Genomic DNA, 144,179 nt, shown 5'->3' with positions numbered 1-144,179 from the left:
AGTCTTTGCTATTGTGAATAGTGCCGCAATAAACAAACGTGTGCATGTGTCTTTATAGCAGCATGACTTATAACCCTTTGGGTATATACCCAGTAATGGGATGGCTGGGTCAAATGGTTTTTCTAGTTCTAGATCCCTGAGGAATCGCCACACTAACTTCCACAATGGTTGAACTAGTTTACAGTCCCACCAACAGTGTAAAAGTGTTCCTATTTCTCCACATCCTCTCCAGCACCTGTTGTTTCCTGACTTTTTAATGATGGCCATTCTAACTGGTGTGTGATGGTATCTCATTGTGGTTTTGATTTGCATTTCTCTGATGGCCAGTGATCATGAGCATTTTTTCATGTGTCTTTTGGCTGCATAAATGTCTTCTTTTGAGAAGTGTCTGTTCATATCCTTTGCCCACTTGTTGATGGGGTTGTTTTTTTCTTGTAAATTTGTTGGAGTTCATTGTAGATTCTGGATATTAGTTCTTTGTCAGATGAGTAGATTGCAAAAATTTTCTCCCATTCTGTAGGTTAACTGTTCACTCTGATGGTAGTTTCTTTTGCTGTGCAGAAGCTCTTTAGTTTAATTAGATCCCATTTGTCAATTTTGGCTTTTGTTGCCATTGCTTTTGGTGTTTTAGACATGAAGTCTTTGCCCATAACTATGTCCTGAATGGTATTACCTGGGTTGTCTTCTAGGGTTTTTATGGTTTCAGGTCTAATATTTAAGTCTTTAATCCGTCTTGAATTAATTTTTGTATAAGGTGTAAGGAAAGGATCCAGTTTCAGCTTTCTATATATGGCTAGCCAGTTTTCCCAGCACCATTTATTAAATAGGGAATCATTTCCCCATTGCTTGTTTTTGTCAGGTTTGTCAAAGATCAGATAGTTGTAGATATGTGGCATTATTTCTGAGGGCTCTGTTCTGTTCCATTGGTCTATATCTCTGTTTTGGTACCAGTACCATGCTGTTTTGGTTACTGTAGCCTTGTAGTATAGTTTGAAGTCAGGTAGCGTAATGCCTCCAGCTTTGTTCTTTTGGCTTAGGATTGACTTGGTGATGCAGGCTCTTTTTTGGTTCCATATGAACTTTAAAGTAGTTTTTTCCAATTCTGTGAAGAAAGTCATTGGTAGCTTCATGGGGATGGCATTGAATCTGTAAATTACCTTGGGCAGTATGGCCATTTTCATGATATTGATTCTTCCTACCCATGAGCATGGAATGTTCTTCCATTTGTTTGTATCCTCTTCTATTTCATTGAGCAGTGGTTTGTAGTTCTCCTTGAAGAGGTCCTTCACATCCCTTGTAAGCTGGATTCCTAGGTATTTTATTCTCTTTGAAGCAATTGTGAATGGGAGTTCATTCATGATTTGGCTCTCTGTTTGTCTGTTATTGGTGTATAAGAATGCTTGTGATTTTTGCACACTGATTTTGAAAAGCCTTTATCATTATATAACAAAATTTTTGTCTCATTTTAGTTTTTGACTTACAGTCTATTTTATCTGCTGTAAGTATAGTGGCCTCTGCTCTCTGTTGGTTTCCAATTACATCAAATATGTTTTTCCATTCTTTCAATTTCACACAATCTATGTGTCTCCTTACTGGTGAAGTGAGTCTTTTGGAGGCAGCATATAGTTAGACCTTGAGGTTTCATTGTTTGTTTTGTTTTTGTTTTTGTTTTCACTCAGCCACTTTATGTCTTTTGATTACAGAATTGAATCCATTTACCTTCAAGGTAATTATTGATGGGTAAAGATTTACTAATGCTATTTTGTTAATTTTTTCTGGCTGCTTTGTAGATCTTTTATTTTTCTTCCTCTCTGCTGTTTTCTTTTGAGTTTAGAAGATTTTCTCTAGTGACAGACTTTGAATCCTTTTTAACTTTGATGTGTCTACTATAGGTTTTTGTTTTGCAGTTACCATGAAGCTTACATAAACATCTTATAGTTATAACAGGCTATTTTAAGCTGATAACAACTTAACTTTGATCACGTAAAACAACAACACTTTTACTCCATCTTCATGCACACATTTTAGGTTTTTGATATCACAATTGACATCATCTTATATTGTGTATCCATTGACAAATTATAGCTATTAATATTTTAAGTTTGTCTTCTAACTTTTACACTAAAGATATGTGATTTACACACTATACAGTACTAGAGTATTCTGAATTTGACTTATTTTTATCAGTGAGTTTTATACTTTCATTTTTTTTTTGTATTACCAATTAATGTCCTTTTCTTCCAGCTTGAAGAACTTTTTTTTTTTTTTTTTGAGATGGAGTCTCACTCTGTCACCCAGGCTGGAGTGCAGTGGCGCAATCTTGGCTCACAGCAACTTCTGCCTCCCAGATTCAAGCAATTTTCCTGCCTCAGCTCCCCCAAGCAGCTGGCATTACAGACGAGTGCCACCATGCCCAGCTAATTTTTTGTATTTTTAGTAGAGATGGGGTTTCACCATGTTAGCCAGGATGGTCTCGATCTCCTGATCTCGTGATCCGCCCACCTTGGCCTCCCAAAGTGCTGGGATTACAGGCATGAGCCACCGTGCCCAGCCTGAAGAACTTTTTTTAAGCATTTCTTGTAAGACAGATCTGCTGGCAATGAACTCTTTCAGCTTTTCTTTGTCTAGGAAAGCCCTTACCTCTCCTTCATTTCTGAAGGACAACTTTTCCAGGCACAGTACATTTGGTTAGCAGGGGTTTTTTTCCTAGCACTTTGAATATATCATCCCACTCTCTCCTCATCTGTTAAGTTTTTCCTATAAAATCCACTGCTAAAAATCTTGAAAGTCCCTTGTATGTTATTTGCTTTCTCTTCTTTTGCTGCTTTTAGGATCCTCTCTTTGTTTTTTTCATTTTTGACAATTTTGTTATATAATATGTCTTGAATTAGTCTTTTTGGGGTTGAGTCTGACTGAAGACATTTGACCTTCCAGTACCTGGAAATAGATATATAGATAAATAGATATATATTTCCAGGTACAGGATTTATTTCCAGGTACAGGAAAGAGATATAGCTATATATCTATATACATATAGATATAGATATAGCTATATATCTATATACATATAGATATAGATATATCTATTTCCAGGTACAGGAAAGTCAAATGTGTGTGTGTGTGTATATATACATATTATATATATACACACACATATATACACGTATATATACACATATATATACACATTTGAAAGACATATATATATATTTCTCCAAATCTAAAAAGTTTTCACCTATTCCTTCTTTAAATAAGCTGTATACATTTATCTTTTTCTTCTTTTTTATTAATTTTAAAACTCAAATATTTGCTATTTTCATACTATCCCATAAATCCCGTAAGTTTTCTTCATTCTTTTTGATCTTCTTTTTTCTCCTCTGATTATATATCTTCAAATAACTGGCCTTTGAGTTCACAGAATATTTCTCCTGCTTGATTAAGTCTGCTGCTGATGCTCTCTATTGCATTTTTTTTTAATTTTATTCATTGTATTTTTAAGCTCTTGAGTTTCTTTTTTAAAATAATTTTAATCTCTGTTAAATTTCTCATTTGATCATTTATTGTTTCCCTAATTTCATTGAATTGTTTCTCTGTATTTCCTTGTAGTTCACTGAGCTTCCTTAAAACAACTATTTTGAATTCTTCCTCACTCATTTCATGTATGTCCATTTCTTTGTGGTTAACTACTGGGAGATTATTGTGTTCTTTTGGCAATGCTATGTCTTTTTGGTTTTTCATGTTTCTTGCTGCTTTACACTGATGTCTGTGCATTTGATAGAGCAGTAACCACTTGCAGACTTTACAAGCTAGCTCTTCTGTGGAGAGACCTTCCCCTTTGGGGAGTATGAGGGCACTTGCTGGGTGGAGTGCAGCAGTTCTGGTACCAGTGTGGGTGTCAGCTGTGTAGTCTCTGTACAGCCCTGTCAGCTGAAGTCAGTGTTGATAAATATTGCAGGGATCCTCAGCAGCCAATATGTGGATATTTGCAGTGATAGCAAGGGCTGTTGGGGTCTTTGGTGGTGATGGCTGCTAAGATCCTCACAATTTCTTTTTCTCCCACCAGGAAAGTTGTGGTCAGGGGATCCCTCTTGGTACTATGCCTGGCTCATAAGCTTGCTAGCAGTCACGGTGGAACTGGTGTCTTATGAATGGCACCCCTGCAAGAGCCACAGAGCTGAGGTCTGAAGCTCAGGCATGAATGGAGGAATTATAACTCTGGGATTGAGCAAGTAATAGCATTGATAACCAGGGCACAGGCATCTCCACTGCCACACTGGTAACTGAATGTAAGGTACAGATGCTTGTGAAGCAGCCTGGAAAGCCAAGAATGGAAGCACATATATGAACAAAGTTACAGTGGCTCCAGGGTAAGGGTGAGGTCTAGCTCTCTAAGGCAGCTGAGTCAGTACCTGAGGCTAAGGCAACTGTATTGCTGTCTTGGTAACAGTAGCTGAAGCACAGATGCTTATGAAGTAGCCAGGTAGTCAAAATGTGTGCACACAGATGTGTGCAGAATGAGTGCAACTCCAGGGTCAAGGCAGGGTCTAGCTCTCTGTAGTAGCTAGGCTGGCACCCAGGACATGGTCAGGTGCATCAGGGCTTGACTCTAGGGTGTAGAGGGTGAAACAGCTCAATATGACAATGGTCCCAGTGTCTAAGCTGTGAGTTGATTCAGTGTAGCTGCAGAACCCTGGTCTGGAGTGTCAGCACTTGCAGAACAGCCATGGTCTAGCATCAAAGCACGCATGGGGTGAGAGAGGCAGTGACTCCTTTCCCAAAGCAGCTCAAGAGTGACCCCTTCTTGGGCAGGAGACGGATGTGCAACCGTCATCTCCCTTTTGGGGGTTCCCAGTAGGAATATCTCTTGGTTACCTGAGTGGCAAGACATCCTTGTGTTTTTAGTGCAGTAGGCTGATGGGGACCATGGGGGTTCCCACCCTGTAGCTAATAGTGATAATCTGCTTTTCTATTTTTTGCTCCTAGCTGTTTCCTGGTATCTCAGGTATGCCAGTCTCATCAATACTTTCTATGTGGATATTCGCCTTTGTTGTTGTTTGTTTATTTGTTCCACTCTATTGCCTCAGATCTTTTAATGTGAACTTGAGCCTCTTTGGGCTATTTCTGTTTGTGAATAGCTGTCTATATTTGGTTTTGTGTGGGGGTATGAAGGCTAGTATCCCCTACTCTGCCATCTGGGTGATATCACTCAAGAAATTATACTTTTAAAATTGAAATTTTATAACTGAAAAGTACAATATCTGATTTTAAAATGTTACTAGAGGCTGGGCACAGTGGCTCACATCTGTAATCTCAGCACTTTGGGAGTCCGAGGCAGGTGGATCACGATATCAGGAGTTCAAGAGCAGCCTGGCCAATATGGTGAAACCCCATCTCTACTAAAAATGCAAAAAAAAAAAAAGAATAAATAAATAAATAAATAAATAAATAAATAAATAAATAAAAAGTAAAGCTGGGCGTGGTGTCACATGCCTGTAGTCCCAGCTACTTGGGAGGCTGAGGCAGGAGAATCATTTAAACCCGGGAGGCGGAGGTTGCAGAGAGCCAAGATCATGCCACTGCACTCCAGCCTGGGCAGCAGAGCGACATTCCATCTCAAAAACAAACAAATAAAAAAAAAGTTACTAGACAGGCTTATAGGAAGAGTAGAGATGTCAGTGGAAAGAGTGAACCTGCAGATAGGACAATAAAAACTATCCAAATGAAGAAGAAAGAGGGAAAAAAAGATTGAAAACAGACAGAACAATACTTCAGGGACATGTGGAATATTACAAAATGTCTAACTGGGATGGTATGGTTTGGATGTTATGTCTCCTCCAAATCTCATATTGAAATGTGACCTCCAATGTTGGAGGTGGGCCTAGTGGGAGGTGTTTGGGTCATGGAGTCGGGTCAATCATGAATTGCTTGGTGCTTTCCTCATGGTAGAGTTCTCACTCTATGAGCTTACGGTTGCTTAAGAGCCAGGCACCTACCCCCTCTTTCTCTTGCTCCCTCTCTCATCACATGACATGCCAGCTCCCCTTCACCTTCTGCAATGATTGTAAGCTTCCTGAGACCCTAACCAGAAGCAGATGCCAGCACTATGCTTTGTGCACAGCCTACAAAACCATGATTCCAATAAACCTCTTTTTAAAATAAATTATCCAGTCTCAGATATTTCTTTATAGTAATGCAAAACTGACTAACACAAGGGTTATGTGGAGTCCCAGAAAGAGAAGAGGGAATGCTAGAGATAATATATTTGAAAAAATATTGGCCAAAAACGTCCTAAATTTGTGAAAAACACAAATATTCAAATTAAATTATTTCAACACACCAAACAGAATAAATAAGAAATTAATAATGCATAGGCATACATAGTCAAACTGGTGGGAACCAAATATAAAGATAAATTCTTGAAAACAGAGGAAACAACACATCAGATACAGAATTCAAATAACTGCTGTGCTTTCATCAGAAACACAAACTGCCTAAGAAAGTAGAACATATTTAAAGTGCATAAAGAAAAAAAATTGTCAAACTGAACTTTTATATGCAGAAAAAAAATCCTTCAAAAATACAAGCAAAATAAAAACACTTTTAGATAAGAGAAGACTAGGAGTATTTATTACTAGAAAGACCTACATTGCCAGAAATGCTAAAGAAAGTTCTTCAGGCTGATGGAAAATAATACTAGATAGAAACTTTGATCTTTAGGAAGGAATGAGGAAAATGATAAATATCTGGGTAAATACAAAAGACTACTTTTTCGTTTTAATTTATTTATCACATGTTGTTTAAATCTGTGTTTCAACTGTAGGGTTTATGCAGAAAAATTACATATGAAAATTACAGAATAAAAGAAGGTGGGAATTGGTTAAGGGGCCTATATAGTTGAAACATTTCTATTATGTTGGTGCAAAACCAATGGCAAAACCACAATCACTTTTGCACCAACCTAATACATTTTACTTTGATTAAAAAAAATTAACACTAATTAAAGTGTGGAAAATTATGATTGTATATTGTAACACCTATAGTAACCACTAAAATACATATAACACAAAGGAGCATAGCCAAAAAGCCAAGTATAAAACATAATTCTAAAAATTCTACACATATTTGTGTAATCTAGAATAAGACAGCAAAGGAGAAATAAAGAAATGAAAAACAGAGAAAGAAAAAACAAAAATAAAATTTTTACATAATAGACCTAAATCAAAAGATATTAATAATTACATTAACTATAAGTGGATTAATAGTTCCAATTTAAAAGTAGAGATCATCAGACATTAAAAAAACAAGACTCTATGTTATCTGCATAAGATGGATTTTAAATATAAAGACATGGATAGTTTAAATTAAATATATGGAAAAAGAAATTGAAACAGTAATTATAACATTGCTAGATTGTCTGTCATAGCAGCTTTATTTATAATAGAGCAAAACTAGAAAGCCAACATTCTGTCAACAGAGAACTGGATAAACAAACCAAGATTCATTCATACAATGGAATAATACCTGGCAATAAAAAATAACTAACTATTGATATATCCAATAGCATGGATACATCTCAAAAACATTGTGCTGAGGGAAAGAAGCTCCACACAAAACAGAATGTACTGTTTGATTCCATTTATATTCAGCTCTAGAACAGGAAAAACTAACTAGTGGTGAAAAATATCAAAACAGTGGGACCCAGTGCAGTGGCTCATGTCTGTAATCCCAGCACTTGGGGAGGCCAAGGCCTGCAGATCACTTGAGGTCAGGAGTTTGGGATCAGCCTGGCCAACGTAGCAAAACCCCATTTCTATTAAAAATACAAAAAAAAATAAAAAATAGCCAGTTGTGGTGGTGCTCATCTGTAATCCCAGATAATGGGAAGGCTGAGGCAGAAGAATCACTTGAACCCGGGAGACAGAGGTTACAGTGAGCTGAGATCACATCACTGCACTCCAGCCTGAGTGACATAGTGAGACTTCATCTCAAAAAATAAAAAAAAAATGTGGTTATTTCTAGGGGGTTTGGGGCAAGAATTGACTAAGAAGGATCATGAAAGAATTTTCTGGGGAGATGGTAGTATTCTATAGCAAAATCATGGTGGTGGTCACACAGGCAGATGCAACTGTCAAAACTTGATGAAAGTACACTTTTTATAAGTATATTTCATTGCATGCAAATTTTACATCAAAAGAAAAAATGTAAAAAATATTGAATACTACTTTGTGGTATGCATGCTAAGTGTTCAGGGGAAAGTGTATTAATATCTGCACTTTCATTGGAAATGCAACCAAAAATAGATATATTGAGGAATGTAGGAATAACTAGATGAATAGATATGTGACAAAACAATATAGTAAAATGTTAATAGCAGAATCCAGATAGTAGTTTATACAATCATCACTGTAAGATTTTTCAGCTTTTCCATGTTTTCAATTTTTCTTACCAAAAGTTGAAAAAAATACATATTAAAATAAAAGGAGTCGAAATGAGGGACAGAAGAACACAAGCAGCTTAACTGTGTCTGGTTCATTCTTTAAAATACAGATACAAAATGTCTGGAAGGAAACAGAGCAAAACATTATGATTTTAAGGATTACAGTGCAGGGATCCCACTAATACTTCTTTGTATGCTTGAAATATTTCAAAATTTAATTTTTTATAGAATATAAGTGGAAAAAAATACAATGCAGATTATAAAGGGCAATGGACTGAGTCACAGAACCCTGTCACTTTCATCTCCACTCAGTTATTGACCGTGGGTCTGGTACAAATGACAAAAAATGTCTCTGGTCCTCAGTTTCCTCATTTGTAAAGTAAGAAGTTTGCACTGGGTGATCTTTTAGAGATTCATTTGATTTCTACAATTCTATAAATCTAAAATAGACAAAAGTAATAAAAAGTGTAATTTTAAGAAATTCCTCCTGAGAAAATGTTAAGCACGAGCCAAAAATATTCAAAAAGTTAATCATGCAATGGTCAAGGAATTAATATGTGCATAAGAGAATTATGACCTTTATGCTTTTATTCAACCTAAACTCAATAAAGTAATATATTAGTAGAGGGGAAATCATATCACTAAAAACCCCAAAGCCAGGAAAAGGCAGCAAATTTAGTTTTTAAGATCTGATTCATGATATTTATTCTTCAAATAACATGGGGCCTTCAGAACTGCATTTTAAGCCTTATTCCTTCATTCCTATAAAATGAGGGTGAGAATCAATGACCATTAAGAATGCCGTCAATGCTAAGATTCTGTTATTAGAATTCTATTTGGATTAAATATAAGTGAATGTGTATTATTAAACTTTTACCTATCCTCCCCTAACACTATCACTTCTACCTAACCATCATAGTAGGAAGGTGAAGAATTCACTCTGTAAAATCTTAGCTAAATAGTGTGATTTTTTGAGAGCCACAGCTGAGTACTGTCATTAACAATCCCTACCAGACAGCCACCCAGAATTGATGTTGCTAATGTATTGTACACGGTAGACAAATTAATCTCACAAAACTATTGGGATTACAATTTCAATGTAGCATTTAGAGATGTAAACACAGGGTATTCCTGGAGAGCACACTGCATGTTGCCATGTTGCCTATTATAGCACCATCTCTTGGGAACCAACATCATATCCCAATAGTAGATAAAAAGGGCATGCAGACATCATTTTAACAAAGAAAAAACAGAGATGGAAAAGAGAAACTGATGTATTTAATATCCATAAGTACCTGCTACTTGGTAATTCCATATCCCTTTATGGAATTGACCCTACTGAGCTTAAAACACTGTTTTTGGTTATCAACTAAGTTGGACATATAAGAACTGTCTTTCTGGCCACAAGATAAAACTTTTATCCTCAAAGAAAAAAAAAACGGTGAGAAGAGGGGGAGATTTTTATCATAGTAAAGATGTTGCAGACAAGTTGCATAGATAAATTTGAAGAGATAAAAATCTCTTGTCTGCAACATCTTTACAATTATATTCTTTAGGAAAGAATGTCTAAATGTAACAACTACTGCTACTTCTCAAAATAGATAAACAGGCAGATTTTCCCCCTTAGAGTGAGGCTATTTCCAATCATTTCTTATTTTGTGAACATCTTATTTTGAGTCAAAAGTTAGTTGCTAAATCCCATTTTGTAGGGCAACATTTCTTACCTGACAAAAAAGTCTTTAGTCTTTAGAGTTTTTAAACATCATCTCCTTTATCAAAAATTAAAATATACATCCATGAAGAAATGTACCTGCTTTGAAATACAATGCTATATTGAAGCTTTTGCTTTTTAATTAGATTTAGAGCACTTTCCTGTTTCTCTTCCCTCTTTATCACTTTCTTTAGCTCCTCTTTATTTATTCTTATTTGTTATTTGATTTTTCCCCTTCTTATACCTAACGTGTATTATTTCTCAATGCCCTAATGTGGTTAACACTTAAGTCTTTCTCAACGAGGTCTAGAAGGAAATATGTCCTATTGGATTCTGTCTTGCCAAAAAGCTTTTGCTAGGGAAGCTAAGGAAGAAATAAAAGGATATAAAGAAACAAATCTATTTTTGTCATTATGTATCTGAAAGTAACCTGCCAGCTAGAAGAAAACTTGCTTAGTGTTATAGTATAACTAATTATGCTTAAGTTTAAACCGGAATCTCTATTGTTCAAATAAACCAGTATTATGCCATAGAGACATCCTTCATTTTTAAGAATGGATATAAGCTTCAGGTAGTTGTAAAGTCCACTTACCCATTTTAAACCATAGTTTTATATATGCTGTGAAACCAGAGCTCCATGAAGAATTAATAGAGGCTACATGCAATAGATAAGATTAGGCAACAATAAGAGGAGTTTCAGGTTTTTGCTTAATTTTATGCATGGCCATCTCTAGCAAGTCTAAAGGCATTTCTATAATTTTTGGATGCACCTCTGTACCACTGTTTTTAAACCCCAAGAGAGACATACATTAGAAAATAAATATTAACTAGAATGACTCAGGGGGAAAATATCTTTTATGAAATATCTTTTTTGTTGTTATTTCTCAAGGAGCAGTCAGAGTCACATGAGTTGGATCTCCCATAGTCAGGCTGTAAAAGTATAAAAAATAATGTTATTATTTCTGTGGCTTATTTTTTTTCCGAGAGGAAAGGAGGACAAATGCTTTGTATTTCTCATGTATCTTAAATCTGGGGATGGTGGTGGGGGCTGGAGATGGATGGAGAACAGCATGGTGACTTCTTTTTAGGAATATTTTGAAGATCATGAGATTTCTGGATTACTCAGAGAAGAGATGAAACTATTGCTTATCTCCTATTCCCATGTCTCATAGGCAAATCCACTTTAAAGAAAGACATTCTGGTTCCTCTAATATGTCAGTGTGTAGGAGATGAGTTCCATTATCCCACACAGAGCTCTTCTAAACTCTCTAAATTCAAGTTAATAGTAATAAAGATTATTTATTTATTCCATTACTTTGGAGCAAACAATACAATAGAATGTGGAAAAAAAGGAGGAGGGGTGCTCAATGTCACTGCAGGGCCTGTACATATAGGTAAGGCAGGATAGGAGGGTTGCTAATCAAAATAGGCTTGAGAATTACTTTCTGAGAGAAGTTGCCAAATCCCTCCCATGTTGGTAAACAATCTCATGCTAAACAGCAACTGTCTTCCTGATAAGTTAACGTGACCTGATTATCCAAAACTGGTTACCAAAGACTAGGTGTTCTTTCTATCTTACCATGAAGCCAGAATTTGCTGGGAGGTTTTTTTTCATCTTTTTATCATAATACTGGATTCATCATCATTTTACTAGACATCTTTCTCCTCCCTCCCCACTGTTTTCACAAACAGTTCCAAAAGAGGAACAAACAAATCATTTGAAGAGAGCTAATTATGGATCTGTATAAAGAATTTAAAAGCTAAACAAACAAGACCATTCTTGGAGACACATGGAACCAAAAAGATAGATTGCTTGAAATGTTGTATTTCCATATTTTAAAGTGAAGCTGCTCAATACTATTAATAACAACTTAAATAGGAACACAACAAGAGCATTTACAACCCAATTATATGATTAATGAAAAATAAATTCCTTGATGTCATAAAACTCTATTTTTCAAACAGATGCATGTGTTTTCCTGGAAGATAACCATGCCTTGTAAAAAATTTCTTTTCTGAAGCGTGGTTTTAACAGTGACTGTTGAAAGAAAATCTGTTTAAAAATTCTAAAGATATAGGTTAGTATGTGAGTTACACTCCACAAATAAATACTAAAGAAAAGACTAAACACATTGCAAGCTAAGAGACTCATAATGGGAGAATTAGGTGGCCAAAATGCAAATATAAACATTTCTTTCTTTTCTCCTTCATGTAAGCAAATGAATATGGTTAAATATGAAATTCTCTCAATTTTTCTTGTCTTTCTAGCCACAGCTCAACTGATTCCTGAGGCATGTGGCTTTGTTCTCAACCGGCAACCCAGAAAAAGTGAACTTTTCAGACTTGTCAGGAAGTACATCTTGAACTCACCACTACCCCACACAAATTAAAAGCTGCATTCATAGAAATGCTATTTGTCATATGCACAGTTTGCAAATAGTTTCTCTCATTCTGTGGGTTCTCTGTTTTCTCTGTTGATAGTTTCTTTTGCTGTGCAGAAGCTCTTAAGTTTAATTAGGTCGCATTAGATCAATTATTGCTTTTGTTGCAATTGCTTTTGGCGTCTTTGTCATAAAATCCTTGCCCCCATTCCTATGTCCAGGATGGTGTTGCCTAGGTTGTCTTTCAGGGTCTTTATAGTTTTAAGTTTTGCATTTAAGTCTTTAATCCACCTTGAGTTGATTTTTGTATATGGTATAAGGAAGGGGTCCAGTTTCAATCGTCTGCTTATGGCTAACCAGTTATTCCAGCACCATTTAATAAATAGGGACCCTTTTCCCCATTGCTTGTTTATTCAGCATCTATAAGGAACTTAAACAAATTTGTAGGAAAAAACAAACCACCTCATTAAAAAGTGGGCAAAAGAATGAACAGACACTTTTCTAAAAAAGACACATGTGGCCAACAAGCATATGAAAAAAAGCTCAATATCACTGATCATTAGAGAAATGCAAATAAAAACCACAATGAGATACCATCTCACATCAGTCAGAATGGCTATTATTAAAAAAATCAAAAAATAACAGAAGCTGGAGAGGTTGTAAAAAAAGGGGGGGGAGGGAACACTTATATACTGTTTGTGGGAGTATAAATTAGTTCAACCATTGTGGAAAGCAGTGTGGCAATTCCTCAGAGAGCTAAAAACAGAACTACCATTAGACCCAGCAATCCCATTACTAGGTATATCTGCAGAGGAATATAAATCATTCCACTATAAAGACACATGCATGCGAATATTCATTGCAGCACTATTCACAATAGCAAATATATGGAATCAACCTAAATGCCCATCAATGACAGATTGGATAAACAAAACGTGGTACATACACACCATGAAATACTATGCAGCCACAGAAAAGAATTAGATCATTTCCTTTTCAGGGACATGGTTGGAGCTGGAGGCCATTACCCTTAGCAAACTAATGAAGGAACTGAAAACCAAATACAACATGTTCTCACTTATAAGTGGAAGCTAAATGATGAGAACTTATGAACACAAAGAAGGGAACAAAAAAACACTGGGGCCTACTTGAGAATGGAGGGTAGGAGTAGTGAGAGGAGCTGAAAAAATATCTAATGGGTACTAGGCTTAGTAGCTGGGTGATGAAATAATCTGTACATCAAACCCTCATGGCATGAGTTTACCTATGTAACAAACCTGCACATGTATCTTCAAACCTAAAATAAATTTTATTTTAAAAAAAGAAGTGCCATTTGTATACAGCTGCCTACATTGCATGTAGCTCCAGTTTTTGTGATATCTACCTGACGATTAGGTTAGATTACAAGACCTAAGCTGAGTCTTCTCCTTCTCATCACTTGCAGGATTTTTCATCACATACATAACTAATTTGTCGATGTCAGTTTCAGTAAAAAATTGTAAGTTTGATGAGGGCAGGAGGCTATGGCTCTTGCTCACTACTGTTCTACTGTTCCATTTCCTGCCTGTTGCAGAATACAGAGGACACATTAAATAGATAACTACTGAATGAATAAACTTTAGACTTGTTTTCACTGACTTTTGCTTTCTCAAGATGCTACAACTAGTTTTTATTATACTTACATGTGTGTTTACGATAGGCTATAGTTAAGAAACATATTTCCTGGGATTACACAGTGTTCTATTACGACCCAGGAGATAAATTTCCTATAAGCCTGAATACCCTGAAATAGTTGCACGTCTCCTGAGAAATCTATTTATTCTCTTGATGTTGACTCTGTGTATCTTGGAATTGTTTCCATCTTTGTACTGGCTGCTAGAGAGCTAAAACCTAAATCTGCAGCCCAAGTCTCACAGGCACATAGGGGTTCACAATAGGCATTTGGTTCCACAGTTACACTCTATTCTCCACCCTTCCCTCCTTCTCTGGCTTTCCCTTGGCTTTCATTTCCCTCACTTAGTTTTACATTTATTTTATGTATCTTTGTAAGTCACCTTAATTTCTTTTTGAAACAAGGTAGGACATAAATAAATTGATTTTTTCCCTTCATGATAGAAGTTATTAACTTTGCTGAAGAGGAGAGTGGGCCAAGGAAGACAAAATATAGACTTCAGCAATGTATGGCTGATTTTAAGAGACCTTGGGGATACCTTGTGAAGAGAAGATACTATTTCTAACCCACATTGTATAGTTCTAGTTTTATGTAGAGCACAAGGCAATCATACAATGTCAACCCTTTTTATTATATCTATTATGTTAATGCTACAAAATATCTAAAAATAAAAAAAAAAACAAAGGAATGTAACTGGACCAGAAGAAGCTTCACTTTTACTTATGGTCAGAATATTAGAAATAAAGAAAATTGATGAAACTGTAAAAATATATGAAAACCATTGGTACCAAGCAGACAGAATAAACTCTCACTCTTGAATTATGTTTCGAGATACAGCACCCTCCCCTCCATCCTCTTCTCCTTCTCAGAGAAAATTATCAATTTTTCATGACAGGTAGATTCTCAGGAGACAGAGAAATAGACCAATGCTAGATAAGAGCAAATAGTCATAATTTTTAAAGAACTAATACTTCAGTTGAGTAGTTTATGCAGAAATGCAGTTGCATTTTATCATAATCTCACAAAATTATCATAATTGTCAATCTGAATATAGGATATTTATCTGTTTGTTATTACTAACCCTACAACTACATATCAGGTATATTGAACTGAAAGGAAGGAACAATGACAAAGGAAAGCATGCACATGTGTGTGCACGCACGCACACACACACACACACTCTCTCTCTCCCTCTCTCTCTCTGTCATCTGCCCCAAATAACAAAAGCATCTCTGCCACAAGAATTGTGCCCATCTCTGCTCCAAGTTCAGATACAGAACTACTGCCAGTCTATTTTAGCACACCCATTTAAATTCTGTACATCTTTATAAATGCAGTTATCATTACCATTGTTGCCTTATCACTCTCCATGATTGCTCTCTTTCAGTCAAGTACAAAGACAGTCTGACTATAAATGTTTTGTCATAAAACTGCTATTCAAACAATAAAAAAGGGTTATAATAGTACTAAAAATAATTTACCCCCAAGGCTGCTGTATAGACTGGCAGTGTGCAGATTGAGGGGCACAGAATACCTCCAGCCACATTCTCACTACCCTCTAGACTCTTCTGCATCTGTACCTATATCTGCATGGTTTCAAAGACATTTCAGACATTATCACGTGGCCAGAATATCTAGGACCTTTTTAGTATAGGATTTTTAAACATGAAAATTATTTTTAGCAAAATTATCATTATTGTACTTAAGAAATAAGAGATAAATTAGATAGAGCATTTGTATCTTTCAAATAGAAAGTTACTTTTAAATTCTTTAGTTTGGGAGCAGCTGGGTAAAAATGCAGTGTGTGTGTATATATATAATAAAATATACTTATATTTTATACAACATATTACATATCTACATCATAGATACATGTATATATATCACATACAAATACACATATAACACATACTCATGTCATTTATAGAAACATACATATATTACATATACATACATACATCATATATAACATATATATTACATACATATATATTACACATATACACATACACCCACATATAAAATCTTTTCTTTGAAAATGCTTTTGTTGGCATCAGGACTGGCTGTGCACTGCCACCCAGGGGCTGTCTACAACATTTTAATACTGCTATCTTGCCAAGAGGCATTCAAAGTCATTACCGAATGCATCCTGGATAGTCCTTCATTGTAGTTGTTAGCATTCCCATTGCATTTTCCTGCAGTTTTGGTGTCATTTCCCATATCATGAATGCACACTTCAAAGAAAGGCAGAGAAAAGAAGAGAAAAAAGAATGCCAAACAAGCAAAAGACCACCTAGAAGGAAACAAATTATACTGACAAGGCTGACGAAAAGGAGTAAGAAAAGGGGAAAGACAGGAAGGAGGAGGTTTATCAGGGCTTCATGCCCACTGCTCTGGGTAAATATCCCTCCTTGTAACAATAAAGAAATAAAGTACAAAGAAAGGATAAAGCACAAGATTACAGACCTGGTCGGTGTTTGATAAATGGCACTCTACTTCACTTTGCTTATTGTGTACTTCATACCTCACTCCTGAATATGGAAGAGAATTTTATTAAAGATTTAGCCACGGTGGTGGTGGTGACTGGCTCACAGTAATTTTCCTACAAAGTAGTTTAATCTATCACAGGGCAGACAGTGCACCTTCTTACCATGTATCATATCTGTCTATTGAGTAAGTGCTATCCAAATCCAATTTCTTTTCATTTTTGGAACCTGTGATGCATATTCAAGATACATTTTCGTTTTGTCTTTGCCCTAAATTGGGTGCTGTATGAGATGGGAGAAAAAAAGTACTAATAAAAAGGAAATATGCACTCTATAGTTTCCATATCATTCTGGTCATTTTTTGTATTTTATAAAAATAAATTGTATAAGTTTAATGGCATATGATATTGATATGTAGAGTCCCCAAAACATTTTATACTTATGAATATGAATGTGAAGCATTGCATCACTGATTATAACATGAACTTAGAAAATCGTTATAGTCAAGTTCCAGTTTTGATCTTTTTGAAGTTGTTCCATTCAATGAGATGACTCGACCAATAATATGGAAACTGTTTCAACCAAAATCATTCAGCAGTTCATTATGTGGTAAAATGTAAATCCAGAAATGTCATAAGCAAGGTACCTTCAGAGTGCTCTGTTACGGAATCACAGAAATTAGAAAAGCCCTGTGAGGTCACTCACTTCATCTGTTCCTGGTATCAGGGTGCTCTCAGCAAAATATTTTCAAATATAGAGTCTATTCTCCCATTATGAAATTCTATTACTTCTCCTTTCATCGCTTTTTTTTCACTATGATGAATTGTTTTCTAACCCGACAATCATTGCCTTTAAACGTTATTGGACTTTTTGTGACAAATAAATAATTCTGCCCTTACCTACTTGTAACTAATCCTTCTTATTACTGCTATATCCTTCTTATAGACACTCTTTAAAACAGACCTCACACATTTTTTAAAAAAAAAACAGAAGGCTAACTAACATATATTTTGGCCAGTAAAATGTACATTGAGAATCACTAACTAGTATTGTCTGAAAGTTCCTTAGAGGACCCAGAGATCTTAGACAGTGACTTCCTATCTACTAACAATGTAAAAAGTATACCTATCTTTTCAATTTCCAAGCTTTTTTCACTCTCAAAAACTTGTTAATCAGTACACTTGGTTTAGCCCCAAATACAAACATAAAATTTTGGAAAAATTTAAAGTAGCTCTTTATTAGGAAGAGTTTTAGCATCACCCTCTTACCCCCGCAACCTCATCCAAGTCCTGTAATTTAAATATGAGAAAATAATTAAATCCTAGAAAGCAATTTATGTGGTAAAACAACTGATTAATTTACAATTAGAAAGCATAGATTTTTAAGTCTAAAAAGAGTCTCAGATGCTGTGACCTCTGGTAAACCATTAGCTTTCCAAGACCCAATTACTTGCCTATAAAATAGAAATAACAATATGAACAATATGAACTCAAACATGAGTTAACATGGGAATGAAATAAAGTATTTTAAAATGCTCTTAGCACAATGCCAGGCACACAGTGAGTGCTCAAAAATGATGCCAATTAGTACAAAATGAAGCCTAGAAACCAGCATTTAATAGGATTTCCTTAGGCACATTTATTCATGCCACTTTTTGTCTCTCCTTGCCTATGTATTATGAATCAGTGGAAAGGCAAAATTAAGCTTGTGTTTAAAACTACATAAAAGAAATTTACTTTTCAAGACAACCAAAATGTATTGCAACTAAAGATCTTTAAAAATGTATGATTATATAAAATAGTGCCAGTTAGATATTGCAGAGTAAAAATTTAGCCCAGGTTCAGGGTAATGAGGAGATTACATATCAGCATTGCAAAGAACCAGATTTTTTTTATCAGTTTCATAAAATATATTGACAATAAAATGTTTGCATGTTGCAAACTGTTTCAAAAGTGCAAAATCTTGCACTTCTGAACATAATACTATGATATAATTTTTGTTACTATTTTAAAAGAAAATGCATTTTTCATAACATAAAAATAATACATGTAGTGAAGAAAATTTTCCAGAGCACAAAATGTGAAGAACAAAAGTCATTCAAAATCCTATTACCCAGAAAAAAAAATTGCTTTTAACATTTTGATGAAAATATTTAAAATCTTTTTAATGTATATTTTATAATTATTTAATATGAAATTGGGTTTATCGTATGTGTGTGTTGTTAGGGAGAAAGATTATATGCTCTTTTATATCCTACCTTTTTTTGCAATTATAAATGGTGAGCATTTATCCATACCATTATATATTCTTAAAAACATGATGTTTAAGTGGCTTATTATAGGGACATGTCAGTACTTTGCTAAGCTTCCATTTTATTGTAAAATATTTATACTGCTCCCAGTAACTCTTTAATAAGCATCTTTTATTTCTATGACACTCCCTTCAAAATAGAATTTTCTGTCATCAATTAAACTAAAATCTCCTTGACGCCACAGCTCTGGCCCAACCAGTAGTTGATTTCAACTACCCCCACCATGTTATGGATATTCAATAAGAACCACTCTAAGAAATATGTCCCTACCAATTAACATTCAGTAAAAATATTTCTCCTTTCAAACACTATGAAACTTATTCACACATTCATACTACTCCGAGTTCCTCATAGTGCCATAATAAGTTTTGCATGAAAAACTTAATAATTACTGCTAAATATGGCCCCCTCTCTCTGGAAACTTTTTCTATAAACCGTGAGACTTCATAAATACCAATACAATCAAGATACATCTATAAATTCACCTGTTTTGTTAACCATTGTAATGCCTAGATGACTCTGTAACATGAAAAGATATGGTTGACAACAGGAAAAACTGTTCTGTTTCACATAGATTGCAAAAATGTTCACATTTTTTAAATGTCATCTCTTAAGAACCCAAAACATCATATTTCTGATAGGTGTTTCATACTCAAAGAGCACATTTGCCTTATAAATTTACACAACTTGGGGATTTAAATTTGTAATGGCAATCAAATAAATCAAACATTTAAAATAATTTTGGATCTAATATATGCCAACTGCACTGGGCTGCGGAACTTCCTATCTGAAGATTGATTTAAGAGTAATTTTGAAGTCAGGTCATTATCATAACAAAGAAAAAGAACCAAATTACATCACGTCAAAAGAAAAAAAAACAGAAAGTTGACCATTTTAAGAATGATTGTAACTATCCTTGGGGGAATAAATGGGCAAAAATAGACTTTTTGAAAAAAAAATTAAATAGAAGGCTTTTCTTAAAAAAAAAATTGAAGCGTGTGCTTACACATGTTAAACTAATGCTATAAGATATTTCCTCTATTCATTGCCTTTAAATTCCTTCTGGTCTAACTCTTCCAAAGTAAAAAGCATTCTATTAACAAAAGAGTTTTATTTTAATACTGCTTTATTTATATTCAAAGCAGAGTGTTTATAAGGCATAACCACCAGTTATAATGAAAGACAGTGCATTTAGGAAACCATGAGTCTTTTATCTAGTCTTTTAAGATTTATTCACTAGCACAGAAGCTTGCCACCGAAAGTGAGGATTTAGACCGATTTAACTAGAGTTATACAGAGGTGATTTAGAATTTTGGAACTGTGGAAAATAAGTTTATTTTCACACTTCCAGTAGAATCAGTTACCAGGTTAGTAATACAATTAAACTGCCATGTCAGGAGCAGACATTTTATGCCGTGTGCAAGACTGTACCTACTACTGCACAGCGCCACCTGGCAGCAGGATAAAGAATTGTGTCACGGCGGCCACCTGAGAAGACACTAATTGGTACAGTACACTGTGTTCTCCTGAAAGTTCCCAACTGATGCTGACCTCATTTTCCTCATTAAAAATGGACACATTCACATACCAAGTCTGAAAAGCTGGAGGTTTTGCTCAGTTGGCTTTTGTTATTTGTACTTTTTAAGCGTCTTAATTTAGAACACCTCATTTTCAAAGAATATCTTCACTCCAGCTGATCACAACTGATCACGATAAATGTATCCACATTTTTCAAAAATAATTTGTCACCAGTTTTTATGTAGATCATCACAACAAGTTAATTTACAACAATGACACAAAGAAAAATCAGGTGTTCAGTGGAATGTAGCTATTTGCCTCTTTGGAGAAGAAACACCACCCAAAAACAATAATAACAATAGCCTTTCATATTCCTGTGCTTGAATCATTCCTGTTTTTATGTGTTTATACACATATAAACATATGTATTTGTACCCTGCATATGTATATAAACACATGATTTGTACATGTTAACATGAATAAAATCTTATTAAATCCTTTCAACTTTTTCACAATTATTTTCTTGTAAATTGAATACATGTAAACTAGAGACACTCACAAAATAAACACTTAAACAGTAACTACTTCCATAATCCAATGAAATGTAAATAGTTTTATTTATCTTTTTGACTGTAAAAAAAATAGTCCTTAACAATTATCATTTGTCATCCCCATTTCTTCATAGCTGCATACTAAGAAAAAGGGGGTAGGGTGGGGGAAAAGAAATTGATAATGATTATCTTCAGAGTTCAATTACAACTGAAATTCCAAAACTAATACTGTCAATTCAGTGAGCAAAATATTGGGCTGGGTTCATATTCATATTTAGCTTGCTAGATAGTTCTGATTGAAGAGCTTAGAAACCCTCCCTGTGTTGCATTACAGATTTTGGGCCATAAAAAAATAATATTTGACAATACCCTAACTTGTGGGGCAACTGTCACCTAAGAAAAAAAATGAAATGTATTATTTTAAATTTTTTTCCTATTTTTTAAGTTCGTGAGTGCATAGTAGGTGTATATATTTTGGCATACATGAGATGTTTTGATACAGGAATGCAACGTGAAATAAGCACATCATGGAGAATGGGGTACCCATCCCGTTGAACATTTATCTTCTGCATTACAAACAATTCAATTACACTCTTTATTTTAAAATGTACAATTAAGTTATTATTGACTATAGTCACCCTATTGTACTAGCAAACAGTAGGTCTTAATCATTCCTTCTATTTCTACTGTTACTTCTATTCCTACTATTTTACATTCCTTCTATTCCTACTATTTTATTTGTACCCATTAACCATCTCTACCTGTCCCTGGATCCCCACTATCTTCCCAGTCTCTACTAACCATCCTTCTACTCTCTATGTCCATGAGTTCAATTTTTTTGTTTTTAAGATCCCACAAATAAAGGAGAACATGAGATGTTTGTCTTTCGGTGACTTGCTAATTTCACTTAACATAATGATGACTGGATCTCATTCTTTTTATGACTGAATAGTACTCCATTGTGTATATGTACCACATTTTCTGTATCCATTCCTTGGTTGATGGACACTTAGGTTGCTTCTAAATCTTAGCTATTGTAACCAGTACTGCAACAAACATAGGAGTGCAGATTCTCTTCAAACTGATTTCATTTCTTTTGTGTATATGTGGAACTGCTGAATCGTATGGAAGCTCAATTTTTAGTTTTTTGAGGAAGCTCCAAACTGTCCTCCATAGTGGTTGTACTAATTTACATTCCCATCAACAGTGTACAAGAGTTCCCTTTCACCATATCCTCACAAGCATTTTTTACCTAAGGCCAATAATGCTTAGATCTGCCCTTTTGAGACTATTTTCTACATCTTATAGGTGTACTTCAGTGTTTTTTATTCTTTTATAAAATGTATTATTTTCACTTTGTGCTTTCTAGCCTTTTCTTCTGTTGTAGATGCAGAAAAGGCCTTTGACAAAATTCAACACCCCTTCATGCTAAAAACTCTCAATAAATTAGGTATTGATGGGACGTATCTCAAAATAATAAGAGCTATCTATGACAAACCCACAGCCAATATCATACTGAATGGGCAAAAACTGGAGGCATTCCCTTTGAAAACTGGCACAAGACAGGGATGCCCTCTCTCACCACTCCTATTCAACATAGTGCTGGAAGTTCTGGCCAGGGCAATCAGGCAGGAGAAGGAAATACAGGGTATTCAATTAGGAAAAGAGGAAGTCAAATTGTCCCTGTTTGCAGATGACATGATTGTATATCTAGAAAACCCCATTGTCTCAGCCCAAAATCTCCTTAAGCTGATTAGCAACTTCAGCAAAGTCTCAGGATACAAAATCAATGTACAAAAATCACAAGCATTCTTGTACACCAATCACAGACAAACAGAGAGTGAAATCATGTGTGAACTCCCATTCACAATTGCTTCAAAGAGAATAAAATACCTAGGAATCCAACTTACAAGGGATGTAAAGGACCTCTTCAAGGAGAACTACAAACCACTGCTCAATGAAATAAAAGAGGATACAAACAAATGGAAGAACATTCCATGCTCATGGGATGGAAGAATCAATATAGTGAAAATGGCCATACTGCCCAAGGTAATTTATAGATTCAATGCCATCCCCATGAAGCTACCAATGACTTTCTTCACAGAATTGGAAAAAACTACTTTAAAGTTCATATGGAACCAAAAAAGAGCCCGCATCACCAAGTCAATCCTAAGCCAAAAGAACAAAGCTGGAGGCATCATGCTACCTGACTTCAAACTATACTACAAGGCTACAGTAACCAAAACAGCATGGTACTGGTACCACAACAGAGACATAGATCAGTGGAACAGAACAGAGCCCTCAGAAATAATGCCACATATCTACAACTATCTGATCTTTGACAAACCTGACAAAAACAAGAAATGTGGAAAGGATTCCCTATTTAATAAATGGTGCTGGGAAAACTGGCTAGCCATATGTAGAAAGCTGAAACTGGATCCCTTCCTTACACCTTATACAAAAATTAATTCAAGATGGATTAAAGACTTACATGTTAGACCTAAAACCATAAAAACCCTAGAAGAAAACCTAGGCAATACCATTCAGGACATAGGCATGAGCAAGGACTTCATGTCTAAAACACCAAAAGCAATGGCAACAAAAGCCAAAATTGACAAATGGGATCTAATTAAACTAAAGAGCTTCTGCACAGCAAAAGAAACTACCATCAGAGTGAACAGGCAACCTACAAAATGGGAGAAAATTTTCACAACCTACTCATCTGACAAAGGGCTAATATCCAGAATCTACAATGAACTCAAACAAATCGACAAGAAAAAAACAAACAACCCCATCAAAAAGTGGGCAAAGGACATGAACAGACACTTCTCAAAAGAAGACATTTTGGCAGCCAAAAAACACATGAAAAAATGCTCATCATCACTGGCCATCAGAGAAATGCAAATCAAAACCACAATGAGATACCATCTCACACCAGTTAGAATTGCCATCATTAAAAAGTCAGGAAACAACAGGTGCTGGAGAGGATGTGGAGAAATAGGAACACTTTTGCACTGTTGGTGGGACTGTAAACTAGTTCAACCATTGTGGAAGTCAGTGTGACGATTCCTCAGGGATCTAGAACTAGAAATACCATTTGACCCAGCCATCCCATTACTGGGTATATACCCAAAGGACTATAAATCATGCTGCTATAAAGACACATGCACACATATGTTTATTGCGGCACTATTCACAATAGCAAAGACTTGGAACCAACCCAAATGTCCAACAACGATAGACTGGATTAAGAAAATGTGGCACATACACACCATGGAATACCATGCAGCCATAAAAAATGATGAGTTCATGTCCTTTGTAGGGACATGGATGAAACTGGAAAACATCATTCTCAGTAAACTATCGCAAGGACAAAAAACCAAACACTGCATGTTCTCACTCATATGTGGGAATTGAACAATGAGAACTCATGGACACAGGAAGGGGAACATCACACTCCGAGGACTGTTGTGGGGTGGGGGGAGGGGGGAGGGACAGCATTAGGAGATATACTTAACGCTAAATGGCGAGTTAATGGGTGCAGCAAACCAACATGGCACATGGATACATATGTAACAAACCTGCACATTGTGCACATGTACCCTAAAACCTAAAGTATAATAAAAAAATAAAATAAAATAAAATAAAAAAGTTTACCTTAGAACCAATCAAAACACTCCCAGATCCTTGATATTTAAAAGCTGACAAAAGTATTTGTCCAGTAAAAATACAATAGCATGTTGAATATAGCACATTTCAGATTATATACCCAAATTGTACCTTTTCCTTTAGATTCCTTAGTGGTACATAAGAGATAGCAAAAAGCTGTTATAGAAAAGACATATGTATCGGCAAATTACTTAAATCATTTTTTGTGGATGTGCTTCCCTTCCTTCCTCGAAGCTCTGGGTTGGAACAGCAATCACCACATTAAGGAAAGAAAAAGGCAAACAAAAGTGGTGTTCTTCCTGGCCTACCCGTCCATATGTGCTTCCCCCACATTGGTGGAGTATCTCCCCAGCTGATTTTAAGGATAAGTCCCTCAATTCAAAATTGGGGGTGGAGGGAGGTGCAGAGAAGACAGGAGAAGGCTTATTCAGAAATGCTTGTAACCTCATGCTCACATTTAATCTGAGGAACCAGCACACCAGGCCTGAATCATGGCCTATATGGTTGCCCTCAAGGACTGCCCTAAGCAGAGAGGCCCCAGACTCACGTCTTGAAACATAGACACACAGATATAGATGCAAGACACACGATGTGTACTGGATACCTCTTAAGTCTTACTTCACATTATCTTGGCTCACTGTTTTACTGCAACTTTTGATATGGAAGACAACTGCTTTCATGAAGCCCCTCACCTCAGGGCCACTCTGTGCCTCCAGTAAGGCCTGCTACATAATTTGCAGGTGTCCAGTGGAAAATTAAAATACAAGTTCTTTTGTTCATAAGTAATTATGAATTTGAAACAGTAAGAGCAACAAGCATTAGGACCTTCAAAGTGTGGTTGCCTGTGAGGGCATAGATCAATACCCATGCAGTTAGCCCTGCTATCTTGCTTTCTGCAGTTGAATTTCTCTGGTGTAATCCCATGTGGGCATCTGTTCAACTAAACCTGAAAATATGTGACTTAACACCTTTAAGAAACTCTACAACAGTGGCGAATGGAAGCTAGTAGATAAATGCTCCCTGCTTTCATCTCCCGTATGTGCAATTCTGAGGTAGATTCTACAGAGCTCCTCAGGAGTCTTTAATAAGATGGCGTGCTAATTGCCCCGGTGGACCCAGCTTGATAAGGCACCCAGATCATTGCTCTCTCCTTGCTTGTTTCACTTTTCTCAGCAGCTCATTCTTGTTCCTTAGGATCACCTCCCAAAGTAAGCAACCAGCATGAGAGCCCTGTCTCAGGATCTGCTTTGGGGGAAGACCTAGGCTAAGATAGAATAGAAGACAGGTTCAGTGGGTGAGTTTGGAATGAGAATAGGCTAGGAGACCAATTTGAGAGCTGTAGTAATAGTTACAAGGAAGATGGCAAAAAAAAAAAAGATTATTTCAGAAATTAAAGAGCAGGATCAAAATTGGTAACTAACTGGATATGGAAGGTGAAAAAGAAAATTTAAATATAACTAAAAGGTTTCTTGTTTGAATAAATAATGGATGGTGATACCATTGACCAAATTAAGGAAATTGGAAGAAAAATCGAAGTATAAAAATAACAAATTTGATTTTGGAGCTGTTGGGCTTGAAGTGCCTCAAGGGTGATCTTTCAGTGAAAATGTATCGGCAGCCAGTTATACTTGAGTATGAAGTCAGTAAACAAATCTAGGTAAAGACATAGTGATGAATATAACTATAAATGCACAAATAAATAGTTATTGAATACAGAAATAGAGTTAGAGAAAATTTTCTCAAAAATTATTATAATGGCATCCATTCTTTATTTTTACTACTTAAGCTCCTACTGGCAACCTATTATGTTAAAATACTCCTGTAAGAATTTAAACACAATGGAAAGAAAAACCAAATCAACCAATTATTATATTAAATTATGCAAGTGTGAAGAGTTTCCAAAATCAATATTTAAAAATCTCAAGGTTATTATATTCCTTTTTTTGACATTATTCTATATTTCCAAATGACATAATCTACTTGAGAATTTAAAGAAACTTAAAATGTTACTAGGAAACTAAAACATTAATACTACTAAATTCTGGGGAACTGCCCAAATTGCTAAGCTTCCAAAGGTTTTCCATCTGACCCCAGATATTTGGCCAAGAACTATAAGGGCAATTTTTTCTTTAAGTAACATTTACTGTAAAAGTCATGCAATCTTTCATTTGTACAGGAAATAGCAAGTTGGTTTTAAGGTAATAGCTCTAAATCAGCTATACCTGAAATCATCAAATTTGGCTTTATTGATCTGTCTTGGGCAGAATTAAAATCTATCTGGATATTTAGGAGTTGACCTTCATTTGCAATGTATTATTCACATATCTATTCTCTTTAAAGTTCTATCTTTGGGATTGTATGTACTTTCAGGATAACCAGGCTTTTCTGTAGGTAGAGCTGTCCAAATGGATCATAAAGAAGTGACGTTGGCATGAAATACAAGATGCCTTGTTATTCCTAACAACGAACATATGCAACCTCCTAGAGGCGGTCAAAAGCAAGACAAGATACCCCAGTTGAAAAATTCAGTAAGATGCCCTAGCTGAAACAAGAACAAGAGTAGGCCTGAACCAATATACAGACACAAGAAAAACTGTTCCAAAGCCTGTGAAACATAGCCAATTGTCACTTTCATAAGCAACAGCATTTTCAGAAACTTTAGCCTCAACATCTAGGATGAATTTGAACCTCCTTCTGCATAATAAAATTACCCCCTTCATTTACAAATAGTTGTAAATCCTAGTTACACCAATGTGTCTTTTAGCAATTTTCATAACTTTTTGAACTCCAGTTTCTTTACCTGTAAAAATTGGAATTGTAATGCCGTAATGCCAATTTTGAAGAGTTTGGAATTAAATAAATGAAGAAAAAGGAATTTGAAGAACAATGCTAAGTACATGATCAATAAACACTAGCTTTTTTCCTATTGTATTTCATCTTATTTAGAGTTAATTAGATTTTTGTCAAATACACCTGTCAATAATAAGATTTTAATTGGCAGAAAATATATCCCACCTAGTAATAGTTAACTAATGGTAGTTAACAAATAAATGTATTTTAAATTAAAACAGTTTGACAGGGAAAAAGAAAATGAATCACAATTAGATGAGCTGGTGTGGAAGTTCTTAAGTCATCACAGTGTTTACAGAAAACAGTAATAAATTTTTAAAAAGACTAAGTTCTTGACTGGACATTCTATTGTTATTGTTGATTACAACAATAATATCAGATACTTATTTAAGATGTAAAATACTTATTTAATATTTATTATGCACCACACATTTTCTTTATGCTTGTCAAATTACTTAATCTTTCTATCATTCTCATTTTATATATGAGGCTATGGAGGCACACAGAGGCTAAGCAACTTTCCTAAAAATCACATGGCTATAAAAGAAAGATCAAGATTTAAACTGAGGATGCCTTGCTCCAAATCATACCTTTAGCTACTATACTATAATATCTGGCACAAGTATTGCTTATGAACTACCTGCCCATCTAATAGATTTGTTAACAATAAGATTTTATAATTATAAAGATATTAAAGTTTCCTGTTTTAATAAAAATTTGAGCTATGCATCTAAAAATACAAAATTAATCCTAACATGTCAAATACTAGGATACTATACAGTTAAAGTAAATAATTCACCTGCTTTTGTTTGATTTTTCAAAGAAATGAACTTTCATAGATGTTACATTCTCACAAAGCATGTAGTGTTCAACGTTACTTCAAACATGTATGATCAATAGGTGGATTTCTTTATGGTGGTAGTTAGCAGAAGAGTAAGTAATCAAATAAAATGCTCACTTCTGCACAAACATTTTTAAAAGATGGGAGAGAAAATCTACATTAAACAAATGGAAAAAAAGATATTCCTGGAAGTTTGAAAACTAAAACACATGAATATATTCTTTAAAATCTCTATCTGGCCAAATTGGAAGCATGAATTCTCCCCCAAAATGATCTCATACAAAAAAGAATGTTGCACTGTATTAGAGGGCTTTTAAAATATTTTTATTAAATGGAATTCAATATTTATTTTAAGCAACTAAGTGTAGTTTGGAGAAGACACATTAGTCTGTAATCAGTGCTAATTTGGGATGCTTAAATCATGAGATTAATTTTTAAAAAGCAACAAAAAAGAAAAAAGACAAAAAAATCAAAATATTAAATGTGGATTCAGTAATTCTACCTGGAATAAGAGCTTACAATTCAAACAGAAACAAGCTTTTTAAAGATCATGTTACAAAAAAAATGCAACACTCACATATACAAAGTGGTGTATCGATAAGTATACAATAAATAGAGTGAATAAAAATAAAAACTTTTATAACGTTTATAAAATGTTAAAATATTTTATAAATATTTACCTGTAGCTTGGAATAACATTTTTAGAGACAGTATCATATGCTGATTCCAAGATCGCTGTATCTCAAACAACTTTAAAAATAAGCTACTTTGGAAATCTGTTAAATGGAAAATGGTATTCGATGACAAAAAAAATAGGTTAAAGTGTTGATACAGACATAGAAGAGGTAAATAACTGAAATAAATCTGAATACAATAATTCCATGATGTATGAATGGAAAAAAAGCAACTTTATCAGTTAATGCTTTATAAGATGAGATTTTAAATAGAAACAAAAAACCAAATTTCTAATTGAAATATGTGTATATTACATGATCTGACTTATATGCACACAAGTTTAAAACATTAAGTAAGCCAAAAACTTCCAGGGGATCTTTTTATTAAGAAGGTGGAAATTGTCTTGTATCGTCCATTAAAGGCTGACTTTTATTTTAAATGAATGAAGAAAACGAGGAAGATAATGTAGCTTCAAGGTCCTTAAGGATACCACAGATCACACCAGGATGTTATGGAATGATCTGTTTGGATCAGTAAAATGAGCAAAGGGAAATATTTGTTTAATCATTTTAATTATTGGAGGAAGTAATTGAGCCTAAAGATCCCAACCACTTCTTTAATTTCTTATTGTCCATATGACCAATACAGTCTTGACAACACTGATACCAAACTTTTGTAATGCTATTTACCAACAAAAGTGGATATCATGATTTCTATCAAATTATTTTTTCTTTTTCTTTTATTTTTTTTTGAGACAGAGTCTCACTCTGTCCCCCAGGCTGGAGTGCAGTGGCGCAATCTCGGCTCACTGCAAGCTCCGGCTCCCAGGTTCACGCTGTTCTCCTGCCTCAGCCACCCGAGTAGCTGGGACTACAGGCGCCCGCCACCAGGCCCGTCTAATTTTTTGTATTTTTAGTAGAGAGGGGTTTCACCCTGTTAGCCAAGATGGTCTTGATCTCCTGACCTCGTTATCCGCCCGCCTCGGCCTGCGAAAGTGCTGGGATTACAGGCGTGAGCCACTGCGCCGGGCCTATTTTTTCTATTTTTAAGGTTTCTGATTAAGAACTCTTGGGAAGGATTACATTATCTAATTATCTTTCCAAAATCCAAGCCAAGAGCGTGAGTAACTCATTTCATTCACTTATTATGCAAATAATGATTGAGGTTTTACTAAGTACCAGACACTGTTCTAGGTACAAGGGATATAGCAACCAATGAGAAAGGCCAGATAGCTGCCTTCACAGAGCTTATGTTTAAGGGGGAAGAGACGGATAATAAATGCTAAATATACAAATAAATAAGAATGTCAAATACTGAACAGTTCTGGGAAAAAAATAAAACATAATAAGTGGGTAAAAAGTCATTGGGGCAGAAATGAAGGTGAGTAAACTGGGAATAACTCTATCAATTACATTTGAGCTAAGATATAATTGATGAGAAACAGCCAGGAATACAAAGAATCAAGTAAAAAGGCCCTAAGATTAGAGTGTTCGAGGTACATACAAAGGCCTGTGTAGTTAGAGCATAGTGGGCAAGTAAGAAATTAATAGAAGACAATGTCAGGTATAGAAAGGCTCTTTAAACACAGGGCCTTGTAAGCCTTGGTAAGGAAACTGGATTCTATGCAAAATTTAACGTGGAGCCATAATTGGAATTTAAGCAAATAATTAATATGATCTGATTTACTTTTTAAAGATAAAAACGATTAATTCTAACATAATTAATATGTAAATAATACTAATCCTTCACAAACTTTCAGAAAGAGAATACTTCCCAAACTATCCTATTACCAAAATCAGACAAAGACATTACAAGAAAAGAAAATTACAAACCATTATCCCTCATGAACTTAGAAGCAAAAATCCCAACAAAATATTAGCAAAGTGAATCTAGCAACATATAAAAAATTTTACTTTTGATTATACTTATGACTAAATTGGATTTATAACAGGAATGCAAATTGGTTTAATATATGAAAACTGCTTAAAGTAACATGCTATGTTAGTAGAATAAAGGACAAAAACCATATTGATTGATGCAGAAAAGTTCTTAGCAAATTCCAACAACCATTCATAATAAAAAATATTCAATAAATCAAAAATAGAAGAGAATCTTCTCAAACCGATAACCAGCAACTATAAAAAGCCTCCAGCTAACATCATTCTTAATGATGCAAGAGTAAATACTTTTCCACTGAGGTTGGGAAGAAGGCAAGGTACTCAAACTCACCAATGCCATTCAACATTTTATTTATTTGAGGTACCAGCCAGTACAATAAAGCAAACATGAGATTGAGAAGGGGAAAGAAAGAAGTAGAAGGCACATAAATTGAAAAGGAAGAAGTAAAACTGTTTTTGAATGACAGATGAAATAATCTTGTATATAAAAAATTTTAAGGACAAAAAACTAAAAAATAACGTTAGCAACGTCATGGGTCACAAATTCAAAAAATTAATTTTATTTATATATACTAACAATGAGGAACCCAAAAATAAATTAAGGAAACAATTTCATTCACAGGCATAAAAATGAATAAAATACTTATAAATAAATTTAAGAAAAGAAGTGCAAGATTTGTACATTTCAAACTATAAAGCATGTAGAAAGTCTGAAAGAGTAAACAAAAAACAACTGCTAAAACCAAGGTTGTGGAATACAAGGTTAATATACAAAAATGCATCACTTTCTTACGTACCAGTAATAAACAAATAGAATGTGAAGTTAAAAACCGAATATCATTTTCATCAGCACCCCAAAATTGAAACATTTTAGTATAAATCTAACAAAAATATGTGCAAGATTTTTATGAGAAAAACTACAAAACTGATGAAAGAAACTATATAAATGGAGAGTTGCTAATATTCATGGATTGGAAGACTCAATTTTGTCAGGATGTCAGTTTTCCCAATGTGATCTGTAGATTCAATGCAATCATAATCAAAATCTGAGCAAGTTATTTTATGGATATCAACAAATTGATACTAAAGTTTATGTGTAGAAGCAAAACCTCAGAATAGCCAACACAATATTGAAGGAGAAGAACAAAATTGGAGAATTGCCATTACCTAACTTCAATACCTACTGCAAAACTATAGTAATGAAGACAGCGTAGTATTAAAAAAAACAGGCAAAATAGTTCAATTGAACAGAATAGAGAGCCCAGAAAAAGACCCACAAAAAAATAATCAATTCATCCTTGACAAATGAGCAAGGCAATACAATGGAGCAAAGACAGTCTTTTCAACAAATGGTGCTGAACCAAGTGGATATCAACATGCAAAAAAAAAAAAAAAAAAAAAAACCTAGATACAGACCTTGCACCTTTCACAAAAATCAATTCCAAATGGGTCATAGATCTAAATGTAAAATACAAAACTTTATATAAAACCCCTAGAAGATAACATGGGAGAAAATTTAAATGACTTTGGATTTGGTCATGAGTTTATAGATACACCACAAGAGTACAACCCATGAAAGAAAGACTTAATAAGCTGTACTTTATCAAAAGTAAAAATATCAGCTCTGCAAAAGACACTGTTAATAGAAAGAAAAAACAAGCCACAGTCCAAGAAAAAATATTTTAAAAAGGCATATCTGATAAAGGACTATTATTCAAAATATACAAGGAACCGTTAAACTTTAATAATAATAAAATTAAAAACTGATTTTTAAAAAGTAGGCCAAAGACCTTAACAGACACCCCACCAAAGAAAATATACAAATGGCAAATAAGAATACAAAAAAAAATTGCTTCATATCATGTGATTAGGGAAATGCAAATTAAAACAACAATGAGATACCACTGCATACCTATTAAAATGGCTAAAATCCAGACACTAACAAACCAAATGCTAGTCAAAATGTGGAGCAACAGGAATTTTATTAATTGCTGGTGGGAACGCAAAATGGCACAGCCCTTTGGAAGATAGTTTGGTAGTTTCTTACAAAAGTAAACATACATTTATCATAAGACCCAGCAATCAAACTCCTTGGTCTACACTCAAAAAAATTGAAATCTTTATGTTCACATGAAAACCTGCAGATGGATGTTCATAACGGACAAAACTTAGAGATAATCAAGATATCATTCAGAAGATAATAAATATCAGAGCTGAAATAAATGAAATAGAGATACGAAAAACAATAGAAAAGTTTAATGAAACTAAGAGTTCATTTTTTGAAAACATAACTGAAATCAACAAAACTTAAGCTATACTAATAAAAAAAGAGAAGACTCAAATAAAAAAATTAGAAGTGGAAGAGGAGACAATACAATTGATGGAGGATCTTAAGAGTCTATTATGAACAATTACATGCCAAGAAATTGAGTACCCTAGAAGAAACAGATAAATTCATAGAAACATACAACACATCACTCTAAATCATGAAGAAATAGAAAACCTGAACAGACCTAGGGCAATTAAAGAGACCAAATCAGTTTCTTTTAAAAAGTTTCACTGCTGAGTTCTACCAAACAATTAAAGAAGCAGCAGTGCAAATTCTTCTTAAATTCAAAAACTGAAGAAGAGGGAATATTTCCAAACTCATTTTATGAAGCAAGCATTGCCCTGATACCGAAGAAAAGAAAATTACAAATACTCCTTATGAACATAGATGCAAAAATCTTCAACAAAATACTAGAAACTGAATTTAGCAGCACATTAAAAGGATCACTCACCATAATTAAATGGGATTTATCCCTGACATGTAAGGATGATTCAACAAAATCATATCAATAAATGTGTTACACCATATTAACAGAAAGAAGGACAAAAACCATATGTTCATCTCAATAGATGCAGAAAAATTATGACATAATTCAACCTACTTTCATAATAAAAACGATCAGAAAATTGGATATAAGAAGGAACATACTTCATCACGATAGAGACCACACATAACAAACCCACAGAGAACAACATACTTGACAGTGAAAACTTGAAAGCTTTCCCTCTAAGATCAGGAACAAGACAAGAATGCCAGTTCACACCACATCTATTCACCATAGTACTGGAAGTCCTAGCCAGAGCAATTAGACAAGAGAAAGACATAAAAGATATCGAAATTGGAAAGGAAGAAGTTAAACTGTCTCTGTCTGCAGACGATATGATCTTAAAGACTTCACCATAAAGACTCTGCCAAAAAAACTGTTAGAACTAATAAATTTTATTAGTAAAGTTAACTTTATTATCCTACAACTTTACTGAAATCAGTAAAGTTTCACAAAATGAACAAAAAGAACATAAAGCATTTCTATACAATCACAACAAACTATATGAAAAAGAAATCAAGAAACAATCCCATTTACAATATCTAAGAAAATTAAAATCCTTAGGAATAAATTTAACCAAGAAAGTGAAAGATCTTTACATTTAAAACTAGAAAACAATGATGAAATAAATTGAAGAAAGCACAAATAAATGGAAAGACATCTTGTATTTATGGATTGGGAGATTTAATATTTTTTAAATGTCCCAGCTACCCAAAGTAATCTACAGATTCAATGCAATCCCTAACAGAACTCCAATACGTTTTTCACAGAAATAGAAAAGCAATTTTAACAGTTGTATGGAACCACAAAAGACACTGAATAGCCAAAGCAATAGTGAACAAAAAGAATAAAGCTAGAAGCATCACACTCTCTGATAAGAAATATACTACAAAACTTCTACAATCAAAACATCATGGTACATAAATAAAGACTAATGAAACAGGACACAGAACCTGGAAATAAGTCTGTGTATTTATATTCAATTGATTTTTTACAAAGATGCCACGAACATACAATGGGAAGAGGATAATGTCTCAAAAGTGGTGGTGGGAAAAGAGAATATTCACATGCAGAAGAATAAAGTTAGACCCTATCTCAATCATCCACAAAAATCAATTCTAAATACTATAAGAAAACATAGTAGGAAAACTCCACAACACTGGTCTGAACAATTTTTTATATGACCCCAAAAACATAGGCAACAAAAGCAAAAACTGACAAGTAAGATTACATCAAACTAAAAAGCTTCTGCAGATTAAAGGAAATAATCAAAGCTGTGAAGAGACAACCCACAGAAAGGGAGAAAATATTTGCAAGCTGTGTATCCAGTAAGGGCTAAATATCCAAAACATATAACAACTCAAACAACCCGATTAAAAAAAATCAAATAACCAAATTTTAAATGTGCAAAAGATCAGAACAGATATTTCTCAAAAGAAAACACACAAATGGCCAAGAGACATATGAAAAAACGCTCATCATCATTGTTCATCACATTCACATACATTACAGTATATTTTAATAATTGTTCTATTTTATTACTAGTTATTGTTGTTCATCTCTTAACATGCCTCATTTATAAATTAAACTTTATGATAGTTATGTACATATTGGAAAATATATACAAGAGGTTGAGCATTCCAAATCTGTAAATCCAACATCTGAAATGTTCCAAAATTTGAAACTTTTTGAACACCGAAATGATACTCAAAGGAAATGCTTATTGGGGCATTTCAGATTTTGAATGTTTGGATCTGGGATGTTCAGACAGTAAATATAATACAATATTCCAAAATTAAAAAAAAAAACTCCAAATCCGAAGCATGGGTCCCAAGCATTTCAGATAAAAGATACTCAACTTGTATATATAAGGTTTGGCACTATCTGCAGTTTCAGGCATCCACTTAAGTCTTGTAATATATTCCCTGCAGATAAGGGAGGACTATTATATTCATATCAACATTATATTGTAACCACAAACTGGAAACAATCCAAACATCCATCAAATAATGAGTAGATAAATTAAATATGGAGTATCCATAAAATAGAACACTATTAAGCAAAAAAGGGAATGAACTATGGTGACATACTACTATGTGAGTAAACCTCAGAAACATTACGCTAAGCGGTGTTTATAGCAGCATGATTCACAATTGCAAAAATATGGAACCAACCTAAATGCCCATCAACAAAACAGTGGAAAAAGAAAATATATACACCATGGGAGTTGCTGCTGCCGCCGCCGCAGACGCGGCTACTGTGACTTCTCCGATTGTGTGAACTTTGTTGGAGCCTGCGTACGTGGATTTATCGCTAACACGGTCTGCGTAGCTCCAGAGGTTTAACCATAGGATAGAGAAACCAGACGCCAAGAACCGAAAAAAAAGAGCCAAGATGGCCGAATAGGAACAGCTCCGGTCTCCAGCTCCCAGCCCCAGCGACACAGAAGACGGGTGATTTCTGCATTTCTGCTTGAGGTACCGGTTTCATCTCACTAGGGAGTGCCTAACAGTGAGTACAGGACAGTCGGTGAAGCGCACTGTGCGCGAGCCGAAGCAGAGCGAGGCATTGCCTCACTCGGGAAGCGCAAGGGGTCAGGGAGTTCCCTTTCCTAGTCAAAGAAAGGGGAAGCAGACGGCACCTGGAATATCGGGTCAGTCCCATCCTAATACTGTGCTTTTCCAACGGGCCTGGAAAACGACACACTAGGAGATTGTGTCCCGCACCTGGCTCGGAGGGTCCTATGCCCACAGAGTCTCGCTAATTGCTAGCACAGCAGTCTGAGATCAAGCTGCAAGGCGGCAGCGAGGCTGGGGGAGGGGCGCCCGCCATTGCCCAGGCTTGCTTAGGTAAACAAAGCAGCCAGGAAGCTCGAACTGGGTGGAGCCCACCACAGCTCAAGGAGGCCTGCCTGCCTCTGTAGGCTCCACCTCTGGGGGCAGGGCACAGACAAACAAAAACTCTGCAAGAACTTCCACAGACTTAAATGTCCCTGTCTGACTGACAGCTTTGAAGAGAGTAGTGGTTCTCCCAGCACGCAGCTGGAGATCTGAGAACGGTCAGACTGCCTCCTAAAGTGGGTCCCTCACCCCTGAGCAGCCTAACAGGGAGGCACCCCCCCAGTAGGGACAGACTGACACCTCATTCAACCCGGTACTTCTCTGAGACAAAACTTTCAGAGGAACTATCAGACAGCTGAATTTGTGGTCTCACAAAAATCCGCTGTTCTGCAGCCACCGCTGCTGACAACCAGCCAAACAGGGTCTGGAGTGCACCTCTAGTAAACTCCAACAGACCTGCAGTTGAGGGTCCTGTCTGGTAGAAGGAAAACTAACAAACAGAAAGGACATCCACACCAAAAACCCATCTGTACATCACCATCATCAAAGACAAAAAGTAGATAAAACCACAAAGATGGGGAAAAAACAGACCAAAAAAACTGGAAACTCTAAAAAACAGAGCACCCCTCCTCCTCCAAAGGAACGCAGTTCCTCACCAGCAATGGAACAAAGCTGGATGGAGGATGACTTTGATGAGTTGAGAGAAGAAGGCTTCAGATGATCAAACTACTCTGAGCTACGAGAGGAAATTCAAAACAACAGCAAAGAAGTTAAAAACTTTGAAAAAAAATTAGAAGAATGGATAACTAGAATAACCAATGGAGACAAGGGCTTCAAGGAGCTGATGGAGCTGAAAGCCAAGTTTCGAGAACTACGCGAAGATTGCAGAAGCCTCAGTAGCAGATGCGATCAACTGGAAGAAATGGTATTGCTGATGGAAGATGAAATGAATGAAATGAAGAGAGAAGGGAAGTTTAGAGAAAAAAGGATAAAAAGAAATGAACAAAGCCTCCAAGAAATTTGGGACTATGTGAAAAGACCAAACCTACGTCTGATTGGTGTACCTGAAAATGATGGGGAGAATGGAACCAAGTTGGAAAACACTCTGCAAGATATTATCCAGGAGAACTTCCCCAATCTAGCAAGGCAGGCCAGCATTCAGATTCAGGAAATACAGAGAACGCCACAAAGATACTCCTCGAGAAGGGCAACTCCAAGACACATTATTGTCAGATTCACTAAAGTTGAAATGAAAGAAAAAATGTTAACGGCAGCCAGAGAGAAAGGTCGGGTTACCCACAAAGGGAAGCCCATCAGACTAACAGCGGATCTCTCAGCAGAAACTCTACAAGCCAGAAGAGAGTGGGGGCCGATATTCAACATTCTTAAAGAAAAGAATTTTCAACCCAGAATCTCCTATCCTGCCAAACTAAGCTTCATAAGTGAAGGAGAAATAAAATACTTTACAGACAAGCAAACGCTGAGTGATTTTGTCACCACCAGGCCTGCCCTAAAAGAGCTCCTGAAGGAAGCACTAAACATGGAAAGGAACAACCGGTACCAGCCACTGCAAAAACATGCCAAATTGTAAAGACCATCGAGACTAGGAAGAAACTATAGCAACTAACGAGCAAAATAACCAACTAACATCATAATGACAGGATCAGATTCACACATAACAATATTAACGTTAAATGTAAATGGGCTAAATGCTCCAATCAAAAGACACAGACTGGCAAACTGGATAAGGAGTCAGGACCCATCAGTGTGCTGTATTCAGGAAACCCATCTCACGTGCAGAGACACACATAGACTCAAAATAAAGGGATGGAGGAAGATCTATCAAGCAACTGGAAAACAAAAAAAGGCAGGGGTTGCAATCCTAGTCTCTGATAAAATAGACTTTAAACCAACAAAGATCAAAAGAGACAAAGAAGGCCATTACATAATGGTAAAGGGATCAATTCAACAAGAAGAGCTAACTATCCTAAATATATATGCACCCAACACAGGAGCACCCAGATTCATAAAGCAAGTCCTGAGTGACCTACAAAGGGACTTAAACTCCCACACAATAATAATGGGAGATTTTAACACCCCACTGTCACATTAGACAGATCAACGAGACAGAAAGTTAACAAGGATATCCAGGAATTGAACTCAGCTCTAAACAAAGTGGACCTAATAGACATCTACAGAACTCTCCACCCCAAGTCAACAGAATATAAATTTTTTTCAGCACCACACCACACCTATTCCAAAATTGACCACATAGTTGGAAGTAAAGCTCTCCTCAGCGAATGTAAAAGAACAGAAATTATAACAAACTGTCTCTCAGACCACAGTGCAATCAAACTAGAACTCAGGATTAAGAAACTCACTCAAAACCGCTCAACTACATGGAAACTGAACAACCTGCTCCTGAATGACTATTGGGTACATAATGAAATGAAGGCAGAAATAAAGATGTTCTTTGAAACCAACGAGAACAAAGACACAACATACCAGAATCTCTGGGACACATTCAAAGCAGTGTGTAGAGGGAAATTTATAGCACTAAATGCCCACAAGAGAAAGCAGGAAAGATCCAAAATTGACTCCCTAACATCACAATTAAAAGAACTAGAAAAGCAAGAGCAAACACATTCAAAAGCTAGCAGAAGGCTAGAAATAACTAAAATCAGAGCAGAACTGAAGGAAATAGAGACACAAAAAACCCTTCAAAAAATTAATGAATCCAGGAGCTGGTTTTTTGAAAAGATCAACAAAATTGATGGACCACTAGCAAGACTAATAAAGAAGAAAAGAGAGAAGAATCAAATAGATGCAATAAAAAACGAAAAAGGGGATATCACCACCGATCCCACAGAAATACAATCTACCATCAGAGAATACTACAAACACCTCTATGCAAATAAACTAGAAAATCTAGAAGAAATGGATAAATTCCTCGACAAATACACCCTCCCAAGACTAAACCAGGAAGAAGTTGAATCTCTGAATAGACCAATAACAGGTTCTGAAATTGTGGCAATAATCAATAGCTTACCAACCAAAAAGAGTCCAGGACCTGATGGATTCACAGCTGAATTCTACCAGAGGTACAAGGAGGAACTGATACCATTCCTTCTGAAACTATTCCAATCGATAGAAAAAGAGGGAATCCTCCCTAACACATTTTATGAAGCCAGCATCGTCCTGATACCAAAACCTGGCAGAGACATAACCAAAAAAGAGAATTTCAGACCAATATCCTTGATGAACATTGATGCAAAAATCCTCAATAAAATACTGGCAAACTGAATCCAGCAGCACATCAAAAAGCTTATCCACCATGATCAAGTGGGCTTCATCCCTGGGATGCAAGGCTGGTTCAACACACGCAAATCAATAAATGTAATCCAGCATATAAACAGAACCAAAGACAAAAACCACATGATTATCTCAATAGATGCAGAAAAGGCATTTGACAAAATTCAACAACCCTTCATGCTAAAAACTCTCAATAAATTAGGTATTGATGGGACGTATCTCAAAATAATAAAAGCTATCTACGACAAACCCACAGCCAATATCATACTGAATGGGCAAAAACTGGAAGCATTCCCTCTGAAAACTGGCACAAGACAGGGATGCCCTCTCTCACCGCTCCTATTCAACATAGTGCTTGAAGTTCTGGCCAGAGCAATCAGGCAGGAGAAGGAAATAAAAGGTATTCAATTAGGAAAAGAAGAAGTCAAATTGTCCCTGTTTGCAGATGACATGATTGTATATCTAGAAAACCCCATTGTCTCAGCCCAAAATCTCCTTAAGCTGATTAGCAACTTCAGCGAAGTCTCAGGATACAAAATTAATGTACAAAAATCACAAGCATTCTTGTACACCAATAACAGACAAACAGAGAGCCAAATCATGAGTGAACTCCCATTCACAATTGCTTCAAAGAGAATAAAATACCTAGGAATCCAACTTACAGGGGATGTGAAGGACCTCTGCAAGGAGAACTACAAACCACTGCTCAATGAAATAAAAGAGGATACAAACAAATGGAAGAACATTCCATGCTCATGGGTTGGAAGAATCAATATCGTGAAAATGGCCATACTGCCCAAGGTAATTGATAGATTCAATGCCATCCCCATCAAGCTACCAATGACTTTCTTCACAGAATTGGAAAAAACTACTTTAAAGTTCATATGGAACCAAAAAAGAGCCCGCATCGCCAAGTCAATCCTAAGCCAAAAGAACAAAGCTGGAGGCATCACGCTACCTGACTTTAAACTATACTACAAGGCTACAGTAACCAAAACAGCATGGTACTGGTACCACAACAGAGACATAGATCAATGGAACAGAACAGAGCCCTCAGAAATGATGCTGCATAGCTACAACTATCTGATCTTTGACAAACCTGACAAAAACAAGAAATGAGGAAAGGATTCCCTATTTAATAAATGGTGCTGGGAAAACTGGCTAGCCATAAGTAGAAAGCTGCAACTGGATCCCTTCCTTACACCTTGTACAAAAATTAATTCAAGATGGATTAAAGACTTATATGTTAGACCTAAAACCATTAAAATCCTACAAGAAAACCTAGGCAATACCATTCAGGACATAGGCGTGGGCAAGGACTTCATGTCTAAAACACCAAAAGCAATGGCAACAAAAGCCAAAATCGACAAATGGGATCTCATTAAACTAAAGAGCTTCTGCACAGCAAAAGAAACTATCATCAGAATGAACAGGCAACCTACAGAATGGGAGAAAATTTTTGCAACCTACTCATCTGACAAAGGGCTAATATCCAGAATCTACAATGAACTCAAACAAATTTACAAGAAAAAAACAAACAACCCCATCAAAAAGTGGGCAGAGGACATGAACAGACACTTCTCAAAAGAAGACATTTATGCAGGCAGAAAACACATGAAGAAATGCTCATCATCACTGGCCATCAGAGAAATGCAAATCAAAACCACAGTGAGATACCATCTCACACCAGTTAGAATGGCCATCATTAAAAAATCAGGAAACAACAGGTGCTGGAGAGGATGTGGAGAAATAGGAACACTTTTACACTGTTGGTGGGACTGTAAACTAGTTCAACCATTGTGGAAGTCAGTGTGGCGATTCCTCAGGGATCTCGAACTAGAAATACCATTTGACCCAGCCATCCCATTACTGGGTATATACCCAAAGGACTATAAATCATGCTGCTATAAAGACACATGCACACGTATGTTTATTGCGGCACTATTCACAATAGCAAAGAGTTGGAACCAACCCAAATGTCCAACAACGATAGACTGGATTAAGAAAATGTGGCACATATACACCATGGAATACTATGCAGCCATAAAAAATGATGAGTTCGTGTCCTTTGTAGGGACATGGATGAAACTGGAAAACATCATTCTCAGTAAACTATCGCAAGGACAAAAAACCAAACACCGCATGTTCTCTCTCATAGGTGGGAATTGAACAATGAGAACTCATGGACACAGGAAGGGGAACATCACACTCCGGGGACTGTTGTGGGGTGGGGGGAGGGGGGAGGGACAGCATTAGGAGATACACCTAATGCTAAATGACGAGTTAATGGGTGCAGGAAATCAACATGGCACATGGATACATATGTAACAAACCTGCACATTGTGCACATGTACCCTAAAACCCTAAAGTATAATAAAAAAAAAAAGAAAAAAAAAAAAGAAAACATATACACCATGGAATACCAGTCAGCCATGAAATGGAAGGAAATTATGGCATTTGCAGCAACCTACATGGAGTTGGGGACCATCATTCTAAGGGAATTAACTTAGGAATAGAAAACTAAATATTATATGTTCTCACTTATAAGTGGGAGCTAAGCTATGAATACACAAAGGTGTAAGAATGATATCATGGACTTTGGGGACTTGGGAGAAGGGTGGGAGAGGGTGAAGAATAAGACTATACATTGAGTACAGCACAAAATTTTGAGTACAAAATATACTGCTTGGGTGACGGGTGCACCGGAACCTCAGAAATCACCGCTAAAGAACTGTTCCATGTAACCAAAAAATACCTGTTCCCCAAAAACTATTAAAATATAACAAAGAAAAGAAGTGTTTAAAATTTAAAAAAGCATTATGCTGAATGAAGGAAGTTACACACAAAAGACTACATATTGTATAGCCATTTTTATAAAATGTCCAAAAAAAGGAAAATTTATAGAGACAGAAATCAGAAGGAATAGGAATTTACTGAAGATGAGCTTTAGAGAAATGTTTAGGGTGATGGAAGTATTCTAAAGCTGGTTTACTGTGATGGTTGCAAATTTTAAAAATTTACTAAAAAGTATTTAATTGGTTACACAGGGTGAATTTTATGGTATGTAAATTATACCTCAATAAATCTTGCTTTTTGAAAAATGTCAATGCCTAATCGAATGCAAAAGTTCCAAGCCTTGGATCTCAATGGACCTAAACTTAAGACAGTCTTATCTGTAAAAAGTTTTGTAATATTCTTATTTATTTTAAAAGTAAATCTGTGTTTTACTCTACTGATATAGAAATTTTTTTAAATTCATGCACACACCAAAAAAAAGAAGTTTTAAATGAGGTCAAAATAATTTTTAAGGAAGTTTTATTTATTTATTTATTTTTGAGATGGAGTCTCACTCTGTCACCCAGGCTGGAGTGCAATGGCACGACCTCAGCTCACTGCAGCCTCCGCCTACCAGGTTCAAGAGATTCTCTGCCTCAGCTTCCTGAGTAGCTGGGATTACAGGCGTGCACCACCACACCCAGCTAATTTTTTTTATTTTTTAGTAGAGATGGGGCTTTGCCATGTTGGCCAGGGTGGTCCCAAACTCCTGACCTCAGGTGATCCTCCTTGCTCAGCCTCCCAAAGTGCTGGGATTACAGGCGTGAGCCACCATGCCCGACCTAGGAAGTTTTAATAGTATCTTTCTGAATGACAAGAGATCATCTTGCACAACTCACTTTGAAAATCCTTTTCATTACTTACTAATCCACTCCATGCACCCAGAATGAAGCCAGAATTCACATAAAGATTTTTTAATAGAAACATCATTTAAAACACCTAAAGAAACAAGTAAATTAATCTGTAGCAGAGCTCTGCTTATGACTCAGAATGTCTCTATTTCTTGGGTGCTTCAAAAATCTAGAGCCAAAGTTTATTTAATAATTACAGATAATTATAATGGCAGAGGTTTGATCATTTCTATTCTAAATTCTATTCCAAAATGCAACTTTGTTGTACATACAGAAAGTCATATTGTTCTGTTTTTGTCCCTATAATCCATTCTAAACATCATACTCTATTTATCCTTTGCTCCATAGATCTTTTAATGACCTTTGGATGAAAGCAATAAAATGATAACTTGATGATTGCCACACATGCACAACAGGACATAAATTGAAGGTAAAATGTATTGGTCAAAGCACCTAGTCTGCTTCTCAGTCACTGCATAAATTTTCCCAGTGATATACTACATAGTTAAATACTCACTTTTTAAAAAATAAATGTATATTCTAAGATTTCCTACATCTGTATATTTTCATAGCCACCTTATTTTCCTTGTCCTATTACTAGCATATATTCCTCATTCTCTTGAACAAAGTCCCAATAGCAGTTGAACTCTAGCAATTTTAACTAACCCTAGTAATCTACTTTCAAATCTTTAATCAAAATATTTTTCCCTCCAGTTGATGAATATTTGCTCCTTCACATTTGTACAATGATTTTTTTTCATTCTGTCATTTAGAGGCTACAAACCTTAAAAATGTTAATCTGCCAATGAATAACTCTTGGGTGTTGATGCTATTAAAGTTAAAGGCAAATAGGGCTGGAATAATCAAAAGTGAATTATCTCTAACTAGATGTTATACTTGTATAAAACTAAATGGCGATTGGGCATGGTGGCTCACGCCTGTAATCCCAGCACTTTGGGAGGCCAGGGCAATCACGAGGTGAAGAGATCGAGACCATCTTAGCCAACATGATGAAACCCCGTCTCTACTAAAAATACAAAAATCAGCTGGGCGTGGTGGCGCGCACCTGTAGTCCCAGCTACTCGGGAGACTGAGGCAGGAGAATCGCTTGAATCTGGAACGCAGAGGTTGCAGTGAGCCGAGATCGCGCCACTGCACTCCAGCCTGGCAACAGAGCGAGACTCCGTGTCAAAAAAAAAAAAAAAAAGTCTAAATGGCAAACTAATTATTTTTAAGTAAAAACTGTGGGTTTCATGAGTTATTTTCCCCAATTTCAGTGTAACTACTAACTTTGGGAAAGTTTCCTTACATTCAGTATTTTGTAGAGATCCATCATAAACTTGAAGATGGTATTTAAGTTTATTATAATTGAAGTAATATCAGTAAGATGGTAAAATAAGAAGTCCCACTTCTCTTTTCCCACAGGGTCACCGAATTAACAGCAACAAACAAAGCAAAAATCCTTTTTGAGAATTCCAGAAAAACGTTAAGAAGTTGCAGTACCCCTCGTGAGCACAAAGCTAAATACAGCAACATTGAAAAGGATAAGAAGGGCCATTCCATTTTATCCATGATTGCTCCTCCAAGTCAGCACAGTTTAGGCTGGCTCATGGCTTTTCCTTTAAGGGCAAAGAGTGTACATCTAACATTCTGGCTTTTTGGAAGACAGCCCAAGAGACTGGTATCTGTTTTGCCTGACTAAAAGCACTAACAGAACCAGCATAATTTGGTTGCCTGGAGGTCTCTCAAAGCAAAAGAAAGTGGCCGGGCGCGGTGGCTCACGCCTGTAATCTCAACACTTTCAGAGGCCGAGGCGGGTGGATCACGAGGTCAGGAGATCGGGACCATCCTGGCTAACACAGTGAAACCCCGTCTCTACTGAAAATATAAAAAATTAGCCGGGCCTGGTGGCGGGCGCCTGTAGTCCCAGCTACTCGGGAGGCTGAGGCAGGAGAATGGCATGAACCCCGGAGGCGGAGCTTGCAGCGAGCCGAGACGGTGCCACTGCACTCCAGCCTGGGCGACAGAGTGAGACTCAGTCTCAAAAAAAAAAAAAAAAAAAAAAGAAAAGAAAAAAGAAAGAAAAAAAAAAGAGGGCGAACCACGTGGTGCTGCAGGTAGAGCCTGTTAGGGCTTGGTACAATTGGGACAAGATTTTCAAGTCATGACTTCTCCCTTGGGAAAGAGGAAAAAAGTAAACCAGACATTTGGCATTCTGGCTTTTTGGAATCCTGCCCAAGGGACTGGTATCTGTCTTATTTGACTTGGGAAGCTAATGGAAAGCTACCATGCTTTGGATGCCTGGAGGCTACTAAGACAAAAGAAAGAGGAGTACCTTGCTACTGCTATGAGATAACCTATAGTATGACTGACAGACATCACAGAGAGCGAGAGATTAAAAGCTCCTGAGAAAGAAAACAGCAAAGCTCTCTAATTGGGAAATCATATGCACAAGACTGGAAAAATCACATTCCCCAAAAAAGGTTTCAAGCCCCCAGGATCTCTAGCTGGGCTGATTGGTGAAGGTCTTTCCCTGAACAAATCCAATCTGTGAAGACTGGAAGAGGTAGCTGTTTTTTCAAATACATAAAACTCAGCCAAACACACAAACACACACACACACACACACACACATCCCGAAATAGGAAAGCATGGCAGAACAAAATTAATTAACAAAATTAATCTCCAAAAACCAACCCCAAAGAAACACAGATGAATTACCTGACAAATAATTCAAAATAATTGTTGTAAAAAAGGCAATGATCTGCAGAGATAGACAACTAAATGAAATCAGGAAAATGATCCATTTCCCAATCAAAAAAATGATTTTTTAAAAACTAACAAAAGAAAGGCCAAACAGAAATTCTGAAACTAAATAATGCAATAACTGAATTTAAGAGTTTTCTAGAGGGTCCAATAGTAGATTTGATTAAGCAAAAGAAAGATTCAGCAAACATGTAGAAAGATCATTTGAAATTAATGAATCAGAGGAGCAAAAAGAGAGAGAGAGAGATACAGAGACAGAGAGGTAGAGAATGAAGAAAAGTGAAGGAATTCGGAGAGACTTAGGTACACCACCAAGCAGACAAACATGCAATACACAGTGAAGGAGAAGAGAGCAAGAAAGGACACAGAGCTTATTTGAAGAAATAATGGCTGAAAATTTCCCAAATCTGAGGAAGGAAATAGACATCCAAATTCAAAGAACTCAAAGGACCTTATCCAGAATGACCAAAAAACAACCCATGTAAAGACACATTAAAGTCAGCAGAAGTCAAAGAGGAATTAAGGAAATTACAGTAGTAAGTTTTTCCTTACAGTAATATCTCTAAATGTAAATGGATTAAACTCCCCCCAAAAAAGATATGAAGTGACTGAATGGATTACTTTAAAAAAAATGATGCAACTACATGCTTTCTACAAAAAACTCACCTCCGATGGAAAGGCAAACATAGCCTGAAAGTAAAAGGATAAAAATAGATATTCTATGCAGATGGTAACCAAAAGAGAGCAGAAGTAGCTACACTTATACAGACAAACTAAATTTTAACTAAAAAACTGCCAGAAGAGACAAAGGACATGCTCTAATGACACAAGTGTCAATTCTTCAGAAAGATATAACAATTAAAAAAATATATATATATGCACTGACATCAGAGCACCCAAATACATGAAGCAAACATTGACAAAATTGAAGGGAACAATAGACAATAACACAATAATGGTAGGAAATTTCAATATCCACCACAGCCAGATGGAAGACCAATAAGAAAATAGAGGGCATAGCAACACTGCAGACCAACTGAACCTAACAGTCATATAGAACCTACCATTTAACAGCAACATAATACACATTTTTCTCAAATGCTCTCAGAACATTCTCTAGAATAGATCATGTTAGGCTACAAAATAAGTTAAAACAAATATTAAAAGATGGAAATCTTACCAAGTAGCTTTTCTGATCACAATGAAATGAATCAGGAACAGTAGCAAAACTGGAAAATTCAAAAGTATGTAGAAATTACACACCACATACTTAAACAACCAATGAGTCAAAGTGAAATAAAAAAAAGAAATAAGAAAATATCTTAAAAGAAATGAAAATTAAAACACAACATGCCAAAACTTATGGGGCATAGCAAAAGAATTACTAAGGGGGAAGCTTATAGTGGTTAACATTTACATTTAAAAAAAAAATCTCAAATCAACAGTCTAACTTTACTCCTCAAGGAATTGAAAAAGGAAGAACGAACTAACCCAAAGTTAACAAAGGGAAGAAGATAATAAAATTAGAGATCAAATAAACAAAATAGAGAATGAAAAAGCAATAGAAAAACATCAATGACTAAGAGTTGGCTTATTAAAAAGATCAACAAAATTGTCAAGCCCTTAGAGAGATTAAGAAAAAACAGAACAGAGAAGACTCAAATAAATAAAATCATAAATGAAAGGGGAGACATTACAACTGATGCTACGGAAATTAAAAGGATCATAAGAAAGTACTATAAATAATTGTATGTTAACAAAATGGATAACCTAGATTAAATGGACAAATTCCTAGAAATATACAACCTACCAAGACTAAATCATGAAGAAATAGAAAATCTGAATAGATCTATAATTAATAAGGAGATTGACTCAGTAATCTAAAGCCTCTTAACAGATAAGTTTAAGACCAGATGGCTTCACTGGAGAATTCTATGAAATATTTAAACAACAATTAAGGTCAATTATTCTCAAACTCTTCCAAAAAACTGAAGATGAAAAAAAATTCCAAATTTATTCTATGAGGCTAGCATTACCCTGATACCAAAGCCAGATAAATAAAACTACAGACGTATAACCGTGAAGAATATTGGTGCAATAATTCTCCACAAAATCTTAGTAAAACAAAGTCAACAGTACATTTAAAAAATTATATGTTATGACCAAGGGTAATTTATCCTTGAAATGCAAACATGGTTCGACATATGAAAATCAATAAACATAGCATAACATGTTAACAGCACAAAGAACAAAAATTACACGATAATTTCAGCTGATGTAGAAAAAGCATCTGATAAAATTCTTCAGGCTTTCATCATAAAAACACGCTAGAAATAGAAATAAATTGCCTCCACACAATAAAGGTCATATAAGAAAGCCCACAGCTAACATCACACTCAGCAAACTAAAAGCTTTTTCTTCTAAGATCAGGAACAAAGCAAATATGCCTACTCTCACGACTTCCACGACTTCTTTTCATCATACTGCTGGAAGTCCCAGTCGGAGCAATTAGGAAAGGAAAAAGAAGTAAAAGGCATCCAAATTTTAAATGACGAGTTAATGGCTGCAGCACACCAACATGGCACATGTATAGATATGTAACAAATCTGCACGTTGTGCACATGTACCCTAAAACTTAAAGTATAATAAAAAAAGGCAGCAAAATTATCTCTATTCACAGGTGATATGATCTTATATGTTGAAAACCCCAAAGATTCTGCAAATACACACACACACACACACACACACAAACACACACACGGTTAGAACTAATAAATTCAGCAGAGTTACAGGATACAAAATCAACTTGCAAAAAATAACCAAAAAAAAGGAAATCAAGAAAACAGACCATTTACAACAATGTCAAAAAAATACTTAGGAATAAACTTGACCAAGGAGGTGAAAGACTAACGCAGTAAGAACTACAAAACATTGAAGAAGAAACAAATAAATAGGAAGATATCTGTGTTTATGGACTGGAAGACTTCACCTTGTTTAAATTTCTCTACTACTCAAAGTGATCTACAGATTCAGTGTAATCCCTATCAAAATATCAGTGGCATTTTTAATTATATTTAATAATTATACATATTTTGGGAGTACATGTGATATATTGAAACCTATATACAATGTGTAATGAGCAATGCAGGGCAATTGAGAGACATCCATCACCTTAAGCATTTATCTTTTCTTCGTGTTGGGAAGATTACAGTTCTTCTAGTGACTTTGAAATATACAATAAATTATTATTAACTATAAATTGTGTGCTCAGTAGCATTTTTTTCAAAGTAGAAAAATATCCTAAAATTAATATGTAATCTCAAAAACCCTAAATAGCCAAAATGATCTTTAGGAAGAAGAACAAATTTGGAAGGCATCCACCACCTGATTTCAAAACGTATTACAAACCTACCATAACCAAAACAGTATGATATTGGCATACAGACAGACATATAGATCAATGTGTTCAAACAAAGTAGAAAGCTCAGAAATAAACATTCCTGTATATGGTCAAATGAACTTTCACAAATGTGCCAAGACCATGCAATATGAAAAGAATAGTCCCTTCAATCAATGATATTGGAAAAATTGGATATCCACATGACAAAGATGAAGATGTACATTTATCTTGAACCATAGAGTGAAATTAACTCAAAAATGTATTAAAGTCCCAAATGTAAGACCTAAATTATAAATTCCCGGAGGAATACATAGGGGAAAATCTTCATGACAATGGAATGGGCAATGATTACGTGAATACGGCATTAAAAACACGGGTAACAGAAGCAAAAAAAGACAGATGGAACTATATCAAAATTAAAAACTTCCATGTAGAAAAGAAAATAATTAACAGGTACAACCTATGAAATGATAGAAAATGTTTGTTAATCATATGTTGGAAAAGGGGTTAATATCTAGAATATGTAAAGAATTCCTGCAACTGAAAAACAAAAAATAAATTTAAAAAATCATTTAAAAACAAGCAAAGGACTTTCATAGACATTTCTCAAAAAAAAAATATATGGGCATTGCCAAGAAGGATATAAAAGATGTTCAACATCACTAATCATCAAAGAAATCATGATGAGACATCACCCTCACATCTATTAGAATGGCCACTATCAAAAAAATGAAATAACAAGTGTTGATGAGGATGTAGAAAAATTGGAACCCTTCAGTGCTGTTGTTATAGGGATTGCAAAATGATGGAACCACTATGAAAAACAAAATGGAGGGTCCTCAAAAAATTAAAAATAGAGCTACCACATGACTCACCAATCCCACTCCTGGGCTTATAGCCCCCCAAAAATTAAAAATAGGACCTCAGAGAGATAGTTGCATACCCATGTTCATTGCAGCACCATTCACAATAGCTAAGGGGTATATACATACAATAGAATATCATTCATCCTTTAAGCAGAGAGAAATCCTATAATATACTACAACATGGATGAATCTTGAGACTATCATGCTATGAAATAAGCCAATCACAAAAAAAATAAAACTGCATGACTCCATTTATATTAGGTATCTAAAATAATTAAATACATATAAACAGAAAGTGAGATGGTAGTTTCTAGGGATGGGGGGGGACATGGGAAACAGAGTAGTTGTTCAATGGGTACAAAGTTTCATTCGTGCAAGATGAAAAAGTTCTAGATATCTATTTTACAAAAATATGCATATACTTAACAATACCATAATGTGCCCTTAAAAAACGTTAAAAGCATAAATTAAAAGAGCCCATTATAACTGTTTTTTTTTGGCGGGGGCACCAAGATAATGAATTTCACATAACACTAGGAAATGTCCAGAGCCTATCTGCATTCAATATAGGTTTCAGATGTCAAGTCATGAAATATTCTGAATCATATTTCAAAGCTAAGAAGAAAGTATTTTTAAATTTATCTGATAAGCAACAAAATAAATAACATAGTACTAGATCATAACCCAAAATATGATGTAAATAAACAAGAGCCCACATGAGCATAAATAAATTCTGGAACAAAAAAACAGGGGGCAAGAGAAGAAACAAATAGTCCTTTCAAAAGAATTTCAAATAATACATACAAATATACTCCAGCCTCCATAGAGTGGAACTTAATCTCCCCCTACTTAAATGTAGGCTGGACTTAGTGACTTACATTCAAAGGACAGAGTACAGAAAGGGAAAATTAGGAACTTTACAGTAGAGAATCCTGGTAAACAATAGCTTAACCAAGTGACCAGGGTTAACATCACTGGTGATAAAATATGTTGATATTAGATACCCTCTGATACAATGCAATGAGAAAGGCACTTAAACTTCTGTGGTATTCATCACAAAAAGAAACATAAATCCAATCTAACCAAGACAAAAACATTAAACAGACTCAAATTGCAAGACATTCTACATAATACTGACAAGTACTCTTCAAAACTGTCAAGATCATGAAAAACAAGGAAAAACTAAGAAACTGTTGCCAAGCAAAGGAGACTATGAAGACATGCAACAAAATGCAATATGATATCCTAGATGCAATCCTAAAACAGAAAAATATCATTAAAGAAAAAACGGCCACATCTGAATCGAGTGTGTAATTTAATTAATGGTAGTATATTGTTGTTAACCTCTTAGTTTTGTCAAATGAACCATATTTATGGAAGATGTTAATATTAGGGAATTCTCCACTACCTTTTCAACTCTTCGATAAATCTAAAAGTACAATATTCCAAAATAAAAGTTATATAAAAGTTATCTTATGAGTATCTGAACATGTGTTAAAGAGCTTACTCAAATCAGTGACAAGTTGATAGTATCAATACCAAAGTCTGAATGATGTAGTGTTTAGTAACACAGTCTTTGAAGACAGAATATCTGACTTCTAAACTAGATTCAGCCCCTTAATGACTATGTGACCTTGGGAAGCTTAATTTTTCAATGTCTCAGTCTCTCCACAGGTAAAAGGGGATAAGAAAATTATGTACCATATGATTTCTGTGAGGATTAAATGAGTTAATTTATTAAAGTATTTATTATAATGTTTGTTTATATAGCAAGCTGTCAATAAATGTAAGCCCCCACTATTATTATCTTGAAAATACATCACTTTAACACATAGTACTGGCAGTAGGTACTCCTGTCAGTGCTTTACATCCACAGCTTTCTTGCTACTTTTCTCAGCTCCAAATAAAAAATGGCTTTCTTTAAGAAAGGTGTGCAAGAAATTAAGGTATTAGAGGCATTTGGTCTCCTGTGGGTGTCCCTACAACCACTACTAGTAATATATCTCATCTGCATGGTGCTTCACTTTTCAAAGGACTTTACTGTGCCTTACTTTGATCCATTCTCCCAACACACTTCCACAAGAAAAGACAAATCAGATTTTATCTTCAACTTGTAAATGAGTAAAATAAGCCCTCATGAGATTAGATTCCCACAGCTGGCTAGTGGTAAAGCTGAGTGAAATCAGGGATTTTCTTTCAATGTCTCACTAACTCTTTTGTGGCTCAGTTAGAACCTCTACACATGAAGTCATCCAAAAGTGTCTGTCTCATACTAGGTGGCCTTAAAATTAGTGATTCAGAGCTTCCTTAGAATCCTCTAAATACATCAAACAAACAAACAAACAAACAATGAACATGGATGGGCTCCAACCACTTGGTTTCATTTTTTGACCCTCACATGACAGTCATAGAAATGTTTCTGTCTTACTCTGCTTTGGATTTTCTTCCCTTCGTAAGTAAGGTTACGGTATAATTCTTCCTGACTCCACCACCCCAGCCTACCTCCCTGCCTTCTAGCTTCAGAAGTCCTAGTCATTAAATCTTTGGTCATACAGTGCCATAGAAATCCATGTGTCAGCTCTCGATCTAACTGAAACCAACCTTTGGAAATGGTTTTAGGAAAGCAATCTCGTCACTCTACATAGAATTCTTCCTGTAGTTAAAGAGTCCTTCAGACATTACCTAGACACTCCAAAGCAAGAAGATCATAACATGACTATATTTTAATCCCTTAACTAGTTTTAAGAAATGTGAGACAAAAATGTTCCAAGTTACTGGGGATCCATTTGGTTCCACAATACCTAAATAAACCACCACTTATGAGAAAATTATATTTCAATAGCTCATTTATAAGGCACATATTTGCAGAGATTACTTCATAAACACTTGCTCAATAGCAAGCCAACCTGAAAAGGCGGAGCTTGCAGTGAGCCGAGATTGCGCCACCGCACTCCAGCCTGGGCGACAGAGCGAGACTCCGTCTCAAAAAAAAAAAAAAAAAAAAAAAAAAAAGAAAAGGCAGATTTTACATAATGTATTGGCAGAGTATTTATAAGAAAGGGGAAAGAGCATGCAGTCTTGAGAGAGGCAGACTTGGATTCAAATCTTAATTCCACAATTTATTAGTCAAGAGACATGGAGCATGTTATACATTCTCTCTGAATTTCACTTGCTTCATCTGTACGGGTGGAGTCCTAAAGCATACATCACAATCCTAAGAATAAAAGAAAGATTAATTATAGCTAACACTTGTTGAATGATTATTCAGTGGCAAGCATTAAGCCAAGGATATCCATTACCTTATTTAATCCTTACGCCAATCCAAAACAATATACAGATTTTTAAAAATGAAGCCTAATGGAGTTTCTATGAGGATTAAATATAAAACATCTATCATATGACCAGGCAAATTCTTTTTCTTTTAGAGTAAGAAGAACCTGATCTAACAAGACCATAAAATTTGTCATTTCAAGACTGTGAACTCCACGAATATAGGCATTGTGTCGATCTTGTTTACTACTGTATTCTCAGCCACTCCAGGAAAACATAATTATTGAGTAAATGCACAAATGAATGAGTTAGTTAATTTTCAAGAGGCAGTAGTATTTCAGAAGTATTACTAAAATATCTAGAGAACTTTTTTAAGTTCCTGGAAACATGAAAGCCTCTAAGCAGCATACATAAATTTGAAGAGAAATATCTCTTCATCTTCTGAGACTTCAGCTGACTTTTCTTCATCAGTGAACATTGAAGTATTAACAAGGTATGACCCTCTTCTTCCTTATCTTGTATAGTCTTTCTCACCCTCTGAGTCTGACTTTCAAATAAAAGTATTTACATCACTTATTTCCATTTTCCTCAAATCTAAAGCCTAAATACTCAGCATTAACATTTACAGAATGTAATATTCTTTAAACATAGCAGAATTATCTGGTACCTACAATTCCTGAAATTTTCCATAGGACTATAAAGCCAACCAGCTCACGTATCTTGCTGCATCAAGTTAGGTACCACTTTTACATATGTTTTCTATCTTCCAAACTTGGAAACATCTTTTATCTACTTTCTTCTCCTCTTCCATTCCATGTGTTTATATATTTATTAATCTTTTGTCATTTTAATTGGGTTTCACAAATTGTTTTCAACCCACTGTGTTAAACTGGAAGCCCGTAACATCCACAATAGTTTGTTATTTCTGGGTTTAGTAATTCAGAAGTAGTTATTATTTGGAGTATAAAACTGATGCACAAACCTACATCATCCTCCTTTAATTCACCTATAGCAGCATCTATAAAGGGACATGCACAGAGTAAGATTGCAACAGATGCCCTTGCAGATGAATAGACAAAGAAGAAAGTACAGAAATGAACAAATGGGAGAATAAATATATCCTAAAACTTTTCCCAGATTTAAACTAAAAATTCTACAGAACCTTAAACACTATCTTGTACAAACCCCATCCAATGAAGGAATCCCCTTTAAAATATCCCTAGTGCTCACCTATTCTCTACTTGAACAATTCCATGAATAGAAGTTCACAACTCCCCTAGATAAACCACTGTGGGTTTTGTTTAGTTTTCATTGTTTAAACCTCTGGGTTAATCTCTAGGACGGCAAGACGTTCAGCAGAGACAAGCACCAGGGCACCATCCTCCTGAAATGACCATGTAGAATCTATTCTAGCAAGGATATGGCCAGTATAGCAGCAGATACAACCAGACTCCAGGGACAGCAAATTCTATTAGAAGTATGCAGGGTCCAGGGTAAGTACTGTCAGGGGTACAAGGTGTCATACCTGTGTCCAACAGATCGTTCTGAGAAATAGTTTTAGGATTTGTTCCAGTCTACAGAGCCCACAAGCCTGGGTCTCTAGTCTTTCCAGAGATTCCTTTTAATATCTGTTTAATATTATATAATATCTAATATCCTTTTAGCAAATTTCTATTCTGTCTTAAATTAGTCAGTCAGGTTCTTTTGTGTGAATAAAAATCTCTGATTTATGAAAGTATTTAACTTTTAAATAACAAATTCAATAAAAATAAAAATATCTAAACAAAAATAAAATCGCTTTATGAAAATATTACCAAATAATGTTAAAAGCTAATATCAACATTGGGATCTGAATCCCTTCACAAGACATCAGTTTCTCAGTGTGAAAGACGCAGATTGGTCCTTTAAGTTTTTCTTTTCCCAGAGCACTGGTGCTTTATTTGGTAAATTTCTCCTTTGGAACTAGGAAGCATCAAAGAGGCCCATTGCCAGGAAGTGAGCAGTGTACTCCCTTCTAATAACACTGTGGTGAGAGTTGATTATTGTAGCCCAGCTGCTCAATGAGTAGAAAATGAGGATTGATGGCCTATTCAAACAGTTGAGGCTGAATTATTATTTCAAAGAGGAGCAAATATTTCTCCCAAGTACTCTTGGATTTTATTAAAATAATTAATGCTAGTGATATAGCTCTGAAATAATATAAAAATTAATAACAAAACTTTCCATACAGACATGGCAGAGTTTATAGGCCAAGTAAAAAAACTCATCAAACCTCACTTCTCATTTTTTCTAGTCTAATACATATGGTAAAAACATGAAATCACTAGGATTTATAAATGCAGATTTGGCAGACTTTTTCTATTTACTGGGACTGTGAGCTATAAAATTGAATTTGGGGCCCTATCTCCAAGAAGAAGTTATTAGTTCTCAGAATAACTGCATGTTAGTGGATCAGACATAGATAAAAGATTTCCATTATGACTGTTTTTAGCTATGATTTACAGTGGCCTACATTGTTTTATAATGACTTTCAATTTTGAAAATGTACATCTACTGTTAGTTTTATGGATGTAGTCACAATTGATTGTGGGCTTGAGAGATTGATCCTTCTAACTCAGTAACAAAAAAGAAAAGTTTTTGATGTACAATAAATAGACATTCTAGATGCATTTACTAGCATGTCCTCTATAGAATTTTCAGAGGAAAATAGACATAAAATTTTTAAAATAATTGCTTAACCATTTATTCCCTTTAGTTAGATTCCAGAGTAAACTGGTGAATAAAGCTTGCTTGATATAGAGCTCTAGTCCTCTACCTGTAGACAATTCTGAGAGATTACCTCCTCATTTGTGTCCCAGTGAAAATGAAAAAATGTCATATACTCAATTGCTAAGTAGGACATGGTGTAAAGTACCATTAAATAATGAATTTGACAAAAAGAAACAAACCAAGACATAAGCTCTTGATGTACTTCACCCACCTTTCTTCTCTAACTCATAACAAGGCAGATGTGCCAATGATTTCAACCAGTCTTGGGACCCATCATAGCAATGACCTTGAAACCCATACTAAAAGTTTCCTAACACTGCCTACCACTCCTCCCAAACCATTCTATTACAAACCTACCCCTACCCACATTTCCTACTCAAGACTGGTCTTTACTCCAAATTAGACATGGTTAAAGCCAAAGGCTATATCTAGACCCCAAATCACATCCCTCCCTGCCCTTCACCATCTTAGCTTGTTCATCTGCCTAGGTTCTTTATCCTTAATTTCCAGACAGTTGACAAAACTTCTACTCTGGTCCCTTCCTCCACAATTGACGCCCACCAAAACCATATCACATTTGGCTCAAGTAGCTTGTATCTTTCCTAACTTTTCTCCATCCCCTTCACTGAAACAAGATCTATCTATAATTCAGTGTCATTTTTAATTTTTTATCCTTGCTAAACATCAAGAAAATTTAAAACATAGTGATTTAAGTAAATGAGCAAATCAGATGAAACATAATATTGGCCAACATGGTGAAACCCAGTCTCTACTAAAAATACAAAAGTTAGCCACGCATGGTGGCACATGCCTGTAATCCCAGCTACTTGGGAGGCTGAGGCAGGAGAATCGCTTGAACCAGGAGGCGGAGTTTGCAGTGAGCAGAGATCACACCACTGCACTTCAGCCTGGGTGACAGAGCGATCCCCTGTCTCTAAAATGAATAAATAAATAGATAAATAATCAAACAGTTAGTCCAATCTCATCTTATCTAGAATGGTAAAATTAGGATATTGCTCATTGAAATTGCTTGACCGTACGTTAAAATTTGCTAAAATTAATATTTATTCACTTCCTAATAGAAAATCGCATCAAAATATTTCCATAGATGATATATAAAGTACCTGTCCTTTTATTTCTTCTTATACTAATGGGCCCAAAATTATTTGCTTTGGGAAAAAAAAACCCAGAAAAACAAATAAATAAAATAATGTAAAATAAGAAGATGAACTAATGATATCAAAGCTCTACCAGTTTGATCTTTAAATGTCCATCTTTTTCACTCTAAGGGTATCTAATACTACACAAATAGACACCAATACCAAAAGACAAATGCAGTTCACTATATTCCATGTAATCAATTATACTGAAGGCTAGAAAATTCTAAATTATTTTGAAACCACTACATGCTACACATCCATGCATCTCACACACACACACACACACACACACACACACATTCTTTTTAACTTGTAATATTTTTCTAACACTGCAACTACAATATAAGTTGCGAGGATACGGAAAGGGGTTTTCAGACCTCAGAAACTTTGAGACACAAAAGAATTGTCAAAAAAAAAAAGAACATTCTCTGAGGAAAAAAATAGGAAAAAAATAAAAGATTTTATTTATCAGATCTCTCAAGTGTTTGAAACAAAAGCTGAGAATAGCATTTAACTGATATTTTCAGTTATCATTTGCATTAAACATACTTTCATATGTCAACATTTTATTAAAAAGTAAGACTTTTAAGGATTAATTTAATATTTCCCACATGTTGTATGGCACAGTTGATGTCTTCAGGTGAATTATCAATGACACAGATTTCTCAGAAAATGAAAAATCAAATGAATTCTCAGTCTCTAGTTTGGTATTAAAATTGTTAAGTCACACATAGATGAATTTACTCATCATTTTATTGCCATATTTCAAAAACTCCTTGGATAGTTTAAGACTATGCCAACACATTTTTAAAAATTAGCCTATAGTTATAAAAGATTTTTATGAACCAATCAACTGAACAAATTATTTTCATACATGTTATGGTGAAAAAGTGGCTTGTAATCAAAATCCAACTCCACCTCTCAATAGCAAAGGCACACAGTGCGTGCCATCTAATTTTTCTGTAAATCAATATATTTATTTAGAAATTTAATAATATTAACCCATCTGGCTTTATTGTCTTCTCAAGATTATTGTGAAGATTAAACATGGCAAAATGCATTATAAATTGCAAAGCATTATATCAGCATATCTATAACGTTATTTTGTATGTGTCATAATGGTCAATTAAAATAAATTATTTACAAGAAAACTGGAAATTTATTATCTTATCCAAATGTCTTGGGTGGACTATGAGTGCATCCAGCTCAGCATTCTGCCATTAATTCAGAATCCTATAAAGTGGCAGTGATGAAAATGACATAATCTACAAGAAAACTCATCTAGCAAGTTGGCTGACCACTCACCACTTATAAGGAAGTTGAAATTTTGGAAAAATAAAAGTTGAGAGTTTGAGAGAGAAGTGTAAGATCTGGGGAAAGGAGGTGGGACAACATAAGTAAATCAAGAATGTTTGGGTGATTTATATTATACTACCGTTGTATGTTTGCCCAGCAAGGATTTTTTTTTAAACCAACTCTCAAAAAATTATTCACCCTTTAAAAATTTTGACTATACGATTCAATCTGCTTTCCAACCAGTAATGCTCAATGGTCTGACAGTTTTTTTTTTTTTTTTTAAGTATAAAAGGCATTTACAACTGAACTGCATTGAAGTTCTTTCCCCTATTTCTTACACCACATCCAGTTAATTGCTCTTTAACATGCTAACAGAAGGATAAGCTGGTACATAATAATTCAGGCATGCACCGATCCTATAATGCCAGGAACTCAGAAGCAGCATGAGAAAACATCAGATTTTTGGCATGTGGGCTAGATGTTTAAATCTGCATAGATTCGAGCCAATTAGACTTGTCAGACTCCAATCCAGTTGAGAGTGACCCCTGATGGTGGAAAGACATGTGGGACAAGCCACAGAAAAGCTTGCAAATGTCAGAGAGGCCAAAAGGTGCCCCACTGGCCTCAAAACTATTAATTAGCAACCAGCAAAAGCACTACCAAAGAATCGCTGCCCCAGCACTCCTCCTCCAGAGGTTGCTGCTACTCGGCCTCATTATCATCTGGATGGAAAACAACACCCTTTCCTGGGAGCTCTCGGCAACACTCTTATTGATTAAGTTCCCACAGTGTTAAATCATTCTGTAGCTTTCACTCCAATCTTCCCACCCCGGAATAATAAAACCTTCAAAGGATTTACTGGGATGGAGAGGGAAGTGAGGGCACAAGGAGAGAAGCACTACAACATACTGTTTATATAGTGCCCACAGTGTCAGCATAAATCAGATCCCAGGAAGCGTTTAAAAGACAACATGCAAAATGAAGTTAATCTGAATTTTCTCTTATACTTACTAAGGTATGATTTCCTTTAAAAATATATATAGATTTCAACTATTTCTAAGTCATGTATGCCAAATAAAATCATGACACTAAATAATATTTCTACAAGTTCTCAGTGATCTTATTTGATTGGGAGATCACAAATGTCTGATAGACAAATGCCTATTCCAATATGAATAGCAAAATATTTCAAGGGGGTAGAGATGGAAGCAAAAAGCCAGAGCCATAACTTGAATCCCATGAGAAAAAATATTTGCATAAACTTTCACTCCAAATAACTTATTCTTTTTTTCAGTTACAGAGTATTTCTATTCAAACACAGAGGAAAGCAAGATAATAATGTCAGTGATGTGATAGATTCACTTATTTAATTCATATTGTACAATACTGAACATCAGTTTTTTTCACCTGTAAAATATAGTTTATAACTACCTTGCAGAGTAAATATGAGGATTAAATAAGAGTTACAGTAAGTGCTCAAAAAAGTATAATTGCTATAGTTATTGTCCTTAGTATTATAAAGCAAATCACCAGTAACTTGCTTGTTCTCCAAAGCAAACTGTTTCATCCATTGGATCTGCTTGAAGCAATACATCTACACTCCAAGTTATTTCTAATTTCCCACAGAGAAATAATATAATAAATGTTAAGTGGATATAAAAGATCTATATTTATTTGTGGTTTCTCAGCTAGCTGTCCCTAATAAACTGCATGACTCTGACTCAGAAAGACCATAGTTTTTGCCAAAATAGGGAGAGACATATTCAAGGGAAAACAGGGTATCTAAGTTAGACAGAGAGGAGATCTAAGTTGGACAAACTAATGTTGTCCAAGTTTTTAGATGGCATGCTCTGGCCTTCTGAGCTAGAAACAAGTAAATAAGCTGGTGAGCTTTTAGGTAGGAAAATGTATTCATTTCATTTGATTATTTCATTTTGGTTAATAGTATCCCACAACTACTACATGTGGCAACTGGGAAGTCCAAGACTGTGGGAAAACATAGTGATAATTTATGCATTTGCTAAGAAGTTAAGATCTATATTATGGTTACATAAGTGAGGCCATTTTTAAATATTTTTTGACTCATCCTCTATGTGCCCTATATCACATAAAAAAAACTTTGTGGTCTGAACACCCAGGGAGCGGGGAGAGAAAGGGGAGAGTTTAAATTTAGTGGGTTTAAAAATAAGCAACAGAGACAGAAAATAAATTTAAGATTTTTCAAGTGGAATGTCAAATACAGTACATAGTTCTCAAAAGAGAATGTTTAATGCAATATTTAGCAATATAAAATCAAAATCGAATTATTGAAATAATAGTTTGAGCAGTAAAGGAGAGAGGCCTCTCTGAAAAGTAGAGGGGGTTAAAGGAGACTTCAATTATATGAAGAACTTTGGAAACAAAGGTAGAATCAAATATAAAATGTCCTATTAACACTCAATCTTCTATGGATACTCCATTCCTTCTATTGAACTTATAATAGCTACACATGTAACTTCATGGAATGTTAGGTGCAGGACAGCAATATCACCATTAAAAAATGGAAACAAAAATGCTCAATAATGTTGATCTACACTCATAAACTTTATGTTTTAATAGAAATGATTATGTGGACTAAATCATATTGGAAGTCAATTTATGATTTACAGCCCTTAACAAATAAATTGAAATGGTAAAATTATTTTTAAATGGATATTTGTTATTACCTGTGTTGAATATTAACTGCAAGTTTAAAAAGCACTCTTTCTAGAAATGTTGACTGATGACAATAGATAAGTGGACAGAATTCACAGCTAAAGCACAAAAAGATATGTTGCTAGTATATGTCCAATTTACACACAAATTAAAATACTTTGGCTCTCAGTCTACATTATTGCAGAGGACTTTACTCTTCAAGTTTACACATTCCAACCAATTCCACTATTTTCTTTTTTAAACAAACATAGTAAGATTTCACCTGTAAACACAGTGGGATTGATTATACAAGAAGCTGCATGGGGAAGCAAAATGCCAAAATATATTCTAGGCTTCACTACACACCTCTTGCAATATTGAACACTTTCTAGTAGTAGGTCTACATTCTCAGCCACAAATATGGAGATACCAGAGATTATTTTCATTGGGGAAAACAGTGTTCCCTGTTCATCCCTCTGACCCTTCCAGTAGACTTATTAATGCCAACAAGTCACAGTGGGAACAATTTGAAGACAAAACCTACCTAGAAAAACACGCATCACTAAACATAGTTATTTATTGAAAACTAAATTATGTTTTCTTTAAGCCTATAAGTTTAATGTGCTAATTATATAAACCATAAAATACAAAAGGAAGAGAAGAAAATCAGGTAAAATCAGCACCAAATTCATGAAGTTAGTGAACTCTAATCCAAGGAGGTAAATTAACCAGCCACTTGATCTCCATCACCTATTGTCCAATTTCCTGACACATCAGTCATGAAAAATGTGGAAATACACCCCCCAGTGATAGTTAGAGCATCTGGCCACTGCAGAATTATCCAAAGAGATGGTGTGAGCCCAAACGCAGGAATACATAAGAAACCATTTTGTAGATAAAATTCTATTTAAATGCAGCTGGCACTTCCCTCTCCATACCACACTACATCACAGCACACTGCACTACAGACACACATAAATGCACACCAAGAAAAAAACATCCTAAACAATATTCTAGGAGACCACTTTTCCCTAATACTGAAGCCCAGGCTGTTTCCTCAAAATCTTGTTCTACATCATCAGACTGAAACTCTTGCTGGGAAGGATGAAGATAATGGCAACTCCAACTGAGAGGCCATTCACACTACTCATAATTATAGAACAGGATCGCAGTAGTTAGAAAAGGGGTGGGGGACCGAGAAGTAAAAGAGGAAACCATTCAATCACAAAAGCCATTCCTTGCCAAGACTGAATACTAGGTCTTAACAGAAGTTCAAATACCTATATTTATCTATCACTTTAGTGAGAGCTGATTTGACAACTCATTTCATTAATTTAATTTAAAAGAGCCGATCCCAAGTAAGTAATTATTTAACTAAGGTTTTAAAACTAATCACTATAGTTTTCTTTAAAATCAAATTCCCTATAATAATTTCACAGTATGAAATGGTATCAATTAACAAAGCTTGGTTATACTTGTCTCTTACGATGCAAGGAAAATTCTAACTAAATAACCTTGTATTATCACTTCACCTAGAAACCATCAGCATATTTTTGCTCCTTCAAGTAAACATTTTGGACTAACAGAATAGAAATTATAAACTATTTGTAATCAGTCACATTCTTGGAGTTCATCAAAGAAAATCCTATCCCCACTCAAACAAAACCCATCTATTAGAATCAGAGGTGAAATCTCCCTTCAGGTACTCAATACTTCAGTATGTTCATATTAGCACTATAATTTTTTAAAATTGCATTTTTAGTCTACTCATTTTATTTATCAAGAGTGCTAAAATTTAGTTGGAATAATTCAGTACTATGACAAAATTATTCTTATTAAACTTTGTATATCAAATAAGCAAAAATATTCCAAAATGAAAACCAGAAATAGAACTGATACAAATCTCATTTTATATAAGCTAGTGATAGTAAACTAGCTTACAATGGGATGTCAATAACTGTAGATAGATAGTTTTTATTAGGAGGTGATGAGTCAAGACTCAATTGCCAAGAAACTAAAAACAGGAGAGATGAAGGTCTCTAGCAGCTGTTGTCAAATTTTTCTATTACAAGTTACCTAAGGACCTAAGGTTTCATTTTCGCAACATTTTGGCAAGCATATTATGTCTCTCTTTAATTTCCATTGCAACTCACTGTGAAAGGTTTATGTAACAAAGTGATGGAATGCTAACCCCTACAACAGAAAACGATTTTTACCCTTGTTAATAAAAATTAGGGTTTTTAAAATTTTTTTAGTAATTTATTTCACTGTCACTAATGGTCTTATGATAATAATCATAGTATATAATCTGACACAATTGCTTTTAGAGAAATTTCTAGCAAAGGACTGCAGCCTCTGTGGGAGGTAACTGTTGGAATTATCTTAAACCACTACCTGTCTTCCACTACTATAGAAAAGGCCTTTAATCAAAATAATCCTTTTTCAAAAGAGCAACTTTTTTCCCTCTGCAATTCACTCATCTTAAAAGAGCACTATAGCTTTTGTGCATAACTTAATTCATTCTTCAAGACAAGTACAAAATTTGTCACTGACATTTAGCGCCAGCCGTAGGCAATGGATAAAATGAACTAGTTAGCAATTTAACCTGTAAAAAAACAGAGTGGGATGAACAATTTTCTGCCATCAAAGCAAATGGCTAACATTTAGCAGGATTTTATTTTTATTTTTCAGCCCATCCCATCTTCAAGAAGAAAGAAGTCAGGCTAACATTTTTTCAGGGTCCTAAATCTTCCTCTCAGCCTGTTCCTTTAATGGTTTCAAGTAAATGACTATCCAGAGGATAATTAGGCACTGTGCTGTCGCATCGTGTCAGGTCACAGCTGGATTTAGTCAGCATTAACCTTTGGGGAGAATTGGAATATCAGTATCATTTAAAATTAAAGACGTGTAAGCAGGCATTTCTAGAGATGTTAGAAAAGTAATTGTCTGTAAATTGTTTGACCTTGAGATTTAATTGCATGCACAACACACATTCTAGCAAGAGCCCTGGACTGTCTTCATTCTTTTACCTCCAAACCTCTCACTCCACAGGGCCCATTAGGCTACCTGTGGCTTTTTCAGTAAAATATTAAAGATTTTGGCCTTCAATTTAAAACAAAACCTTTGAAGCATTGCTCAGTATACTAAAAATTTAAAGCAAACATGCTTATCAATCAGAATACCAATTTTACTACATATTTTTAAAAGCATACATACTATAGTCATGTTTGAAAGCTAAGTTTAAATCTCATCCACCCCCCCTTCTTTTCTGCTAACAAGTTTGCATATTTTGCCTTATTCCCTTTTTCCCTAATGAGACAGCTTATGCTTTCAAAGTCCCTCAAGCTAGGCAAATCTCTGCACCACTTCCACTGTTAATAATGAAACTTCGTAATTATATAAATCCAAGGTGGCCAATCAGCTTTCCAGGCTGAGCCTTCGGGTACCTCATAAATTATTCATGTGACACTCAGGCCTGTGAACTCACTTGCTTATATTAGAAGCCTAATTAATATTTAATCACACGTGCAGAGGGCACTTGGAGCTGCACTGTCCCTGAAAGAAGGGTAAATATAAATGTGCATATGCCTCAATGTAAATCTCATTCAGTAGAAAGAGGAAGTGTCGATGGACATGCGGATGTGACCGTGAAACACACTAGGTATGATCCAGGCAGTATGATTCACCTCTCTTGAGCCTACTACACGCCAGGCACTGTGTGGGACCCTGAGAAGAGGAAGTCACAATCCCCATCCCCCACATCTCCTATGAATCCTTTCTTTCTAATCAAGGGATTTCAAAATTTTGACAGGTAAATATTGTCTTTTCAAATTTTAAATGGAAAAAAAAAATTGAACATGGTTATCTATCAGTCTAGAAAGGGATGATATGCATCCATATTATCAAAGGATATTTGGCTTTGGATACTTTTCATTTTGTTTCTTAAAAGGCAGAAATACTGTTAAACAACAGAATACCTCTGTAACCTTTTCTGGGATTTCACTATATTTTTTCTCCAGGGGAATGGGCTGGAAAAGAGAGCCAAACATTATCTGGCTTGGCAGGCTTACAGATGACTACTGTTTAGTGGAATTATGCTATGTTGTCCTAAGAAAAATAAAATATGTTCTTTCAAGGGATGAGGTGAGAAAAAGACCGATAGCTAATCACGGTACATCAGAAGTCTGTAAAATGATGAAACAGACACTGAGAAAGAAGCATGAGCTGGGTCCATAGACCTAACTGTTGCATAGCACTGGCACTGTCACCCTGTGAGATCTCTACTCCCAGATTGCATGGCTTTGAAAGTACAGCCAGTGGCATTGTTTCTAAAGGTCTCTTCTGTCTTTGATGACATCTCCATTCCACCAGAAATGACTCTATATCTTTCCCCTGGAGCCACTATGCCACAATCTTCACTGTCTGCAACAGCACATTAAGAGTCAATAAAGAAACAAAGTGTACAGTCCTTTGGGCAATTATATTGCAGTAGCCCCAACACTTCACAAAATGATTTTTCTGGGACCCTTTAGTGGGTGTCACGTGATGTGATAGTATTCCTTTAACCAAATGCAAAAATGGCAAAGAGTGACAGATGCTTTATGTTAACCCTAGGAAATGATATCACTGACAACCCTGTTATTTGTTTGTTTATTTATTTATTTATTTATTTATTAGAGAGACAGGATCTCACTCTGTCACCCAGGCTAGAGTGCAGTGGCACCATCATAGCTTACCATAGCCTCAAACGCCTGGCCTCAAGCAATCCTCTGCTTCAGTCTCCCAAAGTGCTGGTATCACACACATGAGCCAACTCGCCCAGCCCACCGTATTATTTTCTTTTACACCCTAAATTAGGATGTGCCCAAATGGGGTCTTGATAGCTCAGAGTTAAGTTAGTAGAAATAATGGTTGCAAACACCTAATTAGGACTCCTACTAATATTGCTTCTTCCTAGCCAATAGGAACACTTCTACAGATTTGAGGAACATCCATGATAAAATCCTGTTGCCTTTATCCTGGTTTGTCTCAAATAACCTCACCTAATCTTCTGGGTTCCCAAGGGCACTACTGCTAAGGAACCCTTTATCCCAGGTTGCATAGTTTCCTGATTGACTCTAATTCTTTATCAATACATTGCTTTGGGAAGTAAGAAACTGTACATTGCTTTATCAATACATTGCTTTGGGAGTAAGAAACTGTACATAGATATAAACCATATAGACCAATGAAGAGTATGCCTTAATCATGGGAAGACAAATAATGATTGGTCTATAATACAATGAAGTTGAGTCCCTAAAATCTGAGTTCATATTTCAGCTCTTTTTATTGCTACATGGCTTTTGAGAAGCTACACATTCTCCTCAAGTCTCAGTTTTGTCATCTATATATACAATGAGTTTGCTTATATATATATATATATGTATATATATATATATATGATTAAGATAATGTACGTAAAGCATTCATTAAAGTTCCTGGCATGCAAAAGGCACTCAGGCATGCTAGATAATATACACTTATCAGGACCCACAATTCAATCATTTGTCCATTCTTACCCCAACCCTCTGCTAATTGGAATATTATAAAAGATAACCAGAAACTATGGTACCTATTTATCAAGAGAATGGTGGATTACCTCTTGGGCTCTGTTTTCAGCAAGATTCCTGATGAGATCCATTGCTTTCCAAAGTTGCTCTGGATCAGGCTATTACCAGCAAATAAAGAGAGGAGAGGGCATGGCCATAATATCTTGTACTATTAGGAAATCATTTCATACCATCTGCAGCCCCTGATTCTGTGCAAACTTTGTTCCTCAGTAATTACAGCCTAACATTCAGTAGGAATTGTGACTCTGGGAAGTTAGGTTTGGATTAAGACAAATTATAGGGTGTGTTAGGCTACAACTCAGGGTTTTTTCTGGGGATTAGGAGAAATGAGAGAAATTGAGGTAATCTATACACAAATACTCCTTCTGTCCCCGGCTCTGTTTTTGGAAAAATCTCGAGAAATCGCAAGGTGTAGAATCTAGCAGTCCTAGGTGTGCCACCAACTCTGGGATATGGATGTAACTAAAAGCCCAATTATATGATAGAACTGAGGCTGTTCAAGCACTTTATGCCTCAGTGAGGACTGCCTCTAAAAGGGGAGGGTTTGAGCTTGCAGGTGGTGGGAGAGGTGGGAGGTGTGTGGAAAGCAGTGGACTCAACTTTGAAAAGCTACAGATGGTAAGGAGAACAGAAGCAGAGGACCTGAGGTTGGACTGTCCAAAAAGGTACATTCCCATCAATTCAACAACATCCAACCTTTTTAAAAATATATACCCACAATCAGGCAGTCCTCTAACACATCCTTCCAGAGATAACATATTTAGCAAATAAGTAAAATTATCCAAACTACCACTGCATGGCAGGCTGGTGTCCAGTGGTCACATAGTGGTTAGGCACAAAGCCTAAAACTCTCAAACAAAATTAAATTTTACTTCCAATGTTCACCTCTAATATTATTTCTGACTCTCTAACAACAGCCGTCTGACATCTTGCTGGCACTACATGTAACTGATATTCTATCTCCCATCTCATTCCATAACCCTGGATAGCATTTGTCAAAGATTGGTCCAGGAACAACATGCACCAAAATCACCAGGGCTATCAGCCTGAAGCTTACATGATTTGGTGAAGTCATTTTAGGGAAAATAAAAGAATATCTGAATTAAAGTTAGATACAAATGTGACTATTTAGCATGAGAAAATAAATCACAACAAATTATAGTTGTCCCCTTAATATTTGTGGGAGATTGGTTCCAAGACACCCTCTGGATACCAAAATCCCCAGATGCTTAAGTCTTTTATATAAAATGGTATAGTATTTACACACAACCTAAACATATCATCCTTTAAATCGTCTCTAGATTACTTGTCATACTTATTACGATGTCTACATATCACTTCATCCTCATGGATTCAACGTAGTACTCCACAGACAGCAAATTCAAGATTTGATTTTTGGAATTTAGTGAAATGCTTTTTTCCAAATATTTTCAATCCACGGTTGGTTGAATCAGCAGATGCGGAATGCACAGATACAGAGGGCCGACTGTACTGGAGACTTGGAAATTAAGGTCACATTAGAAAATTTACAGTGCTTGCTTAGAAATGGTTCCTAGTGGAAACCTGGTTCCCTCTCTTTCCTCATAAAACACTCTAGAATTCTCAGTGACTTCCAGAATTCACACAGTTAGTGCAAGTGAAGGGCCCTGCCACTTAAGCCCAGTTACCATCAAAATAAATCTGCCTTCACCTGAGATACTTCTTAAAACTGAAGATGCCTCGACTTTACCTCAATCACTAAATTAGAAGGTGTGCAGGTGGGCTCAGGAATCTCCATGTCAGTACATGCAACTCTGAGGACCACTGCTCCAGATAATAATAAAGTACTTGAAGTCAAGAATCATCTTATTCACCTATGTCATTCCCTTTGCATATAGTAAGTTCCTAGCCTACAGCAAGTGCTCAACAAATATGTTGAATTACGAAGTCATTTATAAATGTGTTTTACTACCCTACAATATATTTCTTTGAATCACTTCAGCAGTTAGAACCATGTCCTGAATGTACTGGGCTCTCAAGAAACTAGAATAAACTGCAATAAAAGCATCTAATTTGGAAAACTATGACCACTTGTAGAAAAACTGGTTTGTGTATTCATAAGACTGATATAATTCTTCTCAGAAAAAAAGAAAAATTTGCCATAGCATATACAGTGTTGAAAATCTCAAGCTCTATGTGAATATACACATCTTTTTACTCTCCCATATTTGTCAACAATATCAATGACAACATTTAAGAGATTGTATGGGAAAACAAGGAGCATGTATATGCCTAACTGTACAGCTCAAGTGTCTGAAACTTCCCGGGGTGTCCAGAAAGTAAGGTAATTGTGCAAAGGGCAAAGTGAGCTGTGAGTAACTCAGAGCCACAGCTCCTCTGCTCCTCCCAGTGGTAACCATGTTGGAATCAGCCCATTAGGGCCAAATTTTTCAAGAGACGCTGGAAACCAAATCATTATAAGAAATCACTTAATTTTTAACTGCTCTTGACAACTAATATAAAATTTTAAAAGGCATTGAGTTGACTAAACAAAACATGTCTGCAGGCCATCAAAATAAAATACCTAACAGAGAGTATTCATAGATAACAATAAAGTTAAAAATAAATATCCATATTACAGCCTCTTACAGTGTGAAAGCTCCCTAAGTAGACTATAACCTTATCAATAACACTTTTTATGTATACATCTTTGAGCACAGTGCCTTCCAGAAATATTTGATTCACTGTTGAATCCTAAGTACCTAGTATTCTACCAGGTATAATAAATAGGTATGGAATGAATGACTGGAGCAGGATTGATCAACCTTACAGATGAAATTCAAGAACACATTACTAGGTGAACAAAGAGAGCTGAAAAAATATTGACAGAGTATTGTTCCATTAATTCAAGTTTAAATATATATAACACAACAATTAGAAAGTTTACAGATTCACATATATGTAGAATAAAACATAAAGACAAACAGAAATGATGAACACAATTTAGAATACTGGTTACCCCTCAAGAAAAGTGTATCAGGATTGTGAAAGCACAAGGAAAAGTGTATATCTGTAATTTTTCTCTCTTAAGTTTGGGTGATTAATACGTGTTGTTAATTAGATCCTTCTTAATTTTCTACATTACTGAAATACTTCATAACAATTATTTAAATAAACTTTTTATTTTGGAATAATTTTAGATTTACAGGCTGCAAAGTTAGTACTTAGAGTTTCTGTTCCTTTACCCAGTTTCCCCCATCTTACATTAGTTAATATCTTATGTTAGTATTGTATAATACATTTGGGTCAAAATGGAAAAACTAATGTTAGTACATTACTACTAACCAAATGCCAGACTTTGTTTGGCTTTCACCATTTTTTCCCATTAATGTCTTCTTTCTGTTTCAGGATCCAATCCAGAATACCACATTGCATTTAGTTGTCAAGTCTTTCCAACCTGTGACAGTTTCTCAGTCTTTCCTTGTTTTTCATGACCTTGACAGTCTTAAGCAGTACTGGCCAAATATCCTGCAAATGTCCCCTGTTTGGGCCTTTTCTGTTATTTTTCTCATGGTTAGATTGAGGTTATGGGCTTTTGAAAAGGAATCAACAGAGGTTAAGTGCCCTTTTGTCATGTCACATCAAGGGTACATGTTCTCCACATGACAACATGATTAATGGTAACTTTCATCACTTGGTTAGGATAACGTTTTCCAGTATTCTCTACTGTAGAGTTACTGCTTTCCCTTTGCTCACTCTATGCTTAGGAAATGATTCACTAAGTCTAGCTTACACTCAAGGGGAAAGAGTGGAGGGCAAGGGGAGTAGGGGGCAAACTGAACTCCACCTCCTGTTGAAGAGAATATCTACACATATGTAATAATTTTATTGAAAAGAAAATTATTGAGTATAGCATAAAAGGAGAACAGGAGACTTCAGGATTGGGAATTATACTCCTAGGAAACGTCCTATGACCTGTGGAAACAATAGTATTTCCTATTTTTGGGATAAATGCATATGCACATTCAAAATGTCAAAACAGTCTCTTCCATAACTTATTTCTTCCATTAATAATTCAAAGAGTAATAAATTTTCAGGTAACTAGTCTGTAAGCCTAATACTAATACTTGCTTTAATAAACATGTAATAGTTTTATTTAAAGGAAAATTTTCCCCATAAGCTTTGGACTACCTATTGTATACAAGAGAATGGACTGGCACTGTGAAAAATTTCTTCTAAAATATGCACAATGTTTAGTTCCTGCCCACCAAGAAGGCAACAATGTGGCATAAAGAGAGAGGTCTTGGGTATTTTGAAGACAAGTGCCGTACAACAATAGCCTACATCATACTGGGTTTATTGCCATAAAAGAAATACTAATTCAGTGGTACATGGATTTGGAAGAGGAAAAAATGAAATCCAACTGAGAGGTATCTAGTGAGTCTGTACTACCTGTGTATCATCTCTAGAAAACTCTCGTCTCTTTTCAAAGAGGCACAATATCTGAGATTTGGAGTCTTGATCAAGTTCAGTGTTAAGTTCCACAAAAGATAGCCATAAGAAACAAAACCAACATTGCTATAAATATAACCAATGCCAGAGCAGAGAGGGTAGAAAGTGGAATACAAAAAAATTACAAGAAAGAGAGAAAGATTAAAATTCTTCACTGTATCAGGCTACTGCCCAAAAAACACTGGACTGTCTCCTAGTTGTTAATATATCAATCCCCTGCTCAGCTCTGTGCCAATTTGTATTATCATACTTCTCCTGTCTCATTTCTCGCCAGTCTCAACATGGCCCAACCGCTTCTGTTACTTCAACAGCTTGTTCTACTCTGCTTTCTGCTCAGTTTTCAGCGTGGGGCCTCCACACCCTGTATATTAGGCAGGACCCTTTCATTAGAAACAATTTATACCTTCAATTTAAGTAAAAAAAGAACAGGAGGGGTATTGGCTCACATAACCAAAAATTTGGGGCAAGATCAGGACACTGTCTCTGACCCTTGGCTCTGACTTTCTCTCTGGTTATTCTAAGGGAGGATCTCCCCTCATATTGCTCCCTGGCTGCTCCAGGAACGCATCATCACAGCCTAACCATCTCAGAAGAAGGCTTTTTTTCAATCAAAACTTCAAGATTGAGTCTAATTTGCTAATTGGCCAAGCCTAGATCACATGCTCACTCCTGATTTGGGGAAATGTAGGGTAGACAGCCATCATATTCAAATAATCAGGATAAGAGATAAAAGAGTGATGATTCCCCAGGGTAAGATAAACATTTTGTTATCATAAGAAGGTAAACTGAGGGCCAGGCGCGGTGGCTCACACCTGTAATCCCAGCACTTTGGGAGGCCGAGACAGGCATATCACTTGAGGTCAGGATTTCGAGACCAGCCTGGCCAATATGGTGAAACCCCATCTCTACTAAAAATACAAAATTAGCCAGGCATGGTGGCGTATGCCTGTAATTCCAGTTACTTGGGAGGCTGAGGCGGGAGAATCGCTTGAACCGAGGAGGCGGAGGTTGCAGTGAGCCAAGATTGCGCCATTGTACTCCAGCCTGGACGACAAGAGTAAAACTACACCTCAAAAAAAAAAAAAAAATTAAAATTAAAAAAAAAAACAAGGGTAAAATGAGTACTTATTGGGCAAAAATAATTGTGTCTACCTTATCCTATCTATGTCATTTCCCAAGTAAAATTGACTTGTTTATCTCATTTACCTCCTTGGACAACTCCCTGCTCTGTGCTGTTTCTTTGTGTTGCTGTCTCATGAAATTTGTCAACTGATCTACCATTTTTTAAAGTTTTACTTACGCTTCAATAACCTGTTTACCTGTCACCTTTTTTGTTAAGGCTTCCATTAATGCACTAGTCATGTAATTGCTCCATGATTCCATAACATGCACTTGTTCTTCTATTTAGTATTTATTCCATTCCACCAAATATTAAGGTAATTTGTTTAATAGAAATTCTTCAAGAGCAGAAAGGGTGCCATATACATCTTGGCTTTACTTGTCTCCAAGCAAAGTGCCATATACAAAGGAATCATCTGTTAAACGTTTGCTGAATTAGAGATCATCCAAATCCTTTCTGCCACAAAACCCCTTCCCTATTAATTATTTCTTATTTTGATAAGCCATTTGTTCTGAATTCCTCTCCATATTTATATGTAGTTTGATGCTGTCAGCTCTGCCAGCCTCTAGATCTTACAGAATCTACCTGATCCTCATCAGTGGGGTCAGCTTTGTCCCAGTCCCTAAGTCTATGCTAAATTGAAATGGAGGAACTTAAAGCATTTCAAACAAACTGGAGAATAACATTAAACCAGTTCCCCTTCTGTTCAAGCCTCTGCCTTAATGACTTATGTGATACACATTTCTACCAGAGCTAATTCTATATATGATCTATGGAACACAAGGTTTGCATGTGCTATGGTTTCAATGTGACCCCCAAAAGTTCATGTGTTGGAAACTTTGTTGCCATTATGGCAGTGTTAAGAGGTGGGGCCTTTGGAAGGCAATTGGGCCATGAGGGCTCCATTCTCATGAATGGATTAATGCCATTATTGTAAGAGTAGTTTAGTTACCACAGGAGTTTGGCCCCCTTTTCTACTCTGTCTCATGCATGAGTTCCTGCCTTCTGCTCTTCCACCATGGAATGACCCTCACCAAATGTCAGTGTCATACTCTTGGACTTTTCTTTCTTTTTTTTTTTTTTTGAGAAGGAGTCTCGCTCTTTCACCCAGGCTGGAGTGCAGTGGCGCAATCATGGCTCACTGCAGGCTCCGCCCCCCGGGGTTCATGCCATTCTCCTGCCTCAGCCTCCCGCGTAGCTGGGACGACAGGCGCCCCCCACCTCGCCTGGCTAATTTTTTGTATTTTTAGTAGAGACGGGGTTTCACCGTGTTAGCCAGGATGGTCTCGATCTCCTGACCTCGTGATCAGCCCGCCTTGGCCTCCCAAAGTGCTGGGATTACAGGCGTGAGCCACCGCGCCCAGCCGGACTTTTCAACTTATCTACCATACTCATGGTTTGGCCTCCAGCACCATGAGCTGAATAAACTCTTTTTCTTTATAAATCACCCAGTCTGTGGTATTCTGTTACAGCAACAGAAAATAGACTAAGACAGGAACTCATGCATGAGACAGAGTAGAAAAGGGGGCCATATAATAAGCATGCCAAAGCTTTAGAGCCAAAAGCTGCATGACCTCAAGTAATCTGAGGTCTTATTTGTTCATCTGTGAGAGGCATTTTTTTATTTTTCTTGAGACAGGGTCTTATTCTGTCACCCAGGCTGGAGTGCTGTGGTACAATCATAGCTCACTGCAGCCTTGACCTCCTGAACTCAAGGGATCTCTCAGCCTCAGCTTCTCATGTAGCTGGGACTACAGGCCCACCCCACCATTCCAGGTTAATTTTTTTTTGTAGAGATGGGGGTCTCACTTTATTGCCCAAGCTGGTCTTGAACTTCTGGGCTCAACCAGTCCCCCTGCTTCAGCTTCCCAAAGTGCTGGGATTACAGGCTGTAGCCAATATGTCTGGCTTAGAGAGGGGTTTTTTAAATGCTTAATTTCACTGAGATTTTAGAAGTATAAAATAAAATAACAAATATAGAGAGTCAGGGATAACATCTGATATATGAAAGATACTCAACAAGTGTTAATAGTCTGTGCTAAAGTCAATAGACGAGTTGACCTACCTTCCTTTTTTCTCCATAAAATCTTCCCATCAAAGAATCTTGCAGAGATATGCTCAACTGTATGACCCAAAATCATATTAGGTGACTGAAAATTTAATTGCTATAATCCAATAATTTTTTGGAAATCCCAAATGAATGAGATTTTTTCTGCAAAATCCAAGCCAAAGAAAAGTCTATGTCCTAAACTGACTAAACCTCTATCTTCCTTCATTATCCTAAAATCCTAACTAGTCATGTCCCCAGAATTATATAAATGGCCATTCTATATATAATTTCCAGCCTCAAATTATTTCATAATTGCTTTTTTCTAAGACCTAGAGCTAGGGTTAATGTCTTACTGAGATCCATGTTTTGCTTAGCTCAAAAACAGAACTATGGGCTACAATCAATACCAAGTTCTATATCTAGGACCCATACGAATATGGCAACTAAGGATCTCAAGGACTCCCCTAAATATCTTTGGGATAAATATTAGGGTATTAAGCAGTCACTTAGAGAAGGTAAAAGCCATAAAATCATTATGTGATTACAGTTTTACTTTTCATGATAAAATATAGGAAATACAAAGAGCTATTATTATCTATTACTCCCAGAAGAAGAATGAATCAGTACAATAAGAAAAGAGAATGTGACTTCTGAAAAGCCCCTCTATTTAGAAATAATGGGTTTTTTTTAATGTTTTAATAGGAATTATGGATTTATTATTTTGATTTCAAAATAAACAAATATAAATTAGCAATTAGATAACACTGCATGTCCGCAATATGTGCCCTGAAAAAAAAAATTTAACTGTTTAGAACAAATACTTTTTGTTGAAGAGATGGCTACAGGCTGTGGATAAAACACATCTGCATCCAAATCTCTTCCAAGGCAAGCTGTGTCAGCTCCAGGGCCCAGGACTGTTTGGACTATCAAAGATACCGCCTTTAGTAGAGGATGCAAAGAACTGCGTTGGCACTGCATTTGATGAGGGACTAAATTGAGAGTGAAAGCCTCTGAATAGTAATGGTATCTGCATAAAATGTTTACAGGAGAAAAAAAGAAGAGAGAGAGAGGGAGCATGAAGCCAGAGAGGGTTAGGCTAATATGCAGATGCTGACTGCTACATTTTTACAGCATTTGCCAATCCTTGGTGGCCTGGACCTTTGTTTCAGGGAACATTCATGGAAAAAGAGGACTCAGTCTAGGCCTCTTGCTTGGTGAAATGTCAGAGCAGAGATCCAAGAAAAATAATAAAACGAAGACCCTAGAAAATGACACCCTGAAAAGATTAGCTAAATAAATCTTTGCCACAAAGGGAGACAGTAAGGAGGCTTTATCAAGAGATACACTGAAATATAAAATCATGGGAAAGCCGAAAATATAATGGAAAAATACTCTGGGTGTGTAGGAAGTAACCAGGATTTACTAGAAGGACTCACAGGACTCAGTATATAGCCATGCTCATGGCTAAGATTTATTATAGCGAAAGGATACGAAGCAAAAGGAAATCAGTAAAGGGAAATCAGCAAGGGGAAAAGCACATGGGCAAAGTCAAGAGAAAAGCAAGCACAAGCTTCCAAGAGTTCTCGCCTAGCAGAGTCACACAAAGCACACTTAATTCCCACAGCAATGAATTGTGACAGCTCATGTGAAATGTCATCTACCAGGGAAGCTTATTTGAGATGCAGTGCCTAGGGACTTAGCTGGGGCAGGTTATGGTAAAGCTTCTCCATATTGATCTACAGATTTACCAAAATTTCAATCAGAATATAAAAAGATTTTTTCACTAAATTTGAAAATAGTATTCCAAAAATGTATGCAGAATATCAAAAGGCCAATAACAGCCTAAATATTGCAGAAGAAGAACACGGTCAGGGAACTTGTTTTACCAGTTACATAGAATTACTTAAACCTTTAGCAATTAAGACGGGTGGTATTGGCAAAGAGATATACAAATTTATCATCAGAATAAGGAACCCAGAAAGAGTATCAATACATAGGGAATTGTGATTTAAGACAGAGTTGACTTCTTAGTTTATTTAAAAGGGTGATCACTTTAATACATGGTGTGGAAATAGCTGGTTTTCTATATGGAAAAAAAATGGAATTTAACTGTTAGCTATACCAAACACAAAAGTTAATTCCAGATGGATTAAGTAGTTGAATGTATAAGACAATACTCTACAACACTTAGAAGAAAATATAGGAGAATATCTGCAAGATTTCGGAGTAGGGAAGGTTTCTTATATAACATTCAAAAAGTACAATTAATAAAAGAAAAAGTTGGTAAATCAAGAACTATTATTCATCAAAAAATAATATAAAGAGAGTAAAATACTAAGCAACAACAAATGGGAAATACTTGCAGAATATTTAACCAACAAAATACTCATATAGGAGGGTAGGTAATCCTATTTGAACACATTTAAAATCAGCTTAAAAAATCTCATTTTAAAAAAACTGGCAAAGGCACTTATAGGAATGTAACAAAAAGAAACATTAATGGCCAATAAGTATATAAAATTATTGAGAAAATATAAATTTAAATGATGAAATATTATTTATACCCATTTGACTAAGAAGAAAAAGTAGTCTGACAATATCAGGATTTCTTGAGGTCAGGGATTTGCAGATAATTTTATATGCTGCTGAAGGGCATAACTACTCTGGAAAATTATTTGCATTATTTAGTAAAATTGAAGATACATATTCCTTTTGATGCCAAATCCACTTCCAGTGAAACGTTTTAACAATTTCATCTTGAAACATGCACATGACTATCACAGCAGCACTGTTAATATATCCACATACATGCAAAAAATCTGTTGACAGTTAAATGTATGAATAACGAATTTGGTATATCCACGCAATGAAATACTACACAGCAGAGCAAATGAGCAAAGTACAGCTATACATATCATAATGCTAAGTGAAAGAGCAATTCACATGAGAACACATACAGTATAATTCCATTTATACAGAACAAAACTAAAAGTTATATATACTTTAGAGGTGTCTATATATGTGCTAAAACCATAAATAAAGGCAAAGGCATAATTAGTTACCTGGGTTGTGGGTAGGAGGAGGAAGACAGCAGTATCATCATGTAGCAGGGCTTCAAATTATGTGACACTCTAATGATCTGGGAGCAGGGAGGAAACTAGCATGGTGCTGTGGAGGAATAGCAAGAATAACAAAGTGTCTGGAAAATACGGCACCCAGCAAAGAGCAATGGGGAGTAAAGTCACAGAGTGAGGCAGGAGCATGGTCATGTAGAGCCCTGAAAACCAAGGAAAGGGATGGAATATATTTCGAATATAAAGAGAAGCCTCTGTAAGGTTTTGAGTTGGTGTAGGGCAATTTGATGTTTGTTTTTTAAATGCTCACTCTGGCTATATGTGAAATACAACTGCCTAGGAGCAAGAGATGGACACCAGAGGCCAGTTAGGAGACTGGTTCAGTATCATAGGCAGGAAACAAAGTGTCTTAGACAAGAGTGGTAGCAGAGGTAGTAAAAAGTGATCAAATTTGGGGATTTATTTGAGAGTAGAGAACTTGCTTATTATAACATTTGTGCCAAAGTTGAAAACTCAGATCAGACATTACCTTTGGGGTTTTGAGCAAAGCAACTGGATGAATGGAGATTCCATTTATTGATGTGGAGACCACTAGAGGAAGAGCAAATTTGGGGATGGGTGGTAATTGAGAATTCAGTTTAAGGAATGCTACCTGAGACACCCATTCAACAACTCAGTGGAGATGTTGTATATGCCGTTGGATATACCAGTCTGAATCTGAGAGGAGAGGTCAGGATATATGCCACATTTCATTGATTCTATGACACACTCCTTTTCACTATTTTAATGTCTTTGAAATAGGGACACGTCTTACAATCAATAATATCTTACAAAGAGAAATGGCAACCTTTTTTTTCTCCTTAGTAGTATACAAAATAATGGTGCATCAGAAGTCAGTTTCAGAATCAGTGTCTTAGTTTCTTTGGATTATAGAATATTTGAAAGATACCAGCATAAAGATGTCATTGAAGCCATGAAACTGTGAAATCACCTAATAAGTAAGTATAGGCAGAGAAAAAAAAGAGAAGAAGGATGAGGGAGTAAGGACAGAGCCCTGGGGCATTTAAAGACCTGGAAAAGGAGAAGAAGCTGGCAAAGGAGAATAGAAAGGGTGGCAGTGAGTCAAGGAAAAAGGTAAGAGCCAGTGGTGTCCTGAAAATAAAGAAAATATTTCAAAAAGGAGGAAGGGTGTGTTCTGTTGTTTCAAATGTTGCTGAAAAGATAAAAACTAATGAAGACTGAGAATAAAGAAGAAATAATGAAATTCTAGTTCTCTAGGGCTTTGATAACACCACAGAAACCCTGTGGCTTCCTGTTAAAAATTAGTTAAAATTGCTAAAAGGGCAGAATGTGGCGCTCTCAACAGTTTGGGGTAGGGAATCATTCAGTACATAGACTTCCTTCTTTCCTTCCCTGTCTTCACATTGCTTGTCCCTTATCCCCACGTGAAATAAAATCTACTGTGTCCCGAAAAAAAAAAAAAAAAAAGAAAGAAACTCTAGTTCTCAAGTGAAGAGTAGTTCAGAAGAATAGCAGGGACAACAGCCTATTGGGAGGTGCATGAAAGAATGCGAAGAAAAGCAATTAGAGCCAATGGTGTTCTAAAATCATTTAGTACACTTATTGTCTTTTATTTTGTTATTCCAACTAGAATAGAAGCTTCCTCAAGGCAGGATCTTTATTTTGTTTGTTTGTTTGTTTATATCCGAAGAACCTAAAATAACATTAGACACTCCATAAACATTTGCTGAATTGAACTCTTTCCAGGACTTTTGCTATAAAATAGAGCAGAGAAATGTAGCAATAGCTGAATTTGATAGTCTTTTACGTAGAGAATGAGTGACATTCTGGTAGCTTTCTAACACAGAACAAAAACTGCAAATAAAAGGTACTATAGGGCAGATTTGAGCTCAAAACAAGCAAGAAGAAAAGAAAGAAACAATTTGATTCTTAAAATATCCCAAAACAGAGGCTGCCTTTTGCAGGGAGGTAATGAGTGTACTATCACTGGCCCGAACAAATAATAAGTTATAAAACACTACCAGAGAATGCTGAGTTTTCAGACAGGATGAGGGAATTATAGGACAAAAGGTTGAACTGAAGTACCTTTTAACTTTAAAAATTTTCTTTTTAGAATCACAGCATTTTTAAATCACAAACTCATCTCATCCTCTCACCTGGGGCATTCTGAGCCATCATTCTCTGTTGGGGAATGCAAATGTATAAAATTAAAGTCAAATCAAAATATAATTTAAAAGGTAACTTTCACATGAAAAATAATTTTATGCATTTCAACACCAATTTCATTTATTTAAGCACAAATGCATTATTGCACTAACATACATAACTAAGAGTTATTTTTAAAAAGAATGAAAAGCAAAATTCTGTTATATTCAGAAAATTGTACAATTACATCTGTTTGTAATGTCTCCCAATCTTTATTACATGAGTCTCATAACTATTTCAAAGAAAAATCAACTGTATTACAAAAAACTTGTAGTACTATTCCAGTAGTTCATAGAGTAAGTGGTAAAATCCCTGAAGTGAACTTCAATACTAATCTATTTAATCCTGACTCTGAAGCAGTCAGAACAATTTCAATGAACTATGAGTTACATTTTGAGTGTTTGGTAATATCTCATAACTTTTACTTAAATATTATTAAATAACATTAATTCTCTAAGATACCATTTAAACAAAATGAAACTTTTCACATTATTAATGTAAAGCACAGTAAAAGTTATCAAATTGTCCTTGGATTCTGAAATATGTCCTATAGCGTGTTGTAGCCAATCTGTTCAGAAATCCTTCTGCTGATTTTTCTCTGCAGGCTGGCTGCAGAGCCAGGAATAGGTTAATGAAATGCATGCAAGGGATGAAAAAACAAATTATAAGTGGTAATTCAGCCACTAAACCTTCGCAAGGCTGGGGGGAAATAGGAAAATAAAGCTAATCTTATTTCATTTTACTTAACATACTCAAAATGTCACCTCATAAATCCTATTTTCTGTTTCCATAAAGAATCTGTGTTAGAACTATTGTTTATTAAAAGTTCTGCTGCCATATGGATAACGTAAAAAAAACCTCCCTTCAACCCTGTACTATGTGCAAATATCCAGCAATTTTACATTCATGGTTTAAATTTTTAATTTAAATTCTCTTCATTTCCTCACAAATCAACTTGGTGCACTATGTAAAGAAACTATGTAAATATCAGGACCTTGAACTTTGGTACAAGAACTTCCCTCAAAATATATTTATATGAACCACAAACAATTCAGAAGATATTCCTACTGAAATCATGCTTCCAACTAACAGCATTTTGTTTTTTAGAATTTCTTTGAAGGCTCAGAGACTGGCTTAGATTTTTAGCCTAGCAAATTAATAATGTACTATAAAATTTGAGAGTGCTATCATAAAATAAATTTGGAACTCCATATGCAAGCTCCTATATTAAAATACATTGGGATGTACTCAGAAAATAAAGTATATCAGCCATATTCTAAATATACAAACAAGCAATATAGGGATACCTAGCTAACAACAATGCGATATCCAAATGAATAGTAAAAGATTGGATCCATAAAGTTATGAAGAACTCTGCAGTATTCATGATTTTAAGATAGAATGTGCTGCCTTTGAATTAGGGCAAAATAAGGCTCTTAAAAAAAGTTGAAATGATCAATACTAATTCTACAGAAATATAATAGAGGTCTAAATCACTAAAAAAAAATCATTATCTGAAATACAGCCAACACATTCTAATGTTTTTCTTTAAAAATATATTCTTCTCCTTCTTTTCCTTTCTTCGTGAATTAATGAGTCAAACTCATGAAATCTCTACACAGTGACCCTTCATTTTTGTCTTAAATTTTAAGAAAATGAGAAAATTTTGATGTTACCACTATCTTTTCATCTGAACCTTTGCATACGGCTATTATTCCATAACCTAATAGTGATAAGAGATTCTGCTTCTGTGTCTATTTAAAAGTTCAGATAGAATCAACTCTGAAAACGTACATGAATTTCTTTAAAAATATGCTAGCACTTTCAAATCTGCCTTCTAATATTTGCATTGTAAAGTGCAATCCCTTTAAGCACAACTTACAACAACAGAAACCACAACAAACACAAGTTTTGAAAAATATTTTGGTTGTATCAGATTTCTTAAGAGCCTTCCACAGAAGGCTCCAAGTTCCTATCATAGAGTTTAAAGTGTTTTCATCATAGGAACTTTAATGTTAACATCCTTAGAACTCAGTGAAAGACAATGACCATATTGTAAGAAAAAAAAAATCCATTTCTCTTTATTTTTGTATTAAATCATTATTCTGCTTGAGGCTTAAGAGATTTATTTTTAAACTTCTGAATATAGAAGAATACTAGGTTAGCAAATTATTTTGGAAAAAGTAATTTTAACACATTCCACATAAATGGCCTTTTGGAGAGTGAATTTAAATTTTCCTACTGTGCCGCTAAGCACCTTTGTATTAATAAGCAAAAGAAAAGAAACTGTCTACTACAGCAGTTGAAGTATCCTTTGGTTGCTCTGTTGCAGGAAATGTAGAGCTTATGTAAAGGGCTACCAGGCTTTCAAAAACTTGTAACTCAAATTCTAAAGTGAGGCCGAAGATCACCTACCTCTACGTGTAAACCTAACTCAAATTCTAAGAAAAGGCTTATACTTGTAATCACTTCTACCTGTAATCATTTGAACCTGATTTCTCATTTGTACAAAAGAAAAAGGCTTTTTAAAATATTTTTAAAATATTGCTGTTGAATATATCATTTCAAAACAAGGCCATGCTACATCTGGGGAGCCAGGGAAGTAGAGGCCCTGATGAAGAATGGAAAAAAAAAAAAAAAAAAAAGTGGCTTTCCTGACTTTCTTAGCCCCTGGTACTTGAGTTGAATAAATAACAATAGGGCAATTCCGTAGTCTTAGAGTACACTAAACTTTTTTAACCCATGTTAAAAAAAAAAAAAAAAAAAAAGCCAAAAGTCAAGCTAAATTATATTTCCACCCTTAAAATTGTCACGACGTATTTAAAGATATCAGCCTTTAATATCACATACAATTGACTACCTTTAATTATCCAAAAATGATGTGTGCTATTTTTTCATATATAAAACTCCCATTTTACCAGGAATATAGGCCAAATAGGTTTAATTATTCTGTTCAGTAATGAAAGTGTTAGGATAAACACCTGATAAATAACAAATCAGTCTAAGTTTTGAGCACTTTAGTTAGTTTGTTTTTTAATACAGATAATTGACTACAGAATTAAATCACAAACTGAAAAATAGAAATCACCCATGTATTATCATTCACCTCACAGCTAATCTTTGCTCTTCCTAATTTTTCTTTCTGCCAGTAATTCAAATCCATGAATCTCTAAGATAGTTAACGTTTTAGGGAAGGATTTTTGTCTTTGTCCAGAATTTTAACATAGCAAAAGAGAAAAATAGGACGTGAAGTCAGACAATCTGGGACCGAGCCTTGGCTAGGTAATAGAGGTAATCACTAAACTCTTAAAATTTTAAGTCTCTTCTCTGTAAAATGGGCCTGGCACCACCCAGCTCCCAGTGTGATCATGAAGGTTAAATGAGATAATGTGCTGTTGGGCAAATAATTGGCAATAAATATCTTTTTACTTCCTTTAAAATAGGAATATAATTTTCTAATAGAAGTTTGCTTTTCTTTTATTGCTGGTTTTAATTTTTTCAACTTTTACTTTAGATTCAGGGAGCACTTATGCAAGTTTGTTACCTGGTTTTATTTCATAATACTGAGTTGTTGTTTTAAATTGCATCTAAGAAAGAAGTAAATGAACCTATATATAAATCACATTAGAATTTATAACAAGTAAAATCAGCACCACGTACTTTAGAATCTGAGGGATGAGAAAATGGGTTCATGTTATCTTTCAGGTTAAAAGATGCATTTGGATGGTCCAAGGGACTTGAGGTCCTATTTTTCCCAGTTTTCTCACCTTTCGCATTTCTTACTTTTATCCTAATGTCCTATTATCATATTTTCTGGATCTCATTCACATACTTTTTATAGATCATTATTCCTGAAAACAAATGAGAATTTGTTTTCAAATTCCAACCAGCCTATAGAATTGAGTGAAGTAGTCCAAGTCTAAATACAACTGATGACTGGACTTTCAGCCATATTCATTTCTTAATTATTTTAAAGTAAGTTATAGATAAAGTATTAATGATGTATTCAAAAAACTTTTATAAAATCTATTTATAAGTCTAAAATTATTATACTTAAAATATAGATATGTTTTTTCTCTTTCAGTTATAGTGTATTTTAAATACTCATTTCAGAAATACATGAATGCCAAAATTAAAATAACCTAGTTAAAATTATCACTAAAATATATATACGTATATACATATATATATATTCAGCTATATAACCTGAGTATGTGAGTATTTCTTTTAGGAAGCCTTTAGCCTCAAGGCATTCCTTTTAAACTCTTTCTAAGGTATTTCCATAATTATGTTCCCACAATGTGTTACAAGAAAAATGTAAATTTCCATGATCTAAAATGATCATGACATCAAGTTTGAAAAATTTTTACTACTTATGTTGTTAGTCATTAAAAATATTACAGGCAGTTTAATTTCCAGTAATTAATGAAACCACTTACACAATTTTTTTCACATTTTGGTATCAAAAATCTTTATTAAAACACTATTTTGAAAATGTATTTTCTCTGTGGCTTGTACATCATATCTCAGAATGATTTTCTTTCATTTCCTAGAACTCTACTTTTGCAAAGAAGATGTAAAGCTTCTTCCCAAAATTAATTATTTTAATTAAAAATAAAGTATTAGTTTTAAAGATATCTGTGACATAAACCATTGGGAATCTTTAATATACACAGGCCATATTAATATTCCTAATGTATGCTGTATCATATTCTTCCTATGTATATTAGATCCTTATAGTAAACAGGAAAAGGACAGATTTGATTTAAAACAAAATAAACCATCCTTGCTTTTTTCTTAAAAGGCAAACTATTTCTTTTTAACTAGAAGGTGTTTTATAGTTATTCACTTATTCACCATCCTTAATATAAAAAAGGAAAGTGTGTATATTTATTTTACTAGTTGATAAGTTAAAACATGTCAAAAGAGTACAAATTGTGGTGTTTTCATTAGAAAATATAAATAAAAATGTTAAACTCCAAAATATTTTTATTATAAATTGTTTTTAAATGTCTGCTTTCTCTATGAATTTAAAATGATTGACTTGAGCACAATATTAAGTAAAAAATAAAACAGTTTTCCTGCCTGAAAGACTCCTGAATAAAGAGAAAATTATTTTTGGATTTCCCTCTTGATCAGATATGAAATATTCTGAAACGCCACCTCTATAATTTGATAAAAAGCTTGATATCTCCAAATGAAAATAGGACTCAGCAGTTTCATTTTTCTGTCTCTAAAGGAACCTGGGTAAACTGATTTTTTTTTAAATGAAAATCTCAGGCATAAAGGTGGCAGTAATGAAGCAAGCTTAAATATGTGCTGACCTTTGAAATGAACTGCAATCCGCGTTGTTTGGCCAAGGATCTGACTGTGTTACTGTCTCCATCTATTTCTAGCATGAAAGATGTGGGGGTTGGAGCTGCTCTGCTCTCTGGTGGATGTTGACAGCATGGCTGCAAACACAGCAGCACCGAAAGAGACAGCTACATACCAGGGATCGAAAAATTAACCACACAGCTGTCAGAGACAGAACTACAGCACAGATATTTTCTCAAAACCTTGATGGCAAGACAAATGATAAATATGTTTCAGCTTTCTAAATGCAGTATATTTTGTGTTAAGAGGAACACTGCTGTTAGGAAAAGGAGGTAAATTGGCAATATATAAAATTATCAAGTGATTTGATAAATCATTAAAAGTTTCAGCTAGTTTTCTTAGGGAGTGCACACATAGAAAAGTATACAGCCTCAAGAATCACACTTTTTTAATTAAATACATAGTGAGATTTTAAATAATTGTCAATGTTCCTGGAGTAACATTTTGTCATTATGATTTATTATTATTATTATTATTTTGCTTGGGATAAACATTTCATAGATAATTAGTTTATGCAATATTGAAGGACATGTCTCTTTTAAATAATTCCTAGGGATTCTCAGAAGCTTCAAAATACAGCCTAGCACAATCTCCTTTAGTTGTGGACCATCTAAAGGTCTGTACCTCAGTTTTATCAGCTATTAGTGGGCTGCCTCTACAAACCACACTCTTTAAAAAATGAAAAATGCATACAAAACATGCTGAAGAACACTAAAGCTACCACAGTTTGCAATATCACAATTAAGTGAAGTCTGTATCTTCGGTATAATCTATAAGCACTTATAAGTGAAAATGGATTTCCTCATAGAAAAATTTAGTACACATCTCCTTATTCTAGTTTACCATAAACGTAGTCATCAACTCAACAGGCACTGACTAAAATCTCACATTGTGTTCAGCAACGAGGCTTATTAAGTGGCAGGAGACATGGTCCTTGCAGTCGATGATTTTGCAGTCTTTGAAGAGTGGTATGTATGTAAAAAAATGGTAAATGACAAAAGTCAATAGTCAGTCAAGCACTTGAGCATGTGGTGTAGTTGCATTTGATATGAGAGAATCAAATGCTGATATTGGAATGATCCTGAATTACCATTTCTCACTGGTGTTTTACTTTCATTTGGATCACCTATTCCAGTCTCTTAACAACAAAAATAACAAAATACAGAACTTGAAAATAATATTTTCTTGTGGCAGGAATATAAAACTCAAGAATGTTGAAAGGAATGCTTCTTAAAATTAGCTATACTAAAGGAAAAATTATATATATGTGTATATAAAGACATATATATATATATATATATTCCAAATCCCTTATCTAGCAATTTTTAACCTCAATAAAAAGGACTATTTCTATTCAGTAGTAACCAGAGATTTTGATTGAGTTATGCCTCCTAGAGGAAAAAATTATGAGAAACCTGGATATAAAATATTGATTTCTTTATGGTCTGGAAAAAATGTATTTAAGGGAATTTTAAGGTACATATGAGTTAAAAACTATTTATAATATTTCCTCTGCCATTCAGAAAATTTTGGATTTCCAATGTATATCCCAGAAGTCACATTCTCTAAATGAGTAAATAATATAGGCACGACTTTTTTTAAAAGTGCCTTGTTGTACCTAAGTGCACTGCAGGACATCTGGCACATTTCATTCTGAAATGGTGTTTATCCACAGAAATGCCATCAGTGGAAGATGTATTGAAAAGCTGAAGGTCTATTAAGGGAGTATGGGACAGATGCATACATTCTGTAATCTGTATAAGGCCATGGAAATGACACAGCAATACCCCATCTGTGGCTTTGGTTTACAGAGCTTTGAATAAAAATTCAAGATCAAACTTCACTTGTTACAGAAAAGAAGAATGCTAAAAGAAAGCTGGTGTTAATGGGCTCAAATATAAGGGTCTGTTACTGTTACCTTTCTCCTTAATATAAAATATTTTATGGAATTTCTACACCTTCAATAAATACTAATACTATATATTCACCCCTTAGTGTTATTTGAAAAACTGCTTGTGGAGAACTACAGTTTGCACTTTTATAATTTAGGCCATTTGTGAATAGGCTTAAAACTCGCAGAAGTGCTGGGACGGAGTAGGGCAGATGTTCAAACTTCCCTATTTGGGCCTGCCAAGTCCTTCATTCTGGACCTACAATACCCTAGCCAATTCAAAACTCAATGTCTCTTAATAGAGATTACTAATCAAGCTGATTTATGTGGTAGTTTAGGAGGTGGGGTCATTCTTTTTTTAGTGGTGTTGTTTCTAAAGAAAGTTTAATGCTCACAAAAGCCTCAGATTGACAGCTCCACAAAATGGAAATTCACAGAACAGAAGTATCACATGCTAGGGGGATACAGCCGCCCCTTATGCTAACCTGCCAATTCACAATTTCAACCTGCAAGGATCTGCCACCGAATTCAAGAGATTAATTCAGTCCCTGTGCCCGTTCAATCCTTTGCCAATAAGGAGGCCAATTAGTTTCAACTGCACTGGTTAGTTTACTTCTGCCTTTATTTTTTTCTAACGGGGGCATTTTCTCTCCATCATTTGGATGATTTTGATCCCCAATTCATTTCAGGTTACTATGAAATGGCTGTCAATCACTTGAAACCAAAGCCTAATGTGAACCAAGGCCTGAGGTGAAAAGTTCAGTCATTAGATATTGAAACCATCCAGCTCCCTACTGTGGTGAGTTTCATACAGCTCATAGGAAAACAACAACGAAATTCATAATATTAATAAGTTCAAAGTCATATTGTAAATCTCTATTTAAAAATGACACACTCAACTAATTAACATGTTTAGCTGGCCTCAGTTAACTTCTAGTCTAAAAATATCAATTGGAAGCTTTCATTAACTCATATATATATTTCTTTTGTGCATTCATAAAACAAATATATCTCAGAAAAGTTATATTTTTGTCAAGAATTAAAATATGCAGCATATTGAATTATGACTTAAATTTCATTTTAGCCTTATATTCCTAGAAAATAAAGTCTCAGTAATGCTATAAAAGTGCAATGTTACCAAAAAAAAGGTAAAGATACTTCTGAGATTTTTTTAATTTAGCAAATGAAAATATTCTACGCAAATATGGTGCTACTAACACCTGAACTCCGAAGGATAGTAGAGAGATGAAAGAATAAACAAATAAATTGAAGAATAATATATTATTAGTAGGGAATAAATGTGTAGGTTTTTTTTTTCCAAAAGCAGAAATAGGTGAAATAACATTTTAATTCTTCACAAACACTTATTTCCGAAAAAGAGCTAACAGAATGGGTTTTAATATTAGGAAGGGGAACAAAGAGCCGGAGGCATCTGAGGGAAGGGGATGTGCATGATGAAGGAGGAAGGATCGCAGATGAGAGATTGATCCTGAAGGCTTCTGTTGGCATCGCCTTTGTGAATAAAGCATCTACTATGCCCTCAAGTCTTCCACTTGGCACGAGGCTAATGGGATTTGCATATGCCAAAATAAACAATAGGTCTTTAAACAACATGCTGGCAATGCTAGACAAAGATCGAGACTGTGATATTTGGTAAATATATTTCTGAGCTATCCATATTTATCTCCACTAAATTCAGAAACTTCCAAGTTATTTTCTTCCCCCTAAACTGCACAGTCAGGAATTCACAATGGCACAAGTTCTCTAGTCTACCCCTAGAGGGCAATAGAGAAGGCAAGAACATTGTGGTTTGTAGTCCAAAAAGGTGGAGAATGGGTAGGGGGCAGAAATAAAAAAATTTTTTAAAGCAAGCAAATTTATCAGTACAGCATTTCCAAGGACTGACAGCCAATTTTATCCTCAAAAAGTACTTAGTGTTTCATAAACCAAAAAAATTAATCCTATTTCTGCTACAATCTACTATAAATATCATTATCAATGCTTAGAAAAATATCTAGAAAGTGCAGCTTAAAGAGAAGGAACACCAACCAAAAACCACTCAAAGAAAACCAAAAACTTTGAGTTAATATGAATAACATTGTTTTTAAAACTTATTCAAAACTTTATAGTGTCCATATTGATACAAACACCTCTAAACTTAAAATAACCATTAACAATCGCTGGCAATGTAAATACATGAATAATAAATCTGCTTTTATTTCCAGTTGCATATTGATATGACATTTACATATGTATGGAGATCTTTTAACTGTTTGTTTTGACTAATTTTAGAAATCAAAAAAACTTGCCAAAATAATACAGAGTTCCGTATACCCCAACTCAGTTACCCCTAGTGTTAGCATTTTGTACTTAGACATGATTATCAAAACCAGGACACTGATTTTTGTACAATAATATCAACTAAACTATAGACTTCATTCAAATTTCTCCAATTTTTCCACTAATGTCCTTTGTCTGTTATAGTGTGCCATCCAGGACACCACACTGCATTTCTTTGTTATTTTTCCTTAGGCTCTTCTAATCTATAATTGTTCACCAGTCTTTCCTTATCTTTCATGACCTAGAAACTTTTTAAGTTGTGAATTTTGGCAAGAATACCACAGAAGAGATATTGTATTCTGTTCAGAACATCATTTCAAGGGATTCATGTTGTCACCATGTGTTACAACTAATGTTAACATTGATCACTTGATTAAGGCAGATTTCTGACATTTTTAAAGCTAGAAACTTAATTATATTCTTTTTATACCAAAATTCACAGCCTTCTAAATGTACTTAATAACAAAAACTTCCATACTACCGAAGTAGAATAGCCAAGCAAGTGACTCAGTAATATTCCTTGAAGAATAATATATGCTATTAGTGTACACTAGTCCTTGAAGAATAGTATAAGCACTATGCTCGGTGGGCTTCTTAAGTGGAAAAAAAGAGACTTTGATTAAGTAAATATTACTGTTAATTGTCCCTTTTTGTAAGACCCAAAGGCACTTCTTCAATATAAGAACATATATCCCCTCATATCATTGCCAAATTTGCATTATATCTATCACTCTACTCATGGTGGCTTTTTGCCTGCATGCTCTTCCAAACCAGCTCAAAATAGTTCAGAACCACAGGATGGAGAAAAGAGAGCTTCATATCATATTTTCTAAAGTCCTTTTGTGCAGCATGGTCACAGCAGAATGATCCCAGGTGGAGAGAACAGTTCAATGGGAAATATCATTAATACAAGAGGGTCTCCAACTAAAACTACAATAGTGGATTGGTCTGGAGACCCTAAAACAACCCTCAGAGATATAAAGTGAGTATGAGACATCAGTTCTGGAGATCTGGAAAATCTCTGAGGAAATGCCCAGTGGATCCTTCAGGCTATGTCAACAACCACTGCAGTCTCTTGGCCTCCAGGGTGCTTCCTGTGGAATCACTGTCTCCTATGCTCTTTATTGTTCAATTCTAATGTGATGTCCACTAGGAAGCATGCCCTGACCTCCTACAATCTACATCAGAGAGAAGCAATAGCCCTTCTGATTACATAATGTGTAGTTTCATATTACTTTACCCCCTTTCACCATTCTGGCACTTATTTCTTAACACCCTTTTTCCCGACTATGCTGAGAGTCTTTAAGGATATGAATATGAAACATATTTGTTTCCCCAGTGCCACCAAGCAATGTGCCTGATACCTGTCGATACTCAACAAATGTTTGCCATGGCATATAGCTAGCTGTTCTTTGGTGACACAGGGTTCAATCAATTTGGGATACTATAGAAGATTCTTTTAGCCCTTGTGAATAGGATAATATGGAAAGAAAATCTATTGAAACAAGCAAATCATCTGAGGCTCCTAAAAGTAAAGAAGAATAATTTTTCACACACTATTTCTTTTAGATTTTTTCCCTTAAGCTTAATTTTAAAGTTCCACAAAAGCATAGCAGGACTTGTTCCACTTGAGACTCAATAGAAAATTGAGAATAGAAAGGATAAAATGCAATTTTGCTTTAGCCACCAATTACAGAGGTTAAAGAAAAATATGTCTTTGGTCAGGTGCAGTTGCTCACACCTGTAATCCCAGCATTTTGGGAGGCCAATGTGGTAGTATTGCTTGAGACCAGGAGTTTGAGACCAGCCTGGCCAACACAGTGAGACCCTGTCTCTACAAAAAAATTAACAAAAATTAGCCAGGTTTGGTGGCATGCACCCGCAATCCTAGCTACTCAGGAGGCAAAAGCAAGAGGATCCCTTGAGCCCAGGAGTTCAAAGTTACAGTGTACTATGATCATGCCACAGCAATCCATCCTGGGCAACAGAATGAGACCCTGTCTCAGAGAGATAGAGAGGGATGGAGAGAGAGAGAAGGAGAGGGAGAGGGAGAGGGGGAGAGAGAGAGAGAATGTCCTTTCTCTTAAGTATAGCATGGATTGGTCACTGCCTAAATAGATATAGACACTGTCTCTCTGATATACTGTGGATGCTATAATTAAAGGGTAGGGGAGAGAGAATAAGGAACCCATAGAGCCTCTGCTTAGAAGAAAGGAGATAGCAAGAGCAGAAATCATAGCAAGAAGAAAGAGAAGTACCTTGCAAGGACCTTGCCATTGATCCTGTAGGGTAAGATTCTAGGACACTTAGTTTAACTCAATTCAATGTTCATTTATAGCTACTATCATCTTCAAATCAGTAGTCCAGCTGGGAGAGAGCTATAGTTATTAGTGAGAAATTAATTGAAAAAGATTTTTATTTTAGGGCATTTTTGTGTGCTTTTTTGTGTTTGAGGATGCAAGAGGAGGATTATTGAACGCCAAAATTCATGCAAGTCGCATCTGTCCTTCAGTTCAAATAACACTATCTCAAAATTTTAACCTAGAAGTGACTGACAGCCCATTATGTACCATGTGCTACATGCTAGGAATAAAAGGACAGTAACACAGCCTCCACATTCGAGAGTACTTACAACTCTCACTAAGGCAGCAAACTTCTCCTCTTGTACAATGAGCCAGAACTATAGAATACAAACATAAACAGAAGATATGAGAAAACAGAAGCAGGAATAACTAACTTAAATAAATAAATCCAAGAACTAGAAGTCACTAATGAAGTGATAGAAAAATTACACAGAATAACAAGGGGATAGAGAAAACCCCCAATTATTTCAAGAGCCTTATACTAACAGAACTCTATAAACCTATTATTTTTAGCAGTTTAATCTATAGATTTCCAAGAGCAGTCTGCATCAAGAATCTGAAATATATAACTTTAAGGGAAGGATAAGCAAGAAAGAGGGAATAGTAAAAGTTATGTTAGCCCTCCATTAAAACATACAACTGTGCCACATTTGTATTTTTAGACCAAAAAGTTTCAAGGCAGAGATCTGGCATAATGTGTGTTAACTCCTCTAAAAGGCTGGCTTTATAACTCTTGACACACAGAGACAACTCACATTGTTGTTGGGATAAATACTGTTCAGATACATGAAGAAATTTTAGACTCAATTTGGATGGGCTGTCATTTGTCCTTTGTTTACCACGACTAAAACTACACTTACCCGGAGGGGTATGTCATTAAACTATCTGTAGCAATTTTTTTTCTCTCACTTATTTTTAGACTGAACTGCTTAATATGTTCTCCTCTGAAGAAGAGGAAATAGTGCAGGATTTTGAGTCCACACCAAGCCTCAGTGACATCAGTGGCCATAGAAAGCCATTTTTATTTAGATTATTGGGTTTTTGTTGAATCAGCTTTTGCATTTCAGATTCTAAAAACTAAATTATGTATCATACAATAAATTAGCAACTTACCAAAATTACTACTTAATACAGATCATAGTTGCCTTTGAATTTTGCTAGTCAGGCAAATTTTTAAAATTTGCATTCATCTTTAAAGACTAACACAGAGGGAAAGGTAGATAATTCATAAATTCAAGTTCACAATTCTACATTAGAGTCTTCCCAAACCAGTGTTCTGAGTCATTTAAGCAATGACAAATATTCATTTCCACATTTGAAAAATTAAACATTTAATTAACTACATTTATTTAAAGTCACCAAAAGTCTCATCCTGTCATGTCTAATAAACATATATGGCAGCATATTGGTAGCTCAGAATATTATATGTGTGTATAATCAGTTTCAATTAATAATATGTACAAACATCTCCAGGAAGAAAATACATGAATCTTTGTACAAAGCAGATTTAAGTAATAATTTAATGAAGAATCAAAGTCTAGCCTATAAAACAAATTAGAGTTGAATAAAATTTTATTTATAATATCCTAATCTCCCCCAACTGGTGTCTTGTGAGAAAAAAAGAAACAAAAAAGGCAGAATATTGATCATTTTTGAAGCATAGAGTTCATTATGCTGTCTTCTCTTTATTTATATATATGTTTGAAATTTTCGATTATAAAGAGTTTAAAAAATAAATAGAGTTTCAAATGGTATATAGAACTTCCATTTCTGGCAAAATGCAGTAGATGTACTTTTTCCTATTCTTCCGGTTATGTACAATTGAAAACTCTGGACATTCCTATACAATAAATATAAGACTGGAAAGCAAAGATAAAAGACTGCTTGCAACCTCGAGACCTGAAGAATAACATGGTAGTAAGTTCCCTGGGTTTTCTTCTTGCCTTATACCAGAACTAAAGGTGAAGAAGCTGGAAACATAAAAACTTAAACAGACACAGACCAAAGCCCCAACAAAAGCTTTCTCTCTCTAGGAAAAGGATCAAGAAAGGGACAGCCTCGCAAGACAAAATGTTCAGATAATAACCATCCTACTATAGCCAAACACCGCAGCAAAAACTGTGGCTCCAACAACTGGGAAGATGTCTAACTAAATGAAAAAAAGATAATCAATAGATGTCAACATTGAAGTGACAGAAATATTAGAAGATCTGACAAATACTTTAAAGTAGACTTAATAAAAAGTCTTCAACAAGCTATTAAACATGCTTAAAACAAATGAAAGCAACAGAAACCTTCAGCAAGAAAAAAAATAGATGTAAAGGATCAATAGAAAATTTAGAACTCAAAAATACAATAACTGGAACAAAAAAGCTCAGTGGGTGGGTTCCACGACAGAATGAAAGTAAGGGAGAAAGAAAAGATTCAAAAAAGTAGAAGATGGAATAATAGATATTTCCCAATATAAAGGTGATCACAATGGCAGAAATTGAAGTGATGCAGCCATAAGCTAAAGAAAGCTGACAGCCACCAGAAGCTAGAAAAGTCAAGAAATAGATCCTACCATTACAGCCTCCACAGGGAGTGTTAATCTGTCAATACAATTATTTCAGCTGAGTGAAACTGATTTTTGACTTCTTGCCTCCACAACTGCAAGAGAATAAATTTCTGTTGTTTGAAACCACCAAATTTAAGGTGATTTGATACAGCAGACTGGAATCTGCTACCATTAATGTGAGTAATGGGTGTTACCAGGTAGAAGAAAGAAAACTACAGGCTAGTATCTTTTATGAACAAAATACTTGTAAACCTAACCTAGCAACCTATGAAAAGAATTATACACCATAACTAAGTGAGTTTGAAAATATACAGAATGTGTTCTATAACCACAGTGGAACCAAACTAGAAATTGATAACAAAAACATAATGGAAAAATCTATAAATATTTGAAACTAAACAACACACTCTAAATAATCCATGGTTCAAAGAGAAAATCTCAGAAGAAATTTTTTAATCTATTGATCTTAATGAAAATAAAAATACAACACATAAAAATTGCTTTAGCTGTGTTGAGAGAAAAATTTGTAGCACTAAGTGCATAGATTAGGAAAGATGAAGTCTCAAATCAATAATCTAAGCTATCTCAAGAATCTAGAAAAAGAGAAGAAAATAAGCTCAAAGTAAGCAAAAGGAAGAAAATAATAAAAACAAGAGCAGAAATCAATGAAATTAAAAGCAAAGACAATAGAAAAAATCAAATAGCTGTTTCTTTGAAAAGAAAAACTGGCAATTATTTAGCAAAACTAACAAAGAAAATAGAGAAAATATATAAATTGTCAGTATTAGGAATGAAATAAGGGCTATCACTACAGATTCTGAGTACATAAAAGGATAATAAGTAAATATTGCTAACAACTCTATAAATACAAACTTGACAAATTAGACAAGATAAACCATTTCCTTAAAAAACATAAACTATCACAACTCATCCAATAGGAAATAGGTAATTTGAATAGCCCTAAAACTATTAACAAAACTTGATTCACAATTTTAAAACACTCCAAAAAAATTCTCCAGGATCCGATGGTTTCGCTGAAAAATTTTACCAAAGGTTTAAAGAAGTAATACCAATGCTATATAATCTCTTCCAGAAAATAGAAAAGGTAATATGTCTGAATTCATTTTATGAAGCCAATATTAACCTATTAGCAAACCAGAGAAAGACAATACAAAAAAACTATAGGCAATATTTCTCATAAACATAGACGTGAAAAAATCCTTAACACAATATTAGCAAATAGGATTCAGCAATATTTTTAAAAATGTACACCATCATCAAGTGAAGTTTATTCCAGGGATACAACACTGGTTCAATTTTCAAAAATTAATTATTGCTATAGATTACATGACCATATTAATTAATACAGGAAAAGCATTTGACAAAATTCATCACTTATTCATGATAAAAACTCTCAGAAAATTAGGAATGGAGGGAAATTTCCTCAACTTGATACAGAGCATCTATAAAAATATTTTTAAATGAAAAAGCTATAAGTTAACATTATACTTAATGTTGATAGACTGGATGCTTTCCCTGTGATATCTGGAGGAAGGCAAGGATATCCACTGTCACCACTCTTATTCAACACATGCTACAAGTTATCTTCAGTATAATAAGGCAAGAAAAATAAATAAAGCCATGCAGATTAGTAAGGAAGAAACAAAACTCTTCCTAACTGTAGACGATGCAATTGTCTACATAGAAAATTCCAAGGCATCTACCAACAACAAAAAAAAATAGAATGAATAAGTGAGTTAAGAAAGGTCAGAAGATATATGATAAACATGTAAAAATCAATTTTATTTCTATATATTAGTACTGAACACATGGATAACAACATTTTAAAAAATAATGCCATTTACATCAATGCCAAAAAATGTAAATACTTAGGAGTATATTTAAAACATGTACAGGATGTTCATGTTCTAAATCTTGGATGCATCAATATTAGTATCCTGGTTGTGATATACAATTTTGGTTTTGCAATATGTTACCATTGGGGAAAACTGGGTCAGATGTACATATAAATTCTCTGTATTATTTCTTACAGCTGTACGTAAATCTACAATTATCTCAAATTAAAAGGTTTAATTTTTTAATGTTGATATGCAGAAAGCTGGTGCTGCACATTTCTAGGCCGTCTTCTCTACACTCTCACTTATATTTCCAGATGAATAAAAACTTTAGTAACAGGAAAATCTTGGTTTGAGTCACAGTTCTGCCACTTACTTGTTTTAAGACTTGCCCTCATCTATAAAATAGGTACAGTGATAATAATAATAATGATAATGTCTGCCAAAGAGGGTTGTCTTTAGGATTAAATGAGATCAACTTTTAATCCTAAAAATGCTAAATGTTAGCTTGACAGTAAACTTAAATGTGAAATTAAGAACATGCTTTGTACAGATTAAGCCTTCAGTATGACAGCAATGATGATGTTAATTATAATGACTATCACACTTTGATAGGAATTCTGTCCATCTTATCATACTGATCTATGCTCTTCAGACCATTTTTCCGCCTTTTACTTCCTGACACTATTTGCTTCCAATAATTTTCCTGGTCCACCCAACAAGATATCCACAAAAATACATCCAAAACTCCTAACACATTTTTGCCTATCCTCCAGCCTGCTTTTATTCCTACATCCTCTATAGACATTAATATTCTCTTAGTTGCAAAATCCAGAATTATTGCAAAGATTGTAAATGACAGCTGCAGGTTTAATCCAACTGGAAGATTTGTTTTGACTGAGTCATACAGGGTTGTTTTTCTGTTTCTAAATTATTTATTATCATTTAAAAATCAGTAGATTCTCTATAAAGCTTCAAATTTAAAACTCTTTTTAAGAAATTAGAGTACAATTGCTTGAACCTGGGAGGCGGAGGTTGCAGTGAGCTGAGATTGCACCACTGCACTCCAGCTGAACGACAAGGGCGAAACTCCGTCTCAAAAAAAGGAAAAGAAAAGAAAAGAAATTAGAGTACAATATCAAACAGTACATGGCTCATATTTCGATGGTAGAAACCCACTGGAGCCTCCGAGCAACTGCACTCTTTAGACCAAATATGTGCTCTATAATCCCCACAGTCTCCACCACTATCTAGTGACTTGCACATGTTCCCGACTCTAAATTACCTAACTGCTCTCTCTGTAATCATTTGAGCTTTCAACCAGCATAAGCCTGTCATCTTGGGCATCTTTATCAATAACTGTAACAAGCCAGTTACAGTTCCTTTCAATTTTCCACTCTGATTTTGGAGGATATATCCACTAACCTGGTTCAGACCCCAAGTATCTCCTACGTGGACCACTGCAAGTGGTTCTCCTTGTTTCCAGTCTAGCCACTTATTTAATTCATTCCCTATGCTGCCTCCAGAGAGATTTTCTTCAAAACTCATAAAAAATGTGGTATGGTATGCTGGTGAGAACAAAAAACTCTGAAACTAGACAATCTGAGTTCTACTCTCACCTCTGCAACTTATTAGCTATGATTCTTGAACAACTTATTAACCTCACTGCTTGTTTCCTCAGCTATAAACTGGAGATAATAATTAATAGTCTATGTACCTCATGGGATTTTTATGAGTATTAACTGAGTTAAAATATGTAAAGCACTTAAAATAATGTCTGACATATAGCAAGAGCTACATGTTAACTGTTACTATTATCATCTCTCTCCCTTTTTCTTAAAATTGCTTCATGGCTTCCCACTCCCTGCTGACAGTTCTTGCCATTTATGATATGACCACAAACTGTGTATCTACTCTAATTTTCCATTTCTAGCTACACTGAATTACTTGCCATTTCTCCAAAATAAATCACCACTGTTACACCTCCAGGCTTTTATATTTATTTTTCTCTTACTATGAGAAACACCATTCTCCATTTCCTTGGCTTGGAAAATTCAAGCTTTCTGCTTTGGAATCCAGGTCAAAACACCACCTCTGTGAAGTCTTCCCTCTCAACCACACACTTAAGCAAAATTCCATCCACTGCATTCCGAAGACACTCTTTATATATGCTATTCGAGTACTTATAACATCTATCATGGGTTTTCGGGTCTACATTCCAACTCTGTTGAGTTTTTATCTGTCTGACCTTTAACAAATAACTTAACTTCTCTGTGCTTCAGTTTTCTCATCTGAAAATGGAGATTATGATAGTACCTACCTCAAAGGTTTGTTGGGATTAAATAAAATAATATATGCAAAAGGCATGTCCAATATGTGAAACATAAAGCTTGACACACATTTTTACTACCATCATCATTATTATGAGTGTAATATTCAAATGAATAAGTCTGGCACTGAACATTTTCTAGGCCCTCCTCTCTAAGCTCCCTCTGTTATTTCTAGAGAAGTGTAGGCTTTGGTAACGAGAAAGCCAAAAGAATCCAAAAAGAATCATATGTTCTTAAAAGAAGGGAACTTTTCTAAAGTATCTTTTAGCACAGGACCTGGAAATAGTAGGAGAGCCCTTAAATCTTTGTTAAGTGAATAAGTATCCAGAGGAGAAAAGAAAAGGAAGGCCATTGCTGTGTATATCCTATATATATGCCTATATATGCCTTAAATATTGTATACTTAAATCATAAAAAATGTTTTTCCACTTCCTTCCCTGGAATCTTCTCTGGTATCTTACTTTTGGAAACCACAGACAGTATTATAATATTTTTATACAGAGGCGGTTATAAGCAAAGACTTTATCAACAAATGAATTGAGGTTTATATAATGGCTCTATCACTTCCTAGCTGTATGAACATGGATGAGACACACAACTCTGTGCACCTCAGTTGCTTGATTGTTACATGGAATTAATAATGCCTATTCTCAGGCTTACTGTGAGCATTAGATGGGAAAGCACGACAGCACCATGTATAGAGTCTGGCATATAGTATGGGGTCAATAATTGGTAGCTATTAAGAGATTATCTTCTTTTTGTATCATTTTTAAGTTCTCTAACAGACTTGGATTCTACAATTCCTACTTTTTAAAGATAAAGGATCCACGATCTCTTAAAGGAGTCTTAAATATTCAGAGTTTAAATGCAGGCTGGTGAAAACGTAGGCAGGGGAGAGGAGTGCCTACAGAAGGACACTGGAGGCAGAAAGATATGTGTGTTTAGGTATTTATGAACAATTTCCTGTGCTAGAACATCAAGCATAAGACAAGGATTGTGGAGATGGAAGGCTAGAGGTATAGACAAGGGCAGATAATGGAAATGCTTGGGTGCCATGTTAAAGAGCTTATTCTGTAGGTTAAGTAGATCTGTACGAAGATAGCAGAGAATTGATGTAATTATATTTTTGTTTTACATCTATACCCCTGATGTGGCATGTGATTCAAAGAAGAGATGGCTAGGATCTCAGGGATCTGTTAGGAGATTCTTCCAGCCAATATTCAAAATCAGAGAAAGAAAGACCTAAACTAGGGCAGAGACAGTGGAGATAGCAATAAGGAATAGTTTAAGAAATATTTGTGATGCCAAAATCAGCAGAATTTAGTAACTGATTGGAGCAGGGGCGAGGGAATGGGAAGAGTGACAGAGGTTTACAGCTTTCTTGACTGGTTTTTGGTACCATCAATTGAATTAGAGACTGAATGAATTGATTTAGGAAAGAGATGTTGATTTCAGCACCAAAAATATCGAGTTTTAGGTAATTGAAAGCAACAGTGAAGCTGACCAGGAGGCTTTGGAACATATAGGGACAAAAGTAGGTGTAGTTTTGGTTAATCAGAGAGTAGCATAATATTCCAAAGGGAAGAGCAGGTACTAGGCAATGTCAGAGGTAAGTATCAACTCTACATTTGGAGAATTATATACCATCCATATGTATCTTGGAATTTTGTATCAATATCATTTTTATTATATTGCTGAAGACAATGATGTAGGGTGCTATGCAGTTTGCAAAGGCCTTTCACCAGTGCTATTTCACTTCGTCTTTGAGAGAAATCTATCAGAGAGACATGAAAACTCTCATTCCCATTTTATAGGTGAAAAAAATGGGGTTTTGAATAGTTAAATTGTTTCCCAAAAACATAATGTCAACCAATGACTATATTCCAAACATTTATTCTGACTCTAAGTTTTAACCACATTTATGATACCATTGGGGCGAATGTTCAACCTAAGGATTTAGTCAGAAAAGTGTCTTCTACTAAATCACTGATTCAAACTAACCTTACCTATTGTCTTGAAAGTTAATTAGGTTCAACATCATTCCTGTTTGTTGGGGAATCTCATCTAGTGGTCTTCTGTTAATTGAGCCTTATTATAAATATGAGTACAATATGGGAAGACAAAAGACAGTGTTTAAGAACTCAAACAATGAGCCAGAAATACGGGGCTTGAAACCCAGTTCTACCATTTACCTGCTGTGTGACGTTAAGTAGTTATTTAATCACTCTGACACTCCGTTTTGTTACCAATATATTGGAGATAATGATAGGATATATTTCACATGGTTGTCGGTAAAAGGTTAGTGATTTAATACCAATCAAGTTCTTAGAATAATGCCTAGGCACTTAATGTTGTCTATCTTTATGTTATTGAATTCGAAACATTATTATATGCACACATTCCCTAGTACCTAGTATGCAGCTATTGATATGGCAAATGCCCATGGTCCACATTCCTGCTACACTCCTTTCTCTCTCTCAGCCTACACCTATGGCTTCATGGATGGTTCTCTAAGATGAGCTGACAGAGAAAAAGAAGACTGAGGCCAAGTTTACAGGCAGTTCTACATGATATGTGGCCACCACCCAAAAGAAAATATCTGCAGCACTACGGCCCCTTTCTGACACATCACTGAAGAGCAGTGGTGAAGGGAAATCCTCACATGGGACAGAACTTTGGGAAGTGCACCTACTTGTGCTCTTTGGTTGAAAGGAAAACTGGCCAGATGTGCAGATTCAGGCACTTGGAAATAATGTGATTGGAAAATTTATGACAAAAAAATTTGTGGAATAGGTATGTTAATAGATCTCTCTGAATGAGCAAAAATGTGAAGATATTTGTGTCCCATATGAATGCTACCCAAAAAGTGAACACAACAGAGGAAGATTTTAATAATTGAATAGATAGAATGACTCTTGTGGACACCAGTCAGCCTCTTTCCCCAGTCATTCCCAATGGGCTCATGAACACAGTGACCATGGTGGAAGGGATGGATGTTATGCAGGGGCTCAGCAACATGACTTCCATTCACCAAGCCTAACCTGGCCACGATCACCACTGAGTGCCCAATCTGCCAGCAGCAGAGAGCAACAGGGAGCCCTCAATATGACACCATTTCTAGGGATAATCAGCCAGCTACCTGGTGATAGGTTGATTACACTGGACCACTTCAATTATGGAAGTGGAAGCATTTTGTCCCTACCAGAATAGACACTTACTCTGGATATGGATTTGTCTTCTCTTCATAACATGCTTATGCCAAAATTACCAACTATGGAATTACAGAATTCCTTATCCACCATTATGGCATTCGATAATGGCCTTATCCACCATGATGGCATTCCACACAGCATTGCTTCCAATCAAGGAAATCATCCCCAGCAAAATATGTTTGACAACAGGCCCATGCTCATGAAATTCACTGGTCTTACCATATCTCCCACCATCCTGAAGCAGCTTTCTTGATAGAACAGTGGAATTGTCTTTTGAAGACTCAGTTATAGCACCAACTAGATGAATAGAAATACCTTTCAGGACTGGGGCAAGATTCTCCAGAAGGTTGTATATGGTCTGAATCAGTATCCAAAATATGGTGCTGTTTCTCCAATAGTCAGGATTCAAGAGTCTAGGAATTAAGAGTGAAAATGAGAGTGACACCACTCATTATTACCCTAGTTACCCACTAGCAAAGTTCTTGCTTTCTGTTTCAGTGATTTTGTAATCTGCTGGTCTATAAGTCTGTTTCAGAGAAAAGAATATTACAACTGTGAGACACAACAACCATTCCATTGAACTGGAAGTTAGGAGTGCCAACTGGAAACTCTGGGCTCCTCATGACTCTGAATCAACAGGTAAAGAAGAGAGACAAGGGTATTGGGTAGGGTAATTGGTCCTGATAACAAAAGAGACATTGGACTATGACTCCAAAATGGAGGTAAGGGAGAGTATGCCCGGATTATAGGAGATTCCTTTGGGTATCTTCTTAGTATTACCAGGCCCTATGATTAAGGTCCATGGAAAACTACAACCCAATCCAGGCAGTACTACAAATAGTCTAGACCCTTCAGAAATAAAGATTTTAGTCACTCCTCACCCACACCCCAGGTAAAGAACCATAACCAGCTGAGGTTCTTGCTGAAGGCAAAGGAAATACAGCATGGACAGTATAAGGTAGTTATAAATACCAGTTACTACCACACAACCAGTTACAGAAATGAAAAATTTAGGGACTTGGGGCAGAGCAAGATGGTGGAAGAGAAGGTTCTACAAGTTGTCCCTGTGGCAAACACAATTTAACAACTACACACACACACACACACACACTCTATAAGAACAAAGAAAAAGGTGAGCACTCACAGTACCTGGTTTTAACTTCATATCATTGAAAGAGGCACTAAAGAGGTAAGAAAAACAGTCTTAAATCACTGACGCTATCCCTCCTCCATCCCCTGGCAGCATGGTACAGAGTGTTTTGGCGATTGGAGAGAGGGAGAGCCTAGCATTTGTTAGGCACTGAACTCAGTGCTACCCTAATATAACAGAAAACAAAACTGGACCAAACTCAGCTGATGCCCACCCACAGAGGGAGCATTCAAACCAGTCATAGCCAGAGGGAAATCGCTGATCCCAGAAGTCTAAACTTAAGTTCCCAAAAGCTTCCCTGCTGTGGGTTAAAGTACTCTGGGGCCTGAGATAAACTTGAAAGGCAGTCTAGGCCACAAGGACTGTAACCCCTATGTGAGTCCTAGTGCTGAACTAAGCAGGCCCAGGGACAGTGAACTGGGTGGGGAGGGTGGGGAGGGGGGCTTGTATATGACCTACTGAGACACCAGCTGGAGCAGCTAAGCAAGTGCTGACATCACCTCTCCCCTAACACTAGGATGCACAGCTCACAGCTCCAAAAAAGACCCCTTCTCTCCGCTTGAGGAGAAGAGAGGGAAGAATGGGGAGAACTTTGTCTTGTATCTAGGATACCAGCTCAGCCACAGCAGGATAGGGCACCAGTCAGAGTCATGAGGATCCCTTTCCAGGCCCTAGCTCCCAGATGACATTTCAAGACACACTGCACCAGAAGAGAACCCACTACCTTGAAGGAAAGGACCACGTCCTGGCAGGACTCATCACTTGCTAGCTGAAAAGACCTTAGGCCCTGAATAACCAGCAGTGAAACCCAGGTACTATGTCAAGGGCCTTTGGTAAGACTCTGAGGCTTGCTGCCTTCAGGTGAGACTCAGCACATTCCCAGCTGTGGTAGCTATAGGGCAAGAATCCTTTCACTTGAGAAAGGTGGAGAGAAAAGCAAAGGGTACTTTGTCTTGCACCTTAAGTACCAACTCAGCCACAGGGGGGTAGAGCACCAAGTGGGCTCTCGGGGTCCTCAGTTGCAAGACTTGGCTCTTGCATCCAAAAGGGAAGCCCACTGCCCAAAAAGGTGAGTACCAGGCCAGGCAGCATTCACCACAAGTTGACTGAAGAACTCTTGGGCTTTAAGGGAATGTCAGTGGTAGTCTGGCAGTACCCTCTGTGGGTCTGTGGTGGCAGTGAGCATGGGGTGAGGCTCCTCTGCCTTTGGAAAGGGGAGGGAAGAGTGGGAAGAACTGTGTCTTGTAGTTTGAGTGCCAGCTCAGCCACAGCATATGAGAACACCAGAGAGACTTCATCAAAGAGACTTCTCAGGTTTCTGACTCTAGTCCCTGGCTCCCAGATCAGATAGCACCTCCAGATTAACACAGAACCTGGGGGAGCTTGCTATCCTGAAGGAAAAGACACTGACCTGTCCAGTTTGCCACCTTCTGATTGTGGAGCCCCAGGGCTTTGAGAAAACACAGGCTATAGCCAGGAAATAATTACAGTAGGCCTTGGGCAAGACCCAGTGCTATACTGGCTATAGAAGGTCTGACCTAGCACAGTCATAGTGGTGGTGACCACAGGAGTGCTTGTGTCACCCCCAACCCCAGCTCTAAGTGGCTCAAACAGAGACAGAGAGACTGCATACATTTGGGAGAAAGTAAAAAAAGAGAACAAGAGTTTCTGCCTGGTAATCCAGAGAATTATTCTGGAGCTTGTCCAAAGCCATCAAGGAGGTACCTCTGGGAGTCTGCAAGAACCACAGTATTACTGGGCTCACAGTGTCCCCTAATGTAGATACTGCTTACATCACAACAACCAAGTTTTTTTAGTTTTTTTGAATATCTGGAAAGCCTTCCCTAGAAGCCTGGGTACAAACAAGTCCAGACTGAGAAGACTACAGTAAATACCTAACTCTTTGATTCTCAAGCACAGATGAACATCTACAAGCATCAACATCATCCAGGAAAACATGACCTCACCAAATGAACTAAATAAGGCACCAGGGGCCAACCCTGGAGAAACAGAAATATGTGACCTTTCAGACAGAGAATTCAAAATAGCTGTGTTGGGGAAACTCAAAGATAACACAGAGAAGAAATTCAGAATTCTATCAGATTAACAAAGAGATTGAAATAATTAAAAAGAATCAAGCAGAAATTCTGGAGCTGAAAAATGCAATTGCCACACTAAAGAACGCATCAGAGTTTTTTTAACAGCAGAATTGATGGAGCAGAAAAAAGAATTAGTGAGCCTGAAGACCAGCTATTTGAAAATACACAGAAGAGACAACGGAAAAAAATAAAAAGCAATGAAGCCCACCTATAGGATCTAGAAAATAGCCTCAAAAGGGAAAATCTAAGAGATATTGGCCTTAAAGAGGAGGTAGAGAAAGAGATAGGGTATAAAGATTATTCAATGGGATAATAATAGAGAACTTCCCAAACCTAAAGAAACAATATCCAAGAATAAGAAGGTTATACAACACTAAGGAGATTTAACCTAACAAAGACTACCACAAGGCATTTAATAATCAAACTCCCAAAGGTCAAGAATAAAGGAAAGATCCTAAAAAGCATCAAAAGAAAATAAACAAATGACATACAATGGAGCTCCACTACAGCTGGCAGCAGAATTTTCAATGAAAACCTTTCAGGCCAAGAGAGTGGCATGATATATTGAAAGTGCTGGAAGAAAAAAGCTTTTACCCTAGAATAGTATATACAGCAAAAATATTCTTCAGTAATGAAGGAGAAATAAAGGCTTTTCAGACAAATAAAAGCTGAGGAATTTCATCAACATCAGACCCATCCTACAAGAAATGCTAAAGAGAGTACTTCAATCAGAAAGAAAAGGATGTTAATGAGCAATAAAAAATCATCTGTATAAAACTCACTGGTAATAGTAAGTACAGAGAAAGAATGCAAACTATTATAATACTGTAACTATGGTATATAAACTACTCTTATCTTAAGTAGAGAAACTAAATGATAAACCAATTAAAAATAATAACTACAACAACTTTTCAAGACATAGACAGTAGAATAAGATATAAATAGAAACAACACAAAGTTAAAAAATGGAAAAACAAAGTTAAGGTGTAGAGTCTTTATGAGTTTTTTTTTTGCTCCCTTGTTGTTTGTTTATACAAACAGTGTCAAGTTATTATCAGCTTAAAATAATAAGTTATAAAATAGTGTTTGCAAGACTCATGGTAACCTCAAACCAAAAAAAAAAAAATACAACAAATACATAAGAAAGCAAAAAACTAAATCATATCACCAGAGAAAATCACCTTCACTAAAAGCAAGACAGGAAGGAAAGAAGAAAGAAAGGACTACAATACAATCAGAAAACAAATAACAAAATGGCAATAGTAAGTCCTTACTTATCAATAATAATAATGAACGTAACTAGACTAAATCCTCCAATCAAAACGACATAAAGTGGCTGAATGGATTTAAAAAAAAAAAAGATCAATGATCCGTTTCCTACAAGAAACATACTTCACCTGTAAAGAAACACAAAGACTGAAAATAAAGAGAGGAGAAAAGATATTCCATGACAATGGAAACCAAAAAAGAGCAGGAATAGCTATACTTATATCAGACAAAAGAGATTTCAAGACAAAAACTATAAGAGACAAAGAGGGTCATGATATAATAATAAAGGGGTCAATTAGCAAGAGGATATAACAATTTTAAAAATATGTACACCCAACAGTGGAGCACCCAGTCATATAAAGCAAATATTATTAGAACTAAAAGAAGAGATAGACCCCAATACAATAATAGCTAGAGACTTCAACACCACACTTTCAGCATCGGACAGATCTTCCAGACAGAAAATCCACAAGGAAACATTGGACTTATTCTGCACTATACACCAAATGGACCTAATAGATATTTACAGAACATTTCACCCAAGAGCTGCAAAATACACATTATTTTCCTTAGCACATGGATCATTCTCAAAGGTAGACCATATGTTAGGTCACAAAACAAGTCTTAAAATACTAAAAAAATTAAAATAATAGCAAGTATCTTCTTTAATCACAGTGGAATAAAACTAGAAATCACTTAAGGATTTTGTAAACAATACCAGCAAATTAAACAATATGCTCCTGAATGACCAGTGGGTCAAGGAAGAAATTAAGAAGGAAATTGAGAAAAAAATTGGAACAAATAATAATAAAAACATAAAATACCAAAACCTAGGGGATACAGCAAAAGCAGTACTAAGAGGGAAGTTTACAGCTATAACTGCCTGTTAAAAAAGGAGAAAAACTTCAAATAAACAACCTAACAATGCATGTTAAAGAATTAGAAAAGCAGGGCCGGGTGCGGTGGCTCACACTTGTAATCCCAGCACTTTGGGAGGCCGAGGTGGGTGGATCACGAGGTCAGGAGATCGAGACCACGGTGAAACCCCCTCTCTACTAAAAATACAAAAAATTAGGCGGGCATGGTGGCGGGCGCCTGTAGTCCCAGCTACTTGGAGAGGCTGAGGCAGGAGAATGGCGTGAACCCGGGAGGCGGAGCTTGCAGTGAGCCGAGATTGCACCACTGCACTGCAGCCTGAGCAACAGAGCGAGACTCCGTCTCAAAAAAAAAAAAAAAAAGAATTAGGAAAGCAAGAGTCAAACAAACCCAAAATTAGCAGAAGAAAATTAATAATAAAGATCAGAGCATAAATAAATGAAATTGAAATGAACACAATACAAAAGATCAACGGAACAAAAAGTTGGTTTTTTGAAAAGTTAAACAAAATTGATAAACCATTAGACAGACTAAGAATAAAAGAGAGAAGATCTAAATAAATAAAATCAGAGATGCAAAAGGAAACATTACAACTGACACTGCAGAAATTCGAAGGATCATTAGTGGCTACTATTAGCGACTATATGCAAATAAACTCTAAAATCTAGAAAAAATGAACAAATTCCTAAATACAAACAATGTACCAAGGTTGATCCATGAAGAAATCCAAAACGCGAACAGACCAATAACAAGTAACAAAACCAAAGCCATAATAAAAAGTCTTGCAGCAAAGAAAATGCCAGGACCCAATGACTTCACCGTTGAATTCTACCAAACATTTAAAGAACTAATACCTATCTTACTCAAACTATTCTGAAAAATAGAGGAGGAGGGAATACCCCCAAACTCATTTTATAAGGCCAGTATCACCCTGATACCAAAACCAGAAAAAGACACATCAAAAAAAGAAAACTACAGGTCCACATCTCTGATGAATATCTATGCAAAAATCCTCAACAAAATACTAGCAAACCAAATTCAAGAATACCTTAAAAAGATCATTCATCATGGCCAAGTAGAATTTATCCCTGGCATGCAAGAATGGTTCAACACATAAAAATCAATCAATGTGATACATCATATCAACAGAATGAAAGACAAAAACCATATGATAATTTCAACTGATGCTGTAAAACCATTTGATAAAGTTCAATCTCATGTCGTAAAAATCCTCAAATAACTGAGTATATAAGGAACACACCTTGACATAATAAAAGCCATATACAGCAGACCCACAGCTAATATCATACTGAATGGGGAGAAACTGAAAGCCTTTCCTCTAAGATCTGGAACGCAACAAAGATGCCCACTTTCACCACTGTTATTTAACATAGTACTGGCAGCAGTGACCACGGGGTGAGGCTCCTCTGCCTTTGGAAAGGGGAGGGAAGAGTGGGAAGAACTGTGTCTTGTAGTTTGAGTGCCAGCTTAGCCACAGCATAAGAGAACACCAGAGAGACTTCATCAGAGAGACTTCTAAGGTTTTTGACTCTAGTCCCTGGCTCCCAGATCAGATAGCACCTCCAGATTAACACAGAACCTGAGGGAGCTTGCTATCCTGAAGGAAAAGACACAGACCTGTCCAGCTTGCCACTTTCTGATTGTGGAGCCCCAGGGCTTTGAGAAAACACAGGCTATAGCCTACCCAGAGCAATCAGACAAAGACCTAAAGGGTATCCAAATTGGAAAGAAAGAAATGAAATTATCCTTGTTTGCAGATGATATGATCTTATATTTAGAAAAACCTAAAAACTCCCCCAAAAAATTATTAGAATAAACAAATTCAGTCAAGTTGCAGGATACAAAATCAACCTACAAAAACCAGTGGCATTTCTATATGCTAACAGTGAACAATCTCAGAAAGAAATCAAAAAAGTAATTCCATTTACAATAGCCACAAATAAAATTAAATAACTATGAATTAACCAAAGTAAAAGATGTCTATAATGAAAACTATAAAATCCTAATGAGTAAAATTGAAGAGAACACAAAAATATGGAAGACATTCCATGTTCTTGAATAGGAAGAATCAGTATTATTAAAATGTCCATACTAACCAAAGCAAACTACAGATTCAGTGCAATCCCTATCAAAATACCAGTGACATTCTTCACAGAAATAGAAAGAATAATCCTAAAATTTTTATGGAACAACGAAAGACTCAGAATAGCCAAAGCTATCCTGAGCAAAAGGAACAAAACTGGAGGGATCATATTATCTGACTTCAAATTACACTACAGAGTTACAGTAGCCAAAATCGCATGGTATTGGCATAAAAAGAGACACATAGACCAATGGAGCAGAATAGGAAACCCAGAAACAAACCCACACACCTACAGTGAACTCATTTTTGACAAAGTCCTTTTCCCCAGAGAACATACACTGGAGAAAAGACAATCTATTCAATAAATCCTTCTGGGTAAATTGCATATCCAAATGCAGAAGAATGAAACTAGACCCCTACCTCTTGCCATATACAAAAATCAAACCAAAATGGATTAAAGACTTAAATCTAAGACCTCAAACTGTGAAACTACTACAAAAAAATCCGGGTAAACTCTTCAGGTCATTAGTCTGGCCAACGACCTCTTGAGTAATACCCCACAAGTATGGCAACCAAAGCAAAAATGGACAAGTGGGATCACATCAAGTTAAAAATCTTCTGCACAGCAAAGGATACAATCAACAAAGGAGAGACAACCCACAGAATGGGAAAAAATATTTGCAAACTACGCATCTGACAAGGGATTAATAACTAAAATGCATAAGGAGCTCAAACAACTATACAGGAAAAAAATTAATAATCCAAGTGAAAAATAGGCAAAATATTTGAGTAGACATTTCTCAAAAGAAAACATACAAATGGCAAGCAGGCATATGAAAAGGTGCATAACATCATTGATCATCAGAGAAATGCAAATAAAAACTACAAACAGATATCATCTCATTCCAGTTAAAATGGCTTTTATCCAAAAGACAGGCAGTAACAAACGCTGGTGAGGATGTGGAGAAAAGGGAACCCTTGTACACTATTGATGGGAATGTAAATTAGTACAACCACTACGGAGAATAGTTTGGAGGTTCCTCAAAAAACTAAAAATAGGGTTATCATATGACTCAGAAATCCCACTGCTGAGCATATATCCAAAAGAACGGAAATCAGTAAATCAAAGACTTACTTACATGAAAAACATATTCCTATGTTTATTGCAGCATTGTTCACTATAGCTAAGATTTGGAAACAACCTAAGTGTTCACCAACGGATGAAAGGATACAGAAAATGTGGAACATATACACAATGGAATACTATTCAGCCATAAAAAAGAATGAGATCCTGTCATTTACAATAACATGGGTAGAACTAGAGATAATTATATTAAGTAAAATAAGCTAGGAACAGAAAGACAAACATCTCATGTTCTCACTTATTTGTGGGATCTAAATATCAAAACAATTGAACTCGTGGACACAGAGACTGGAAGAATGGTTGAAAGATAGGGGCTGGAGGGGTAGTGGGGATGGTTAATGGGTACCAAAAATTAGAAGAATGAATAAGGCCTACTATTTGATACCATAACAGGATGACTACCATCAATAATAATTGTACACTTTAAAATAACTAAAAGAGTATAATTGAATTGTTTGTAACAGGATAAATGTTTGAGGGGATGGATACCCTATTCTTCATATGTGATTATTACACATTGCATGCTTGTATCAAAACATCTCATACACCCCATCAATACATACACCTACTATGTACTCACAAAAATTAAAATTAAAAATTAAAAAATGATAGCTCCTGTACAAAAATTCAGATTCTTCTTTGGGTAAAACCAATTTTTCACATACTAGTTTGATGAGCATTCACTTGTAGTAGATGCTATAACAAAAAGATCTCTCAGGGTGGCCAGTTATGGGATCATTTTCAGTTTGCCAAATGATAATATTTTAAAACAGAAAGAGTTATTTTATCTTATTTGATTTATTTATTTATTTATTTAGAGACAGAGTTTCGCTCTTGTTGTCCAGGCTGGAGTGCAATGGTGCGATCTCGGCTCACTGTTACCTTCACCTCCCAGATTCCAGCAATTCTCCTGCCTCAGCCTCCTGAGTAGCTGGGATTACAGGCATGTGCCACCACGCCTAGCTAATATTGTATTTCTGGTAGAGACGGGGTTTCTCCATGTTGGTCAGGCTGGTCTGAAACTCCTGACCTCAGGTGATCCGCCAGCCTCGGCCTCCCAAAGTGCTGGGATTACAGGCGTGAGCCACCGCACCCAGCCAAAAGAGGTTTTTTTTTAAATATTAGGTTGGTTCAAAAGTAATCGCGGTTTTTGCCATTAAAGGTAATAATAAATAAAAGCAACATATATATAAGAACTTTTCCAAAATAAAAAAAATGAGGATTTAATCGTTGTATTTCCTCCTTAATTTTTATGAATATGTTTGCATGTAAATATACCTGTATTAACAAACTATATTTTCTTTTCTGTTTCCTTATCATTAATGTAAGATGTTACATAACTTATGTTAAGTCAGTATGTATTAACATAAGATGCATATCAGTATTTAAGTACAGCCAGTCCTTTGTATCCATGCGTTACCATCCATGGGGCAACCAACAACAAATAGAAAATAGTTTTGAGAGAAAAAGCACCTGTACTGAACATACACAGATTTTTTTCTTGTGATTATTTCCTAAACAATTCAGTATAACAACTATTCACATGGCATTTACATTGTATGTGTTAAGTATTTTAAGTAATCTAGAGATTATTTAAATTAAATGAGAGGACATGGATAGGTTATAAGCAAATATTACACCATTTTCAATCAGGGACTTGACACCTGCAGATTTGTTACTCATAGGAGCTCCTGGAACAAATCCCCCATGGATACTGAGGAATGACTGTATTGTTAATTTTACATGATAATATTTAAGTAACGGGATATCAAGAGAAGAGTAAACATCACTAAAGGACTTACCTCCTCATCTAAAGAAAGGATTAGTGTTTTTGTTTGTACACAGGATACTTGTATCACATTAGGTAGAATTATGACCTTGTTATTATCTTTATTTGAAGATTAAATTTGATTTAAGGAGATGTATATGTGTGCCAAGTTGACAAGGGGCAGACTTGTGATGGCTGATTTGTCACAAATGAACAGTTTGGGCAAACAATGCCCAGAGAGCTGTTAAACATTGTTTCTGGGTGTGTTTGTGAGGGTGTTTCTAGATGAGATTAGAATTTTAATTGGTTGACTGAGTAAAAATGATCACCCGCACCAATGTGAGTGGGCACCATCCAATCTATTGAGGGAGGGCCCAATGGAACAAAAAGGCAAAGAAAAGGCAAATTCACTCTGTTTCAGCTTGGACACCCATCTTCTTCTGCCCTCAGACATCAGTGCCCCTGGCTCTCAGGCTTTCACTTGAACTGAATTATACTGCCAGCTTTCCTGGTTCTCTAGCTTGCAGATTGCAGATCGTGGGACTTCTCAACCTCTGTAATTGCATAAGCCAATTTCTAATTTTTATATACAGGCACACCTTGTTTTATTGCACTTCATTTTATTGCTCTTCGAAGATGGGATTTCTACAAATTGAAGATTTGTGACAATACTGTATCGAGCAAGTCTATAGCATGTGCTCACTTCATGTCTCTGTGTCACATTTTGGTAATATTTGAAATATTTTAAACACTTTCATTATTATTATATCTGCTATGGTGATCTGTGATCAGTGATCTTTGATGTTGCGATTGTAATTGTTTTGGTATGCCATGAAGTGCACCCATGTATGACAGAGACCTTAATTGATCAGTTGTGTGTTCTGACAGCTCTACTCATTCCCCCATCTCTCATCCTCTCCTTGAGTCCCCCTATTCTCTGAGATACAACAATATTAAAATTGGGCCAATTAATAACCCTACAGTGGCCTCTCAGTATTCAAGTAAAGGGAAGAGGCACGTACCTCTCACTTTAAAATCAAAAGCTAGAAATGATTAAGCTTAGTGAGGAGGGCATGTTGAAAGCTGAGCTACACCAAACAATTTTGTCCCAGACAGTTAACCAAGCTGTGAATGCAAAGGAAAGTTTCTTAAAGGAAATTAAAAGTGCTACTACAGTGGACACTTGAAAGATAAGAAGGTTAAACAGCCTTACTCCTGATTTGAAGAAAGTTTTAGCAGTCCAAATAGAAGGTCAAACCAGCCACAACATTTGCTTAAATTTTCCCATTTAGAAAGAAAAAAAAAAAAAGGTGCAGCTTTCTGCCAGCACTCATTTAAATTTACATAAACACACTCTTTGAGGCTGAAGCAAATCTGACTGATTTTTAGTGTGAAAATAAAATATAAAAACTGTTCTTGGAGTTATTTCTAAACAGAACTAACATCAGCATCATCTATTTCGAAAAAATTGAATTCATCAAATGAATCCGGCCAATAACTGTTCAAGAAAGATGTTAACATTACGCGTAGAAATGCTGCGTTTTCTAGGATTTGACATTTTCAGTGGCCGAGAATTACTACGTTTTGTCAATGGAAATACCACTACTAAAAACAGAATGTTACAAGTAGAATGATGTCTTTTGTTTCCAAAGTTGATATACTAGAGTGATGCAAAAATAATAATAAAAGTGAGATATTTCACGGCAAAGTTATTTTGGGGTAAATGCTGCAGCCACAAGTGCCACTGGTGAGTATTAAGGCAAACGGAAAAAGGGTTAATCCAAACCCTAATCCAGAATTAATCCTAACTCCCTTCAATTATATTAAGGCTGAGTGCAGAAGGAAAGCTGGAAGTTAGCAAAGGTTGGCTCATGTGGTTTAAGAAAAGAAGCCATCTCCATAACACAAAAGAGCAAGGTGAAGCACCAAGTGCTTGATGTAGAAGCTGCAGCAAGTTGTTCAGAAGATCTAGCTAGCTAAGATCATAGACGAAGGTGGCCACGTTAAACAACACATTTTCCACAGAGAAAACAACAGCCTTCTATTGAAAGAAGATGTCACCTAGGACTCTCATAGCTGCAGAGAAGTCAATACCTAGCTTCAAAGCTTTGAAGGACAGCCTGACTCTTTTGTTAAGGGTTAATGCAGCTGGTGACTAGAAGTTGAAGCTAATGCTTATTTATCATGACACAAATCCTAGGCCCCTTAAGAATTATGTTAAGTGTACTCTGCTTTTGCTCTGTAAATGGAAGAACAAAAATCCTCATGATGGCATGTTAGTTTACAGCATAGTTTACTGGGTATTTTGAGCCCAGTATTGAGATATACTGCTCAGAAGATTCCTTTCAAAATATTATTGTTTATTAACAATGCACCTAATCACCCAAGAGCGCTGATGGGTATATACAAGAAGATTCATGTTGATTCCATGCCTGCTAACACAACATCTATCTTGCAACCCATGGATCAAGGAGTTATTTCAACTTCCAATTCTTATTAGTTAAGAAATACATTTTTGTAAGGCAATGGATGCTACAGATCATGATTCCTAGGATGCAACTGGGTAAAGTAAATTTAAAACATTCTGGAAAGGATTCACCATTCTACATGTCATTAAAAAAATCCATTTGTGATTCATAGAATGAGATCAATATGTCAACGTTTACAAGATTTTGGAAGAAGCTGATTCCAACCCTCATGGATGACTTTAAGGATTGAAGACTTTAGTGGAAGATGTAACTGCAGATGTGATACAAAGAACAGGAAAATCAGAATTACAAGTGAAACCCAATGATGTGACTGAATTGTTGCAATCTCACAATCAAACTTGAATGGATTAGGATTTCCTTCCTATGGATGAGCAAAGAAAGTAGTAATTTCTTAGAGATAAAATGTAATCCTGGTGAAGATGCTGTGAACATTGTTGAAAGGATAACAAAGAATTTAGGACATTTCATAAGCTTAACTGATAAAGCAACAGTAGACTTTGAGAAGATTGACTCCAATTTTGAAAGGTCTACTGTAGGTAAAATGCCATCAGATTTCTACACATAAATCTTTCATGAAAGGAAGAGTTAATCAATGCAGCATACTTCATTATTTTCTTCTTTTAGGAAACTGTCACAGCCACCTCAATGTTCAGCAACTACCATCCTAATCAGTCAGCAGCCATCAACATGCAGACAAAAATCTCCACCAGCAAAATGGTTACACCTCACTGAAGGCGCAGAAGATCATTAGCATTTTTTAGCAATAAAGTATTGTTATTTAAGGTATGTACTTTTTTTTCAGATATAATGCTATTACATATTTAATAGACTACAACATAATGTAAACATAACTTTTATATGCACTGAGAAACTAAAAAAAGTTGTGTAACTCACTTTATTGTGATATTTGCTTTATTGTGATATTTGCTTTATTGTGATGCTCTGAAATCAAATCCACAATATCTCTCAGGAATGCCTGTATGTGTTTATATATACATACATAACATATGTATGTATATCTATATATGTACGTATACATTTTATACATATATGTGTATATATGTATATATACAATATGTGTATATATTGATATAATAATATGCTGATATATTTATATATGATATATACATATACATCAATATATTACTATATCATGTAATATATATTTATGTATAGTACATATGTACCTATACCTAGATATACTATACAATAAACATATATAGTGTACATATACATGTATTTTATATATACATCATATATGTGTGTATGTATACAATATACACATTTAGTGTATATAGGCATATATTTTATATATTTACATCATATATAGTACATATACACTATATATACAATAAAAACATGTATATATGCACTATATACAATATACATATACAGTGCCTATATATTTTATATAATACATCATATGTATATTGTATATATGTATATGCATGTATATTGCATATATACACTATATATGTATATATATCACATATGTAATATATCACATATAGTTAATATATGTATATGTCTATATATGTATACAGTATATATGTATAAATTATGTATGTGTTATATATTATATTAAGTAAATATCTCCATATAATATACACAATACATAAATATATACATACATATATATTTAATCTCTTTTTTTTCAATTTTTTAAATTTTACTTCAAGTTCTGGGATACATGTGCAGAATGCACAGGCTTGTTACATAGTTATACATGTGCCATGGTGGTTTGCTGCACCTGTCAACCTGTCATCTAGGTTTTAAGCCCCACATGCATTAGGTATTTTTCCTAATGCTCTCCCTCCTGTTGCACCCCACCCTGCAACAGGCCCCGGTGTGTGATGTTCCCCTCCCTGTCTCCATGTGTTCTCATTGTTCAACTCTCACTTATGAGTGGAAACATGTGGTATTTGGTTTCCTGTTCCTGTGTCAGTTTGCCGAGAATGATGGCTTCCAGCTTCATCCATGTCCCTGCAAAGAATATGAACTCATCCTTTTTATGGCTGCATAGTATTCCATGGTGTATATGTGCCACATTTTCTTTTTTTTTTTTTATTATACTTTAAGTTCTAGGGTACATGTGCACAACGTGCAGGTTTGTTACATATGTACACATGTGCCATGTTGGTGTGCTGCACCCATCAACTTGTCACTTACATTAGGTATATCTCCTAATGCTATCCCTCCCCCTCCCCCAACCCCACGACAGGCCCCAGTGTGTGAGGTTCCCCAACCTGTGTCCAAGTGTTCTCATTGTTCAATTCCTACCTATGAGTGAGAACCTGCGGTGTTTGGTTTTCTGTCCTTGCGACAGTTTGCTCAGAATCATGGCCACATTTTCTTTATCCAGTCTATCATTGGTGGGCATTTGAGTTGGTTCCAAGTCTTTACTATTGTAAACAGTGCTGCAATAAACATATGTGTGCATGTGTCTTTATAGTAGAATGATTTATAATCCTTTGGGTATATAACCTGTAATGGGATTGCTGGGTCAAATAGTATTTCTGGTTCTAGATCCTTGAGGAATCACCACACTGTTTTCCACAGTGGTTGAATTAATTTACACTCCCACCAACAGTGTAAAAGCATTCCTATTTCTCCACAGCCTCACCAGCATCTGTTGTTTCTTAACTTTTTAATAATCACCATTCTAACTGGCATGAGATGGTATCTCATTGTGGTTTTGATTTGCATTTCTCTAATGAACAGTGATGATGAGGTTTTTTTCATATATTTGTTGGCCACACAAATGTTTTCTTTTGAGAAGTGTCTGTTCATATCCTTCGCCCACTTTTTGATGGGGTTTGTTTTTGTCTTGTAAATTTGTTTAAATTCTTTGTAGATTCTGGATATTAGCCCTTTGTCAGGTGGATAGATTGTCAAAATTTTCTCCCATTCTTTAGGTTGCCTGTTCACTCTGATGACAGTTTCTTTTGCTATGCAGAAGCTCTTTAGTTTAATTAGATTCCATTTGTCAATGTTTGCTTCAGTTGCAATTGCTTTTGGTGTTTTAGTGATAAAGTCTTTGCCCATGCCTATGTCCTGAATGGTATTGCCTAGGTTTTCTTCTAGGATTTTCATGGTTTGGGGTTTTATATTTAACTCTTCAATCCATCTTGAGTTAATTTTTGTATAAGGTGTAAGGAAGGGATCCAGTTTCAGTTTTCTGCATATGGCTAGCCAGTTTTCCCAGTACCATTTATTAAATAGGGAATCCTTTCCTCATTGCTTGTTTTTATCAGGTGTGTCGAAGATCAGATGGTTGTAGATGTATGGTGTTATTTCTGAGGTCTCTGTTCTGTTCCATTGATCTATATATCTGTTTTGGTATCAGTACCATGCCGTTTTGGTTACTGTAGCCGTGTAGTATGGTTTGAAGTCAGGTAGCATGATGCCTCTATCTTTGCTCTTTATTGGTTCTGTTTCTCTGGAAAATCCTGGCTAATAGATAAGCTTTTACTTTATTTGGCCTCTGGAATTCTGTTCCTCAAAAGTACACAAACAAATATTAAATAAAGAAGATAATGAACAGACAATGTTAGGTTAAGTCAATGGAGGAAACAAAATCTCCCAACCTTCTCATTTACAGATGAATGGTGATGTTATAAGTTCAGCAGAATAACCACATTTTTTTCTTATTTATATTCAGATGCTATAGCTCTAAATAATCACTACTGAAATTAAGTTGCTGTGCCTTTCTATACATTAGATCTTAGGAAGTAAAACAAATATATCATGTGACTTTAAGCAAAAACGCAAGTTATGTTTATAAACTGTCAACAAGAGAATTCCAGGTAACTCAAATTCCAACATCTGGTGGCTCAGTACATTTTCTGAAAACATTAAAAGGATCTGAGATGCAGAGAAGTGTATAAAACACGTCAAAAAGGCACATTTATAGATGGAATTTAGGCTTACCTTTTTTACCTTTAAACATAAAAAACAGGTAAAGCAGCAGTCATTTTTAAATGAGTTACTCTTTTCCTATTTGAGGATTTATTGGACTGTAATGAACTAGCTCAACTTAAATGTTGGACAAAATTTATATTTATATTGGGTATTTTACTTTTTAAAAAGTATACACCATTTAAAAATCAAATAAAAGGAAGGCTATTGGGTGCTATTCAACAAAAACTATTCATGATACATGTTGTACTTAAAACTAATGCATTAAATTAATCACTAAATGTGGGTAGGCATTTAAATTTTGTAAAATTAAGTATAAACACTACTACATTTGATCATTTCATATAATATTCCATATCACAGAATGCCTTTCATAAAACCTTTAAAAATGTAACTGGAAACTCACCTAACAAAACATATCGAGCAATTAATCCAAATAAGAAGATAATTTTTTAGTGATATCTTCAATAAAAAGTTTAAGTCAACATTTGGGGGAAAAAAACGCTGTATAGACACAATTTCATTTAAGGCTGAAGTCAAAGTTAAAATCTGTATCTACTAAAAAATTAATGACTTATTACAAACAATGTTGATAAGACAATATTTGGAAAATAAAATACATTAGTAAGAATTAAATGATGTCCATCCAAAAGATCATCACAAAGCCAAATACTATCGGTTGCCAATTAAAGATCTGAAAAATCCATTTTAAAAGATGTTAATATCCAGCTCAGAGATCATCATCACAGATTGATTATTTTTCTATAATCATGTCTCTATGAGAAGAACGCACGTGGAAAAAATACATCCCGCTTAATTACAGAAAGATAGGTTTCTTATTATCTAGGAGCTCCATTCTTCTATAAAACACAAACCTTAAGGAAAACCAGGCTTCATTGCATATAAACTCATTAAATTACATAAGCAAGAGGACATTAACCTGAGGCTGTCTCCTACTTTGAGTCCCTACAAAGAAACTCCACCTAACTTAGTAGGTAAACAAACCACAATCTAATTTAGGAGTATATTTTTTGTAACAAATAGTTAACATAGTTACAGCCCTGTTTGCAATTCAGCCCATTGCAAACAGTCAAGCTTCAGCTAACAGCAGGCAATCAACTGATTAGACCTTGCCCAAATAAAGTAAATGCCTTATTACATCATGCCCAAATAAGGCAAATGCCTCATTACAACATGCCCAAAAAAGGCAAATGCCTCATCACACTATGCCCGAATAATGCAGATTCCTACTTGTACCTAATCAAGTGATTTTTCTAGTTTTTTTTTTTCTATGCTTGTGTTCAGTCTATAAAAGATCACTGCTGACACTACTGGGCAGAGCTCACTGAACCACTTCTGGTTCTAAGTGCTGCCTGATTCACGAATTATCCTTTGCTCAAATAAACCCTGTTAACTTTTTCTCTGAAGTTTTTATTTTAACAAACTAAATGCACCTACAAGTATTTATTTCACCACATACTAAAAAATTTACTTTAAAACAATAATTGAACAAAATTTGTAAAACATTTTAAACACAGTTTTCATTCTTATGCAGAACATTTAATATCTGGAACTGGGCAAAGCAAGGTTTATCTTTCATGATGGATTCAACAATTTAAAAACAACCCTACAGATTCAGAATGTGGAGTCATTCATGATTTAACAAAAGCAGGGACCTGATCTCTCTTGGCCAGGCAAGAGCAAGCTATTTGAACAGCAAGTAAGCCTGGGTCTCCATCACACTCAGCATCCTATTTCGTTGCTTTCAGCCTATAATTTCAAGCACAGTAATGCTCATGAGGGATTGATTTCTTCTTTTCTTTTTTTCTTAGCTTTGGTTTTTTGTATAAAATCAGAAAAGTTTATCAGAAAAGTTTAACTGCTAGCATATATAATAAAATGAAAATAAAAATTCTTAAGTGATTGTTGTCTAAAAGTACAAGCATAGAATAAATTAAAGTGTAGAATGTAGAAGTTCACAACTCAACCACTTGAGCACTGGCAAATCCACCAAAAGTGAGTGTTCTAATAGTGAAAAATTAATTCACCAATCAATGGATAGAACTTCAGTGAAAGTTGAAAGCATGGTTAACCTGCGTGTATGACTATTTGCGGGAATCATGACCCTCAGAAAAATGTGAAGTGCCAAAGAAAGCCTGCACTTGGCCCAATGGTGAAGAGTTATCAAAGACTCTATTATCATGAACAAAGTTTTGTAAAAGGGTTTCAAGAAGTTTTTTTTTTTCTTTGTGCATGATATCAAGGCAATGAGGGAAAGCAGATTAGCTGCTGAGCAAAGTATTTTCTTCAGAGTTGAAGAGATCCTAAAGGAAAAGGACAATAAGTGCTCAGCGAGACCCAAGCCAGCTTATACTGAAGAAAACACCTCTGGGAACCAATGCATCTCAAAAGGAACTGTGAACATTAGAGTGGTGGAGAAAGATGGTCCTTCTGCACTGTGGCCATGCTGCAGGCCTGGTGATTAAGTCAGGCTTTTGCTATCCTTTAAACCCCAGGACATTGAAGGGCAAACAGAAGGACCTCTCACACATGAACTGGCAGTTCAATAAAAAGTGTTGGGTCAGACTGATTTCTTAAGGGCTGTGAGCCAAAAGTGGAACAATATCTCCCTTTACTGAACATCAATTAAAGATTGTGCTCATGAAAGATATTGCAGAGGGCCAGATACAGTATCTGAGTTTGCACATTTAAGTTGAGGTTGTGCTGCTTATTTCCATAGTAGACAGTATTGTTAAGCTTTAATAAATTATTTAATTCCTTTATTTGTAGAATCACTAAGGGTTTAACTTTTTAGACTTCTCTATTAGAATGCATATGGAGTAATAGTTATATGACATGTAATACATATTTAAAATATTTGCCTAACGTAACAGATATATCCCTTATATATGAAAATATTCCATGTTACCTTGGAAAAGTACTATCTTACTGTGTACTAGTCTAAATAATGCTAACCTCATATACAAGGCCATTTGTTGTTTTTTTATAACTAAATATTTCCAAAAATCTGTTTAAGTTCTTCTAAGTAAATATCTCCTTACAACATTATTTCAACCACTAATTTGCTTAAACAAGTTCTCTGTTTAGAAAATATGGAGGAAAACAGTATCCTTTTCTTAAACTGAAATATCCAAAATATTTGGAAATTTGGAAGTTTTCCAGCCTGGCCAACATGGTGAAACCTCGTCTCAACCAAAAAAAGAAAAAAAACAAACAAAAATTAGCCATGCGTGCTGTTGCATGCCTGTAGGCCTGCAACCTCAGGGGCCTGAGGTGGGAGGGTCACCTGAGCCCTGGGAGGTCAAGGCTGAAGTGAGCCATGATCGCATCACTGCACTCCAGCCTGGGCAACAGAGTGAGACCCTGTTTCAAAATAATAATAATAATAATAATAATAATAATAAAGTTTTAATAAACCTTTTTACTGAAAATGTTATAATATTACAGTTAACCTTTGAACAACACAGGTTTGAACAATACAGGCCCACTTATATGCTGGTGTTTTTCAATAAATATACTGAAAGAATTTTGGGAGAAATGCAACAATTTGAAAAAGCTCACAGATGAACCAGGTAGCCCATAAATATTTAAAAATTTAAGAAAAAATTTGGAATGTCATGAATGTATAAAATATACGTAGATACTAGTCCATTTTATCACTCACCACTTAAAGTATATACAAATCTATTATAAACATTTTAAAACTATCAAAACTTATGCACACAAACATTACAGACTATACATGGTGCCAACTGCAGTCCAGAGACATATAATAAAATACAAAAATGCAGTATTAAATCATAACTACATAAAATTAACTGTAGTACATATTGTACTACTGTAAAAATTTCATAGCCAACCCTTGTTGCTACTGCAATGTGCTCAAGTGTTGCTAGTATTAGCTTAAAATGCCATGTGATGCTAATCATCTGTTAGTGAGTTGCTCCTCTCTCCAATAAAATGAATTTAGCAGTAAAAAGTGATTTCTCATGGTCTTTGTGTATTTTTCATCATGTTTGTTGCAATAGTGTAAACCTTGAGTAATACTATGGAAGCTATACAAAGTGCCACAAGTGATGCTGAAAGTTTTCCCAAGAAGCAGGGGAAAGTCATGACATTACAAGAAAAAGTGAAATTGCTTGACAAGTACCACAGATTGAAGTCTGCAGCTGCAGTTGCCTGCCATTTCAAGAAAAATGAATCCAGCATGTAAAAAAAAGAAAAGGAAATTCATACATTTGTCACTGCGTCTACTCCAGCAGGTGCAATAACCGTGCACTTTGTGCAAAATACTTTTTAATCTCATATTGAAAATGCAGCTTTTATGGGGTGCAGGATTGCTATAAGAAAGGCATACCTTTTATGTCTTTCTAATATGATTCAAGAAAAAGTGAACTCATTATATGACAATTTACAGCAAAAAGAAGATAAAGGGCCTAAAGCTGGAGAATTTAATGCCAGCAAAGGATGGTTTGATAATTTTAGAAAAAGGTTTGGCTTTAAGAAATGTCAGTGTGGTGATTCCTCAGGGAGCTCGAACTAGAAATACCATTTGACCCAGCCATCCCATTACTGGGTATATACCCAAAGGATTATAAATCATGCTGCTATAAAGACACATGCACATGTATGTTTATTGCGGCACTATTCACAATAGCAAAGACTTGGAACCAACCCAAATGTCCAATGATGACAGACTGGATTAAGAAAATGTGGCACATATACACCATGGAATACTATGCAGCCACAAAAAAGGATGAGTTCATGTCCTTTGTAGGGATATGGATGAAGCTGGAAACCATCATTCTTAGCAAACTATTGCAAGGACAAAAAACTAAACACTGCATGTTCTCACTCATAGGTGGGAATTGAACAATGAGAACACTTGGACGCAGGAAGTGGAACATCACACACCGGGGCCTGTTGTGGGGTGGGGGAAGGGGGGAGGGATAGCATTAGGAGATATAACTAATGTTAAATGACGAGTTAATGGGTGCAGCACACCAACATGGCACACATATGTATATGTAACAAACCTACACATTGTGCATATGTACCCCAATACTTAAAGTATAATAAAAAAATCCTAAAAAAAAAAAAAAGTCAAGATAACAGAAGCAGGAGCTCCTGCCAACCAAAAAGCAGCAGACGAGTTCTCAGGTGCCATTAAGAAAATCAGTGAGGAGAAAGAATATCTGTCTGAACACGTTTTTAATACAGATGAAAGTGCCTATTCTGGAGGAAAAAAAATGCCACAAAGAGCATTTATTAGCAAGTAAGAGAAGAGGAGTAGGACCAAGATTTAAGGCAGGAAGGGACAAGCTAACTCTGCTGTTTTGTGCAAATACAGTTGGGTTATTTATCAGGACTTTCCTTAACTATAAAGCTGCTATCTCCTGAGGGAAAAGATAAACATCAGCTGACATCTTTTGGTTGTACAACAGGAAGGCCTGAACAATGAGAACTCTTTCTGGATTGGTTCCATTAATGCCTTGTCCCTGAAGTCAGGAAGTACCTTGCCAATAAGAGAACCCCAATAGAGAGATCATTGTGAAAGTCTGGAAGGATTACATCATTGAAGATGCATTTTTGTTACAGAAGAACAGGAAAGTCATCAAGCCTGAAACAATAATTTCCTGCTGGAAAAACACTGTGACCAGATGTCATTTGTGACTTCATAGGATTTACGGCAGAACCAAGCAAGGAAATCATGAGAAGGATTATGGTTATGGCCAAAAAAAAAAAAAAAAGTGAGGGGTGCAGGGTGAAGAGTTTCATGACATGGATTTTGGAGAAATTCAAGAGCTAACAGTTACCATACCAGAGGAATTAACAGAAGACAAATTAATGAATATGAGTGCTTCCAATCCAGTGCCGGATAATGAATAAGAAGACACAGAAGAAGCAGTGCCAAAAAATAAATTGGCATTAGACAATCTGGAGGAAGGGTTCCAATTATTCAAGCCTATTTTTGACTTATTTTACATGTTGTGTAAACACAAACTATGTTGCGGATCACTGAAACTAAAGCCAATGGTAGAAGGAGGATTGGTACTACAAGGAAACAGTTTTAGAGAAATTAAAAGGAAAAATGTCAGACAAAAATTACAATGTATTTCCATAAAGCTACATAGAGTGTGCCTGCCTCCTCTTTCACCTTCTGCCTCTGCCTCCTGCCTCTTCTTTCACCTTCTCCACTTCTTTCACCTCTGCCTCTCTAAGATAGCAAGACCAACCTCTCCCCTTCCTCCTTCTCCTCCGTCTGCTCAACATAAAGATGATGAGGATAAAGACTTTTCTGATGATACACTTCCACTTAATAAATAGTAAATATATTTTCCCTTCTTATGATTTGCTTAATAAGATTTCCTTTTCTCTAGCTTACTTTATTTCATTAGTAAACAACCGCAGTTAGAGGAAAAGGTAACTTCACTTTAGCCTATAAAAGGTCATTTCTTTAAATTCTCTTTTTTTGTTATTTTTATTTGGGTTTTGTCTAGGAGGCAGTTCATTTGTTTACATTTTATTTTATTGCAAGAATACAAATATAAAAATATAACATACAAAATACGTGTTAACCGGCTGTTTATGTTATCAGTAAGGCTTCCTGTCAACAGTAGCCTATTAGTAGTTAAGTTTTGGGGGAGTCAAAAGTTATACATGGATCTACTGCGTGGCCGATCAGCATCTCTAACCCTTTCTTTGTTCAAGGGTCAACTGTATTTTCTTTTAAAAGTTATTTTTTTTAGCTAAATTGCTTTTAAATGTACTATATTCTACCTAAAGCTACATTCTTATTCACAATATACTTCCTATACTTTTTCTCTCTCTCCCTTTGGCATCCTGGAGAATTGACTGCATCTGATGAAATCAAATGTCTTTTCTACCCCAACACAACTGAGAGACATAACTCATTCAAGAGTAGTGTCTTGCTACACTAGTAACTGTGGGATAATGGGGAACACACACTTCTAAAAGGAACAGTCACCTAAGATTATAAATAAATAAACAACCTGGGTTAGAGGAAAAGATAACTCTTCACATTAGCCTCTAAAAGGCAATTTTTAAAAATTCTGCTTTGTTGTTATCTTTATTTGGGTTTTGTTTAGGAGTTTATTTATTTACATTTTATTTTTTACATTTCTTATTTTGTGTCTTTTTTTAATTTATCAATTTACATATTTAAGGATTAAATTGCCTGAAGGTACAAATACAAACATAAAAAATTTAGCTAAAATACATAAAGCACAGCAGCAGCCATCAGCATATATTACAATACCAAGTAGCTCTCATAAAGATGCCCCCAAACTCAATAGGTTGGATTTCCCTGCCAAGAATAATTAGAGCCTCCACCAAACTCCACAAGTCTTCTTGTCACCAGATAATGAACCTCAGAATTAATTTCCACAGTGCTGTACCTACTCTGAGTTGTTCATATAGAAAAAAGACCTGAACTGTTAAGAAATTTATAGATTATCACTGATACCTTAAGACAGAAACAAACAACATTGAATGCACTAGCATTATCAAATATCTAATAAATACGGTATTTATATTTAAAAGTACATGGTTTCACAGGGTACCTCACCTAAAGCATGCAAGTCTTCTCATTTTAATGAATAGGGATGATGGGGTGGGGGTGGGGACTGGGGGTTGTTTGGTAACCGAAGTGACAGCCTGTGAGATAGAGGGACCAAACACAGAAAGATTTTTAAAACTGGAAATACAATTTGTATTATATTTGTTGTGCACATATATTGACTACTTCTTGTCAGTGAGGGGAGCATTTATCTAAATTATGGGTTAGCCAACCTTTTCCAGTCAGGAAAGAGGAACATACTACATGGTGCAGTAACACCAGTGCCACCACCACCCAGCACAGGCATTGTACCTTACAGTCTACAGAGTACTTTTAAACTCACACACTCTCTGTATCTTTGCGCTCATAAGACATGCTCTGTGAAATAGTTAATAGGTATCACCATTACCCTCATTATGCAGATGAGAAAAATAGGCTCAAAAACACTAGTTTATCCAAGAAACCAACATACGCGAGAAAATAATTTTGCTTATGTTTCTATACCATATTCTGAAGTCCCATTGGCCTGACCTGGCCTGTTTCACACTGACACTCATTGAAACTTAGCTGTTCTGTAAGTTGAGACCACACCATCTTCCAAGGTGCACACTGCCCCTACACAGCACAGTGATGTAGGTAAACAATTGGTTCCACTACTTTTTTTTCCAGTGTCAGAGTCATAGCTCACTGCATCCTTGAACTGTTGTGCTCAAGCGATCCTCCCACCCCAGCCTCCCAAGCAGATAGAATTACAGGCACAAGCTACCACGCCCAGCTCCACTACTTTGTGATTAAGAGTAACCTTTCACAGATTATTTTGAATTCCAGTTCCCACAGTTTATAATAACAAGCTTGCAAATGGCTTTGAAAATTAAATGAAATTCTGTTTAAAAATTGTGCTGCCAATTATGAAATGCTACAGAGAATTTCACCCATTCAGTTGGTCAGCTACAAATATGTAAGTGTCTTCTGTGTGTCAGGTACTGCAAATATAATCATGAGCAAAACAAATATAATTTCTTCCCTCCTGATGCTGAATTATGGTTACTAGTCTGAATGATGATTATTAGTGATCTTAGGCTGATTGGTGCACTTAAAACAGAAATCTGTAATAAAGTAGCATTTTCATAAAAGCAAGTCCAGAAGCAAATTGAGTAACACAATGAGCATAAAATGCGAGAAGATATTTTCATCTATTTAATATAATAGTTTGATGATTATAGACTGTGTCTTGTTTTAGATGCATGGCAACGGAAGCACAGCCGCGTACAGAATAACGACATTTTGGTAAATGATGGACAGCATATGAGATGGTGGTCCCATAATATTATAATACATATTTTTACTGTACCTTTTCTATGTTTAGTACACAAATACTTACCATTGTGTTACAATCGCACATAGTATTAAGTACAGTAACATGCTGTACAGGTTTATAGCCTAGTAGGAACAGGCTAGACCACATAGCCTAGGTGTGTCGTAGGCTATGCCATCTAGGTTTGTGTAACTATATCCTGTGATGTCCGCACAATGACAGAATTGCCTAAGGACACATTTCTTAGAATATATACTGACATTAAGTGACGCATCACTATATGTAAACAATCTGGAAACAATTCATAGATAAGCTACAGATATGGTTAATTGGTTAGAAAATAATATCTACAGAAAAAGTTTACAGGACCAAATTTTTTATCCTAAAAGACAGAAAAAAATCAAAAGAAGCTTAATAAGAGTTGTCAGGTTAATTCAGTTATGTAAGTTCTGCTTCTTTCCGTTTCCACTGAGGACAAGTGCTCAAATTGAAGCATAAAGGTACAGTTAGATTTGTGGCGGGAAGGTCCCATTGTAAGACTTTTTAAATAATTGATTGCCAAAAAACAGAAAATTTTATTTCCTTAATTCTTTGAATAAGAAGTAACATTGTTTTGTGTCTGAAATTGTGTGAATATGTGAAAATAAACTCTGATTTTTCAAAATCCAGAAATCCCTGCTACTTTTATTTGGTGTTCATTTCCCTATAGTTATGTGAAAGGATCTACTATCTCTCATTTAAATTTATTCTGAACGAGTGGGACAAAGAAAGAGGAGCTGAATTTAACAATTGTCTTCATTTTTATGAAAGAACACCACATGGAAATTAGAACAATTGTTCTACATGTCCTTAGAGGCCAACGCCACAAGGAATTGGCTTAAATAAGAACATGGAAGATTTGGGTTAGACAATTCCTAAGTACTAGGCAGAGAAGAGTAAAGCGGGTCGGCAAGCATATGTTTAACATTAGTAGGGTTGGACGACTGGGAACGGAAGTACCAAGTGGGTTCTATCTTGAATGGAGACATCTGCTATCCTAAAAATATAACTTTTTAAGGTCCAACTTAAATCTGCTTTTGAGTAGATTTTCTACAGTGTCAACTCAGTATCATGGATTTAATTTTTCCTTCTTTTTTTTTAATTCTTCCAGAAAATAGAAATATGGGTAAATTTCTCTCCGATTCCCACCTACTAACCATCAGAGAAATCTAGTCTTTTATTACTATGGTATATGATAAAACACTTTAAATATTAAAACTAAATCTATTATGTATCCATAATATCTACCTCAGCAGTTTTTGGACAATTGTTATGTAGAAATTTCATTTAGATTCTATTTATTTATATCCCACCTCTTTTAAAAACTGATTTGAGATAGTTTTCAACAAGATGTCATAATAAGGTTAAAAAACAGATATTAAAAAGTTAAGAAAAAGAGAACTCAAGTGTCTGCTTTATAAGTTGTTGTGCTTGACCTTTAAACCAGGCTCCTGGCACCCAGAGCATAAAGAGAAATGCAATATAATAAAGACTATTATAGTCCACAGTGAAGAAGCATTCCAATTTCTAAGAGAGAAAAGCTTCTTATAACACTAGATTACTGATTTCAACTTTTCTGAAAATAATATGAATATATATACCGAAGAGAGCACAAAAATATAAAACATACTTAAAAAAAATCAGAAATCCTGCCCTCAGAAACAGCCATTTTTATCACTTCAGTGTATTTCCTTCCTATCTCTTTTCTGTGCATTCTACCTACTTTAGTTCCAAGTATATAATTTTGAGATTTGTTTGATTTGCTTAACATGCACCTTTTTAATGATTACATAATGTTTAATTACATAGACATAGTAAACTAACCATTACTTTAATGTAAGTACTTCAGATCATTCACAAATTTTTACCATTATAAATGGTATTTTTTTGACCATCTTTGTATAGAAACATTTATCTGCATCTCTGACAATTTCCATTAAAAAATATTTCTAAAATTGAACCTACTTGATCAATGGGTATAAACATTTTAAAGATCTTGCTGTTAGAGACAATCCTTGGAGAGATACGTATGCTGCTATATAAAAGAATGAGGAAGATCACTATGAACTGATATGGAATAACTTCCATAACATTTTGGTAGATTTAAAAAACAAGGTGCAGGCCGGGCGCGGCGGCTCAAGCCTGTAATCCCAGCACTTTGGGAGTCCAAGGCAGGTGGATCACCTGAGGTCAGGAGTTTGAGACCAGCCTGGCCACCATGATGAAACTCTGTCTCTACTAAAAAAAATACAAAAATTAGCTGGGCATGGTAGCGGGCACCTGTAATCCAAGCTACTCAGGAGGCTGAGGCAGAAGAATCACTTGAACCCAGGAGGTGGAGGTTGCAGTGAGCCAAGATTGTGCCAGCGCACTCCAGCCTGGACGACAAGAGTGAAACTCCATCTCAAAAAAAAAAAAAAAAAAAGGAAGCAAGATCACATATGTGCATTTTTCTTATTTTTCTTTCTTTGTTACCTTGAAGGAGTCATCCTGAAGGGGCTTCTACTGGCCAAATCTGGGACAATGAGTACAGTAATGAATTATAAGCCATTTTAAAAAATTGGAATTAATGAGTCTATACAGACAAATAAGAAAGAAGGGAGGCAATTTGCTTGCAATGGAATGCTTAGGGCCAGCTGATAAATGTAAAGGGGATACTGGAGTTGAAAATCACTATTCTACAACCATCACAGTAAAGATAGGAACTAACAAAATGATCAATGGGTACTAGGTTACAGGAGAATTTTATGAAGAGTAGAATATTTTTATGTTCTTAAAGTATTTCTACACAGGAAAAAAAATAATTACACAATGAAGAAATCAGACCACTTTTAACCGGTAAATGAAATGAACATTGTCAAGGAAGGGCAGATAGACATCACGTGCCTCCAGATGTGATACTTTGAGAAAGCCACAACATCACATAAAAAGCATTTCAACAAAGAATGTATAATCAGAATCTAATGAGGAACATTAGACAAACACAACATGTAGAATCATGTATTAAAGAAAAAGAAAGCAGCTATGCTCTTCAAAGAAGTCAAAGTCATAAAAGACAAACTAGGGCTGCAGAACTGTTTCAGATTAAAGAAGGATGAGGAGACATGACAACTAAATGCAATAGCTGATCTTAGACTGGATCTTGTACTGAAGGGGAATAAATCAATATAAAAGACTATTGAGTCAACTGACAAAATTATTAAATGAATGGTAGATTAGATAATAAACATCATTGCATCAATGTTAAATTCATCAAAGCCAATAACTATACTGTGGATATGTAAGAGAATATCCCTGTTCTTAGGAAATACATACAGAAGTGTTGAGGTCACGATTTTTGTATCTTAGCTTCAAATGGTCTTCAAGGTAATTATAAAGCAAATGGGCTAGAATATTAATAATAGATAGATCTAGGTAAAAGTCATGCAGGTGTTCTTTGTACTAATCATATTCTTTAAACTTTTTTTAAGTTTGAAATTATTTACAAGTAAAAAGTTTAAAAATTAAAATAAAATTATTTTTCCATTTACTCACCCACCAATAATAATTATTGAAGGTACTTCCTTCATTTCTTCCTTATAGCACAGTATTATTGTTTTTTGTAATCTGCTATTTTGACAGGGAGAAATAGTATCCAAATGTTCATTCATTTGTTACTTAATGAGCTTGAAATATGTCCATATATTAGCAATTTATATTTTTCTTATTTGCAAATTATTTTTTATTTGTAAATTATTTTTTCATTTCTAGGAATTATTAAAAGACTGTTCTTTCAAATAAGCTACATTGAATCATGAATATGGTGAATAAAACCTTCAACTACATTTTTATAGAAAATTCATAATTGAATGTTATAAGGCTTCTTCCTTCACTAAATTTAATAATGTTGAAGTACGATTGACAGGAGGTCAAAGTACATAGTTCCCTTCCAGAGAACAGTTTTCATTCCTTTAAAATACCCATGCACTACAGGTAGATTGCCACTAGGTGGGAGTAGTGCTCAGTGAAGCAGTGTAAGCAGCCAGAGCACCTCGATGTGTTGCTATCCAAGAAGCATTCATTCATTCAACAAACCTAGAAGTCTCTTTTCTAGGCTGCTGGTTCTTTGCACCCAATTCCTCATAGATTTAAAAGCATGTATTATCAGTATTTTAGTCAGAGGTAATTTCTTTCTTAAAAATTATTTCAAAAAGTAATGTAATTATTATGTGAACAAATATCAAATACTTTAAATTTTTAAAAGAAATTAGAATTCTATGATACATGATTGATATCTTACCTCACTACATATTAGCTGTCCAATTAGCAGTTTACTCTAACTCTACAGACCCCAAAATGGAATTTACTATATTTCACCCTGGACTCTTTAATCTAAGATCAATTTCCCCCTAGTTGGATTAGTCATCCCTCTGGATTCTCTCAGTTTAAGAAACAGATCTCAAAGCAAAAGAGGTGGCCTACGCCACTCTAATGGTTCCACTAATGCTGTTCTTTTCACACCCCTCAAATCTACTTTCAGGTAACAAGGCACCAAAAACATAAGAAAAGAGTTTATGGCCAAGGAAGTACCCTTCTTCCTTTCTGGACTGGTCCCTCTTTCTCCCACTCAAAAGGAACCATTTATCTAATTTTTATACATAAAATGTTTACTTCAATTTTCTTTATGACATTGCTCCTTCCATCAATAACTTCTTCATTTAAATATAAATAAAATTAGCTACTAATTAACAGATCTAGTACTTGTACCATTCAGCAACAGGACACTTTTTAACAAGACAAAGAAATTCAACACTTAAACAATTAGAGTGAATAACAAGAAGTTTAGAAAGTGGCAAAAAATTACCTCATCATACCTTGTGTTATCCGCATTTTAATATAAGTAGACCAAAAAAGTGTCATGAGACTTTAGGCAAATATAAATAACAATTTTCAATTTTCAATTAACACTTTTGATTCTGAATCAAACAGCAAGCAACCTGTGATTTTCCTTACTGAGAGTTTTCCTTTTGAAAATTATCTCCACTCACCATCATGTCTTCGCGTGTTCCGCCTGTGTGACATATATTTAAAAATCAGTATCTATACAATGAATGGGATTCAGATTTACTATTTTCTATTTTGTACAACAAATGCCTGCAACAAAACATTATTTGCCTATATATGTGTATGAGTGAATAATGAGTTCTCAGGACGCTTGACTTCCTTAACCCACTTCTGCTCCTCTATGTCATTTTCCCTCCCCATCTCTTGCTCCCACATCCATTTCCCTCCTCCCTTCTAAGCCTCTATTCTCAGTTCTCTCTCCTCAACCTTCTGTTCTGAGCCTAAGACCTCATTATCTCTGCCCCAAACATTTGATGATCTCCTAACTCCCTTCCTTCTATGATCTCATCCCACAAATGTAAACTTAACTTCACAGAAACCTGGCCCTATCACTCAAAAGTCCTCAGAATTCCCATCACTTAGAAATAAAGCCCAGATTCCTTAGAAGGAAATAAGGATCTGATCTCTATCTTCCTCTGAATAGTGTCTTCCACCTGCAATTTAAAATCCAGCAATTCCTAATTAACCCAAGTTCTCTAGTCATATGATTCATCCTTTCACATCTCTGGAACTTTGCATGAAATTCTTTCTTGTCTGGAATGCTTTTGACCTCACACTCCACAGCCTTTTGGCAAACCTTTATTTATTCTTCAAAGCTCAATTTGTTTGCTTTCTCCCTGAAATCTTCCTTATCCCCCTGCCCTGACCCAGCTTTCCTTCCTTTTGTCCTTCTGCTTTCTTTAATATCTTATCATTACTAAAATATTTACAGATTAAATAAGCCCTTCCATTTCCTTGATTATATTTTATGCATGGAGGAGTCATGAAAAGATAGACATTTAGTAGTATCAGTCCCCCAGGAAAATTTTTCAAAACTTTTAAAGCTATGTATAAAAATAGTGGCTGAGTGTAGTGGCTCAACCTGTAATCCCAGCACTTTGGTAGGCTGAAGAGGGAGTATTGCTTGAAGCCAGGAGTTCAAGACCAGTCTGGGCAAGAAAGTGAGACCCCTATCTCTATGAAAAATAAAAAATAGCTGGGCATGTTGGCACACGCCTGTGGTCCCAGCTACTCGAGAGGCTAAGGCAGGAGGATCACTTGAGTCCACGAGTTTGAGGCTGCAGTTAGTTATAATCACTCTATTGCACTTCAGCTTTGGTGAATATAAATATATTAATATGTAATAAATATATTAATATATTTATTATATTTCTATTGATAGATATACATGTATTTATGTATGTAGATCTTTTAACTATATATGTATATATAAATACATATAATATATGAATTTATATATATACATGTAAATATATATAGACTATATATAGTCAAAAGATCTACATACAAGTGCACTTTGATAAATTTTGCATCTTTGTAAAATATTTAGGGAAAATGTTGATTAGACTATTTATTTCAACATAATATTAAAATCTATGTCCAAAATGCAATTCCTAAAACAAATCAAAAAAGCCTCTATAATTCCCCAAATCTGCTAATTCTCATTTAAAACATTTAATAAAAGATGTCCTATGATAGGAAGATTCTGTTCAAGATCACAGAACCTTCTATTCATATGCATAAAATAGGATGTGCAAAAATGAATAAAGAATGCAATGAGCATACGTTTGTGTACCATCAGATCAAAATAAAACATTACCAATATAGTGGGACACCTACCCAGGGCCCATTCATTGACCATACTTCTCTCTCCCATCAAAATGACCACCATGCTGAACTAGTTTCCTTCACGCTTTTTAAAATAGTTTGTGTGTGTTTGAGTGTGTGTGTGTGTATGTGTGTGTGTTTTACATGAACATACGATTTAAGCAAATAAGTGCTTTTACTAGGGCTGCTTTTTTGATGCTATTTTTTAATAGTTTTAAAAAAGAAAACACAAAGAAACCCAAGTGCCTGTCATAGCTCTAGAAATTGAGGTATAGATGGAAGTTACTGAATCTAATATGTAAATAAAGACAGAAATACTTGCTGCATTCATTAAATCCACCATCTTTTTTTTTCTTTTCTTTTCTTTCTTATGCAGACATTGTGCTAGGTGCCCAGAAGACAGAGTGGAGCGAGACAGGGCTTGCTCCACTGGAGCTCACGGTCTGACAGAACATATATAAACATATAATTATAATACAGTATGATGTGGGAAGGCCAGGATTAAAGATAAAGGATGCATAGAGGATGGAAAAATAGGACTACAAGGATGTAGCATGAAATGCTCCCTAAGGAAAGCAAAATCTTGGCTTAGTCCTGAAAAGTTAGAAAATTTCCAAATCCAATAAACAAGAAGTCTAGTAAAGGAGAAATAAAGGTAATTAAAGCCTATTAACTTTCTGATTGAAGTTCAAAATTCTTTTACTAACACAGTTGAAATTTGAGTCCTAAAAGTTTTCTGAAATGAGTGTCTCTCAATTTTAGATCCAAATTAACTACTTGTCCATTAGAACCCATTCACCTTTATCCTTAGGTGCTTATGTATATGTAAGTCTGGTACACTTGAGTACATAAAGTTCTATATCTGTAATTGGGGACATAAAACACTCAACAGTCTCACAAGCAGTACAAAATATTTAACTCAGAAACCCACCAGCTGCCAATACAACCTGTAGAAACAATAACTGAAAAAAAAAAGAAACAATAACTGGCATAGAAGATCATTCCAATAAGAAGACCCAACCTTCTCCTGTAGAAATAGGGCCAGTTTCCAGCCCCTCCCTGGAACTAGACCAGATTATAACAAGGAAGTTTGAACAGCACCAAGGGTCTAGACTAGCCTTCATCCACAGAAGCCCTAGCATACTGTGTATAACCTGTGTCCAGTCCTGAGCTTGGGATCATCAGACAGCCCTAAAAGAAAGTTAGGTTCCCAGTGACCTTCCAAAGCAAAAGTGGTCCATGCTGAATCTTCTCCACCCTTCAACTCCACATCCTTCAGAACCGCTCTTCTCTTCAGGTTATCCTGCGTCACAAACCGGAAATCTGACTCATCAAATTGTTCCATACTCATTTGCCTCGCTCATGAATTCCTAAATGCATTATATTATACAAAACACACAGTTGTGTATGCGTGTGTGTGTGTGTAATTGCCCTCAATGTAATATATTTTATTCCTAGCTTGATGTTGACATAAACTCCTGGAATCAGAAAATAAACCTAGAGTATGAGCCCAGCTTGCCAAAAGGGACCTCAGTGGCAATCTTCAAAGATGAAAATACAAAATATACATATTACCACTGCCTCAAACCATTAATCAATGATCCATTGATAAGTAAGAGTTTTGATCATGTTTGGATTTATAAGTTTGTATAGCAGTGAATGAAGTCTGAAATTATAAATCCCTGCTTTTATTCCTGCCTCTTGCAATCTTTTTTTTTTTTTTTTTTTTTTTTTTTTGAGACGGAGTCTTGCTCTGTCGCCAGGCTGGAGTGCAGTGGCACAATCTAGGCTCACTGCAACCTCTGCCTCCCAGGTTCAAGTGATTCTCCTGCCTCAGCCCCCTGAGTAGCAGGGACTACAGGCACCCATCACTACTCCCGTTCACACTTTAGAATTAAAGTCTTCTTTATAATATTTAAGAATGATCAGTTGGCTCTATTTCATGACCTTGAAACAATGTCCAAATTCCATAGTTATAAATCTTTTCAAAATGTGGCCTCATCTCTCTTCATTCATCTTCCTCTCACATTTACCACTGCTGCCATGTTAAATTCTCCTTAAGAACCATGTTTATTCCGGCCTCCAAGCTTTTGTGCAACTTTATTCTCTGTCATAACATGCTTCCTAACTTTTACATCTTTCGAAATCCAACTGAAATATTCCTCCAGGTAGCCTTCTCCAATCCTGCCTGTTAGTAATCACGTAATCACTTTGTCCTCTTCTGTATCCTACATGTTGTATTACTGCATTTACCACAGTATAATATAATTAATTTACATTCGTGTCTCCCATACTTTACCACACAGTTCCTTTAAGACAGGAACTAAAAGTTACATTTGATACCCCTATGGGATACAATAATACCTGTAGTATAACATCTGACCCATAGTACAGGCTTTATGTCAATTGAATTGAGCTAAAAGTGCTATGCCATAACCAGTCTAATACCCAATCTCTTCCATGAGTAATTTTATTAACAGTTTAGTCTATTTCTGGCCAATTTGGTTCTCTTGGGAAAAAGAAACAAACCTATTCCTGGTTTGCATTTATATTGCCATTATATAGCACTCAATATGTTTTACCATGGTAATACCAATGATGGAAATGGTTATGCTTAATGTTGCCCTATACAGATTCCCAATTACAATCCGTAATTGTTATTTGATATAATGTAAGTAATAATTGCTAATGCTCGTTATTGCTAATATCAACTGTTTATTATGTTTCTGGCATGAAACTATACGTTTTTATATGATTATCTAATGAAATCCCTAAAACAACTCTTCCTGATTTCTTATTCAATAAATCTGCTTTGATGTGACCTCCAGGTCACTTTGGAAATTAATTCATTAACTGATTATTTATTTTGTGGCAGTACACATAAATTGTCTTCAGAGAGAATTTGTCCAGTATCCCTGAAGAGAAAGAGTCGGGATATACACATGAAAATGTATTTAAGACTTTTTCCTGAAATTATTTGCTTCAGGGGAATTTAGTGTCTTTGCCCAGTGAGTCTTCCAGGCTGAGTTTAATACATGAGTGAATTAAAAGCATGAACAAATGGCAACACTGCAAGCATGGTGAGTTTATTGACTTTTGTCATGTAGGAATATCTACTGATAGTACAGTTAGTGGCAGAAATGCCTGATGTGGTAGACTTTGCCTTGTTTGACATACTGATATATAAATGAGTATTATTGATTAATTTTTTAAAAAGACAATTTTCCAGAGACTAGATTAGAATCTGAAAATGCTATTAACCTCACAGCAATGGAAAAGAATCTAACTCCATTTGATGGAGGCAGCTGAAGGAAAATTCAGGTTAGGGGCCAATCACTTCAGAAAAATTAGTTCACTGTACCAGTTGCAGTAGCAAGCAAACAGTTTTGAACAACTTCCGACTGTATTTGATGTTTCCAGAAGCTCTGAAACACCAGTAGGGAAATATGTGCACAAGTGTCAAATTCTTAAAGCATCCTTTTTTGTTTGTTTGTAGGGTTAAGAGAACAACAACAACAACAAAAAACACCAAGAGTGCTTGCTTGTTTATGCATTCATAAGAATATTCCCAAATAAAGAAGAATCCTTCTCAACTTTACCAGCTCAAATGTGTAACTTAAGGATTGCCTGCATAGGGCTATACAATTTTCTGCTTTTTTTCCATTTTATTTAGATAGAAATAAGCATAAAAAGTGAATTTTTCTTTGAGAGATGTTGGACTAAAGCATTTCATTGATTCTGACAGTTTGAAGACTAAAATTATAAATGATAAAACTATAAGATTAGAATTGCAAGGACAATTCTAATCTTATACTTTTATTAGAATTGCAAAGACAATTCTAATCTTATACTTTATCATTTACAATTTTAGTCTTCAAACTGTCAGAATCAATGAAATTCTTTAGTTCAACATCTCTCAAAGAAACACAAGAAGGAGAACATCACACACTGGGGCCTGTTGTGGGGTCGGGGGAGGTGGGAGGGATAGCATTAGGAGATATACCTAATGTAAATGACAGTTAATGGGTGCAGCACACCAACATGGCACATGTATACATATGTAACAAACCTGCACGTTGTGCACATGTGCCCTAGAACTTAAAGTATAATAATATATATATATATATACATATATATAAAAAGATTAGAATTGTCAGCAATCTGAATTGGTTTACAAAGAGGAAATCTGCTAGTAAAAACAGGACAACTGCTAACTGTGAAGATGTGTTTTATGTAAGAAATGGTAGGGCAAAGCTAAAAAGATTTGAGTTTTACAAATGTTATTTGCCCAAATTATCCAGCCAAAAATTAATCCTCTGTATATATTAGATACTGCAATCAATTCTTTTATAAAAAGTATTCTCTCATTTTTATTAAAATAGAACAGTTTCTAACAAGGAAAAATAAACGTTTCAATGTATATTTTTAAAACCTAGTTAAAAGCATCAGTGATAGTGAGAAATTGAGTTAGACATGTGAAAGTGACTGGTTAAAAATATTAAAAGGTGACTATGAATGTATTTTTAGGAAAATTATATATTTGTAAAGAGCTCTTACAAATTAAGAGAACCACAAAAGAAAAAAGTATACAAATCAGCAATCCATTCATCCAAAGCACAATTGGCATGTAAGTATAATGATAAAAATAACAATCTTCACTAATAATCAAAACACAATATCAAAACAGTAGGCCAGGCATGGTGGCTCACACCTGTAATCCCAGCACTTCGGAAGGCTGAGGCAGGCAGATCACTTAAGGCCAGGAGTTTGAGACCAGCTTGGCCAATACAGCAGAACCCTGTGTTTACTAAAAATTAAAAAATTATCTTGGTGTGGTGGTGCACACCTGTGATCCCAGCTACTTGAGAGGCTGATGCAGGAGTATCGTTTGAGCCCAGGAGGTGGAGGACAGAGTGAGCCGAGATTGCACCACTGTACTCCAGCCTGGGCCACAGAGCAAGACTCAGCCTCAAAAAAACAAACAAACAAACAAAAATCAATGTGGTAGCACAAAAAAAAAAAAACCTAACAACATTTCAAAATATTGATAATATCTACAGGTGGGAGGCATGGTAAATGCTACTTATATAACCCTTTGAGAAAGCAATATATAAGGCTTACAAAATTTTTTATATCCGTTTGATACATTAACCTTACTCCTCACAATTTATTTTTTTAAATAATTCAAAAGAAAGGAAAGGTATACGGATGTAACAAAATTGCAAAGAAACTAAAAATATCCTCAATGTCCAATAACATGTAAAAGATTAAATAAAGTATGCTATATCAACCAACAGGACTTTGTACAAGAATTAAAATTTATAAATATAAAATTTATAAATATGAATAGAAATGTGAAAGAAAAATATTTATCACAAAATAGGTTGAAAAAATCATAGAAATATATATCTGTAGAATGATAATTATATAAAAATTATTTATACATAAAAGACCAGAAAGAAAGGTGAAAAATTACATGCTAATTTATTAGATGTAAGAAGAGTGTTCTACATTTATATATATAATATATATTATATATAATGCACATTTATAGAATACATGTTAAAAATAAAGTCAAATTTATGTAAAATATTTTATATCTGCTACTAAAATGTGGGCATCCACAAATAGCATAACACTAGACCAATACTAAGACATTAACAGAACCAGTTTCAACCCTTCCTTTAACTCCAAACTCTTCAAACTAGGGCAGTCCTATAATCTATGCTGGCTTCAAGCAATTATCTCATCTGAAAATAATAGGAATTCTATTGGATCAGTCAGTCTCACACATTTTTAGTACGGCAATTCTGTGTTCAAATCAAACCTTATATAATATAGATGACAGTAGAGTATCTACAGCTGAAGTATAAGGAGAAGGGTAGTTCTCTGGCAGGCTGGTTCCATTTCTCTAGCCACTCTTCCCTCTACCTCTAAAAACAATCTTTCTAAAAAAAAAAAACAAGTGAAAAACAATGGATTAAAGATTTTGGTGGTCCTTTTGTATCTAAACTATAATCACTAAAAGTATGGTTCTCTTCTACTATAATTTAATGTTTATATGTCTGTGCCATACCCTCAACTAAATTGTAAAGGCTTTTAAGTTAAAAACTGTATCTTATAAATTGGCTTTGCCACATCTAAATTTTCTTTGCTGTATCTACTCAAAGGATGAACCAATTAATGAACACAAAAATGGAATTTTAAAATTTAAAAAAATCAGTATTTCAATTTGCAACAAAATATGGCCCAACAGTAAGTTAATCTCCCCTTCTGGTTAATAGAAGGTGCATATAAAGTATGGATGGGTTAGCAAATTTCAAAGAATTATGATACAATTCAATGTGAGATTATTTAGATACATTGAACAGTACTTACTGAGAAAATATTATTTACGGCAAAGTCACCTTTTAATCACAGATCCTCTCATTTCCTAAAACTCTCAAGCTATGTTTAGTTCTTGACTTGCAGGGAAGCAAAGCAGGCTCACTTCTTTTATATATATATAGACGGAGTCTCTCTCTGTCGCTAGGCTGGAATGCAGTGGCGTAATCTCAGCTCACTGCGACCTCTGCCTCCGGGGTTCAAGCGATTCTCCTGCCCCAGCCTCCCAAGTAGCTGAGACTACAGGCACACACCACCACACCCAGCTATTTTTTGTATTTTCAGTAGAGGTGGGGTTTCACCATGTTGGCCAGGATGGTCTCAAACTCCTGACCTCGTGATCTGCCCACCTTGGCCCCTCAAAGTGCTAGGATTACAGGCGTGAGCCACCGCACCCGACCTCAGGCTGACTTCTAATATTCAAGTTTATTACTTAAAACTCCATAGAAGGAATCAGGAATAAAGTGAAATTTGATGCAGTTGAACTGGTGGTTTCACCGAGGGAGACCTGCTCCACAGAATTTTTCTCTCCTACCAAGTTTGAAATTCTCACCATTAGAATCACTGCCCTTAGACAGATTATAACTAAAAAAAAAAACTTGGAGAAAATATCTACCCAGGCAGATTTTCCATGAATGCTCTGTCATATGTTGGTTTATTGGATTGGATAATGGTCCCCAAAGAATGTATAAAGAACCTGAAGCTAAAGGATTGGAAGCAAGGAAGTTGGATTAGTAGAAACATAGCATTAGGAGAAACAAAGTGCCAATCCAATGTCTGTTAAAAACCAGAACAAGAATTGTCTAGAATTGTGGCAGGTCTAAGACAAATATATGGAAAGAAACATAAAATGGAAGATCCTGCTTATCAAAATGGGAAATGGGAGCTAATAATGGCCAAACCACTTAACAAGATATATATATATTACTGCCTTTCCATCTATATGCCCTCTTTTGAGGATCTTTTGCTTTGGGAACATTAGTTTGGTCATTACAGCCCTAATAAATTAACTTAAATACTCTATCAAATATTTAATTCCTATCTAAATTTTACCAAAAACAATGATACAGAAAAAATGATCATAGGCTTGGAGTCAGACAAGTCAGGAATAGGAATTTCAGCTCCATCACTTACTGGCAATGTAACCTTGACTAAGTCACAGTGTATAGATTGACCCTGTTGGTTCGTGACTAAATCTCTTCAGGTTCAAAGCCCAGGGCTACTATTTATCATGTATGCCACCCTGGCTAAGTTACTTAACCTCTCTAATTATCTACTTCTTTATCTTTAATACAGGGTTGTTGGTGATGATGATGATGATGATGTAGATAGATAGATAGATAGATAGATAGATAGATAGATAGATAGATAGATACTATATATAAATAAAGCCCTTATTAGTTTCCAGCATATAGAAAACATTAATAAATACGTACTACCACTATTAAGTTACTTAACTTCTCTGAATTTGAGCTTGTCATCTGTAAAAGTGAAGTAACATACTCTACTATGTATTTTCAAGAGTAGAATAAATGAGAGTAATACAGCATCTAATACACCCATTAAGTCCTCTTCCCGGTCAAAGCCTAAGCCTTCTCTGGACCTTCTCAGTGAGTACTTCTTGGTCTAAAGTGTATTTTCTATAATATCATTTGACTTTGAACATTTACAGTCCTAAAACAATTGCTCTACGTTTGCAAATTTATGTGCTATTTTTGTAACAATGACTATACAAGCACACCTCAGAGATATTGCAGGTTCAGGTCCAGACCATTGTAATAAAGCAAATATCAAAATAAAGCAAGTCACACAAAGGTTTTCATTTCCCAGTGCATTAAAAGTTATGTTTATACTACACTGTAGTCTACTAAGTCTACAATGGTATTATGTTTTAAAAAAATGTATACATCTTAATTAAAAATACCTTATTGCTGCCAGGCATGGTGGCTCATGTGTGTAATCCCAACACTTTAGGAAACTAAGATGGGAAGATCACCTGAGGCCAGGAGTTCAAATCTAGCCAACCTAAAATCAACCTAGTGAGACCCCTGTCCCTACAAAAAAAAAAAAAAATTAATCCCTTATTGCTGAAAAATACTAACGATCATCTGAGCCTTCAGTGAGTAGCAATATTTTAGCTGGTGGCAGGTTGTGCCTTGATGTTGATGGCTACTGACTTAACAGGTTAGTGGTTGCAGAAGGTTGGGGTGGCTGTGGCAATTTCTTAAAATAAAATAAAAATAAAGTTGCCACATCAATTGACTCTTCCTTTCACAAAAGATTTCTCTGCAGTATGCAATGCTGTTTGATTTTTTAGCATTTTACCCACAATAGAAATTCTTTCAAAATTAGAGTCAATCCTCTCAAACCCTGTACTGCTTTATCAAGTAAGGTTTATGGAATATTCTCAATTCTTTACTGTCATTTCAACAATGTTAACCAGGAGTAGATTCCTTCTCAAAGAAACCACTCTCTTTGCTCATCCATAAGAAGCAACTCTTCATCCATTCAAGTTTGATCATGAGATTGGCAGCAATTCAGTGCCATCTTCAGGGTCCACTTGTAGTTCTAGTTCTCTTGCTACTTCCATCATATTTGCAGTTACTTTTTCCACTAAAATCTTAAATCCCACAAAGTCATCCAAGAAGTTAGAATCAACTTATTCCAAACTTCTGTAATGTTGATATTTTGGCCGCCTTACATGAATCACAAATGTTCTTCATGATATCTAGAATGATGAATCCTTTCCACAATGTTTTCAATTTACTTTGACCAAATCCATCAGAGGAATCACTATCTATGGCAGCTACAGCCCCGGCCCAAAAGCTCCTTCCGCTGATAAACAACTTCAGCAAAGTCTCAGAATACAAAAGCAACGAACAAAAATCAGTAGCATTCCTATACACC

The sequence above is a fragment of the Nomascus leucogenys genome, chromosome 3 (genome assembly GCF_006542625.1).
Source record: "Nomascus leucogenys isolate Asia chromosome 3, Asia_NLE_v1, whole genome shotgun sequence".
Taxonomy (NCBI): domain Eukaryota; kingdom Metazoa; phylum Chordata; class Mammalia; order Primates; family Hylobatidae; genus Nomascus; species Nomascus leucogenys.
The sequence above is the reverse complement of the archived record's forward strand: the minus strand, read 5'-3'. Positions refer to the sequence as shown.